The sequence below is a fragment of the Dendrobates tinctorius genome, unplaced genomic scaffold (genome assembly GCF_039654945.1).
Source record: "Dendrobates tinctorius isolate UK_male_01 unplaced genomic scaffold, ASM3965494v1 ptg000230l, whole genome shotgun sequence".
Classification (NCBI taxonomy): Eukaryota; Metazoa; Chordata; class Amphibia; order Anura; family Dendrobatidae; genus Dendrobates; species Dendrobates tinctorius.
In genome coordinates, this window is record NW_027361897.1 from 14,167,414 (window position 1) to 14,311,592 (window position 144,179).

Consider the following 144,179-nt stretch of genomic DNA (forward strand, 5'->3'; position numbering starts at 1 on the left):
AAATAACGTGCTAAAAAATAATTTTTGAGGAAAAAAAATGATTTTTTATTTTCACTGCTCTACGTTATACACTTTTGCGAAGCACTTGGGGGTTCAAAGTGCTCACTACACATCTAGATAAGTTCCTTAAGGGGTCTAGTTTCCAAAATGGTGTCACTTGTGGGGGAGCTCCAATGTTTAGGTACACAGGGGCTCTCCAAACGAGACATGGTGTCCAATAACGATTGGAGCTAATTTTCAATTCAAAAAGTCAAATGGTGCTCCTTCCCTTCCGGACCCTGCCGTGCGCCCAAACAGTGGTTTATGACCACATATGAGGTATCGGTGTACTCAGGAGAAATTGCCCAACAAATTTTAGGATCCATTTTATCCTGTTGCCCATGTGAAAATGAAAAAAATGATGCTAAAAGAAAATTTGTGTTGGAAAAATTAAAATGTCCATTTTTTCCTTCCGCGTTGCTTTAGTTCCTGTGAAGCACCTGAAGGGTTAATAATCTTCTAGAATGCAGTTTTGAGTAGCTTGAGAGGTGCAGTTTTCAGAATGGTGTCACGTTTGGGTATTTTCTGCCGTATAGACCCCTCAAAGTGACTTCAAATGTGAGGTGGTCCCTAAAAAAAAATGGTTTTGTAAATTTTGTTGTAAAAATGAGAAATCGCTGGTCAACTTTTAACCCTTATTACTTCCTAACAAAAAAAAAAATTGTTTCCAAAATTGTGCTGATGTAAAGTAGACATGTGGGAAATGTTATTTAGTAACTATTTTGTGTCACATTAATCTCTAGTTTAACAGAATAAAAATTCAAAATTTGAAAATTGCGAAATTTTCAAAATTTTCGCCAAATTTCTGATTTTTTCACAAATAAATGCAAAAATTATCTACCTAAATTTACCACTAACATGAAGCCCAATGTGTCACGAAAAAACAATTTCAGAATCGCTAGGATGCGTTGAAGCGTTCCAGAGTTATTACCTCATAAAGGGACACTGGTCAGAATAGCAAAAAATGGCCAGGTCATTAAGGTCAAATTAGGCTGGGTCATGAAGGGGTTAAACACACCCCCTTGGTGGGTTTGTAGGTAGCCAGGCCACCCATCTCCCTAGTTACCTGGAGACTTCTCCCTGACATATTAAAGCAGCACCTCAGCAGTATCACTGCTGATCAACATACATACCTAAGTCTCCATCTCAAGGCCACCCACCTTGAGATACACAACCGTCCTTCAGGATTATGCCACTCATCCTCTCTCTTGGGACATCCACACAGCACCCCCTAGTGGACACAGTGGTTACTACACCACATACCTCCCCCTTTGTTCAAACTTGTGGGGTTGAACACACAACATTACATCAGGCTCTCGAGACCGGGCACTCATTACACCTTGCCCCACAGGTCGAGAGAAATGTCTCCATCTGTCATACGGACTCATCTCTACGTTAGACCTCCCACGCCCCCAGCGGTCAGAGTACCGGCCCTGATCTTTGGCCCTCCAGGTCCAGTCTGTCTGCGTCATCAGACACTGTTTGGTCACCACGTTCTTCTCCCTGTTTGTTCCGTTCACCGACCATCTCCCCCGGTGGTTACGGTCATCAGTCTTAATCAGGCCTACTGTCTGGCCTGAGTCTGACTCATTCAGGGTCTCACAGGAACTACGGTCTCTCATCGTCATCCTGCCAGTCGAACTACCACTTGCTGACATTCTTCGACCATCTGCCCTGTCACTTCTTGGTGGAACCCTTCGGGTCCTTACATCTTGGGTTGAAGGCGGCCGCCACCTGGTATTCCGTACTTCTTTATTAATTCACCGGCGGTCCAGCCTCAACTGCTCAATTTCTTGCAGGTACCCCACTCGATACTCCATGAGCATCCGAAAGTCTCTCAGGCTTTCCACGGAGCCAACCACTAGGAATCCTACCCTCTTCACTGGATACCTGGTCTTCATCATGAGGAGGGATCCTCACCCTCACCACACCGGAGCTATTTACAAGGTCTTGCATTACCTTCCCGAATCTTCCAATGATTCTCCCAATCAGACCTTTGGGAACCGGAACTAACCTAACCGATCCATAGCCTCTCTTGCTAACTCTAGGCATCGAGCAGCTTTCATGTTACTCCGCCTAGCCAACTGTTTGACATGGAGACACTGCAGATGCATGTTTTTCAGGACAGCCATCCACTTTGCTGTGTCTTCCCTGGCTGACATTATCACTATCTGCCGAGTCTCAGGCGCCCAGTGCACCTTACACGCTTTGACCGCCTTTTTGAAAGCCTCATGCACACCTTCTTCAGCACAGGCCTCTTGCATGTGTTTTGGTACATCAATCACAAACTTGAAGGTCGTGGCCTTGCTCTCTTCCTGGCCAGAAGGCTCTGGCTTTTCCACGGACTCTTCCCTCACTACAGTTGACCCGACCGGGTGACTGTCTTCTTCATTTCTTAGCTTCCCAACTTCACGAGATCTCATCTCTTCATGACCGTCTGCCAAGACGGGCACCAGCAGCTCCATTCCACCACCAGTCGGACCCGGCCGCTGTTCATCACTGTCAAAGTTCTTCTCCCGCAGAAGACCACTTACAGTTTCTTTGAGATCCAAGACTTCTTTCTCGTGCTCCTCAACCCTGTGCTCGGCCATTTGTCTCAGGACTCTTTCTTGTTCGAGATGTCCTTCCACTGTCTCCTTTATCAGCTGTATCTCATGATCCTGTTCTCTTTTGGCCAGCACGTGTCTCACCACTACCTCTTTAATTATATTGTCAAAGGGTACCACTGGGTCAGTCCCACCAGTCGAGTGAACCATCCAGTTACCGTCCACCACCAATGTGTCTAGCCCAGTCGTCTCATCTCCCAGCCCACCATCCGTCATGTCACGAGACGTCAGGTCCGTCAGTTGGGCAGATGTACCCCTTCTTCCAGTCACTTCTACATCAGACCTGCCCACTTTAGGAGGCGTCACCGTCTCAACGTCTGTTAATCCAACAGTAGAAACGTCTCCTTCATTCGACCATACGTCATCAAACAAAACAAAGTCCCGGCCCCTCTCCAAGGCATAGACTAAGTCCCGTGGTATCCCGCCCCCTTGGCACTCACCACCTTTGGTCCCCTCGAACATTACTCTGTCTACTGCACAGTTCACCGTGACCCTATGTTTACAGCGAACCCTGGCGTTTTTCTCGGTCAGAGATAAAACGAGAGGAGTTCCTGTCAGAGTCACCTGACTCTCTGAGTCCAGTCTACCAGAGACTCCTTCCTGGTGCAACATCACGGTACACACCTGTGGCCCATCATTATCCGGAAAATACATGCCGCACTCCTCAAAACTCATACAGACACACTGCGGTTCCCCAGATATACCCAGTGAGGCTACCAGTGCTGCCATTTCCTGAACCACCCCAATTTGGGTCACCACCCCCTTCTGGGACTCCACCCCCTTTTGGGCTACCACCCCGATTTGGGTCACCGCCTCCCTCTGGGACTCCACTTCTTTTTGGGTTACCACCCCAATTTGGGTCACCGCCCCATTCTGGGACTCCACCCCCTTTTGGGCTACCACCCGGATTTGGGCCACCGCCCCCTTTCGGGATTTCCCCATGTCCGTTATACCGGTCTTCTCAGACCACAGTTCACACAACACAGTTTGTCTCTTTTGCGATACCACAAAAGTCCTTGTTGGCACCACCACAGCTCCTGCTGTCACCGATCACCGACACCACCGGCTGCTGTTCACACACAGCGGCTGGCGTCCTCTTTGTAACCCTTCTGAGTTACTGGAAGCCGCTTGTCCCCTTCGTAACCACGCCGAGTTACAGCAAGCCGCTTGTCACCTTCTTGACTCCCACTGAGCCACCGCAGGCTAAGTTGAGAAAAGAAAAAAAAAAAACACACCATACAAAACTCACGTGTCCTTTCTGTGTGCTATTCAGGACGTTCCGTCTCCGCCTGAGACCGTCCAACACACAAGACGCACCGGGTGCTATTCAGGGAGCAGCCCTCCTCCCAGGGTTTCCCAACACACTAGTCTCACCATGTCCAGGGGCTTAGCGGGCGCTCTTCAGGACATCCGACTCCGCCTGAGACTGCCCAACACTCACGCATCACCAGGTCCAAGGTCATACCACGTGCTCCAGGGATCCGATTCTTCTCCCAGAACCTCCCAACACTGACCCTCCAGGACCTTGCTCACTGAACCCTCCAGGTACACAGTGTTTCCCACTGACCCAGGTCAGTACAACACGAACACCTGTCCGTTACCTGTGTCGGCCCCACAGGTCCTCGGATACCTCTTTTCCACAGGGGCACCCTATAAGTCTCTTTCTCCTGGGGAAACAGCTGCACTGGGCTCACCGATCCGGACAGTGCCTTACTCACTAGGCCGCCCCACGGTTCCAGAACCACAGCCGGGCAGTGGCTTCCCCAACCGTCAGCCCTCCTGGCTCAGCGCTGCCCTTAGCAACCGACTTTGCAGTCCTCTTCCATTGCTCCCAGCAATAAGGCTACAACAATGCCCATAGCTTTCTCCACCAATTGTGAGGTAGCGCTGTCATGTAAGTAGGGGATCACTCACTCAGCAGCCACAAAACCAGATCCGGCACAGGGTTTTCCATAAAACATCATAGTCCATGCGGTTTATTTAGCAGCATAAACCCACAGGAGCAACATAAAGCTCATTTATGCAGCATAGCGTCCATTATACCGGCTTTTCAGCCTCAGTATTATCTCGCCCACATCAGGGTCACTCATGGTTCCTTCACCATCATGCGGCAGATGTCCATTCCCTCCAGGGAATTACCAGGCACGTGCAGCCATATACACAGCGTTCACTTGCTGTCAGAAGGCAGCCCCATCTCACTCAGATGGGACCTTCCACACTGGACCAACCAGGTCCCAGCATTCACCCCATGTGACTCACCCTGGCCACATTATATGGTTCATAGCCACGCCCACCGGGTCACATGACTCTGACCTCATCACAGGTCCTTCAAGCATTTACACACTCTTTACAACAGTGCTCTTTAAACACACCCACTGGGTGGGTTTGTAGGTAACCAGGATCGCCCATCTCCCTAGTTACCTGGAGACTTCTCCCTGACATATTAAAGCAGCACCTCAGCAGTATCACTGCTGATCAACACACATACCTAAGTCTCCATCTCAAGGCCACCCACCTTGAGATACACAACTGTCCTACAGGATTCTGCCACTCATCCTCTCTTGGGACATCCACACAGCTCCCCCTAGTGGACACAGTGGTTACTACACCACATAATATATATATATATATTTATTATGTATGTATTCTATGTGTATATGTCTATTCTTTTATAACCTGGCTGTCAGTGTGATTTTACTATACTCCGAACATGAATTGCCGGCTTTTCAATGCGTATTTCTCGCAAGTCACACGGAAGGTCCGTGTGGTGTGCGATTTTTTTCTCGCACCCATAGACTTACATTGGCGAGTCTCGATTTCACTTGCACGTATAATACGGCCGAGAAAGAAAACGGTGATGGGAGCTGCTTTATAGATTAACAGCTGTCCGAGTGCTATGCGATGTTTTATCGCATACCACTCGTTCGTATTCCTCGCTAGTGCGACTCCGGCCTTATAGTGAAAATTGTAATTACAAAAAACAATTATAAACATTTCAGAATTGTGCTTTTTTTTCACTTGTTCGCTGCACTTTGATTTTTTTTACCTGCTTTACAGTACATCACATCATAAAAAAGAATGATGTAATCCAAATTTCAACTCTTCCTGGAAAAAAACAAGCGCTCATATGGATAGAACAATAAAAAAAAAATAAAAATAAAAAAATGTATAGCTCTTGGAAGAAGGGGGAGGAAAAAACAAAAGCGCAAAAACGGAAAATCACCCCATCAGGAATGGGCTAAGCGGCACGATCCTGATGGGCCATTTGTTCCAGTGCCCATTACTTGGCCCCCTATCACACCAGCCTCTCACAACATGATCACCGGGATCTGATGTATTGCCATGATAGCTGGAGGCCTGCAATCTGGTTTCTCTAGTGACGCACCGGGCTTCATAGAGGATCATATTTTTTAGTCCCACCAGAGGGAACTGGAACCCACGTTTAGTATTGCAGCATACGGTCAAAATAAAGTGAAAAATAAATTATTAAATATATCTAAAAAAAAAAGTAAAAATACAAAAGTAAATTAAAAATAGAATATAAAATCATCAAAATGTTATGAGTAACCCTAAATAGTACCAGTAAAAACTACAGCTCGGCACACAAACAAGGCCACACAGATCTCCATCAGTGGGAGAAAAAAGGAGAATGGCGACATACACTACATTTTTTTGTTACAACATTTGGAATTTTTTAAGGCCTCTTTCACACATCAGGTTTTCGCCGTCAGGCGCGATCCGGCGCTTTTGACAAAAACCGGATCCGGCGAAATGCAATGCCGGATCCGGTTTCCCCCCATTGACTTGCATTTGCGCCGGATCGCGCCGGATGGCCATGCGTTTCATTCGGTTTTCGCCGGATCCGGCATTGTGTCTCAATCCGGCGTCTGGAAAAAACGGCTACTGTAACGTTTTTTGTCTCCGGCGAAAAAGCCGGACACGCCGGATCCGGCGCGTCCGGCTTTTTCACACAATGAAAGCCTATGAGCGCCGCAATGCGCCGGATCCGGCGAAAGCCGGATCCGGCGGCCGGATCCGGTATTTTTGGTCTGAGCATGCTCAGTAGCTCAGCCCACAAGACACATATATAAAAGCAAGACAGTGGGACCCTCAGCCACACCCAACATGCCACCCAAGACAGCAACCAGGCGCAGGAGAAGGCAGGAGACCACTGCAGCACCATCAGCACCACCACCACGCCAAATGGAGCAGCAAATGGAACATGCTGAGGAGGGGAGTCCAGCAGCAGATGAGAGACGGTAATTATCAAATCCCCCATTCCTCCAAACTAGGGCCATGGAATATCAAGATATTCATTGGCCCTTTGTTTCTCTTTATTCAACAGCCGCCCAAGAGATGCAGCAGCAGCAGCAGCAGAAATGGCATCACTGGCAGCAGCAACAGCAGCAGCAATACCCACAGCCATGGAGTCTGGCCATCAACAGGACAGCACATCTTCTTCTGGGAGCCCTCCCTCGCATCGTCAGCGTTTGACGGTAAGTTTTTATTTCCAAAATCCATCATATCTGTAATATATGTCTATTCATTGCCTTTTATTTCAAAACAGGAATCACAAGATGAAGAGGAGCTCCCAGAAGAAGAAGGAAGGGGTGGACAGACACCTGGAGTGGGCTCACAATTGGTAAGTTTTTGGCATCAAACGCAGAAACACAACATCACACTACACATAGAAAACAATGTTCTGCAGACCACACACAGCAAACAAATGCCTACATCCAAAGACATAACATTTTTTGTTTTCTTCTCTAGTCTTCCCAATCTGGTGCTCGGCCAAGAGGTCCTCGCAGTGCCTCCCAGGGTCGTCGGCGACAGCAACGCGGCGGTCACCAGCGTGTAAGTATAAATATTTTTGCTTTGTTTTTTTGCACTTTTTATTTCATTTCTTTTGTGGAGGCTAATTATGTTATTTTTGTCTTTTTCTTTAACAGCCTTCACAGCGTGCTCCCGACTCTGACGGTGAGGATGGAGGAATCGATGTGGACCACCTCATCGATCTCGTCAGAGAAAGGGAGCCGCTCTGGAATATGGCTGACCGCCGCCACGCTGACCTGATCGTTACCCGACGACTCTGGGAGGAAATCTGTTCGCTCCTTGTGGGCCGCTGGAAGGACCTCGATGCTCGGGCCCAGATTAAAGAGCGTAAGTATATACAGTACCGGTTGCTTGATGTAAACCAGTGTTTCCCGAACTCCAGTCCTCGTGGTCCCCATGGATCATGTGTTCAGGATTTCTATTTACTATGGAAATCCTGAAAACATGACCCCTGGGGACCATGAGGACTGGAGTTTGTGAAACACTGATGTTGTATACTAACCACTTTGTCCTTTCTCGTTTCAGGGAACAGAATTGTGAATCTGTGGCGGTCTGTGAGGGATCGTTTCAAGAAGGAGTTCAATAAAGAGATGCGGGCCCCGAGTGGATCTAGAGGACGCAGGAGCAAGTACAAGTACGCACAAGCCCTGTCATTCCTCCGGGAAACAATGGTCACTAGAAGGTAAATATTACACACCACATGTGAAAAAAAATGTTAGATGTAACTTTTTTTTTTCAGCCAGGGCCATACCATGTCACTATTTTAATTGTTTTTTTTCTCTTTATTCCACAGCACGGTGAGCAGCACTCGGGAGCCTGCACGATTGGACCCTTCTGAGGCGATCCCTGAGGAGACCGGCACCGAGGGACACTTCGACCGCCCCGGTACATCTGCACCTTCCCAGCCTTCCCACACATTCGACCCATCTGTCCCATCCACCAGCACAGGAGCATCGTGGCCGCCTACATTACATGAAGCTGCTGGTGAGGAGATCGCTTTCCCTTTACCCCACCCTTCTGCCCCTGCCACCTCTAGTACACCTGCGGGTACTGGGCGGCAGCGGCAGAGGGGTCAGGAAAAGACTTATGTGCCAGAGTTCTTGCATCTGAATGCATCTTTCCAGAACTGTCTAAAAGTCTTGTCAGAGCAAATCTCCGCAGGCTTTCAGCAGATCAACTCCAGCATTCTGGAGGTGAAGACACTTCTGCAAACCATGCATTCAGAAGCAAGATCTTCGCCAAACCACACCTTTTTCAGGTCTGTTGTGGAGCGTATGGAAACGCTATCTCCTACCCAGCAGATGCATGTAATGCATTCATGCCACGGTGCTCTCCAGCAAGTTACCTCCCAACCTCCTCCTCCCACCACAGTAGTTCCTCCACCTGCACCCCCTCCAGCCACTTTCCATCCTCCCCCTCCTATTACATCTGCACCCCCTCCAGCCACTTTCCATCCTCCCCCTCCTATTACATACCATCCACCTCCCCAGTACCAGCAACCTCCCCAGTACCAGCAACCTCCCCACATCCAGCAACCTCCCCACATCCAGCAACCTGCCCCGTACCAAACTCCTTCCCCATACAACTTGCCATCAACATCATCTGTTCCTACAGTCCCTGCCCAACCCTCCACTCCACCGCCCACCACCTCTTCTGCCTCCCACATGTCCACCCATTCTGTAGCTTTTTCCACACCATCACCTCTAACTGTTCCTTCCCCACCACGATCCCAGTCCTCTCTCCACACTCCCAGTGTCGAAGTGTCCCGCAGCCCCTCCAGCAGTATTTCCACCCCACACTACACAGATTTATGATGTGTTTTGTAATAAAAATGCCCAGTTGGTTTCAAACCTTTATTAAAAAAGTTTTTTTAACTTTAAAAACAGTTTACAAAAAAAAAATATTTTAAATAAAAGTTAAATTATTGTTTACACTGGTTGTCTGTCATTTCTTTCTGCGGCGAAATATGTTTAAAAAAAAGGTTAAATACAGGGTATTTAACAGGTAAAAAGGTATTCAAAACCAGGTATATAACTGTGGGTAAATTTTAGCTTTTTGCCACAGTTGTGTTCCTGGTTGTGTTTGAAGCAAAGTATTTCACCTAAAAAGTTGTGTTTATTGTTGGTGATTTCCTAACAATGTACACAACTTTTGTTAAAAGGTGAAATACTTTGCATAAAACACAACCAGGTACACACCTGTGGCCTAAAGCTAAAAATAGAGACCATGACAAGATAGCCAACTTTGGTTGGCAAAGGTATATACTGTTGGTACAGAAGGTACACAAGTTTGGTTGGGCACAAATCTTTCACACTCTGTCATCCTGCCAGTGTACTCTGCCTTGAGGTGACATAAAGTATAGTGCAAAATTGTCCCTCATTACTGAAACTGTCACAGAACTTCTAGTGGTAATGTCATGGTAATCTTGCAAGGTGGTTTCTTCAGAGGTGTCCTCAATGGAAATGGGTTCCTTGCAGATAACAAAATTGTGGAGTACCACGCACGCTTTGATCACCTCGTCCACAGTTTCTGTCTTGAGGTTGATCGCAGTCAATAGGACCCGCCATTTGGCTGTCAGAATACCAAAGGTACATTCAACCATTCTTCTTGCTCTTGTGAGGCGGTAATTAAAAATGCGTTTTGTTCTTGTCAATCCTCTGCTAGAGTACGGTTTCAAAAGGTGTTCTGACAGCTGGAAGGCTTCATCCCCTACACAGACAAATGGCATAGGTGGACCAGATGTTTGCGGCAGCGGTCTAGGGGATGGGAACTGGAAGGTGTTTCCATACAGTTTACGCCCCATGGCAGACAGTTTGAAAACTTGAGAGTCATTGGAGCGGCCATAGGCCCCAATATCAACAGCAATAAATTTGTATTCCGCGTCAGCGATGGCCATGAGGACAATTGAAAAATATTTCTTGTAATTGAAATTTTCCGATCCCGATCCGGCTGGCTTTACAATGCGGATATGTTTCCCGTCCACAGCGCCCAAGCAGTTGGGAAACTGACATATCTGTTGAAACTTTTCTGAAATTTCAATCCACCTCTCTGTTGTGGGCTCTGGTAAAAACTCTTCAGCTAAGGAGTCCCACAGTGCACGGCATGTGTACTTCACTATTCCAGATATGGTGGAAATCCCGAGTCTGTACTGGAAATGCAGTGACGAAAGGGATTCTCCAGTTGCAAGAAATCTGTGGGGAATTAAAAAACAATCAATTAGTTTTAAATAACAGCATTACATACCAAAACTGACCTATAACACTTGGAGATACAAACTACCACCAACAAGATTGCAGTGAAAGTGTGCTCTGATGCGAGCATATCCAATAAATGTGGCTTACCTTAAAGTCACCATCAGACGCTCTGCGGGTGAAACAGAGAAGCGGCAATAGGTGTCCGCTTTTCTTATGAGGTGTGCAATGCGCTCCACCAAGTAATCAAAATTCTCCATTTTCATCCGAACATATCCAAAAAATTTATCCGGGTTTCGTCGAAGGTCCATGCAGAGTGTAGAATAGACCCCACGCGTCATTCTCTTGGCTGTGATGGGGTGGATCCACAAACGTCGTCTACGATGCCTGATGCGCTGCTGTCTCGCTCTCTCCTTCTCCAGAACAATCACCCTCAAACGATTCGCCTCCGCTATAAAATCCGCCAAATTCTTCAAAATATTTCCAATGACAACATCCATCTTCGCCAGTCACTTGCTCTTCTCTCCAACCTGCACTTTCTCCTCTACAACCTGTCAAAGAAGGGCTGTAGGAACACCCTATATATAGTTTTCCAGTAGCCAATCCCGTTCGGAAGGCCACAAGGGGTGTTTTTAAAAACCGGATCCGGCGTAATCCGTCGAAAAACGGATAGAAAAACGGATGAACCGGATGAGACGGATCCGGTTTTGTCTGTCAAGAACAAGACGGATCTGGCAGAAAACCGGATCCGTCACATCCGGTTTTACAAAACACTTGCCGGATCCGGCGTTCCGGCACGACGCCGGAACGCGCCTGACGCCGAAAACCTGATGTGTGAAAGTAGCCTAAGCATCTAAAATAATAATATTAAAAAAAAAGATATAAATTTGGTATCGCTGTAATCCTGCGGACCTGGAGGACCAGGCTGCCAGGGCATTTTTTTTTACCATATGTTTATCACCATAAAAACAACACCCCCAATAAATTCAATGGCGGAATTGTGTTTTTTCTTTATATGATCTCACTTTTTTAATACAATATGTGGCCCCATTAAAATTTAAAACTTGTCCCACACAAAAAAAAAAAACAAGCTATCGTGTGGATAAAGAAAAAAAAAAGTTATGGCGTCTTGAGAAGAGAAAAAACGCCAATCTACTGCCCACGGCTTGTAAAGATGGCGGCCCGTAAATCAGTATAATGAATATTTCCCAAGCTGATGCCTGGACTACTCCATTGGTCTACGGGCACGACGGCGTTTACATTTTTTGTACGGCCTATAGGCACCGCAGACAAGTGAGGCCTAACAGTATATAATGGCCGTCTGTGGAGACAAGTGGTTGCTCCTAGCAACCAATAAAAATACAGCTTTTATTTTCCAAGCACAGTTTCAAAAAATGAAGCGAGTGATCTGATTGGTTGCAGGCTGCAGCAACTCTCATAGCTCGTGTTTAGAGATCTCATATGACGTCATGCATTGCTGACCTCACACTCAGCGCACACTGTGACGTGTACGGATTTTGGAATCCGTGTTAGTGGCGCAGTGTATCATCTGATATGATGTAGGGCAGGCTCACGGCTTTATTGACACTGCAGTTGTGGATTGGAAAGCTACAAACTCCCCCCTAAAAAAAAAGCCTAGCCTAGAAATCATGCGCCTACGCTTAGAAAAACTACATCTCCCGTGAGCCCGCGCGGCTCGCGCGTGCGCACTGACCTCCCAGTTGTCAAAGTGCTTTTGGCGATCAGGTCGCTCGCCAGCTGTAAGCAAAGCGAAAGGAGAACATCGGGAATCTGTTGTATCGATCTGATCACACACATAAGGTAATCGCAGGCGATCTCACCAACCTGTGACCGATAAGTGCGCACTAATGACTCTGGTGTTAATTACTGGGTGATGTGGTGGGGGAGCAGCTGCAGCAGGCTGGCTGTATACATAGATGGGGGCAGTCCTGGCTCTGCAGCAGGAGATGGGGGGAAACTTGTTAGTTGTGTAGAAACCTGTATAGGAGGAAATGTGGCTCAGTCTTGACCTTGAAGAGAAAGGCAGATCGATCCTGGGTGATCATTAAGCGGCTGATTACTAATTGATTAGTTATTCCGGCCACGGGGGAAACCGGAATCCTTGACAGCCCCGACCGTGAGGCTTCATAGTGTCCTCTGCGATTGTCGTAACACTGCCATCGTCTGAGAAAATACGTTATAAAGCGTTATTCACACTGTCGGATCGCGCATAGCCTCTGCGCTGGTGTAACCAGGAACTTTAGAAGGTTTTTCTATATTCTCATGGCGACATCCGTCCAATGTAGACAAACGCGTATCTTAGCGTTTTTGCCCCTTTAAAAACAGGGCGACGTGCTAGTAAAACGCATCACGATTATAATCCGCACATGCCGTATCAGGACTGCAGAAAAAAAAAATCCAATATTGATTTCTTTCCCTTTGCTATCAAACCCCTAAATAATGGATATAATGTTCAGTGTCCGGTAGCCTGCAATCTGCGATACGTCCCCGGAGCAGTGTCATTGCCGGGATCAGATGAAATATTGTCCGTTTTTAAATCCATTTTTATACAGTCATCAGTTAAAAAAGTCTTAGACCTCATTCATACATACATTTTTCACCGTTTTGTCCCCATATTTTTCATGGATAGACTACCCTTTATAATCTAGGAGACTGTTCACATGTCCAGCTTTTTTTTTCCAGATCATGCATGTAAAAAAAACACAACAAAAAAACTAAAAAAAAACAGAATTTGAGTTGCTAATGCAAGTAAACGGGTCCGTGACAAAAAAAGGATGACGCTCAGATATAGTCTGTGTCACCCGTGTGCTGTCCAGTTTTTATTTTTTAAAGGAGCACTCCACTCTTGGTATTTATTTTTATTCCCTAAACTTCTGTAAATCTTAGTATAGGGTTAGTGTGTTAATGTACTCACCGTTCCCCGTCTTGCCCGGTTTCCAGCGCCGCTCCTCTTTCGAGTCACAATGGCCCTTCTGACCAGCTGGATCACATTGGGGTTTATGTGTGAGCTGGAAGTGGTTTTTACAATGCGAGCCCATGGGGCGTCAGAATGAGGCTTCCGAGAGGACCTGTGCGGCGCTGGATGCTGGGGAGGGCGGTGGTCTGAAGCGACAAAAAAACTGATGCAACACTGATGGAAAATCCAGACAAACGGACCAAAAATGAATGTAAATCCAGCACAAGGCTCATTTAATCTCATAGGGGAAAAAAATGGATGTCGGACTAAGGTCTTAGGGTATGTTCACATGTAGCAGTTGTGCTATGGTTGTTCCAGCAGGTTTGGACAACCCTCTATATGAAGGCTCTGATCGTTGGAGGAGATGATGATTGGGCGAGTCTGATTTTCGACTGTTGAGTGCTTTGATCTCCCACAGATATGCGGCTAGCAAATATGTCAGCTGGCCGCCTTGTCGAAGAGAACACAGGAAGAGTGACGAGCGAACGTGCTCGGATAAGTTGTTATCTGAGCATGCTCAGGTGTTATCCAAGTGTCTTCCGCACTCTCGGATAATATGTTCGTGTCCCCGCGGCTGCATGTCTCTCAGCTGTTCGACAGCCAAAACTCATGCAGGGATGGTGTAACAAGCAGGCAATCCATGTATGTGTTGTGGCTGTCTTAACAGCTGTGAGACATGCAGCCGCGGAGACACGAACATGTTCTCCGATCATGCCGAAGACACTCGGATACGGATAACACCAGAGCATGATCAGATAACCCAAAATGCGTGCCACCATGTTGTACTTATGGTTCTCACTGGTACTGAAGCTCAGTCCTGTTCACTGCAGCCACGACGCCTTAAAGCCTCATTCAAATGTCTATGAAATAAGGTCCGATTGCACGGACTGACCATGGGGTCTCCAGATCCGAAAATGACCGCCTCATACACATATATTGAGGATGCTGAGTCCAGGTCGGGAGGCCCGTGGTCAGTCCACACAATTAGATGGTGTTATAGGGATGTCTGAATTCACCCTGATTGGCTGGGGTGGACATCCTATTCCACATACGTACATTTGTGTGTGTGTATATGTATATATATATATATATATGTGTGTATGTGTATATATATGTACGCCCACATGTATGCGGATATTAAATATATGAAGTTTTGGACTGCATCCCTGCTATAAAGACTATACGTAGATAATTGAACTACATAAAGATGGATCCTACCTACATTTTAAAGGAAATCTGTCAGCAAGATTTCACACTTCCAGCTACTTATTTGCGCATGTTGCTCTTTCAAAGACAAGTCGAGCAATACCTTTACACAGCCCAGTCCACTCCTCCGTAACTGAGTAATCAGTGATATGCAAATAAGCCTCTGTCACTCCAGCTCTATTCCCTTCTCAGTATCGCCTCCTCCTGCTTGACTGACAGCTCCTTTGCCTGAAGTCACGCAGCATAGAGGCCGTCAGTCAAGCAGGAGGAGGCGGTGGTGCTGAGTGGGGAATAGAGCTGGAGTGACAGAGGCTTCAGATCTACCGTAGCTCTTGAGCCTCATTTGCATATCAGTTTAAACCCTGATTTCTCAGTAACAGATGGGCAGACTGGCCATGTAAAGGTATTGGTGAGCTTGTCTTTGAAAGACCTACATGCGCATATAAATCGTTTAAGGTCGCAATAGATGGCCGTATTACTCGCTCGAGGATCGCATCACAATCCTTGGACTGTCCATCGGCTCTTGTCCTGAGCGTGTGTTTCTATGCAGCGGTCACGATCAAGTCAGGAGAGCCGACAACCAGTCCGAGGATTACAATGCAATCCTCGAACGAGTAATATGGCTGTCTGCCTGCGCTCTAAGGGTGAAATCCTGCTGACAGATTCCCTTTAAGTTTATAGTCCTTGACCCAAAAGAAGTAGACTTTGTCGTGGCTGATGGGCCCACACAAATTAGGCAATTTTAGGACTATAGTCTATATAGCAATGATGCCGTTCAAGCCTTCTGGTTTGCCTATATCTTGGCGTTCATATCGATCTTGTCTGTTTGTTTTCTGCTTCTTTCGGTTCCTACCAGTTTCTCTATTGCACCTTTGCTGGGATGACACAACCATCAACGCAAGTAAACAATTCAGACTCCAAAAACCCTCCTTTCCCTTTAAATACCTGGGAAGGTGCAGCGAATATACACGCCTGTGCATAAACATTGCGAGATGTCATGTGTCACTGTCGTGTATGTCAGATGAGGTTGATAAAGCATTCTTCAGCATATCTGCTAGGGAGATTTCAAAGGTTAAATGGATAGCAAAAGTAGAAAAAAAAATGTGTTAGAGTTCATTAGTCAGGACTTTGTCATGCTGCACTGGTGGGGCCTCAGGGTTTGCTGTGTGTTGTGCCAGCAGCTGATCCGGGAGTGCTGCATTGCTGTACTGCAGCACCGTGATCACACACGCTCATCCTCGCTGCAGACCCGCAGGACGGAGCCCCTGCTTCTAGCTGCCAGGAATAACACGCAGTCCTGCAGATTATCTGCCACGGGCGGCAGCACTTTGGGCAGATCGGGTTGCTTTCCATACACATCTTTGCCAAGGGAACGATTGAATTTGTCTCTTCATGTAAATATTCGGTGTAGATGGCATAAGGAAGAAAGGGTTTAATGTAAATGCGGCTAGAAATAAAGTAAAACGACCCGCTAATATATTTGCTATTTCAATTCCTCCCCGTTTTCAAGATCTCTGCTTCTTGTCAATGAATGGAGAACATTTGTGTCACTTCGGGTGCTTCTCACAACTTGATACAAAAAAGCAGGTTATTATTATTATTATTTATTTATATAGCACCATTGATTCCATGGTGCTGCACATGAGAAGGGGTTACTTACAGATTACAGATATCACTTACAGTAAACAAATTAACAATCACAGACTGATACAGAGGGGAGAGAGGACCCTGCCCTTTCGGGCTTACATGCTACAGGATGGTGGGGAAGGAGACAGTAGGTTGGGGGGTTGCGGCAGCTCCAGTGATGGTGAGGAGGTAGCTTCAGTAGTGGTGAGGGGGCAGTGGGGATCATTGCAGGCTGTAGGCTTTCCTGAAGAGATGGGTTTTCAGGTTCCGTCTGAAGGATCCGAGTGTGGTTGATAGCCGAACGTGTTGGGGCAAAGAATTCCAGAGGATGGAGGCTATTCGGGAGAAGTCTTGGAGGCGGTTGGGTGACGAACGAATAAGTGTGGAGGAGAGAAGGAGGTCTTGGGAGGACCAGAGATTACGTGGGGGAAGATATCAGGAGATTAGTTCAGAGATGTATGGAGGAGACAGGTTGAAGATGGCCTTGTAGGTCAGTATTAGTAATTGGAATTGGATACGCTAAGGGAATGGGAGCCAGTGAAGAGATTTGCAGATGGGAGAAGCAGAGGAGTAGCAAGGAGAGAGATGAATTAGTCAGGCAGCAGAGTTAAGAATGGACTGGAGAGATGCGAGGGTGTTAGCAGGGAGGCCACAGAAAAGGATGTTATAGTAGTCGAGGTGGGAGATGATGAGGGCATGCACAAGCATTTTAGTAGTTTGAGGGTTGAGGAAGGGACAGATTCTGGAAATATTTTTGAGCTGGAAGCGACAGGAGGTGGAGAGAGCTTGGATGTGCGGTTTGAAGGACAGGGCAGAGTCAAGGGTTACTCCGAGGCAGCGGACCTCCGGTACGGGGGAAAGCATGATGTTGTCAATTGTTATACCTGTAGATAGGTCGGGTAAGGAAGATCTGTGAGATGGAGGAGATATGATGAGTTCAGATTTGTCCACATTGAGTTTGAGGAATCTGGAGGAGAAGAAGGAGGATATGGCTGATAGACACTCTGGGATTCTGGAGAGCAGAGAGTTGACGTCTGGGCCAGAGAGGTAGATATGAGTATCATCGGCATAAAGGTGGTACTCGAATCCGTGGGACTTGGAGTTGCCCGAGGCCAAGTGTATAGATTGAGAAGAGTAGGGGTCCTAGAACAGAGCCTTGGGGGACTCCCAACAGAGAGAGGGTGGGATGAGGAGGTAGTGTGGGAGTTGGAGATGCTGAATGTGCGGTTGGAGAGGTATGAGGAGATCCAGGATAGGGCGAGGTCTTTGATGCCAAAGGAGGAGAGGATCTGTAGTAAGAGGCAGTGGTCAACTGTGTCGAAAGCCGAGGAAAGGTCTAGATGGAGGAGTATAGAGTATTGTCCGTTAGCTTTGGCTGTAAGTAGGTCGTTAGTAATTTTGGTCAGGGCTGTCTAAGTGGAATGATGGGGACGGAAACCAGAATGTAGATTGTCAAAGAACAAGTTAGATGAGACGTGTGTGGAAAGTTCAGCGTGGACGTGCAGCTCCAGGAGTTTGGAAGCGAATGGGAGCAGCGATATTGGGCGATAGCTGGACATAGCGGTTGGGTCGAGAGTTGGCTTTTTAAGGATAGGCGTGATTGTGGCATGTTTGAAAGCAGAAGGGAAGGTACCAGAAGTTAGTGATAGGTTGAAGAGGTGGGTTAGGGATGGGATAAGAGTGGTGGTGATATTGGGGAGGAGGTGGGATGGGATAGGGTCAAGAGCACAAGTGGTGAGGTGTGATTTGGAAAGAAGATGAGCAAGCTCCCCTTCTGTGATGTTGGATAAGGAGGTTATGGGGTTTGGGCATTGGTTTGGTATACAAAGGGGTTGTGGTGGTTGAACAATAAAGACTTGCTGTGTTTGGTCTATCTTGTTTTTGAAGTGTATGGCAAAGTCCTCGGCAGAGATAGTGGTAAATAAGAATATTAGAGCTGATCTGTCTTCAGATTTCACAGTACAAACTGCACACCTTATTAAATAGATCTTTTAGAGTTTATGATGCCGGTGTACTTACTTTGAAAATTCATGGTGGGCTGAATAATCCTTTTTTTTTTAAAGTTTTCCTGCCTACATATTAAAGAGAGCATTTTTATTTCATGATTTTCACAGTTAGTTGACCCGCTTCATCAGGTCTAAGAGATCTCTTTGATATAGTATGCAGTTTGTATTGGAAAATCTGGTGACAGGATCCACGTTAAACTAGCACATTATGAAGACTGCATGCATTATTCAATAGATCTCTTAGATCTGATGAGGCTGGAGTTTTTGCTTTGTTTGTGTAATGCCATTTAAAAATGTCGCCGTATGATATTGAAACACTCGTTTTAATATCATGATTATACAGGAATTCTGGCCTGGGTTTTCAAAGTAAGTACAACCGCCTCATCAAGTTTAAGGGATCTCTTTAATAATACATCCTTTTTTTATTGTGAAATAATACAGTGACAGATCTGTTATAAAGGAGTAAGGAAAGGAAATTTGTATCTGAAAGGGGTGTTAGCTTTTCCTTCAAGCTCTGGAACAGGAAAGGAAATTTGTATCTGAAAGGGGTGTTAGCTTTTGCTTCAAGCTCTGGAACAGGTTGTCTTCAGGTTCCTGTGTTGGTATGTGACCATAGCTGTGTAAGTGAAGGGGACAGACTGAATTCACATTTCAGTAGCAAAGCAAGCCCCCTTTTCTGCTGCAGGCGATCTAAGGACAGAGAAGGGGACTGAGTAAGCAATTGAAAGGTACAGTCCTCCAACCTTCTCGTTTGCCCTGGTCACCTTCAGACCAGAAGAGGACCTGCAGGGACCTGAGAACATAGCTTGTAAGTTGGAAATCAGGGCAACTTTTGGACCTGAGGATATCAGTAAGTTACATCATTTTCAAAACTTTACTAAAAATACATTTTCAGCTTGACCACCCCTAAGGCTAGTTTCACACTAGCGTATGGCAGAGCTACGGAGGGATGCAGACTTCCTCCGTGAATCTCCTCCCACTGCCGCACCTCCTCTGTTCAGCTTCGCCTATGTCGGCATGCGGCCTGCGTACCCTATCTTTAGCATTGGGTATGCATCGTTTTGACTGTGCGGCGACCTGCGCTAAACGCAACGTGTTCCATTTTGTTGCTGTTGCCGCACTGTGGTCTTCTATGTGAGCAGAATAGCCTGGACTACAATCTGAAATATTTTACTTGGGGTGGGTTTACACTATCCGATGATGGTTGTTAATCAACCGCCGGCCTGCTACACGATTTTGCCCTCCCAAAAAAACAAAAGCATTTACCTCTGTAATGGGAGAGGGTCACGATATGATAGAGCCTATGCCCACAGTAGAATTTTTGGTGGCTGCCAGCCGAACAATGTTGTCGGCTAATATCTGTCTTGGCCGTTGACCCATACACAGGAATAATTGCTCGACCAAGAAAGCCACTGTTCTAGAGAACTTGTCTCCGGGAGAACAAAGCAATTGACTGTCTGAAATCAAAGATGCCCAATCGATATTTCCCCCGACGTTCAGTTGGCTGGCGCCTCCACACACATTAGGCTGTTGGACGAATTTGTTGATATTGTCAGGTTCGGCCGACATTAGTCCAATGTGTATGGGAGGTTTAAGTAATTGTGCTTCTAATTACAAGCCATGTGTCATGTATAAGAGAGATCAAAGAGGTTGTCTTATAACAGACAGCTAGGATACGCCAAAGATGGCTAATTGATGCAGGACCCAACTGTGAGGGACCATGCCCGTCTCTAGTGGTCCTCCGATCTCCCATTTCACTAAGTGCCCGATCGCAGTGAAAGGAGAGGTGGCAATGAGTTCCGAACGTAGACAAGCTGGCATGTTCTTTCGGCCAACAGATCACCCCTCATGACTCCCCCTTATACATGAACGAACGGCTTGGCCAAGCAATCTCGTGTTCTCTCTAGGAAGAGTGGAGAAAGACGATGCCCGGTGAGGTGACTTATTTACATGAAGAACAATGGGATCAGGGGTTTCAGTTCAAGCCACCTGATCCTTTTTCCCCCGATATCCTCTTCGGTGGAGAGTCGGGAGGCCCCCATTCACAGTAGATGTTCAGACGATCCCTTCACAAATTGGTGGATTTACTGGTGTAGAGGGCCTTTGGGTCTGGGGGCCGCTTCTTGCTGACAGCTTCCAAACAGACATAGTAGATTTCCCTTCTACACTGCAGAGAGGGAAGATGATGAATGGATGTGATGAAAATGTGATGTCACAACTTTTGAACCTAGTACTAATTATAGGTGGAGGAAAAATGATTGCAGTAGATGAGAACCCATGAAGCGTGGTGACTTCACAGCCTACATCAGCCTGTGTTCACATCTGCATCAGAGCCATGGTCAGGTTTCATTGCTGATTTGGATGGAAATAACAATATGCAATGATAGTTTTCTGGCAAAACAAAGGGCAACAACCATGATTAAGGCTCTGTTGAGCTGAAACGCGTCAGTTGTTCACACCATGACCAAAGCCGCATGTCAACATGTTTTTTAAGAATTGATTTTTCAATAAATACTGGACTTTTCTTACCTGTGAACATGTTGGATTTCTGCTTCTTATGTATAAATAGTGGGGTGCAGCCTGCTCGTCAGTGTGAATAATGGGGTGCAAGTTATGGATTAGGATATATAGTGGTGTATAGATGGATGATCAGCATTAACAGTAGGGTGCAGCCTGTCAATCAGTATGAATAATGGGGTGCAGCCTGACAATCACCATGTGCAGTGGGGGGTGCAGCCTAACGATCACCATATACAGTGGGGGTGCAGCCTGACAATCACCATGTACAGTGGGGGTGCAGCCTGACAATCACCATGTACAGTGGGGGTGCAGCCTGACGATCACCATTTACAGTGGGAGTGCAGCCTGACAATCACCATGTACAGTTGGGGGTGCAGACTGGCGATCACCATGTGCAGTGGGGGTGCAGCCTGATGATCACCATGTGCAGTGGGGGTGCAACCTGACGATCACCATGTACAGTGGGGGTGCAGCCTGACAATCACCATGTACAGTGGGGGGGTGCAGTCTGACTATCAGTATAAATAGCGGGGTGCTGCCTAACGATCACCATATACAGTGGGGGTGCAGCCTGACCATCACCATGTACAGTGGGGTGCAGCCTGACGACCATCCATGTACAGTGGGGGGTGCAGCCTGACGACCATCCATGTACAGTGGGGGGTGCAGCCTGACGATCACCATGTACAGTGGGGGGTGCAGCCTGACGATCACCATGTACAGTGGGGGTGCAGACTGGCGATCACCATGTACAGTGGGGTGCCTCCTGACGATTAGTGGGGTTCAGCTTGACAATTAGTGGGGTGCAGCCTGACGATCGCCATACACAGTGGGGGTGCAGCCTGACCATCACCATGTACAATGGGGTGCAGCCTGACGATCACCATGTGCAGTGGGGGTGCAGCCTGATGATCACCATGTGCAGTGGGGGTGCAGCCTGACGATCACCATGTGCAGTGGGGGTGCAGCCTGACGATCACCCATGTACAGTGGGGTGCAGCCTGACGATCACCATGTGCAGTGGGGGTGCAGCCTGATGATCACCATGTACAGTGCCCCGTGCAGCCTGACGATCACCATTTACAGTGGGAGTGCAGCCTGACGATCACCCATGTACAGTGGGGTGCAGCCTGACGATCACCCATGTACAGTGGGGGTGCAGCCTGACGATCACCATGTGCAGTGGGGGTGCAGCCTGACGATCACCCATGTACAGTGGGGTGCAGCCTGACGATCACCATGTGCAGTGGGGTGCAGCCTGACGATCACCATGGACAGTGTGGTGCAGCCTGACGATCACCATGTACAGTGGGGTGCCTCCTGACGATTAGTGGGGTTCAGCTTGACAACCAGTGGGGTGCAGCCAGATGATCACCATGTACAGTCGGGTGCCACCTGATGATTAGTGGGGTGCAGCCTGACAATTAAAGGGGTGCAGCTTGACAACCTGTGGGGTGCAGCCTGACGATCGCCATACACAGTGGGGGTGCAGCTTGATGATCACCATGTACAGGGGGGTGCAGCCTGACTATCAATATGTACAGTGGGGTTCAGCCTGACAATTAGTGGGGTTCAGCTTGATGACCAGTGGGGTGCAGCCTGACAAAATCAGTATGTACATTGGGGTGCCTCCTGACGATCACCATGTACAGTGGGGTGCCGCTTGACGATTAGTGGGGTTCAGCTTGATGACCAGTGGGGTGCAGCCTGACAAAATCAGTATGTACACTGGGGTGCCTCCTGACGATCACCATGTACAGTGGGGTGCCGCTTGACGATTAGTGGGGTGCAGCTTGATGATCAGTGTGGTGTAGCCTGACAAAATCAGTATGTACAGTGGGGTGCCTTCTGACTATCACCATGTACAGTGGGGTGCCGCTTGACGATTAGTGGGGTTCAGCCTGACGATTAGTGGGGTGCAGCTTGACAACCAGTGGGATGCAGCCTGACGATCACCATGTACAGTGGGGTGCAGCCTGACGGTTAGTGGGGTGCAGCCTGACGATCACCATGTACAGTGGGGTGCAGCCTCTCGGTTAGTGGGGTGCAGCCCGACGATCACCATGTACAGTGGGGTTCAACTTATTAGTGGGGTGCAGCCTGACTGTCAGTGTGGTGCAGCCGGTTAGTGGGGTGCAGCCTGACGGTTAGTGGGCTGCATCCTGTTAGTGGGGTGTAGCCTGATGACCTTTTGGTGCAGCCTGTCAGTGGGGTTCAGCCTGACTGTCAGTGGGGTGCAGCCTGTCAGTGGGGTGCATCCTGACGGTTAATGGTGAGCCCCGATGGTTAGTGAGGTGCCTCCTGACGATCAGTAGGGTCCAGCTTGACGACCAGTAGGGTGCAGCCTGACAATTAGTGGGGTGCAGCCAGATGATCACCATGTACAGTGGGGTGCCGCCTGATGATTAGTGGGGTGCAGCTTGACAACCTGTGGGGTGCAGTCTGATGACCTGTGGGGTGCAGACTGAATTAGTGGGGTGCAGCCTGACGATCACCATGCACAGTGGGGTGCAGCCTGACGGTTAGTGGGGTGTAGCCTGATGACCTTTGGGGTGCAGCCTGTCAGTGGGGTGCATCCTGACGGTTAGTGGGGTGCATCCTGACGGATAGTGGGGTGCATCCTGACGGATAGTGGGGTGCAGCCTGACTGTTAGTGGGGTGCAGCCTGTTAGTGGGGTGCCTCCTGACGGTTAGTGGGGTGCAGCCTGACGGTTAGTGGGGTGCAGTGTGACGGTTAGTGGGGTGCAGTGTGACGGTTAGTGGGGTGCCTCCTGACTGTTAGTGGGGTGCAGTGTGACTGTTAGTGGGGTGCAGTCTGGTGGTTAGTGGGGTGCCTCCTGACTGTTAGTGGGGTGCAGTTCTGGTGGTTAGTGGGGTGCAGTCTGGTGGTTAGTGGGGTGCAGTGTGACGGTTAGTGGGGTTCAGTGTGACGGTTAGTGGGGTGCCTCCTGACTGTTAGTGGGGTGCAGTCTGGTGGTTAGTGGGTTGCACCTGACGGTTAGTGGGGTGCAGTGTGACTGTTAGTGGGGTGCAGTCTGGTGGTTAGTGGGGTGCCTCCTGACGGTTAGTGGGGTGCCTCCTGACGGTTAGTGGGGTGACTCCTGACGGTTAGTTAGGTGCAGTCTGGTGGTTAGTGGGGTGCAGTGTGACAGTTAGTGGGGTGCAGTGTGACGGTTAGTGGGGTGCCTCCTGACACTTTAGTGGGGTGCAGTGTGACGGTTAGTGGAGTGCCTCCTGACTGTTAGTGGGGTGCAGTCTGGTGGTTAGTGGGGTGCCTCCTGACAGTTAGTGGGGTGCAGTGTGACAGTTAGTGGGGTGCCTCCTGACTGTTAGTGGGGTGCAGTCTGGTGGTTAGTGGGGTGCCTCCTGACGGTTAGTGGGGTGCAGTGTGACTGTTAGTGGGGTGCCTCCTGACTGTTAGTGGGGTGCAGTCTGGTGGTTAGTGGGGTGCCTCCTGACGGTTAGTGGGGTGCAGTGTGACTGTTAGTGGGGTGCCTCCTGACACTTTAGTGGGGTGCAGTGTGACGGTTAGTGGGGTGCAGCCTGACGGTTAGTGGGGTGCAGCCTGACGGTTAGTGGGGTGCAGTGTGACTGTTAGTGGGGTGACTCCTGACGGTTAGTGGGGTGCAGTCTGGTGGTTAGTGGGGTGCAGTGTGACGGTTAGTGGGGTGCAGTCTGGTGGTTAGTGGGGTGCAGTGTGACGGTTAGTGGGGTGCCTCCTGTTAGTGGGGTGCAGTCTGGTGGTTAGTGGGTTGCACCTGACGGTTAGGGGGGTGCAGTGTGACTGTTAGTGGGGTGCAGTGTGATGGTTAGTGGGGTGCAGTGTGACGGTTAGTGGGGTGCAGTGTGACGGTTAGTGGGTTGCACCTGACGGTTAGTGGGGTGCCTCCTGACTGCCAGTGGGGTGCAGTGTGACGGTTAGTGTGGTGCAGTGTGACTGTTAGTGGGGTGCAGTGTGACGGTTAGTGGGGTGCAGTGTGACGGTTAGTGGGGTGCCTCCTGACTGCCAGTGGGGTGCAGTGTGACGGTTAGTGGGGTGCAGTGTGACGGTTAGTGGGGTGCCTCCTGACGGTTAGTGGGGTGCAGTGTGACGGTTAGTGGGGTGCCTCCTGTTAGTGGGGTGCAGTGTGACGGTTAGTGGGGTGCCTCCTGACTGTTAGTGGGGTGCAGTGTGACTGTTAGTGGGGTGCAGTGTGACGGTTAGTGGGGTGCAGTGTGACGGTTAGTGGGGTGCAGTGTGACGGTTAGTGGGGTGCCTCCTGTTAGTGGGGTGCAGTGTGACGGTTAGTGGGGTGCCTCCTGACTGTTAGTGGGGTGCAGTGTGACGGTTAGTGGGGTGCAGTGTGACGGTTAGTGGGGTGCAGTGTGACGGTTAGTGGGGTGCCTCCTGACTGTTAGTGGGGTGCAGTGTGACTGTTAGTGGGGTGCAGTGTGACGGTTAGTGGGGTGCAGTGTGACGGTTAGTGGGGTGCAGTGTGACGGTTAGTGGGGTGCCTCCTGTTAGTGGGGTGCAGTGTGACGGTTAGTGGGGTGCCTCCTGACTGTTAGTGGGGTGCAGTGTGACTGTTAGTGGGGTGCAGTGTGACTGTTAGTGGGGTGCAGTGTGACGGTTAGTGGGGTGCCTCCTGTTAGTGGGGTGCAGTGTGACGGTTAGTGGGGTGCCTCCTGTTAGTGGGGTGCAGTGTGACGGTTAGTGGGGTGCAGTGTGACGGTTAGTGGGGTGCCTCCTGACTGTTAGTGGGGTGCAGTGTGACGGTTAGTGGGGTGCAGTGTGACGGTTAGTGGGGTGCAGTGTGACTGTTAGTGGGGTGCAGTGTGACGGTTAGTGGGGTGCAGTGTGACGGTTAGTGGGGTGCCTCCTGTTAGTGGGGTGCAGTGTGACGGTTAGTGGGGTGCAGTGTGACGGTTAGTGGGGTGCCTCCTGACGGTTAGTGGGGTGCAGTGTGACGGTTAGTGGGGTGCAGTGTGACGGTTAGTGGGGTGCAGTGTGACGGTTAGTGGGGTGCCTCCTGACTGCCAGTGGGGTGCACGCTGCGGATGTGCCCGGTGAGCCGCTCTCCGCCGCCGGTAACCTTGCTGAAGGACGCGGCAGTGTATTGACGTATGCTAATAGCACGGGGCTGGATGGAGGAGGAGGCGCCTGCCGATAACAGGAACCAGAATCGGCGGAGTGCAGCCTCGGAGCGCAGAGTTCCGGTACTGGAGCGCAGAGACGTGGCGGAGCGGCGGTGTAATGTGGCTCCTCTGCCCCCGGGGAGGGCGCACGGCTGCGGGGCTCTGCACAGGGCTAGTGCCGCTGACCCCGTCCTAACCCTCCTCTGCTTTCTCTCTTCCCTCAGCTGTGCACGCCATGCAGGATGATTTACTGATGGACAAAAGCCAACCTCAGCAGAGGCAGCAGTCAGCCCCAGCATCCCAACAGCAAGACCCCAGCAGCTCGGAAGCCCCCTGTGCTGCAGAGCCCCCCAGCCCGGAGAACAGCGCCACCTCAGCTCTGAAGGAGAAGATGGAGTCCCCCATTCTGCCTGGTCTGAGCTTCCCCCAGCCCGGTCAGCAGGAGCCCCCCACTGTCCCTTCCCTGTCCCCATCCTTTGGAAGCACCTGGTCCACCGGAGGTTCCGGCAGTGCTGTGGATGACAGCTTTTTCCAAGGAATTCCCCCTGTCAATGGGACCATGCTATTCCAGAACTTCCCACACCACCACGTCAACCCTGTATTCGGGGGCACCTTCTCCCCTCAGCTGGGGCTATCTCATCAGCAACAACAGAGAAGATCCCCTGCGAGCCCCAATAACCACCCCCCCTATAACCAGAGAACCGCTTACAGCCACCAGGCCATCCTGACCAATAAGCCCTCCACGTCCTCCTCCTCGTCCCCTTCCAGCTGGAACAACCAGCAAAATGCTGCATGGAATAACCCCTCCAATCCCTGGGGTGGTCTACAGCCTGGCAGAGACCCCCGCAGGGCGGTGGGGGTGGGAGTAGGTGTCGGGGTTGGGGTGCCCTCACCGCTCAATCCAATTTCTCCATTGAAAAAGCCCTTCTCCAGTAATGTGATTGCACCCCCAAAATTCCCTCGTGCTTCACCTCTCGCTCCCAAATCCTGGGTGGAGGACAACGCTTTCAGGACGGACAACGGCAATAACCTCTTACCCCTGCAGGTACCTAATATCTGATTTGTCATTTTGTATGTGCACCGTCGTGTTGTGGGGAGCACCCCGAAACCTGCCGGTAGTGACGGGGTTAAACGCCCTGCTGGGCTACACCTTGGGCAATTCGGATTTGGCATGTGCCTATTGTCACTGGGTCGCCCAAGCCCAGCACCTATCAGATCTGAATCTTAGCTCCGGTAATTGGGCTGATAGTCAGGATCTGATTTCTAATGGTGGCTGCACCTTGCACCATTTTTGCAAATTTGCTTTATCTCCGCCATCCACATTCCGGGGTTTTTATGTGAATATTTTTGCCTTTGTGGTCAGAAAATGATTTTTTTTTACCTGTTTCTTGTACCATTGTAGCCCCAGTTAGCAGACCCATTTATAGGAGTGCAGTATAATAAGTTTTATTAATTTTTTTTTTCCAGGTATCCATACAGGATGTAAATTGTGCGGAAAAATCGCTTTTATTTTTTTACTTTACCATTGATCATTTTGCTATATAATCTCTCCTATGCAGTGAAATATGGAGCAAAAATCCACAGCGTAAATTGGCAGGTAGCAGATTTAATTTCTGCACGTTTCCTCTGCAGAACGTGGATGAGATTTTATCTTCTTGGCTTTTCCGCCAATGTAAAATACGGCAGATTTTCCACCATGGAAATCTGGCCCCGTAATCTGGTCTGGCTCCTGTGTCCACGCAAGGTCAGATGTGCTGCGGATTAAAATCCAACGCAGAAAAATCTGCACCAAACACTGCGGATTTCACTGCGGAAGCGTCGTGGCTTATCGGCAGATTTTTATAAACCCACTGTGAAAAGCCACATGAAAAATTGCTTTGACTGAGGGTATGTGCACACAGAGTTGCTTCACGGGGACCTTGCTGGCTGAAAAATCTATGCACCCCCGCCCCCCTCTCCGCCAAATAAGAAAAAATCACAAATCCAATTATTTTATTTTTTTTACATCAGTTGATTCAAAACTCAAAGTAAGCCTCCTGTTGATTTCAATGGGAAAATGCACCTGCTGTGCACATGATACTCTTCTTTTCTATGTGAAAAAAGAAGCAACTAGTAAATGATAGCAGCGCTTCTACTTGGGGGAGAAAGATCAATTGAAGCAGAAAAAAAAAAAACAAGAATAAAAATACAGACGCCATAATCTTGCTTTATATGTGGTTTTTGGACAGATGTTATAGTGGATCCTCATCAGAATCCATATGGCACAGGAATGGCAGCAGTTTTTCACGTAGATTTTGAAGTTTAAAAGTAGGAATGACGCTGCGAATATAAAACACTTGGGCTATGTTCACACGATGCATTTTTTACTGCTTTTATATGCAAATTTTAGGCTTGTTTCACACTAGGGTTTCACTGACCTGCATCGGTCTGCGCACAGCCGCCGCTAAGCTCCGCCCTGGCCACGCCTCCTGGACGCTCCGCCTATGGGCGCATGACGCTGCATGTGACCTGCGTACCCTATCTTTAGCATTGTGTATGCATGCCATGCGCAGGTATGCGTTTGCCGGCGCATGCGTCCTTTTGATGGTGCACCGACCTGCTGTGCCAAACGCACCGTGTTGCATTTTGGTGTGCTCGGCGCACCGTCAAAAGGACGCATGAGCCAGCAAACGCATGCCTGCGTACCCAACGCTAAAGATAGGGTGCACAGGTCACAAGCAGCGTCATGCGTCCATAGGCGGAGTGGCCGGGAGGAGGCGGGGGCGGAGCTTGGAGGCGGCTGTGCGCAGACCGATGCAGGTCAGTGAAACGCTAGTGTGAAACAAGCCTAAGCTGTGTTTTACAGCACCAGCAAAATCTATCACATTTCAGAAATCTCATGCACACATTGTGTTTTTTTTTTTTTTTCTCACTGATGTGTGGAAAACAGGTGCGTTTTTGCAGCTTTTTTTTTTCCCCCGCCCATATAAAGCAGTGAGTTAGTGCTAAAAACGCAGTTATCAGGTTTTTTTTTTTTTCTGCCTTTTTGGTGTAAAAATCTTAATTTACATCATGATTTTTTTTTTCTTGGGGGGGGGGGGGGGCACTAATATCAGTGTGCACAAGAGACAATAAAAACGCAGCAAAATCTGTTTGTTTGTTTTTTTGTTTGTTTTTTTTTTGTTTTTTTTTTTTTGTTCGTCTGCGGCTTCGTTTCCGCCAAGAGAGCAGAAAGAACCTGCAACGTGTGAACATAGCCTCCTGCTATAATATGCAGAGCATTTTCCATCCGGGGTGTATGTAACCTGTGTGAACGTCCCCTAGGGTATATAGATGGAATGTATTTGTTGGATATTTTCCGCGCGGAATTAATTGCATGCGGAAAATCGGCCACAGAGTCCATTTCCACCAAACCTCGACCTGCTACGTTGTGACCTCAGCCGGATATATCTCGGGTAGCTCAGAACCTGTTGTGCCGGCGTCATTCTTGCAGTCCCATGTCATTAGCGCTGCTTGCAGCACATTAACCGGTTTAATGACAGTCATAACATTGCGTACGGCGGTGACTCACTGTCACATAAGGATGTCCTGTTTTTTTTTTTTTTTTTTCCATTTAACAAACATCTCGGAGAAGTATGGAGAAATCTGACTGCTGCGGCTTCCATCCATACAGATCTAATCCGCAGTGTTACTTTCTTACAGAGCTGTAGGTGGACATTGTTTCCCTTCTGACACCAGACCTTGATACATTATGTAGAGGGATTGTGTGTGCAGCCTTGTAACAGCTGTTGGATGGAGGCAGTGCTGAAATGCCATTCATTACGGCACGGTCGTCTTGACATTTCCGCTAATCTGCTCAGTTGACATACGTGGCCTTGTTTTTCCTCCAGAATAGTTTACCTGCCTGCCGATAGGTAAGGCCGCTTTCACACTTCAAGCTTTCGGCATGGTGCGGCCAAAAACCGGACTACCGGATCCGGCGCCTGTTACGACCAGATCCGGCTTTTTCCCCGTGCTGTTTCATTGCTGCCGCATTGCGCCGGATGGCAATGCGGCGCGTCCGTTTTTTTCCGGATCCGGAGAAAATAGCCGGTCCGGCGTCTGGAAAAAACGTTGCATGCGACGTTTTTTCCCAATGACGGACCGGTTTTTTGCACTGCGCATGCCCGGAAACCTTCTCTGCGCATGCCCGGAAACCTTCTCTGCCAGGAATATATCCGGCAGAAAGAAGGATCCAGTGTCTGCGTTTGCGGCCGGATCCGGCAGTCCGGTTTTTTTGCCGCCCCATGCCGGATACCGAAATCCTGAAGTGTGAAAGCGGCCTAAGACCAGGCTCCGTCTTTTATCCTGTGCCTTCTAGAATCCATCTCTAGAGCTTTCGTTGCACAAAACGGCGTCTGCAGGTGTTTTTTTTTTTTTTTTTTTATTCACCGTGTTTATTACGTCTACGTTTGCACTATGAGTATTTGCTGCTTTTTATCTATTGTTTGTTCTTATTTTTTCTCTTCTGTGTATTTTCATGGCCCAAAAAACCCCCTCATTTCCATCAAAGTGGATGACCCCTATGTAAATCTGGTGCCTTTTTGTTAGAAATTGACCTGCGGTACTTTTTTTTTTTTTTTTTTTTTTCAGCAACGTGTCAATCTCTCTTGCTATAAATGTTTTTCTTTGCAGATTTTCCCCGTGGATTTGACTGAGATGATGAAAATCCGCAAGGGGAAAAAACATTTTTTTTTGTTTTTTTTCTTGTGCTTTGCCGCTGCGGAAATGCACTAAAAACGCATGTAATCTGCATTGTCTGGGTCAATGACGGAAGTATCATATACAAAGCCTCTTCTTATTTAACACATAATGTAAAAATTGGCAGATAAAAACACACAATCCTTCCCCCTGCTGCCAATAAAATCCCTAAAACACCCAACATGATTTAGCTAATTGGTACGGAAATGTTGTAGAAAATCTGCAGCGTCAGAATGCACCAAATACTCATTGTGGGAACTGAACCTTAGGGCCGGTCCACATGAGCTTAAAAAAAATCGTTCCGTGTTTGATCCAGAAAACTCAGGCGTTCTGTTGAATAATATTGGTCCGAGTGCCATCCATTTTTAAGTAAGTCGACAGCACACGTGACCGCTGCAGCCAATCGCTGAGATCCAGCCGCTCTGCCAGCGTAGACATCACGAGATACTGAGCCCAGTGATTGACTGCAGCGGTCATGTGTGTGTTTGACTCGGCTTGCTCAACCTGTAAACGGTTACAGGAGCTGCGGCAGAGATGAAGTGTAGGACCCGAGGAGGGTGAGTAACCACTGGTTTTATTATTTTTAACTCTGGAGCATCAATGGCGAAATCTGAGGTCAACACGGTCGCTAAATGAGGAGCCCGTGACCAGTCTCCAGCTGTCTTCCAATAGGAGGAGGTTGATGGACAGGTGTGGTCACATTCTTCTCCATCAGTGACCACATTGTGGACAGCACAGCATTTGTCAAAATACCAAAGTGGAGAACCCCTTTAAGCATCCGCACTTCATTCATCAACAGGGCCCGTACTGCAGCGAGGGAGGACTGGGGCACCGCTATTAATAAATCGGACTGCAAAAATCTACCAATTTGGATACCGTTGTTTCCTTCTCGCGAGCTCATGATGATTGGATTGCAAACTTGTCTTGTGTTCTGTACAGTTTTTTTTTTTTTTTTTTTTTTCCCCCACCATAAAGAAAAAAAAAATATATTTTTTGTTCCATTTGCAGAAAAAAAATGTTCATTTGATGACCAAAGATCTATATGAGTGACCGCTGCTTGACGCGGATCTCCTCTCCTGGCTCTATGGCAACAATATGTGACTTTAAATCCACATAAGAATACAATCCCAGCAAAGTGGTTTCGAATTCCCCCCCCCCCATCTCATCCATACTTTGCTCTTCTTTTTTTTTTTTTTTTTTGACGCTGTGAATGTATCTGTTTTGTGGATTTTTCAGTCCGCAGCATCTCGGTGTTGCCTTTTGAAAATAATATGGATTTTCTCCATAGACAAAAATAAATGGCTATGCTCTGCAATAAATCCGCAACACAGTTGGATTTTCTGCGTGTCCGCTGTGGATCCGGAGCAGAGTTTGCAAGTGAATGTGAAATGCTGGCATAGGAGGCCGGGATGTACCGAGACCAGAGAAATCTGCAGTGAGATCCGTACGATTTTGCCGCTGCTGACTTACTTTTGGAAAGTGTCCGCAAAAAATCCGCAATGTACTTTCCATTTGTTTCCATATGGCAGATATCTTGTGGCCTTTCCATCTGACCGCAGCCAGGAAAAAAGTAAAGGGGGCCGCCGGTCGGGTGTGCTCCCCTGCTGTCCCATCCCTAGCAGAGTACAGTTCTTGATGATCGTGGGATCCCACCGCTGGGACATCGCCTATCCAGTGAGGTCTAACGATGATGAACTGCTGTTAGGTCGGGCTCACACAGCACTATATCAATATTTAGGATCCAGTTTTGATTTTTGGCTAAAGACTTTCATGTGGTTACTGCTCCTCGACAGAGCTTTGTAAATCCTCCAAGTGGTGAATATCTTAGGCGCCAGCAGGTGCTTGGCCTTTAAAATGAAAAAAATAAAATAAAATTGTTCTTTGGTGTCAGATTGCAAACTAAGATAGAAAACCACAATCCTTCCAGAAGCGGTGAATCATTTCACTAATCCACGTGCAGCATTTTATTATATGGAGGCTTTTTAGGATATCCATTTTTTAATATTTTTTTTTTTTTTTTTTATTAGTTGTGTACAGTGCTGTGCAACCATAGCTTCAGCTAAGTCAGGCGTTTATCAAATCCTGCAGAAGCAAGTCTCACTGCTCTAACAGTAAAGAATCCTTGTCTATAATGATGCCTCAATCTTCTTTTTTTTTTTTTTTTTTTTTTTTATCAAGCTCGGTCAAGTTTCGTGCATCAATCACTGGCATATAATGGAGACCGTCTATTGTAATTTTATGCAGTCATGTGTTTTGTAATGTGGGAATTGTATGATTGCAGGTTAATTGGTGTGGAGAGGGATTTCTAGATAATCGGGGCACTGTGTGTCCTATTATTTCTCAATGAATATTTCCCCTTACAGCAATGTATTTACTTCTTGTAAGTTAGGAAGGGTTCTCTTCTTTCTTTATGGAGATTTTACATCAGCGGCCATCATACAGCATGGTAGCCTGGTCTGTGATACATTGATGATGGCTTTAGTTTCCTACACATTGAAGGGAGAGGGATTATCCACCTTTCTCCTCCATCAGATTTGATGCTTTCTGGATGGTTGTAGAGGCAGCCATCTGGCACTCAGCTTGTTTTGCCTTATAGGACATCTCATTAGTTAGACATGACCAGCTAGGTCTTGGATGTTGTCCTCTGTAGATGTCCCACCTATGTACGGCAGTGACAGATCGGGCAGACCAGCTAGGTATTGGATGGGTCCTCTGTAGATGTTTCAGCCATGTACGGCAGTGTCAGATTGGGCATACCAGCTATGTCTTGGATGGTGGCCTCTGTAGATGTCCCACCTATGTACGGCAGTGACAGATGGGGCAGACCAGCTAGGTCTTGGATGTTGTCCTCTGTAGATGTCCCACCTATGTACGGCAGTGACAGATCGGGCAGACCAGCTAGGTCTTGGATGGGTCCTCTGTAGATGTCTCAGCCATGTACGGCAGTGTCAGATTGGGCATACCAGCTATGTCTTGGATGGTGGCCTCTGTATATGTCCCACCTATGTACAGCAGTGACAGATGGGGCAGACCAGCTAGGTCTTGGATGTTGTCCTCTGTAGATGTCCCACCTATGTACAGCAGTGACAGATCGGGCAGACCAGCTGGGTCTTGGATGGGTCCTCTGTAGATGTCTCAGCCATGTACGGCAGTGACAGATCGGGCAGACCAGCTAGGTCTTGGGTGGTGGCCTCTGTAGATGTCTCACCTATGTATGGCAGTGACAGATCGGGCAGACCAGCTAGGTCTTGGATGGGTCCTCTGTAGATGTCTCAGCCATGTACGGCAGTGTCAGATTGGGCATACCAGCTATGTCTTGGATGGTGGCCTCTGTATATGTCCCACCTATGTACGGCAGTGACAGATGGGGCAGACCAGCTAGGTCTTGGATGTTGTCCTCTGTAGATGTCCCACCTATGTACGGCAGTGACAGATCGGGCAGACCAGCTAGGTCTTGGATGGGTCCTCTGTAGATGTCTCAGCCATGTACGGCAGTGACAGATCGGGCAGACCAGCTAGGTCTTGGGTGGTGGTGGCCCCTGTAGATGTCCCACTTATGTACGGCAGTGACAGATTGGGCAGACCAGCTAGCTCTTGGGTGGTGGCCTCTGTAGATGTCTCACCTATGTACGGCATGGTCAGATGGGGCAGAAGAAAAACACTTCAGATAACTTTCTTACCAATGCATCTGTCTGTTGTGTGAACTATGTCATAAGTGAAGCTCTTTAGCATTACGTAACTAAGTGATCCCAGCCATCTATGTAACTCCGTCGTCTGCGCACTTACTTGTAGGGCTCGGTTACACCGTCATACTCTGTCCCCGTGACCCCGAGTGTCTCTATTTTCCATTTACGACCAGAGAACACGTGATGGAGTCTGAACTGTGACTAAACCTTCTGCCATCATAGAGCGCAGAATTGGCACAACTTGCTGAGTCTTTATTTTTCTGAGCTTCATTCTCCATGGCCCAAGAGGTGGGACCTGTGTCCAGACATTAGCAAAAACTGTTCACTCTTGACCCAGTGAGAGGTTCTCTTTGTATAATAAAATTGTCTGACAACAGTTGCCAGTAGGGGACGCTTACTGTGTACAGAGTTATTCTTGCGTTCGGTGTATATCACTATGCAGTAAGCCGGCGCTGGCACACGGTGTTGCTTATTTTTCACTAAAGAAATGTTTAGTACTTTAGACCTAGTCGGTGCCTATGGGTGTCATGGCTGTCATCACACAACACCTACGACGGGCACACATCACAGCTATCAATTATTACGACAGGAGGGAAGAGGTGCAGAATTCTGGGTCACGCTAGTGTAGTCCTACCCTACCAGATATGTGCACCACCCCGCCCATGAGTAACCTATTCATAAAGAGGAATGCCCGGGATGCCAGAAACATTATTTCCTTGGGAGGAGTGCACTTTAAGTCATAACAGATTAGTGTATAATTAATTTGTATATAATTTCTTTCTAATTTTTTTGACCTAATCGGGGCAGGGAAGTGATTCTTCACACACGCAAAATTTAACAGTCCGCATTTCATCCGTGTTGGGGCCATGTGCCATTCCTTACCATCCGCGCTTCATTGGTGGTGTTGATGTATGGAGGGAAAAAAAAAAATGTAAAGTTTCTTAGATCAATCACAGACTGCACACAGATTGTACAACGATGCTGTCCGCGTGCCGTACGTTATTTTCTCCGACCCATTGACTTTTATGGGTAATTTTGATCCGTGATTCTAATTAAAAAGACATGTCTCCCTGTTTTTTCTGTTTTGCGTCGGGTACCTGTTCTGTGTGAAAATCACAGAGCTTATGAGTTTTATGGACGTCTGAAATAGGCCCCTTTCCGCTCCACTGGCTCGCCTATGAAAGGAGGAGTCCCTTTTATTCTCCATTAAATGACAGGAAATCTACACCATGTTCTCTTAAAATTATGTGATTGTTTTGGTTTTTGCATAAAGAAACTGTGACTGCTACTAATTGAACTTTTTATTGCTCCTCGGAGGCAACAGACTTCTTGGTTAGCCATTGAGGCATTGGTCTTGGTGGTGACAGTAAAGGCACAGGTGATTTCAATATACAAATCTAAGGGTAGGACAACATGACTACATCTGTCGGCGGCGTTTTGCTTGGGGCACAAGGGGATGATTAGTCCAACCTGCAACATGGCGGCAATTTCAACCAATAACTATTTGCTTCTCTTGTTTGCACCCTGATCAGCACGCTCTTGCGCCTTCTCCCCGCTCAGCTGCTTGGCAGGTTCTGCTCTGCTTTCAACTTCATCTGTTCTCCCACTTCACTCTTCTCCGTTAGGACCTGCCACTCTTGCCTCCTCTTTCCCTATATTTATAATGGATGGTTCTTTACCGCCTATGGAGTTCTACGGCACCATATGCAAGTCAATGGCGTATTAAAAAAAAAAAAAAAAAAAAAGACGTTCTGGCTAGTCATTACAGTGCTCATACCCACTTTAACGTTTGCCCCTGGCGCTCCTTACAAAGCCATCAAGCAATGACCGCCAACGTGTTGCTTGCCAGCTGTTGTAAAAGTTACAACACCCTGTAGGAGTTTGACATGGAGAAAGATTCGCGTTGGCGTTCAGTCCGATCCTCCATGGCAGCCGTACCAGGGAAGTCTTCTACTTCTGTACCTGGATTTTCTCTTGCGCTTACTAGGCCACACGACATCTTGACGCACATCATGATGTCACCGCGCCAGGATGACAGGCAAACAATCAACGGCTGCCACGGAGGACCGGACTAGGCGATGGACCTGGGCAACTCTCGATCGACTGTAGCTAGTAGTTGTAGTGTTCCAACAGCTGGAGATCCAGAGAATGGAAACCACTGACCCCTATCAGATTATAATGCTTTGCGTTACTGTGAAAATGCAGATGTTGAAAATATTAATCGTGCCCATAAAAAAAAAAAAAAAAAAAGCATCATGTTTGAGGGATCAGGTGCACGTTTGCCCCGCAGCCTGAGTATCAGATTTATGCTGCACATGTCGTTTTTTTTCATTCCTGCAGCTTGTCATTTTTGTACTTTAACACTACAATCCAAGATGTTTAGTCTAGCTGACTATCTCGGCAAGCTAGCAAGTAGGTCAGAAACGCACTACTTTGAATATTTAATGCACCGCCATGTTCCTGCAAATCTTGGCACTAGACGTATAAATAAATGAGGTTAGAAGATATTTTTTCTGGCAAGCAAAGCCTAAATTTGTAGAAGGCGTCAGGAGCTAAGAATGGAAAATAAATCGCATTTGATGTAGATGATGCTGATTTTTTTTTTTTTTTTTTAAATTTTTTTATGACTGCATTTTTAGTGATTTATTCCGATTGGGAATATAATAAAAACGTATCCAGTGGCTAATTCTGTAGTCAGGGTTTAGAATTTTCTTTTTTTAATTTTATCATACAAATGTGGTAGAATGCAATGAGATAATCAAGGACTGAATGCTGCAATAGTGGAATCCCATCATCCAGCTAGACTTCTACATATGTCCAGTGTCACACCCCCCAGTACCATAATTTGTTTTTCGGGTGCTTTCACCAAGCCTTTTTCTTACATGTGCCCAGCATATTTGTGCATTAGAAAGGCAGGCCTTTGATGCATCGTTTCACCTGGTGTGTCACTACAGGGGAATTGAACACTTGGCGCTAAACTAAAGGATGGCTGCTGTTGTTTGACCAACTCGGCTGACTGTCGCATTCACTGGAGCACTCAATTCGGCAGAGCGCTCCTGTGTTCTATGTGACCATGACCGGTGACTTATCTTAGGGAGAGAAATATGATCGGCGATTCAAAATCGGACATACCCGATCAACATCTGCCCTAACCATCAGTCGACCGGCAGCCCCATACACAAACCCGTCATTATCGCCAGGTTCAGCCAACATTAGCCTGATGTGTATATAGGGCCTTAACCCATAGATTACAGCTGACTGGTAGGATCCCAACAGCCAAACTCTTGAGTCCAGCTTATTATTAAGAGATATTTCTACCTGAAGGGGACTATAGACAACCCCTTTAACTTCCTTATATTGCATATGGTTCTTTTACAGAGTGAGTGGCAATACATTTCAAACAGCTAAACCTTTATCTGGCCTACATTGATTCCTGCTCATTCTCCCCATACACATGCACCATCAGCTTTGCTCATGTTCCGGGCTAGAACCGTCGAGTCACCTCTGTCACCTGCTCATCTCCCCTGAGAGCAAAGAGATCTGCCATGCTATAATTCACCGTGAATGGCCCTGCCAACATCTGCTGCAAGTGGAGAGTTGGAGAACCCTCTTTAAATGGTTGATGTGTTTGGCCAACATTCTCCTGATGTGTTTGGGCAACTTTAATGGGTTTTTCCCATAGCCAACATCTACTTGTCTACATTTTTCAGTCTGTAACCTAATCATTTTATTTTACTGCAATTTCCTCTCCTGTCAGGTTACTAATCTATAATTTACGCCTCTACCAGTCGGCTTAGTTACTTGCAGCACTTTCTCTATACTAAACCTGGGCTACACTGTGGCTTCTGGAAAACATTGAATGCAACTTAAATGGTGTCCACTGATCAGTAATAATGTTGAGGTTCACAATGCAGATCCAGTTGTTGCTTACATTTTGTGTATGGAAATCAATTTTCCATGTTTTCAGTTACCGGATGTGACCGCTCTGCTCTATCGTTGTCATTACTTCCATGATACAAATGGTAATCCACCAACGTACGTCTCCATCTTAAGCTCTGGCGAGATGTACACAGTGGAGCATTACATGATTGAGGTGTGCTCCTAGATTACACCTATGGGTGTTGACATGCTTTTTAAAACACATGCACCTAGATTTCAACCTCTTAATGATGGCGGCTGGGTGCTATCTCTGTGTGGAGCGGGCTCAGAGACCACCACCCGACAGTAAGTTAAGCCACCAGAGCTAGCTCTTACGGCACACAATGAGGATGACAAATCCATCTATTGAATCTATAGGTGTTTTCCACTTGTGCCTAGTAAGCTGCACACCTCTAAGTTGTTTTGTTTTTTTTGTTTTTTTGTCTTTTTCGGTAATCTGTGGAGGTCTTGGGACACAGTACCCCCCCCCCCCCCCCCAAATGATCTTCACCGAATTAAAGAGCAACATGCTAAAAGTATCTAAAAGTTTACTTTACTCTTAAAAGTCATCCAAACCAACTGATCTTAACACTGGCCGGCCATCTGATGTGTTTGGGGGCCTCCTGACTCTCACCCAAAAGATGTCAAGGGAGAGAAGGATTGGACAAATGGAATTTTAACACCCCATCCTCTTTGTTTTCGGGGAAATAAGCCACTGCCAGAGGTGTCTGGCTTTCTCCTCTCTGCCTGTAGAAAACTCATAGATGTTGTGTTGAGTGTTTATGCGTATGGCGAGTAGATACAGATGTCTCACGTGTTTGGCCCGCTTTATGGGAAGGGGCTGAATGTTGATCGTTTTTGCTGTGGAGTATATTTGCGCTGTATCAGCAATAAAGAACTTGGGTGTGGTTCACACTAGCTGTTACATTTTTGTGTTCCTTTTATAGGAACTGAAATCTGAAATAACTCCTGTACGAAATGGGTCCATCCTATGACCGACGCAGTTGGTGCCAGAAGGACCCCATTGACTGTACTTGAAGCGTTTAGTTTTCGTTTGGGGGAAAAAAATTACTGGACACAACACCCTGCATTTTGGATTCTTTTTCTTTCGGTGGAACTTGTAATGGAGCCTCCTTTTCGTGACTCACAAATCTTTATTAACGTATTACGGGACGAGCCTGTCATTATGGTGTAGGCCCATGTTGCGCCTGGCCAGGCTTAAAGCTCTCTTCCGTGTGTTATATATTGACCAGGATAATTATAGCCCTTGTTTCGGGAGGAGCGCTATTTATCTTTTCCCATTGTGTCTGGGTGAGTAAACCCTTTCAGCTGAAATCTTTTGTTTGTGTCAGCAGAGGAGGCTTTTAGCTTTTATGTGTGTTGAGCATATCCTTTCATTTCTATTAGATAATCTTAAAGCTTCTGCCACAAAATATAGCAGTGTTTTTCTTTTTCTTTTTATTTTTTTTTTTTAATCTTTTTTTTCTTTCATGCAAAGCGACATTGTGATACGGTTATCCGCCTTGATACCCCCTAAATTAGTTTATCCTTTGAACGATCGTTTTCGCCCATGTTTAGAAGAACGTGAATTTTTTTTTTTCTTCATTTCACAGATATAAAAATTATGCCCTATTATACTGAAAACTGGGTGGCCCAACAGAGTGTTGCATGAGAATTTACTCAATGTTCAATACACATTACGTAAAATTCAGTGGAAACTTTCCAAACAGATGAATTTCGGAAGAGATGAGAGTTGGGCAGTTGTAATCTAAATGGCCATCCATTTGTTCTCCAATGGACAAGCCAACGATCGGTGTCTAGCAGTAACTTTGACCGATCTCCCCATTGAAAACGCATTAATGCTTTGGGAAGTCGGGAGAGAGAGCTATCAGCTGAATGACATATCGCATGTGTATAGTCAACTTTACACCACCAAATTGTCCCCCAGCATTTCTCGGTTTACTTTCCTTGCCTAGCTGTCTTCATGTCTCCAAATCTAGCTTTATTTCCATACGAACACGTGAGTTTGAAAAAGTCTCCACCACCACTAGGAAGCAGAAATTAATATGGCACTAATGGAGCCGACCCTATGTTATGGAGAACCCTATACATATTATGTTTGTGGTCCTTATAACGAATTATAGTGCAGTTTCCATTTTCAACTTTTACAGCTTATCCCCTAACTTTGCAACTATCCTGGAACAGGAAAAAAAATGGAGCTATTCCAAAAGTGTCAGCAATTTCTTGGACTAATTCCTGAAATAGTCCTTCAAAATGGTTTCTTATTCGTGGTGTCGGGATGCTGTCTGCCATCCAGATATACATTCATGGGACATCTAAGGGATGCAACCTTTTTAAGAAGATCAAAAATATGAAAAAATCTCCCGTACTATGTCATCTAAAAGTTGGCAGATGCAGCGTACCCATGGGATATGCCATAAATTTCAGCAAGGGCTTGCCTGGAGAACGTTGACTTCTACTTCTTGGCCACCTTAGCCTTTGTTGAACCACTTGCTTGGATCTTTCTATAATGTCACTGGCCTCTGTTGTCCCCAATTTGGATATGCCATGAATGATGTTGATGGTAATCAAATTTCATCTTTTTGGCTGGAGAGGTTCTCTGCAAATAAGTGTAGACATTGTCTCTTGGCCATACTATTTTCTACTGACCACCGTCTATCCAATGTGTATGATCGGCAATAATCGTAGATTTTACCTTTTGCACACTCATCCGCATCCAGTGTTGTTTTTTTTTTTTGTTTTTTTTTTTTCCCCCCCCAAGCACTTGGCTAATGCCAGTAATACTTTTTAGATTTCTCTTCTACGAGACAACTTAAAAGCTTTTCAAAAGCTTTATCTTAGCAGTAGTGCTTGCTTTTCAAGTAGAAGACTCGGGCTCCTTCAAGTACAATTTCATAACCGTCTGGCAGAAAACAGCTTGACACATCAGATTGCTTTTAATGGGCACTTAAGTCTTACTACACCCCAGACAGATGGATGTAGGACACGGCAGCATTGCCTAGTCAGTAGATTTTGTACAGAATTGACCAGTTTTGGATGGGTTCACATTTTGTAATTACACCTCATTATGACTTGCATCTGGAATGTACATCTTCATCCTCCAAAAAAAGGTATTCAGACGGCTCCCCCAATGTACCTATTCACGTCAGTGAGGCTAAGGAGTCCAAAAGATTATACTTGGACCAACTTTGTAGCTTTTCTGTTCAGGTCAGTTGACCACCGGTTGGTTCTTGTACAGACCATGGAAGACAGAAGTCTGAATTCAGCCCCAAGGGTTTGTGCAAATGGCGTCTTATTCAGGCACGTCCGCTTCGAAACCCCCCCCTTAAAAAAAAAAAAAAAAAAAAGTTGCCAGAAAAAGGTCATATGAATGACTATATGCATTTTTATGTAACTGTGTTTTTACTTAAAAATTGCAAGCAGTTTATTTTTTGTTGAGTCGAAAAAGGGAAAAATGGCAATAAAATAGATGCCACCAAAACACTGGAGAAACTATAAAAAACATCAAAAAAGTTGCTTGGGAAACTATGCTAAAAAAAAGCTGTGGTTTTTTTTTTATTTTTTTTTTTATGTGCGGACAGGTTGTCGGGATTAAAAAAACAAAAGAAACAAACCTTAGACATGTCCATCTTTTACCCATACTGCGGATCCAAGATTCCAATGTAGGTCAATGAAAAGAGAAAACAGCAGATTACAACAGTGTGCTCTCCGTATTTTACCTTTTACTAGGAAGGAGAACCTAAGACATTTTGATACAAGAAAAACTGATATGCAAACCAAAAAATGGGTCCAACACACTGAGAATGGAAAAAAAACAAAACACTTTACTGATTCCCCATGTATAGAAGCTCTTGCCCTGCCGATTGCTCCTGGGTTGTCTGAGAGCTCATGTCCGACGTTTATCGGAGTTCTCTTTTGGAGAACTAAGAGATTGGCAGTCAAAAATTGGACATGCCAGGAATTTGATGTCCCACAACCCCCCCCCCCCCCATCTATCGGGACAGTCAGGAGGCCTCCATACATATTAGACTGTTGGATGGGCCTGTCATATTGATGGATTTGGCTGGTATTCATCTAATATGTACGAGAGCCGTAAAACTAAGATCTTTTTATTGGGAGTGAGTTGTCCCTGACCGTAAAGGAATCTGAAACGGCCTCATTTCCAAAGATAGAAGCCCGTCTTGACTAACAGAACAGCTCGCTTTCTCACTTCCCGTATTTAAAATAAAGGTCGTCATGTTGAGCTTCACACTACATACCGGACTGTGATGCCGAAAAATATAACCCTATGTTTAATATGGGAGGGTGCACATTGCTGGGGCATGACTGATTGGCACTACATCACGATGAGATGATTGCCATAAGTAGTGCTTCCACATAGATGGTGGATAATTGTTCATGCATTTCTGGGTAATGACCAAATCTGCGGCTAATGCAGCGATTGCCCGTCCAGTCTAGAAATCCCATTGTCATATACCCTATTGGGAATTCTGAACTGCGACAGCCATACATGGGACTACTCTCGAACGAACGTGCTGACTGCTAGCTCTCCCGATCATTCATGTGTTTTCAACAAAGGGAAGAGCAGAAGGCTTCTTCCAGACTTCTTAAAATTCCAAGTGCCCTATTCTTTTTTTTTTTTTCATCCGACATCATCTGTATAAGGGAGGTCCCCATGTACATCAGATGGTTGACCGCTGTCGCTAAATTTGATGGGTTCGACTGCCTTTAGTAGAGGAGGGTCCTCTGGATCGGGATTCCTATTTCTTGGACAGTCTTATGGAGATCGGTTGCGAAGACCATCTCACCCGCCGGAGGTCTGCACTATCCGACGTTAGATGGATAATTTTCACAGCAAAGGAGTTAACACTTGCCATCTGCTTTTTCTAAACACCTGTACCCTGTGGACCTCATGAAAAGGACACTTTGTGATCATCTACTGCCAAGTGACCCTCTGATCAATTTGGGGGTGTTTAAAGTGGACAACCACTTTGAGGTCAAAAGTGGCAAGTTTTTGCTATTCCTCTCTGCTCTGAGTTTTTTTCTTTTTTGTCTTTGACATATTGTAGAGATATTTGTCTTCTTATTTAGTGTTATGTTTTACGGTCTTTACTAAGCGGGCGGTGCTCACAGGGTTATAATGCAGACAACACCTCCCATGCCCCCCCAGAGAGTCAGTGAGTTATGCCACCTTGGAAAGACCATAAGAATCAGCACTAAATATAAAGGACCATATCTCTAAAACTGGATGGTGGCATTACCCAAAAAAAAACCGAATGCTTAGGACAGCGGCAGGAATAAAATAGGAGCAAAAACTAGCCACTTACAGTATCTGTTGAGATGGTTCATTATAGTATGTTCCTATTACTTAATCGTGCTGGCGGCATATTTACTTTTTTCTTTAACTTTTAGGCATACACACAGTTTTTTTGATGCAGCTTTGGAGCAGCAACTCCTATTTTTCTTTAGGAGGATTTAGAGAATTTCCTCTGTTTCTGCTCCCAAACGATAAGACTTTTAAGTTCCGATTAATCACTTGATTCTCCGGTTTTCTCCTCTTTAGCATTTTGTTTTTTTCCAAGCATATCGCTGTAGTTCCTGCTTGCAGTAAAATGTCTGGCATTTAATATATATGCTCGGCTCAGTTGAAGACTAATGGGTGACTTTAGAAAGGATAATATAGCTTTTTTTTTTTTTTTTTTTTTTTGCACCAAAAAGTCACAATTTATGAACCCCGTACCCCTTTATGATGAATGTAGCTGAAAAAAAGGCAGCAAGTACCAAAAGAGAGAAAAGCAGTTTGAATGCAGATTTTTATCACTGAATATGACGGCACATGTTCTGTAATAATCACCATGTCGCTTATCACCCGGGTTTTCCAGGACCCATCAAAGCTAAGAAACAACACACAAACTAAAGATTTTATTCTTGTTTTTCGCATAATCTAGCGTGTAAGGACTCTCAAATGTCAGATAAATAATGAAAGCACATAAAAGGCTGCTAATAATAGAGTTCACGGTGTACACGGCTCTTTCCACGTACGGTTGTGACTGTGCATCTGCTTATTCTGCATTTCAGATCTGCCTTTTTAGCCACATTTTCAGCATCTACCTTCTTGGTAGATTTTAGAAATCTTCTGTATGCGCTGGCTTTAGAAAAACAAGAAAATGGAATACTAAATCGACTTTTTTTTTTTAATGTAAAATTAAAAAAAAAAAAGGGTGAAGACTGGGTTTAAACGTCACGTGTTTTTTTTAAGGGAATTTTGGTTGCAAAATCCGCACTGAAATTCTGTTACAGCATAAAGTACAATGTTAGTGAATAGGGTTTTAACAAGCCTCACTCACTGACCGCATAAAAAAAAAAAAAAAGTCGGCAGCTTACCCTGTCTACTGAAAAAATGCGGCAGAAATTCCCAGCGACGTCAGCAGCAAAGACCAACACAAAATCAACATCGCGCACGTGCGCATTTCATTGCTGATTTGTAGGCCAGCTCCACAGTTTTCTTTTTTTTTTTGTTACTTCTGTGAACCCAGCCTAATACTCATGGGACATCGTACAATTTGTTATGAATCCGGCCAAATGTGGAAATGCTTTATCTCAGATTCCAACGGTGAAAATCTTCAGGAAGTATTCAAATGCTGCTATTACCCGGACGGAAAATCTGTGTAACCTAAATGTTAAAGAAGATCATAATTGCGTAGTGGGAACAAATCCATACGTGTCACTTGCAGATTTTTTTCAACTCTCACAAAGTTACAGCAAAGTTGTCGACCAACTCCCCATTCCATGGTTGCGACATTGTTTCGAGCCAACGTTATTTGTAGCAATATTCTATGACTGTGGAACTCCACTCAGCCGATTTCTGACCACAGAAAACATCAAATTGAACTTTAATGTGGTCATAAATCGGCTCAGGAACTAAGAAATAAACAGAAAAATATAAAATATTTTCCCTTTATGGCCAGCTCCGGTTATGGGCACACAACTGTTATGAATGGGTCACCGAGGAGGATGGCAGGAACCGGCCAAGCCACCAGAAAACCAGAGAGGTTGGTAACTAAGCGGATTGCAGACCCCTGATCCTATCCAGACAACTAGCAGTAGCCATGGAGCGTACATACGATTCCCTAGACGCCTCGGCACAGCCGGAGAGCTAACTAAGCCTAAAGCAAGAAAGGTGAAATCTAAACTGCCCCGGAGCAGACCCCAAAAGGAATAGATAGCCCCCAAACATATATTGTCGGTAAGACAAGATGAAACACAAACACAGGCAGAGAATAGACTGAGCAAATGATGGGGCCCAAACTAACTAGATAGGAAAGACACTGTCTGCAATCACGCAAAAACCCTGAAAAATCCAACACGTCTAATGTACAAAAAAAACACTGAAGTCACAAGACTTCGCCCTTACTATATCAGCACTCTGGTATGAACTAGAAGCAAAGCAAAAGAGACCAATATAACAGGGGACTGAGCAAACTGACACAGGCTGTAACATATGGAGCGGAGGTCCAGCACAGCCCCCAGAGGAGCAAGCTGAACACACACAACAAGCAGAGAGATAAAATCAGATCAGATGCAAAGGATTAGCAAATGAATCACTTAGCTGAACAATTCAGGATCAGGGTAGGAGACATCAGACCTCAGAATGCAATCACCAGCAGGGATTGAAGGAAGTCTGCAAACTTAAATACTCCAATCAGTAACCCCAGACCTTCAATCTTCATCATCAGGTGGCAGACCTCTGTCAATCTGGCCAGCTCCACTACCTCCAGTAACCACCAGATGGAGCGGGGGAGCTTCGGCCGGTGAATTCACAACACACACCCTTTTTATTTTTGGTGGAATCCACCTGAGAAAGCATTGAAAACCTGCCATCAAAAACAACATGGTGCACAGCAATGTAAAAAACGACATTGCTGTGCGCATGTCCGGTATTTCGTTACCTCTTTTAACTGCATCAGAGTTCAGAAACCGTGACGCATTTAAAAGAAGTCACATGTTCGTTCTTCGGGCGGCTTTCAAATTCGAGAAAAGAGACGCTGGCAACGGAGCCACCACCCAAAACAATAAAAAAAAAAAAAAGCCAGCAAAGCCACTTTAAGAGAAGGACCGCTATCTTTTCTTAAAGCCGTGTGACCTAGGAAAGCCTCAACTGGGGCAATAGTGTGTCTAAAGTGGTGTGCAAGTACCCTTGTGGGGAGTATGTTGTGAGCTTGATGGACAGAAAATGAACGTCTGTGCCAGGTAGGGTAGTAAAATACGGGTTAAATTGTAGACCATCGAAACCTTCAAAAAGAGCCTGAAGACCCACCTCTTCCGACAAGCCTATAACCTGCAGTAACCACCGATCGACCAAACCGCTGCACGACCAGCTCTACCCTCGCCTACTGTATTATCACCCATCCCTTGAAGATTGTGAGCCCTCGCGGGCAGGGTCCTCTCTCCTCCTGTACCAGTTATGACTTGTATTGTTTAAGATTATTGTACTTGTTTTTATGTATACCCCCCTCACATGTAAAGCGCCATGGAATAAATGGCGCTATAACAATAAATAATAATAATAATAATAATAATAGAGAACATTAAACTTGACGTTTTTCACAAATTAACTGGTAAGTGCTGCACATGTGTGGGGAGGATGGGAGTGTTCCAGTCATGTGGAGGTTCCTGCTCCTCCCCATAAAAACCCACCTTGGCCTTCATTGCGTATGCATATGTCCCTGCGTATGCATGTATGTACCCTGCGCAGTTCTCTCCTGTGTTGGCAACAGCATGCATGAGACTTCTTTGCCAAAGCCAGCCATGTATTGGTGCAGTAGAGATTTCAGTCAGGGTCAAATCAGTCATCTGGAAGGCTTTGCGAGGGGTGTCGAAGCCCTTTTGGATTTGAGATATCCACCGGAGCACTTGCCATGTAATTTGTATGATGCTTTAAGGGTAACTTAGGTCCAGAAAGGTTTCGACTTGTATTTTGCTACCCTATCTGGCTTTTTAGTTTAGTTTTATGACTATAATGTTCATGACAGTTCTTCAAGGTGACTTCGATGACTGGTTGCTGCTATACAATTTTTTTTTTTTCTTCTTCCAAGATAACGGTACGTTTCAATAGATTAATTTTGTAATCTTGGAAGATGAGCTAGCAATATTTACTCATAGGGGAAGATGATAGAACATCGAAACACCGAGGTGTTTACCCGAATTCTGTCAGCCGGCTTTATTGTACGGCCGCGAAGCGGCTTTAGTTTAATTTCATGTTTGTTTAGCGGTAGCTGATGGCTGTATCCAAGCATTACCATCTCGGGCCCAGGGATTGTTCCTTCAAATGGCTTTTCCTTCGATTCACTGAGAAGATAATAGTTATTGACCTGCGCTGGATTTCAAAGGTTGAAGATGGCGTATGTGACTGAACTGTGTGATTGTTGATTTAGTCCTAAACCCTGATTCAGTGATGCTGAACGGATTTTGATGGACGGCCGGTGGGACACAATGTTCCCAGAAGTTGATTGCTATTCTGAAGGAGGACCTTGTTTGTCTGACCTCCACATCTTTGATTAGCCTTCAAATATATAGATTGTGTGATAGATACTGAGATCTCACATTTTGTTTTCTCTTACATGGTTGCTCTACATTGTGGAAATCGCTTCTGAATTTGTGCACCTCTATACGGCCTTAAGGACCCCTCCGCCCCATACACGTTCAAAAGATTGTTCCTCAATGGCCCTAAACACGTCAGTCTTCATTGGATAAGATTGGATTATAAGCCGGCGCCAACGTCCTATTCCTCCTCCCTTAGAATATATGTACGCTTAGCCAAGTTTTATATGGGGTCGAGTGGCTCAGGACCAATAGTTGTCGGAAGAATGAGTGTTTGGGAAAAGTTATCTAAAGTGTGACCAGCTTAAATGTAGATGGTCTGTTTTAGCCTTCGTTACTGTATGTTTTGGGTTTTCCTTGCTCTTGAGCTTATTAGGAGTGAAGTCTGATGATTAAAGCAAACTGGTTTCTTTGAGGTGAAGGTGTGCATTAGAGGACCTGTCCATTCCGATACAATCATTTTTACCTGGTGTAAATGCCTCTATTTTCCCTATTCTGACACTGGTTTTTATTTGTTCCTGCACCTTTCTGTTCTCAAGCTATATCCCCCTCTTCATTGTATATAAACCTAGTGTTGTGATCCTCGGGGGTGTGACCCTCCACTCTTCATGGGCGTCATCATGAGAGCCATGCCTCCTTGGCTAAGTAGACTAGATTTACTTGCATGGAAGATGAGGCCATATCTCAGGAACGCAAAGGAACAGGAACAAAAGAAAAATAACACTGGGTTCAGGAGAACAGCGGTATTTTGAGTACATAGAACAATGAAATATTATTGGTAAGTGACCGGTCCGCTTTAAAAATGGTACCACACGAAAGCGTGTACACGGTGCAAATAAGACAAAATAATGTTTGGAAATCTTGTTATATTTTATCCATTGAAAATAGAATTGAAATACGGTACCCAATCAATGGTGAAATGTATCAAGTGCTTTCTGAATTTACATTCATGATGATGGCACTCCAGTTTATGCATAACCTTGATTAGAAATCAAATTTCTAATGTCCCAAATGAGGGGAAAAAAAATAGAAAATTGTGTGAAGATGAAACTGGTATGCCATCTAATCGTCCGGAGAAAATATTTCTTGTTTTTTTTGCGTTTCCTAAAAAAACATTTCTATTACCAGCTGCAAATATTCTATTCTGTTCACTCTCTTGTATCGTTCTCTCCTTATCGGATCTACGTAAACTTGTTTTTCTTGATATCAGAAATGTTATAGCGTTTCTATTTTCGTGTGTGTGTGTAATATATACTAGCTGAAGAGCCCGGCGCTGCCCAGGCTTAGTAACTAACTAACTACGGTTAGTTATAACAAATCCATAATGAATATATATATTATATCTGTGTAGAGCCCCGCCCACTCCGCATAGCCACATTTACTAGACTATCCCACATCATCCCATCAGCCTGTGGTCAGAACCAGAGCGCTGAGTGGAACGGTCCTAACTTCCATACCGGGGATCCCTTTAAGAGAGGCCTGGCGTCAGAACCAGAGCGCTGAGTGGATTTGCCCTGACTTGCATACAAATGATCCCTTTAATCGAACCCTGGGGTCAGAATCAGAGCGCCGAGGGATTTGCCCTAACTTCCATACAGAAGATCCCTTTAAGAGCGGCCTGGGGTCAGTACCAGAGCATTTGAAGGCAATTGCCCTAACTTCCATACCGGAGATCCCTTTAAGAAAGGCCTGGGGTCAGTACCAAAACGCTGAGTGGATTTGCACTAACTTGCATACCAGTGATCCCTTTAAGAGACCCTGGGGTCAGAACCACAAAGCTGAGTGGAACGGTCCTAACCTCCATACCGGGGATCGCTTTAAGAAAGGCCTGGGGTCAAAACCAAAGTGCTGAATGGATTTGCCCTGACTTCCATACCGGAGATCCCTTTTTAAGAGGGAAGATGTGTATATGGGCACAGGAGGGGGGGGGGATTCATTTCTGTCATGTGCTCTCTGCTCCTTTCTGGGGGGCAGACAATGGCTGGGAGCTTATGTTCCTGGGGATGCTCGATTTTTCCCACCATATCAGTGTCTGCTGAGATGTTGTCAAATGGGAAAACTTGCTCATAGCAATCAATCACAGCTCAGCTTCTTTTTTTTCTTGACTGCAATTGAGAAAGCTGGAACTACGGCCTCATTCAGACATCAGTGTATTTTTTTTTTTTGTTTGTTTGTTTTTTTTCTCTCCTACAAGAAAAACTGCGAGTTTCATCAGTGATTTTCCAAAGTTTTTGGTTGGAATTTCATCCTCAGTTTTTTTTTTCACTGATGAGAAAATTTTCTGTCCACCTTCTCAGTAAGTGAAAAGCGGACCACAATTGTTTGATTTTATTGTATTTTTTTTTTTCCTTTCTTTCGTTCTCCATAGTGTTGCATTTCTTATTTTGAGCCAACACTTAAATCAGTACTAACCTTTGGTCCGAGGAAAAAATCTGACAATGTGGACAGCCTCAAAGACTGTCATATGGTATGAGTGCTCTCCGTGAAGATAACGGATAATCCTTGTAAGTGGGAAAACTGATGTGTGAATGATCCTTTATCCAGGTTATCATTGAAGATTCCAGTTTCCCAGCCACCAACGGTCTACTGTCAATATTCCCTGCGCATGACATTTCTTAAATCGCCTACTGCTATGGTAAAATGGAGCAGATTTTTGGAGATGTGCCCTGTAGATAAAGCCATTAACTGGTTGTACACACATGATGATTAAAAGTTACGTAGGACAAAATAATTAAAATTCTTCTTGAAAGCTGCTGATTTCTGTAGAACTCTATGGAAGCTCATAGTAGCGTCGTGTTACCAGATACATATCGGCTTAGTGGAGATGATGCCGTTCTGCTTCATTGAAGCATCCATTCGTTTTTTTTTCCCTTATTTTTGATGTTAGTACAGTAATGTTGTATAAACTCCTCAGAATTGGAAACCCCCCAAAAAAAAAAAAAAAAAAATTTGAAAATGTCTCCTCCCCCTTGCCGTGTTGGAGACTGCACGCGGAGTGGCAGATGAATGGCCCCAGTGTGCTGTCCATGGTTTTCATGGACCCATAGACTTGTATGTCTGATCTCGATTTGTAACTCAGATCACAATCTCATGTGTCTCTGTGATTTATCTGCCGACACACGGTTCACAAAAAAACACAGACATGTGAACAGCTCCATAGACTACAATTGGGTCTGTGTTGCATTCGTGGAGCACAGAAGTCGGGGTGAGCCGGGGTAGCACCAAGGAAATTCCACTAATCATTATTTAGTATGCACCGTTGTATACTCTTTGTTCTCACCCCAATTATCTTCAAATTATATGTTTTAAAGTCTCTCTTAAATTGCTATCTCCCACCAGACGTTTCTTCCACCTGTTTGCAGTTTTCTGCGCATTGGGCTGTTCTTGTAGACAATGGGCGCAGATCGCGCCTTAAACAGGTGTTGAACTTTACGGAGTGATGTAGATAAAACGGACGCACTTTCTTAAAGGTCATCAAACACCGGAATATTCAATGATTTATTCTACCTCCAGTCAGTGGTCAAGGCGTCAACATATCCTAAAGGAAAAATAATAATTTTTTTTTTTTTTTTTTTTAAGAACACTGGAATCTTTTCCTATCTTGTGTTGATGCTAATCATAGTCTGGCCTTCACTTTTGCAGCTTGCACATTTGTCTTCTTAATGGGAATGTGTAATCAGAAAATGATATTGTTTAAATGAAGCTTGTGAGTTGAATGTATGTATTTTTTAGCTATTTTTTTTTTTTTTTTTAATTTTGTATTAATCTTGCCATTTTCACACTGACCACTTAGGCTATTCTGTACTCACACTTCCTATAGTTTCAGGAAATCGGTGTATATTCACAGCAATGGACTCAGACCCTATCTGTTGAAATGAAGCATTGTTCAGTGGTCATTGAGAAGGGAGTAAATCATAGAATCATAGAATCGTAGAGTTGGAAGGGACCTCCTGGGCCATCTGGTCCAACCCCCTGCTCAAAGCAGGATTCGCTAAATCATCCCAGTCAGATATCTGTCCAGCCTCTGTTTGAAGACTTCCATTGAAGGAGAACTCACCACTTCTCGTGGCAGCCTGTTCCACTCATTGATCACTCTAACTGTCAAAAAGTTTTTTCTAATATCTAATCTGTGTCTCCTCCCATTCAGTTTCATCCCATTGCTTCTAGTCTTTCCTTGTGCAAAAGTGGTGGTGTATGGATAGCTGTGACATCGGCTATTGTGATTGGTGGATCCTGTGTTATCAGCCTTGTTACCGGTCATTATAATCCTGCCTCTGCTGATAATGAGACTGCTGAAAACTCTCCTAAAAGGACAGGAAGTAGGAGTCTAAAATGACATTAGCAGCCAGTGTGAAAATTACAAAATTTGTAATTTTCATTTTTAAGGAGGAAAGTGATATGAAAAAAATACCAAAGCGTTCTTAAAAAAAAAAAAAAAAAAATAAAAATAAAAAAAAATAAATATATATATAAAAAAAACTGGATATAAAAATGGTGGGTTTTTTTACATTTGGCTTTTAATGGGTATTCCAACCAAAACCTCTTATCACATAAATGCTAGATTAATGAGGTTTTGACAGCTGCACTCTTTAGTAATTTTCACTATTCAGTAAAGAGTGTACAGAATGTCCCCATAGGGCGCCATTGAGCCGATGTGTGGCAGAAGAGTGCAAGACTGTATATACCGTGGGCAATGCGGGAAAACCATTTTTAATTGTGTAATTTCAGGGTGGATATTAACCAAAAGTAGGGGGGAAAAGTGGTAATAATATTCTTGCAAGCCAGACTCGGATAAGAGAGAAAAAGTTCAGTTCAGAGCCCTGGTTCTTCATCTAAAATTCTGGCCGAAGAAAGGAGAATGCGCCCTCGACGCGCGTCCTATAAGCTCACCTCTCTTCATAGTGATCTGTATACTAAGAGGGACAAGTTGTCTGCTGAACCTGAATTACTGCTCCAATTCTCTTGTACAGCAATTATTTTTTTAAGTGTTCACATTGATTTAGCTCATGTACTTTTATTTATTTTTATATATAGTTTGTTCCATTTCTGTTTTTTATCTTTTAGGACCGGAACAGGCCCTATGAATCTTTTAACTTGCACTCTTTGGAGAATTCATTGATGGATATGATAAGGACTGATCACGAACCTCTAAAAGGTAAGAGCTCTCTAATAATAAATATATATATATATATGGTATACATCTTTTATTCATTTATTTTTTTTTCCCATGTGACATTGTATATTATTACAACTGTGTCCTTCCATAATTTTGTCCTTTGCTAAAGAGATCCTAAGACGAGTGGCACAAGATGCTCAACTTTGGGGGGGGAAAAAAAAAATCCAAATACTTTTTCTATTACTCACAACACTCTACAGAGCATGGTAATTTTTTATTTTTTTATTTTTTTTAAAAGCCAGTCATCTTATGGCACTGGTCTTGGGTTATCTGGAGCCAAGAGGAAGAGTCATGAAGGACACAGCTGGATAGTGGATCATGGCTATCCTAAAGTGCTAAGTTTTTTTTTTTTTTTGTTTTTTTTTTAACCATTAAAGAGTTTGTCCACCACTATCTGTTTAAAAGTGGTCAAGCGTGGTCTTTTAAAATAAAAAAAATCTTTCACTCCTTCTTAAAAGTACGCCCCCAGTCTCCTGACTTCTGCAGGTATGACGTTTGTTGGTAGAAAGTGCATTGAGCGAGCTCAGGAGCTGAATCCGCTCCATTCACAGCAAATACTAGTAATACCATCAAAACGCCAGAATTTTTTTTTGTTTTTGGCCATTACACATCCTCCCTTTCCACCCGCTGCCCAGCCCCAGAAAAAAAAAAAAAATTTTTTAATTGAATTGGAGAATACTATTATCAGATTGCTTTTACTACAAAAATTAAGCCCAAAAAACAATGACAGAACTGCATTTTTCTTTTTCCATTTTACCACACCTGGATACCCCTGTCCCTCCCCAACCCCTTGTTGTTTTTTTGTTTTTGTATGGAAAAATGAATGATGTCACTCAGAACTACAAAATATCCAGCAAAAAGCCATTATTGCAAGGAATAAAATGTTTTGTTGGGGTGGATAGAGGTAATATGACCCAAAAGGATTTGCCACTACCTGCCTTTTGGTTTGAAATGCTAAAAACTTGGCTGCCTTAATTGAGAAACAAGGTTCTCCCATGTCCACGGGTCGTGTCTGCAGCTCCTCTCCAGTCACTTTAATATAGATGAGCCATAATACGAGCAGTGGACAGGTCTGGCGGTTTTGGTAAAAATTACTCTGAATAGCAGAGGCCAGCTGAGATCTTGGAAAAGTAAAATAACTGAAACACTGCATGTTAGAAAATTGTGCATCGACTGTCACAGCGCAGAGGCTGATGGTGTGTACGGCCCGACTTACAAAGAAGACCGAAGTTGGTGATATTTCTGTCCTGCTCCAGCTGCTTGGCTGGTCTTCTGCATCTTCAGCTTGGACTAGAGAGGAACCAAGAGTGGGTGATGTAGAACTACTACCTGGCTGCTTTCTCAATCAGTATTCACTTGAAGGGATTTTTATTTGGGAGGGTGATGTGTATGGAGCTACAAACGTGGAGTATGGCACTCTGGGATAACCTAGTAAAAAAAAGAATAAGTGTAAGAACTCAAACCTGGACTTATGAGGACCTGTCGCAAGGTAACAAATTAACAGGTTTTGGTCTCATTTTATTCCAGCTTTTCCCCTTAGTATTTGTTTTCTTTTCTTCTTTAGAATCCGCCATACGGCTCCGGAGATAAGAGCTTTTTTTTTAATTTAGTGCCAATTTTTATAGTCTTTACCAGATGGGCGGTGCTCACAGGGTAATTATGCAGAACACCCTAAAGACACGCCCCAGAGGATCCTGTGAGCTACGCCTTCTTGTAAAGACAATAAAAAACTAAAAATAAGACCATACTACATGGAGACTGGGGAGCAGGAATCCATAATCTGTGAGAGAGCATAATGGCCAATTTCCACCCACTAGCTAAGCGACAACTAAATGTCAAAAGCACAAGCTCCAGGGGGAAAAAACTGGGGTTCAAGTTCTAAAATGGCCAGAAATGGTGTTATTCCTCATGTACCCATACAGCAACGTATTTATTTAATTCACTTGATGACACAGGTATGCTTTAAATCTAAAATTGGAAGTTTTTTTGCATTTTAAAGGGGCTCTGTCAGCAGAGGATGACTCTTTGAGCAAAGTCTCACCGCTTGGTGCTTCACGGTGGAGCTATTCATTTACCACCTGCTTGTTTTCCCTCAATCTTCACCCCCCCTTCTTTGACAGCTCTGGCTTCATAGAACCAGAGAAGGGTGGAGATAGATGGCAAAACAAGCAGATAGGAAGGTTTGATTAAATGTTTGGCCCTGCCATGAAGCACTGAGCGCCAGTACATTCTGTGCTGACTGTCCCATTAAGAGATACCAGTCTTTTAGGGTCTGATGTTATCACTGTCACTAAATTTCTGTGAATCCTTGTGGAGAGGGACTTGCCTAACATGACAGTGTAAAGAGACTTCTTGGCCATGCAAGGTTTCTATGGGAAATTAAAATGGATGAAAATGCCGGGAGGTGATTATCAGACAGGGGGGTAGGGGACTTACATTTAGAGCACCACGCCATCTGTGGAATAAATCACTGGATGGTGCAATAAAACCTTGGAGCATAGGCTTTCTTGGTAATATGCGCAGTTTCCATGTACCTACCGTCTATAGAAAACGTTGGCCCCACCATGAAGCATACCGTATGCAGCCGCAATCAGCCAGGTTCCTAGAGGAACTGCGCTCTTCAGTAACGTTTCCCATGTAGGCAATACCTACTTGAGTTCATACTGAAACCTGATTTTTATTTTTTTCTCTTGTGCCGGCTGCCAGTCCTAGAGTAAAAAAAAAAAAATGTATAAAAATAGCAGATCGGGAACAGGTGACAAATGTCACACAGGCAGCGTCTGGCACAAGGACCCACACAGAAACCAAAATCTCCAGATGTCACACCGCCATTCTATTTTTGTAAAAGTGCAGCAATAAAAAGACACGACAGGTTAAGGCTGTACGTTTGCATATTGATATGTGCTGTATGGACAAAAGTATTGGCACCCCTACAGGAGCCTAAATGAGCCCCCATTATAAATCCATGGCGTTATTATGGAGTTAGTCCCACTGCAGCTATAAAAAGCTTTCACACTTGTAGGAGGGTTTACTATAAGGCTATGTTCCCACGTAGTTTTTAGTCTCTGCGGATTTTGTAGAGAAAACCGCAGGAAATCCGCAGGACAAAGTGCTGCGGTTTTTCTGCGGATTATCTGCGTTTTTTCTGCGGTTTTGCCCTGCGGTTTTACACCTCATAATGGATGAGGTGTAAAACCGCAGCGTTTCTGCACCAAACAATTGACATGCTGCGGATTGTAAACCGCAGCAAAACCGCGCGGAAAAAAACGCAGCATGTGCACAGCTTTTTTTTATTTCCATAGGAAATAAAGGTACTGTACAACGCAGCAGAATCTGCTGCGTTTCTGCAGAGCCAAAAACGCAGCAGAATCCGCAGCGTGTGCACATACCCTTAGCATTCGGAGATGTCCTGCATCTAAGGGAGCATTTGTAAGGTCTGGCACTGATGTTGGTCGAGACGGTCGCGCTCACCATCTTGGTACTAGTTCATTCCAAAGGTATTAAGGTCCGGGCTCTGTGCTGCTGGTCAAGTTCTTCCACACCAATTTGTCCCAACTTTATTGTTACAGTTGGAAGCATAGAATTCTCCACATTGTCTTGGAATGCTGAGACTTAATAAATACTCTTCACTGGAACCTTGAAAAATCAAGACCATAGCCTTATCCCTCCTCCACCAATCTATACAATTGGCATAGTCAACTAGGTAACGTTCTCCTGGCATTCTCCAAACCCAAACTGGTCCATCAGACAACCGAGAAACATGATCCGTCACTGCACTGAACATGTTTCCACTTCTGCAGAGTGCAGTGGTGGTGGCTTTACACCACTCCATCCATCATCTGACATTGTGCTTGGTGATATAAGGCTACATCCAGCTGCTTGGCCATGAAGCTCCCAGTGGAAGCACAGTTTTGTTCTGACTTTGACACAAAAGGAAGTTTATGCCCGCAGTTGGTGACCTTTGTTTTCTGCTTCACAGAACTCGGTAAACCCGCTGTGTAACTTTTATGTGGTCTCTAGTGGCTGAGTTGCTGCGGTTTCTTCCACTTTTCAATGATCCCTCGCAAAATGTAGTAGGTTAGAAATGTCATGAATGGACTTGTTACATTGGTGGCTCCTATTACAGGATCACGCTGTATCAGTAAGATCTTTAAAATGATCCATTCTTTCACAAATTTTTGTAAGGATGCACTGACCTATTTTGGCTTTGCTGCACCCTTAATTTTTGCACAATTTTTCAAAAGCACGGTGAAAGTGTTGGAGTTCTACCACGATTGTGGGGAAAAAACATGGGTACAATGTGTGAATGCAGTCTAAAAGCAGACTGCATGGTGAGGGGCTGGATGTTGGACACCTGGGACACGGAATGAAAATCTCAAATTTGATGATTATGAAGTGAGCGCTGATAAACTAATATAGGAAAAAAAGTATGTCACCATGAACAGGGATTCCTCTACCATACGAGTGGTTCCTCTAAAGGGGTTTTCCAATTTAGAATATTACAGATGGTAACAGTTTGAGGTCTCTTATTCAGGATCCTCAGCAATGGGCTGGAGTGGTGGTCTACCCCTTTGGTGGCACTGCTGGTGAATGAAACCCTTATTTATGGGTTTTCTGCCCATTGCCAATGTTTTCCCTGTTAGCCATATTGACTCTTGTGTGGCTGCTCCTTCTGTCACTCGGTCACCAATGAGTTTCTTCACCATCCACTCTTCTTTCCTTCCTCCTCACATTCTTCTGTCTGTGCAGAGACATATTTGATTGATTTCTTACCTTTTAAAGTGTGAAGAATCATCATGGTATGCGTGTCCATTTGTCACTTAGATATATGGGACAGGCTGTACATTCCTGCTCAGTAAAATCCTGTTGGGTTGCATGTTTGCCGTGATGTTCCCCCTCCGTCCGTGGCAGAGCATATGCCGAAGGGGACAGCATGGTGGCTGTGATTTTTCTCTGATTCCTTCCTAGTGAGGCTCTGCATTATATTTGTATATTCTCCTCCAGTCTTAGAATAAATTACAGTACTTCAAGAAGGTTTTTTTGGTTGCCCATCTGGTGGATCCCACGCTTTCCGCCCCAAAAGATTAGCCAAAAAATGGGCACAAGTCGCTCCAGGAAATCTTCATTGTTTCCCAGGCATAGATCCTCATGTCTTGCCCAATACTTTTGTCGTTTTCAGCTTTGTCCCATTGAAGTGAACAGGACTAAGCTGTCATACCGGACACAGCCGCGGCCAAGAGCAGCAATGTTCTAGCGAAGGCGTGAGCACCTCATCTTTATCAATCACGGGTGCTGGGAGTCAGATGTCTATTAATCTAATCTTATTGGCCTTTCTTAAAGGAGCTCAAGCATATAAGAGAAGCTGATAGCACTCACTAAATTGGGCCGCCTGTTCCAGATCCAAGGAACCCTCTTGGAAATTCAAACAGTCAAAAGTAGAAGAACATCGCTCCATCCAGGTGTAGTAGTAGAAAAGGACTTTATTCCGCCATCATAAATTACAACGTTTCGACCGGAACGTTTCGTCTTGACAAAAACCTACTGCTGGTCAAAACGTTGTAATTTATGATGGCGGCATAAAGTCCTTTTCTACTACTACACCTGGATGGAGCGATGTTCTTCTACTTTTGACTATCTTAAAGGAGTTGTCCACAGGATAGGTGATGACTTGTTGATCGGTGTGGGTCCGACCGCCAATCGGCAACTTTTGAATGGAGTAGTAGGGCACATCTTCCATTAATTTCTCTATAGGGCTGCTGATCTCTGCGCTTGACTTTTCCGGGCAGCGTCATAAAGAACAAATGGAGCAGTGGATGGGCATCTAACCACCTGCTCCATTTTGTCACTGGGATCTGCCGATTGGTACAGGTCCCTGCTCGCGGACTCCAACTCATCAGTAAGTTATCACTTATCCTGTATGATAAGAATTTCAGAATGGACCTGTCACCAGATTTCACTATAAAAACTACATACTATATAGATTTTAGACCTGATGATACTGGTGAGCTTATGTGAGCTGAAAAACTACATCCGCATAATAGCTTAATAGCTGTCTACAAATATCTAAAGGGCTGTCACATTGTGGAAGGATCATCTTTATTCTCATTTGCACAAGGAAAGACTAGAAGCAATGGGATGAAACTAAATGGGAGGAGACACAGATTAGATATAAGAAACTTTTTGACAGAGTGATCAATGAGTGGAACAGGCTGCCACGAGAGATGGTGAGTTCTCCTTCAATGGAAGTCTTCAAACAGAGGCTGGACAGACATCTGTCTGGGATGATTTAGCGAATCCTGCTTTGAGCAGGGGGTTGGACCAGATGGCCCAGGAGGTCCCTTCCAACTCTACGATTCTATGATAATATGAATGGCTATCTAATACTTTTTAAATGTTTACTCCTGTGATAATTGCTAGAGCTTTGGCGCGTACCCTCTACAAAGCTAATTGTCATTTTTTTTTTTTTTTTCACAGCTCGAATGGGGATTAATTTCCATCACCCAGGAACAGATAACATAATGGCACTTAACAACAGTAAGTTGTCTCTCTGCTCCCTGTGTAGCGTCACTATACAGGAGGCTTGTATGTCCTGCTTGATGAGGTTGTTTTGTACAACACATTCATCAACTGAACCCAGAGGAGTCAGGATCTTGGTCGCAAAATCTTGCAATCTATAAGGAAGTGGGGGGTGAAAAATAAAAGGTAAAAAGTGCTTGTGGTGTATGGGACAGCCATCTTTAGATCCACCTTTTTAGAAGGGTATTCGTTGAAGTTGCATGAACCGGTCACCATCCTGTACCTGTGTGTGATCTGATACAAAGTGCTTTCGAGTAAATGGACAGTTTGGGAACATGTATTGGAAAGGCGAGGAATCTGACGGACATTCACCACTGTGTTACTTCCAAAAAAATACAAACTGTATGCATTATTGAATAACTTGGATCTAATGAGGCTGGTGTATTTTCTTTGAAAATCAACATTAGAATGGCTGTATAATGCAAGCATTTTGTGAGTCCAGTTTTATAATGAAATGTGTAGTGGGTCTCCACTCAACCGGCCTGACTGACAGCTGCAGCTTGCACTTAGAAGTGTGAGATCCCAGCAGGCAGGAGGGACACTGAGGAGCTTTCACCCTGGCTCGGCGGGTGGAGAATCAGGTAAACTTTCATAAAGTATTATACAGCCATTATGACATGGGTTAAGTTAGTACACCAGCCTCATCAGGTCTAAGGGATCTGTTTAATAATATATTGTGAAATCTATTGACCTTTCCATGCTAATTAAACATACAACATTCAAAATGAAAAAAATAGAAATTAAAAAAAAAAATAAAAAAAGGTCTCAAACACTGAGAACATCGTTAGCAAGTATACAAAAATACAAAGGATAGATGATAACCATCTGATCTTTGAGGTCCCACTACTGGCACTGCTGCTCCCCATCCGCAAGCCCCTTCTTACAACTGATGAGTAGGGGTGGCAAGTGTCAGACCACCAATGATTGACCACCTTTGTTCTGCTCCTGGAGAATCCTTAGACATGTACTACTCTCTGGCTCCAGGGATTTCTGAGCGCACAGTCTGCCATGTATTCATGGGCTTCAGATTTTATGTGAAGATTTACCTTATCTGATATGGAAAAGAGTGTTTATTTATTTTTTTACCGTTTGAAAAAGGCGCCGAAACACCTTGAATAAGAACTCTAATTATATACCACTGAGGCTTCTTCATTCCCAGGAACCATGATCGTTCCACTGTAGTGAATAGAAAGCCGTCGGCACACCGCACCTATGTGTCCGTTATACGGACCTGTAAGAACTCCTCCTGCACTTATATCCTCACACTGATGTTAAGTCGGGTTTCCCCACTGTGTCTTTAAAAATAAATACTAATGGGGAATTTAAGGGGTTTGTCTCTAATTTTACATTTCATAACCTTTTCATAATGTCATCACTTCCACTAAGGCCCTGTTCACACTAGGCGTTTTTTCAGTGGTTTTTTTAATTTTCTGCAGTAAACCCTGATCTCTTGGCAGGAACGAAGCTGCAGGAAAAAAAAAAGTTTTGCTTGTTTTTTTTTTTTTTTTCTTGTTTTTTTGTGTGTGTGCTTTTTTTGCTGTGTTTTTTGGCAAGCTAGATTTGTCCCTTGTGGATGCTGATAAAGTTTGGTGCAAAAAAACAAAACAAAAACTATTCGACATAACCAGGTTTTAGCACAAAAAAAACCTCAGCACAACCTGATACCTGCATTTTTGCTGCAGATTTTCAACGTTTTTTTCACCACCCATTCATGTCAATGGATGGAAAACGCTGAAAAAAAAAACATGACAGTGACATGAAACCATGCAAATCACAAAATGCTGATGACAAAAAACCCAAGCTGTCTGCGTGAGACTTCTGAAATCTCATAGACTTTGCTGGTACTGTAAAACGCAGCTGAAAATTTGCACAAAAATAAAACGCCCAGTGTGAACTTGGCCAAAGACTTCCACCAATCATTAGAAAGGGGGTTTCTAGTCCTCTATTTCTCCTTGCTGTACAGAGGCTGGGCTTGCATGGTGCCGCTCCTCGTAGGAGTACATCACTTGGCTGTTTCCATTAGTCCAAAAAAGCTGGCCTTAAGAGGCACTTGTCGTGCTCGACTAGCGCTCTGATCGGGTCATACAAAGAGGAGGTTTGGAGTGCTCGGGACCCTGGTTGAGGAAGCCTATGAATAGATGATAAATTGTGAGAAAACACCCTTAAACAATTTTTTTTTTTTTTTCTTTTCTTTTGTAGTATAGCTGTTGAATAACGACTGTCCGCGTTATTGGTGTTTCTTCTTTTGACACACTTGTCGTAGAGCATACAATGTGTGGGCAGGGAAGAGGTTTTTTTTCTTTTCTGGTTGTAAGCGTATTCGACAGGCCTTTGAAGTGTTATCATAGTGATTCAGGATTCTGCATTTCCTAATTTTCTCTGTCGGCTGCTGTATTGTGATAAGCCCTAGTTATGACTTTATTTATTTTTTCTAAAACCCATAGGACGGCTATATTTTGTTCTTTCTATCTCTATATTCCGCGCCTTTGACAAGTTGTCTTTTTTTTTATAAAACCTGCTGTAAAGAAATTCTGTGCAGGTTTTTTTTTTCTCCGGACTTGTTCTAGTTGTGGAGATGTAGTACGGAGGGCTAAAAGTTGCCTCCCCTGTGCAGCATACAAGGCAAATTTTACTTTGCATGCTGCCGTAAAATATTTACCCATGACCAATGACCATTCCCTTTTTGTAGACCACTACCACCTTCACGCCTCAACTCTTGCCCCCATCTGGAGGAGCACCTCCCTTTCATGACCGAACATCTTGGAAATCAAGGAACTTTCCAGAAGTGCAAATTTCAGGGAACTTTCCAGATTTGCCAAATTGCGCCTGAGTCAAGGTAGTTCCGCAAATGTGATCGACAGTATCCCGACGCGTTTATTTTAAAATGGCAGCTATGAACAATTGAGTCTCTGGAGGGCCCCGATTTTCCATAAAATGATTAATGGGGGCCCAATGTCTTTGCGTTGTTTTTTGACAACTCCTGTGCAGGTAACTAATTCACGGCGACGGTCTAGTGAGCGGAGCTCTGTTTCCGTTCTCTGCACAGTGGGTGGACCAGGAAACACTAGCATTGAATGGCCATGCTGACTGCTCTAGCATGACAGACCACTGCAATTGGGATATCTTGGCACAGCCGAGAAATAAGCAATCGCTTCTGTTGGTGGGAAGTAACCCCGCCTACGAGGATCTTCTGACAGCCTTTGCTCGTTCAGGCGTGATCACCATATACAGATGTAATTGGCATGGAGGGGTTAACTTATCTCTCCTATACTGCTTATAGCAGTTACAGAAACTCCATTGGGGCAGCAGACCTAGTCTTTTGGGCACCAGTGTATATTGGCTGATGTGCTGACTGGTGATAAGCGAACATGCTCGGATAAGGTGTTATCCATGCATGGGTGCTAACCGAGTGTTTTCAGCAGGCCTGTGGAGTCTGTAAGCCAAACCTCCGACTCCTCAATTTCCATAACTCCGACTCCACCAAAATGGACTCCGACTTCACAGCCCGGGTTTTTGGCATGCTCGAAAAATATGTTCGAGTCCCTGTGGCTGCATGTCTTGAGGCTGTTGGTTTGGGCAAAAGATAATTCTGTGTAATCAGTATCAGTGCTGCCGAGAACAGAGGCTGCCTACGAAGGGCAGTCTACTAAAAGACCGCCGGCCCTCAAACCTGTAGCTGATCTGCCGTCATTTAGGTCTACACTTCGATTAATGAACTTGGGAAAATGTTAGCAGGACTTCAATGGCTTATGTGTGGGTGACTCAAAAGGTAAAAGCGTGATTTTTTAAAAAACAAAAAATCAAAATTGTAATCCAGATTTTTTTTTTTTCTATTTTTTTTTTTTATTTGGCGTGGAATAGTGCATATAAAGCTGCATGATCCAAACACCTGACCGTATCTGTATGCAAAGAAATAAAGTGCAATAGGGTGCAAGGAGTATTGGGGATTCTATTGGAAGGAGGGATATTTTTCTCAGTATTGTAGAAGAGTTTGATTTAAGGCTTTCCAAAAAATCTTTTTCGAGCTCGCTTCAAATTTGGATTTTGTGAATTAGCCTGACTGTCTGGGATAGTGCATTCCAGAGAATTACTGCAGCACGAGAGAAGTCGTGGAAACTGCAGTTCTAGGCTCAGAATATGGAAGCTTTTGATCTTCGCAATTCAATGCACACATCTATGACTGATCAGCGTATAAGCACATAATATCACAGCACTATTTCGTTCACAAAAAGGATATCCAATGTGTGTATTTTGTGTTTAACCTTCCCAACTTTTCCTCTGTTTCCATGCAGCCAGGAGCTATGGTCGAAGACGAGGTAAATACTCTGACACTTGTTTGAGGTGTTTTACTTACCAAATCTAAAGGCAAAAAAAAAATCGACGCTATCTAATATGGTTTTGCACTTTTTGTGATTTTATATATATATATAATATATCTAATTTTTTTTTTTTTTTTTTTTTCATTTTACGCTTTTGAATGATTAGGCAATTTATCTCTTAATTCAATGACCTTTTTTAGTTTTCTGTTTGATTCTTGATGGAATAATTTAGGTCTTGGGTATTTCTGTAATGATTTTAACCTTTTTTTTTTTTTTTTCTTTTTGTTTGTGGATTCATTGATTTGATAAAGGGTTAGGGGTATTACAGTTTAATAAAGAAAAAATGATTGCATGATATAAAGTTACACAACTCTCTATGTTGGTGCTTCTAGATACTCGCTCTGTTATCTGTCATTAAATGGGATTGTTCATTTTTTTACTTTCAAGAAATAAAAAATTTACCCTGGTAATGGGATGGGCACATGGGTGATTGGTTCGTTACAAGATGTGGCTCTGACCACTATTCTTAAATCGAACCTGTCAGCAGGATTTTGCTGAGTAAACTACAGGCATTGTCAGGATGTCACTGTTATACTAATTATGCACAAACCTGTTATTCATCATAGAGACAGACTGTCTGTGCTTTGGGGTGGCTTTTGGGCAGGTCTTTCCTTGGTTTCTCTGGCTTAGAGAAGGAAATTAAGACTGCCTACAGTCCCGTCCAAGAGCACGGGCATATCATTACCTAAAAACTTCTAACACTGATTACACAAGAACCACAAGACGGATTTCTTCACCCCAGGTATCTTTTTAATCGGTATCACACTGCCAATCTGACAATGCCTATAGTTTACTTGGCAAAATCCTGCCGACAGGTTCACTGTAAGCGTTAAAGGGCTTGTACCAAGATTTGAAGATCTCCCCTATCACCTGGGGGCCAACCACAGGAAAGTTTGCATGTTCCACCTCTGTTCCATTCAAACTTGTGTTCTCCGTTCCCAGTGGCTCGACACCCAGCGATAAGTTATCACTTATCCTATAGGGAAATCCACACTTTTCTTGTACATAAATGAGCTGTTAAGATCTATGGGCCTGACATAGATCTCCCTGAGAATTTCCTCCAGAGATTATTTATATGAAAGGAAGAGTTACCAGTGTGAGACATGTAGATCAGGAGAGCTGACTGTTGGTCATTACATGTCTCTCACTGGTAATGTCCCCTTTCATTTAATATGAGCTCTAGAGGCAGACTCTCCTGGAGATCTATGTCTGGCCCATAGATCTTAACAGTGTATATATTTAAGAAAACTGTGGATTTCTCTGGAATAAGACATCAATGATAGGCTGGTGATAATTCAACTCTCACCAGTCAGCTGCTGATTTTTCTATACTGCACCATACGTTTCATTCAAGAGAATGGAACAATGTGGCAATATCTGGCATAGCCACAATTAAATGTGTGCCATGCTGAGAGTAGGTAACATTGTAAACAGCTGAGAGGTCTCGGCGCTCGCCAAAATTTCTTGGGTTCTCCATAAAGTTGATTGGTAGGAGGGCTAGACTTTGGACACTCAACGATGGGATGGGTCACGGACATCCCCTTTTAACCATTGATTTAAAAGGATTACATAGAAACAGTGTATGTTTCTGTTAAATATAGTTTTTGTTTATTTTACTTTTATATTCTTTTTTTTTTTTGTTCTTTGTATATTTTCAAGTTTTGTTGGATTTTTAACCTCTAGTAAAAGCACGTGGAGAAAGTGGTTTATAAGTTGGGCCTTTCGTAATGATGGCGCTTGTTTCATATTTGGATAAGTTATTATGACTTTTGTTTTATAGTTGTTAAGGTTACATAATAATAATTAATAATATGGCTTTTCATTATTTTTATTGCACGTCCCGCTTGTTTTTTGGTTTTTCATTCTGGAGAGTTATATGAAGATTCCTGGGACAATTTATTAATGACTGATACTTTCTGAAAATGGTAATTTAAAATCCTCCTAAAAATAATCTAAAAGCCTCACATAGTAGGTCCGAGAGTATTTTGTGTAATTATCGGATAGTCGTAGGTTTTGTAGTGAATAGTCTAACAATTCTTACCCTCCCCTGGTCCTGCACCAAGTCCCAACTGCTGCTTCTGGTATCTTTTATTGCCTTTAGCGCCGACTTCAGGTCGAAACGGTGCCGCCGAGCTCACTGATTGGCTGCGGTGCTGTCAACCTGACGTCAGCGCTGCAGGCAATAACAGACACCGAGAGTGACAGCAGAGACTCTGTACCTGGAGAGGATGAGTAAAGCTCAATATTTTTTTTTTTTTTTTTAATATCATGCTGCAGCCGGGGTGGGGACAGGACTTAAAAAATTGCTTGTGATTGTACTCTTATAGGGGTTGTCTCATAAACTCTTTTGCCATTAAGGCCAGGATGGCGACAGAGGAGGGTGCTGGCATAGCTTTTATAATGAACTGTCATCCGGCCCCTACACGCAGGGACCTCCTGGGGCCACTTGGGTCACCTTTGCTGACAAAAACTTATTTTTACCTAAGCTTTTTTTTCTTTTTCTTTTTTATCAAGTGAAAAATGCTTTTAAGAATTTTACTAGTGTTTGATAACTAAGGCTCCTGTTCACACTTGCTATAGGAATTTTCATTTTCTGTTTTTATAGAAAAGAAAAACTAAATTGATGCTGGGGACGGAGGACTGATGCTCAGCAGACTTTATTGAGCGCTTTTTTTTTTTTTTTTTTTCTTTTTGTTGCAGTAAAAATGTCTTCTGTATCACCCGGCAATCGCATGACGTAAGCAATGTTATGTGACCACTGCAGGCGATCAGCAGCTGCCAGTCGTCTGCAGCCTTCACCATGGAACGTTCTTCTCGATTAGCTACATTTTCTGTTCTTGCTTCTTTGCATTACAGCAGCCGTAACTTTTTTCATTGATGTGGCTGTATGAGGTTTTCTTTCAAGACAGACGTTCTCGATTTTTATTTTGTTTTGCCTAGTTTGTTGGCATATTGACATTACTCTGTGAGCGCTAAGCTCCTGCAGTGTCGGTGCTTGCACAGCTGGGGGTTCAAATCGGACAACAGTCAAAAGTGACCGCTGACAATCCACATAAGAGGAGGTGCAGAGGATGGCGATTGAGGGGGGAATGGTGCACTGAGCCCTTGACCACAACAAGGGTACACCAAGGTCTCATCATGTACAAAAGCGAGCTCCCAGCTTTCAGTCATAGAGGCGGGCCCGGAGTCGCTACAGACCTCTCGGTATAATAATGAGAGTGGCAGCTGTAAGCACTCCCCGCCGCTTGCTCTGTGCACAAGCACAGCCACACCACCGCTGTCAAAGTGCTGGGTCGTGCTTACTGCTGCCACTCACGGTATAGTGAGCAGTGACAGTACCTGCAGACCTATCGACTCTGTCATAGAGACGGATAAATGGGGTTTTCCGAGGTGATAGTCTCCCTTTTAATATGTTTCCATTTGTTTTCCTCCTGGATTGATCGTTCGCTCAGTTCTCTAGTATGAGCTGACATTTGCTGCCGATGAAAGTGTTTGCATGGAGGAGCAAGAGGCAGACACGCACGTGTTGCTGCAAGCAGTGGCGTAACTATAGTCTGATGGTCCCTGGGGCAAAAACTTGGACTTGAGCCCCACCTGCTTGTTGGTCAGCTGTATAGGCGCTTGTAGCATTCTAGATCCTATAAAGATGTACTTGTTCGCCCCATGTAATAATGTCCCCCGTTATGGCTGCTTCTTGTAATAAACTCCCCCATCCTTGGCCCGTTTCTGGTATAATGTCCCCCATCCTGGACCCCTTCCGTTCTTTTCCACTGCATTTTTAGAAGAAACCAACGTTTCTCCTTTCTACGCTGCGCGGCGTCCTGTTCTGGGGCTGGCAGCTGAGTTTGGCGTGCCGGTATGGGCAGCGCATGACGTTACTGGCATGTGGACGTCTGCTGCCGGCTTCTGGCTGGCGTTGTGCATCGCAGCACACGAAGCCAGCTGGTCTCTACATCACAGTACACATTTCTGCGTCCCCTTTACTCTTGTGGTCAGTGGCACCCCAGCAGTCAGATGTGCACCCATTCCACATCGGGAGCCAAGCAGCCAGGCGTGCGCCCGTTGTGACCCCAGCAGCCAGGCGTGCGCCCGTTGTGACCCCAGCATCCAGGCGTGCGCCCGTTGCTCGTTGGGACCTCAGCAGCCAGGCGTGTGCCCATCACCCGTCGATGACATATTTTAGGATTGCCAGAAGGGCAACTCTATGATCGCCCTATGTGCATTTTGGAAGAGTTTTGGTTAAATATTTTTCTTTTATAGATTGTTTAAAATATAGTAATAAAGTGAAATTACTTTTCATTTTATGTTGGACCTTTTAGGTGCAGGATTATTAAAGGGGCTGTCTAGGATTTTTATAATCTGGGCTCTGTGCAGCGCTCCCGTCCAGAATATCGTCCAGTATCGTGGAAATTGATTTGCACAGGATAATTGCACTCGCTATAAGCTTTTATGTTGCTGATTACTCAGTGGAGTCTGCTCCCAGAAAAACTGCTGCATAAACTCTCCTTGTAACATACTCTTAAAAGGGAATGGGTCAGCACAAAATAACCTATTATATAGATCTGTTTTGGTTATATGTATTTTTTTTATGTTTTCAAACTTTCCAGATCATGATCTACAAAACAAAAAGACAAAACATAAATATTGCAATTATCACACTGGCCACTAGGTACAATATTCAACTTTCTGTTCTGTACAGAAGACTTTTCAGCAGTCTCATTATCACAGGCTGGATTACAGTGGAAGGTAGCACATCTATATACTGTAGAGAACGGGAGCCACCAGTTGCAATCGGTGACATTACAGCTCCCCTCCTCCACCTACTTGTCCATATGAAGAACAGAAAGTAGGAATCTAATATTAGACCTTGTTTTAAGCAGTAGATTTTTTTTTTCTGACGAGACTTTCCTTTAACCCAGTTAGTTGCGCCAAAATACTTACAGTATTAATCACAAGCACCTCGCCGTGGCACGTGTAGTCAACGTCGTGTCTCACGATGCAGTAAGGATGGAGGGAAACCTGAGCTAGGAAGCTGCAGAAACTGACGGTTACCTTCCTTCCATACTTGTGAAAACGTGATGAAAACAAACTTGCTTGGGGTCCAATGGATCCCGCATGACTAAGGGTTAAGGCCATGTTCACACGTGGCAGAAATGTAGTGGGGTTTTTTTTTCTTCTGCTTTTTATCTACATGTTTTCTGCAGATGTCTGCACCGTAATACGGTATGAAAATCTTCTTGATTGGATTTTTGCTGCTTTTTTATGCATTTTCCTTTTTTTTTTTTTTTTTTTTTTCTTCTTTATTTGATACGTTATTGGGGTAGATTAAAAATCTGCATTAAATCCTTACAAAATAAATGAATTGGAGAGAAAGATGGTAGTGCACCAAAATAGTCAGAAAAGACGATTATTGCATTTTATGGTGCAAACGCTTGTTGAAAACCTGCAGCATTTACACTAAATGTGAACAAAGCCTGTATTTCCATCTAGGTATTGATGCTAAGGTTCTATCCTTACTGGGCTGTACCGGTAAATTCTTCTGTATACAGAGTGGTTATTTCGGTTTTACTAATTTAATCATACCTTAATCGGTCTTGTTTCTGATTGTAACTCTCATCTTGTGCTGTTTTACGAATATTAATGAACAATTTCCGTGTACTATATATTATCCTATATGTTATCAGTTTTTCCATACTGTTGTTTCTAAGAATATTGGACCTCTTCAATAAGTTCTGTGACCATATAAAACCACAAGGCTGCAAGTGACTAATAGTAGGGATATGTGCCTTCTCATGATACACAAATCAGCAGCTCTCAAACCTCTTTTCTAAGATTAACCTGTGGCCACATGGCGTCGCAGGTCGTGCAGCCAAAGGTGGCTGTGTGCTGCTGCTGCACCCCTGCATAATTCAATGGAATGAGGTTGGATTACGACACACAAGATACCATGGCAATCAAGTCCCAAAATATCCAATTGATTCGGACTTTTTATGACTTGCTTGTCGAGGTACCTTGCGGGTCCCAGTGTGACCCCATTCACTTGTCATAAACTGCAATATTCTAAAATTCCAACATTTTAAGAATTTGCTTGTACTGTTATATTTTTTTTTTCTCTAAACATCTATACTTTTCCACACCAGTAAATGCAATTTATTTCACTTTTTAGGTCGATCTTCTCTTTTCCCCTTTGAAGATGGATTCCTTAGCGAAAGTCACACTGACCAGTCCTTGTCCTCCGGCTTGAGTTCTCCCACACACTGTCAGAACGGTGAACGGGTTGAGCGCTACTCTCGTAAGGTGTTTGTTGGCGGATTGCCTCCAGACATTGATGAAGGTACTTTCCATTGTCAGATGATGTGATTCACTCCTTTCATGTCTAGTTAATACAACAGTACCCAAAATGTCATGGTGAATTTTAAAGTAATGGAAGAAATAACTATTTTAAGGGAAGGTCAGTGAATGGTGGTCTTTTTGTGCTGTGGTTATAGTCATGAAATCAGCAACGTGTTCTGATGCAATCAGCTACTTTTTATTACAGTGAAAAGAGGGTATTAAAATACCCACCGACATGCAATGTGTTGTAAATTACTAAGGATCTTCGTCTTGTATCATTTCTGGATGAACGTTAATAAAGGCAGGCTTTCAGTGGCATATTTTCTCATGCACATTTATGTGCCCTTATTTAAAGTGGTTTGGCAAAGCGGAGATTATCACGGAAAGGATGAGATTCCGACAGTGTAAGCAAGGTTTCTTATTCACGCCAACGCGTTTCAGGAGAAAGTGATAGGCGGCGGAACGCGTTGGTGTGAATAATAAACCTTGACTTATACTCTTTGGATCTCATTCTTTCCATCGGCGCAGCCCGCACATCGTGATAATCTCCGTTTTTCCAAACTGCTATCTGGACGGCTGCAGCACATCAGTTTACTACAGGTATTGTGTCCGTACACAATCGTAGCAGGTGAGTGCTGCCATCACCCTCACCTCCAATGTTGTTCCTTATGGTACTGCCTCATCTGTGCGCATTTGTCCCATCCGGATCTTCCCTATATAAAGGGGGTTTTCTCCACTTCATAAATGGGTAAAATTGCAAATGGCTGTAAGAACAAATCCTCTCTACTTTCAAGAAAGGAAGGATTTTTAATCTTGCAGTTTACTTCTCATTGCCCATTACCTGCCACTTCTGCAGTTTATCAGCAGTGGCCTGTTTCCAAGGAAAGAAGTGCATGTTTGCAATCTGTTTGCTATGGAGCTGGCAAGCAAGTGCAGATTTTAGGATAACCAGATTGCGAAATCTGGCCAAGTTCAGTGCCTCTGCGCTCCTCGAATGCTGTGGGGGCAGATCTGTCCCTGCTAGCGGCATTAGAGTGCGCACAGTTCAGATAGGCGGTGAGATTGTGTCGATGGTACGAACTGTGCCTCTTCTGGAGCTCACCATTGATTGGCAGGTAGGAAGCTGGGAGGCAGAGGAGCAGTATGCTCCTGAAGAAAGCTTTAGGTGATCCCTTTAATTTAACATTGATTAAAACGTAGATGATAGCTTAAGTGCTATCAACAGCAGAATTCTGAGGCTGAGGGGCTTTCCTGTGGATTTACAGTTTGGACAGATCATGTCTGCGCACAGATTGGCCCCATTCAGTGGCGCTAATGTGGTTCCTGATCGGGGGATCTGCGCAGAAATCGAAATTTTCATATGTTTCACGTCACTTATTGAAGCAGAAAAATGCTTGGCTGTATAAACATCTGCAGATATTTCCCGTTGGGAGACGTTTAGTGGCTGCTTTTCCACATTTTCGGTTCTGCTTAGGCACCATATCTATTTAAAAACAAAAACAAACTAAACTTCATGACTTCTCATCTCTCATATCCTCCCTGTCTCACAACTCTAAACAGTTGTTCAACACCTTCAATTCTCTCCCTCGTCCCCTAGCACCTCCTCCCTCTCCACTCATCTCAGCTGAAGACTTTGCTTCATTTTTCGAACAGAAGATTGACCATATCAGAGTTGTTTTGGTCGACAACCCCCAGAGCCTTTCCTCCTAACTGCCCAGCCCTCCTCCACAACCAACTTCTCCACCATTACAGAAGATCAACTCTCCACTCTACTCTCAAGATCACATCTCACCACCTATGCACTTGACCCGATCCCATCCCACTTCATCCCAAACCTCACCAGTCTTCATCCCAACTCTAACCCATCTCTTCAACCTATCACTAATAACTGGTGTTTTTCCCTCAAGCTTTAATCATGCCTCCATCACACCTATCCTCAAAAAGCCCTCTCTTGATCCATCCTCTGTATCTAGCTATCGCCCTATATCACTTCTTCCCTATGCCTCAAAACTACTAGAACAACATGTCCATCTTAAACTGTCCACCCACCTCTCTTCTTGCTCCCTCTTCGACCGCACCACTCCACTGAAACTGCCCTAAGGTCACCAATGACCTATTAACCACCAAGGCCTAGCGACACTACTGTCGTCCTCCTCCTGGACCTGTCCTCAGCCTTTGACACCGCGGACCATTCCCTATTACTACAGACCCTCTCATCTGTTGGCATCACAGACTGGACATTCAGTGTCTCCCACTCGCACACCACCTCCTCACCTCGTCCCCGATCTGTCAGAGTATCGCAAAGGTTCAGTCCTTGGGCTCCTGCTCTTCTCCATTTACACCTTCGGCCTCGGACAGCTCATAGAATCTCACGGCTTTCAGTATCGCCTCTATGCTGATGACACACAGATCTACATTTCTAGACCAGATATCACCTCCCTACTAACCAGAATTCGACAAGGTCTGTCTACTATTTCATCTTTCTAATCAGCTGGATTTCTAAAACTTAATATGGACAAAACAGAATTCATCATCTTTCCCCTTATCTCACTCGACCCCCCCCCCCCAATGGACTTATCCATTAAGGTAAATAGCTGCTTACTCTCCCTGCTCCCACAAGCTTGCTACCTCGGAGTAATCCTTGACACTGATCTCTTTCAAACCACATATCCAAGTCCTTTCAACTTCTTCCGACTTCGCCTCAAAAACGCTTCACGGATCCGTACATTACCCAACCAAAAATCTGCAAAAACCCTAGTCCGTGCCCGCATCATCTCCCGCCTTGACTACTGCAACCACCTCCTCTGTGGCTTCCCCTCTAACACTTTCACCCCTCCAATCTTTTCTTAACTCTGCTGCTCGACTAATCCACCTGTCCCCCCGCTATTCCCCGACCTCTACCCTCTGTCAATCCCTGCACTGGCTTCTCATTACCCAATGACTCCAGTTCAAAACCCTAACCATGACATACAAAGCCATCCACATCCTGTGTCCTCCATACATCTGTGACCTCGTCTCCTGGAACTTGCCTACGCGCAACCTCCGATCCTCACAAGATCTCCTTCTGTACTCCCCTCTTATCTCCTCTTCCCACAATCGCATACAAGATTTCTCCCGCGCATCACCCCTACTCTGGAACTCTAAACCACAATATATCAGACTCTCTCCTACCATGAAAAACTTCAAAAAGAATCTGAAGACCTACCTCTTCCGACAAGCCTACAACCTGCAGTAACCACTGATCGACCAAGCCACTGCACGTCCAGCACTACCCTCACCTATTGCATACTCCCCCATCCCTTGTACTTTGAGCCCTTGTGGGCAAGGTCCTCTGTCCTCCTGTACCTGTTGGGACTTGTATTAAGATTGCTTTACTAGTTTTTATGTATACTCCTTTTCACATGTAAAGCGCCATGGAATAAATGGCGCTATAATAATAAGCTTACTCTTGGGAACGGAAACAGATTATTAGTTGAGTCCACTGCGTTGAGTTTCTAGTGTTTAAAGAAACGAGGGGAAAAATATGTAAAAATGATTTAAAAGGTGATGAGATGTCAGGGTCGCTATGTTTCAGTCCCCTGTCCTGACACCTCTACTTTAGGCTGAGTTCACACGTGGCTTTTTTTTGCGTTTCCGGTTTTAACCGCGTGATTTTGCCTCGAAAACGCGAAAAATAAGCATCCTATGCATTCCTATGGGATTCCGCAATGCTGTGCTAATGCAGCGGTTTGTACCGCGGCGAAATCGCTTTGCGGTAAAAAACGCAGCATGCTCATTAATTTTGCGGAATCTCGGCGATCCCGCACCCATAGGAATGCACTGTTCTGCTTACTTTCCGCATGTGGCTGTGCACACCATGCGAAAAGTAAGCAGAACAATTGCGGATGGTACCCACGGTCCGGAGGAGAGGAGACTGTCCTCCGGGCTTTGGGTACTATATCCCATATAGAATTTAAAATACAAGATATTGTTATTCTCACCTTCCGACGTCCCGCGCAGCCTTCCCGCCTCTCTCCACGCTCCCGGTCCCAGTAAGCCTTTGCGAAAATGCCTGCGATGACGTCCGTTCTCGCGGGATCGCGAAGTCTCGCGGTCATTCGCGCGATGTCATCACGAATTACCGCGAAATGTCGCGATCCCACGAGAGCATACGTCATCGCGGGCATTTTCGCAAAGGATTACTAGGAACGGCAGCGTGGAGAGAGGTGGGAAGGCTGCGCGGGACGTCGGAAGGTAAGAATAACACCATTTTTAATTTTTTTTTATTTTTTTACATTTTATCTTTTACTACTGGTGCTGCATAGGCGGCCTCAGTAGTAAAAAGTTGGTCACACTTGTCAAACACTGTTTGACGAGTGTGACCAACCTGTCAGTCAATCAGTTCTCCAAGCGATGCTACAGATCGCTTGGAAAACGCTAGCATTTTGCAAGCTAATTACGCTTGCAAAATGCTAGTTTTTCCGCGGGAAAATCGCGGGAATTTAAAATGCGATTTTCCCGTGGAATGGAATTACGGAACTCTCGCAGTAATGTCTGCGAGAGTTCCGCTACGTGTGAACTTAGCCTTACAGAACGTTCCTATTCTCCATGAAAGCCCTATTCTGGAGCGTCATTTCCTTTTCGCTCTATATTGTGCTGTTCCTCAGTTATTCTTCCTATAAGTTGATGAATAAATGGTCAACTGGGTGTTACCATTCCATACACATAGGTGTGTCTCTACACCGGAACCGCTGATTGGCTAGTGTAGGTCAATTTCCAGTCACTTTATTCCTAAATACTCAGGGGGAATAAGAGAGGAACAACAGCTAAAGAAAACCGGAAGCAAAGAAGATCCAAAGTTGTTCTATTGTGGATGAAGCAAAAAAAAAAAATGCTGCTGCAACATGTTGCCCCCAGCATAAATATAAATCACCTGATTTTTAATAATTGATTCCAATATATTTGCTTATTATGTTGCTTTTTTTTCCCCCAGATGAGATCACTGCAAGCTTTCGGAGGTTTGGTCCATTGGTGGTAGATTGGCCTCATAAAGCTGAAAGTAAATCTTACTTTCCACCCAAAGGTATTGACCTTTCTTTCTCTTGTTGGGTATTGTCAGAGCCACTTGAAAAAAAAAAAAAAAGTCAGTGATGATATCCTGAGTGTGCCATACCGTACAAAAGTCCTAGAACATGACCTGTTATGGGACTTGCATGTGGTCCTATTGGGACAGTTGTCTTCTTGTGTTGGTAGTTGTGTTACCTAGTGTTTGGTTGCTAAATCCTACATTTTATTTGGCCACTTGAAAAACTTGAGCCTTCTTGATTTTATACGGGGTGGACCAATATCATATAGGCCATAGTTAGATCTCTCTTCCAACCATGGTGCCAGGCATGTATTGTCTCACTCCATCTTACAGCCTACGCCAGCCTGCCTCACTCTTTGCATACCTTACATTCTCCAATGAAGCTTATTTAGGAGAACTATAAGATTTTCAGGACCTTGGTCCATGTTGGTGGACTGGGGACACCAGAAGGACACTTCTAACCTCCTGGAATCCCTGGTACCCCTTCTGATTAATAGACCCGGTGTAGCATCATGCGTGTTTCACGCCGCAATGATGATGATGCGTCTGGGACTACATATCAGAACAGGTGCAGTATAAATCACCGCTACACCTGATCTAATTCCCAGCACGGTCGCCGATCACTCCCGTCTTTGCCGCGCAGCCTGCTCTTGAATGCGTTACTTTTTGGCACACACGACTGAGGCTTTTATAATCTAGAGAGGAAAGCGCTTCACCAGAAGACTCCTGCTAATGAAATGCTGGAATGTCCTGCACATTCCTGCCGAATTACTGCCCCGAATTGTTCAACTTTCTCTCTTTTAGACTTGGAAATAGTTTTCACTGGGCCAGAAAACCTGCAGAACATTGCAGCTAAGTGCTTTACCATGTACACTAAATATTAAATGGTTTCTTACCGAGAGACTAGGGATTTGATTATTTCTCTTTATTTTGGGCAAAATAAAATCCTAAAAAGTATATATTAAAAAGAGAAGAAAAAGGCAGCAAGAGGTCATTCACCTGAAAAGACCCAACGTAGCACGTTATTGCCTGATCTAGTGAATCTGATATTTATCGCCTATTCTATACATTTTCTTAATCCTATAGACTTTTTTTTATTTTTCACACTGATTAACCTAATAATATTTGTTCAGGTTATGACGGTTGTGTAGATAGCCATTATGTGTAGGTTTTTTATTTATGCGCAATAAAATGTATTTTAAACTATTATTTTTTGCATCCTTTTTTTTTGTGTATCGTATTAAACAACATTATGCATTTATTTTGAACTTACGGGGTTCGATTCGTCGCCTTTTTTTGTCTTGTTTGGTTTTTTTTGCTCCAAATTCTTTAAAAGTGGCGCATTGGGTTTGCAAATGTTGATCAAAATCAAAACTATCTTTTTTTTTTTTTTTTTTTACTTTTTTTGCTCTTTTTTTCTTTTAGCGCGAACAGTGGCATGTTTTGCTAAAATGTTTCAAAAATTGCACAAAAATTTCAGACGTATTCCAAAGGGGAAGAGGGGCTGTAAGTATATTGCCACAAATTGCCGCTTACCATCAGGGTTACGTTATTTTTGGACCTTACATGCCCTCCCTTTATAGGAAGCTTGCTACAGTGCCAGGCTAGGCAGTCGCTGCTCTCTTTGGTCTACCACCGGGGCAGGGCACTTGCCATCTTTTTCCAGACTTATGAGAATCATTGACGCATACCGGAGTACATGGAAGTAAGGACTTGATAATTACATGCATTGGTGGCTTTTAGGACATTACCGTTCCTTGTCATTCATTCTCCGTTCCGGTTTATCTCTGCCGCTCTAACACGGGCAATTATCCCTTCATAAAGCCACTTATGGTGCATATAATGAGCGGGAGCGTTGAGTGTGAAAGGATAAGCTCGTCACGTCTTACTGGATCAATTAAGACCTCTGCGTGGGGATCCATTTGTGTTACTTCTGGAGCGCGTGCCTACGACGTGCGCTTGCCATAGATTCCTCTCAGCGGGCGACTTTTCTGTTCAATCTCACGAACTCGTTGTTGGTTAAGCAAAGAGGCGAAAGTCAGCAGGCACCGTCCGCCATTACTAGAACACACGCCGACCAGCCGCCTGGTGAACGGAAGGTGAAACATCAACTTTCTTTTTTTTTCTTAACATTAAAAAAAGAAAAACAGTTTAGAAGAATCTACCCCTGGTGAAGGTGTCCGTTCATGCACTTAGATCTATGTGCGGATACCAGGTTCTGTTTTGACAGCTGCACTTAGTAAAATGAGAGAAGCTGCTAGATTTCCTTCCATCTCCTCCAATTCTGTTTCCTGTTTATCGTGCTGAATGCTGAACATTAGAGTTGAGCGACTTTGGTCGGATCGGGTTTCGTGAAACCCGAATGAAAATAAGTTTCAGATGAAACTCGTCCGACTAGAGCAAAACAAAGTCGGAGTTTCGTCCGAAACCCGACCCCAATGCAAGTCAATGGGAAATAAAAGTCGGACGAAACTCCGACTTTTTTTTGCTCTAGTCGGACGAGTTTCATCTGAAACTTATTTTGTTTCATTCGGGTTTCACGAAACCCGATCCGACCAAAGTCGCTCAACTCTACTGAACATTACGGAGTCTAGAAACTGAGGGCCTATGTAACCCGGATCATCAACTCCACCTGAGACCAGTAGTGTGTGAGAATGACTGTATTCCTGGGCCAAGTATTAATTTAACAATTTCTTAAAACCTCATGCACATGACAGTACGTAACAAGGGTCTTCAAAATGGCTCATGAGATTCAGTCCATTTTTGTACCCTTTTTAGTAATTGGAAAAAAAAAAAAAAGTCATTCTTCCATGTATTATGTCTATATTCTAATTCGATGCCCCATATTAGCACTGTTGGCACAATTATTAGAAAATGGAAGAAACACGAGATGACTGTCAATCTTCCTCGGTCTGGGGCTCCATGCAAGATCTCGCCTCGTGGGGTAAGGGAGATTCTGAGAAAGGTCAGGGATCAGCCCAGAGCTACACGGGAGGACCTGGTCTATGACCTGAAGAAATCTGGGAGCACAGTCTCAAACATTACTGTTATAACACACTACACTGTCATGGATTAAAATCCTGCAGGGCATACAAGGCCTGCTCAATCTAGCTTATGTCCAGGCCCGTTTGAAGTTTGGCAGTGACCATCTGGATGATCCATAGGAGGCATGGGAGAAGGTCATGTAGTCAGATGAGACCAATATAAAACTCTTTGGTATCCACTCCACTCTCCATGTTTGGAGGAAGAAGGATGAGTACAACCCCAAGAACACCATCCCAACTGTGAACCATGATGGAGGAAACGTCATACTTTGGAGGGACAGGATGACTGCACGGTATTGAAAGGAGGATGGGTGGGGTCATGTATTGGGAGATTTTCAGCCAACATCTTCCTTCCCTCTGTAAGAGCATTGAAGTGGCTGGGTATTCCAGCAAGACAATGACCCGAAACACAGCCAGACTACCAAGGAGTGTCTCCGTAAGGGCTCGTACTCGCATGCGAGAAACTTGGACGAGTCTAGCACGTCAATACCTGGCACTGCCGCCGGCACTCTAATTCGAGCGTTCAGCTGCATATATTTCTATGCAGCTGAACGCTCCCATCTGAGTGCTGACGGCAGTGCCGGGTATTGACGTGTGAGACTTATCAGAGATTCTCGCATGTGAGTGTGAGCCCTTAGAAGCCTTTCATGGTCTGGGAGTGGCCTACCCAGTCTCCAGGCCTGAACCCAATAGAAAATTTTGGAGGGAGAAGAAGCTCAATGTTGCCCAGTGACAGCCCCAAAACCTAAAAGATCTGGAGAAGATCTATATGGTTGAGTGGGCCAAAATCCCTGCTGCAGTGAGTGCAAACCTGGTCAAGAACTACAGGAAACGTCTGACCTCTGTAATTGCAAACAAAGGTTTCGGTACCAAATATTAAGTTCTGCTTTTCTATTGTATAAAATAATTAACTTGCATTTTATTGCATGAAATATGTCAAAATCATACAATGTGATTCTCTGGATGTCATTTTTAGATTCTGTCTCTCATTGTTGAAGTGCACCTACGATAAAAATTACAGATCTCTCCATTCTTTGGAAAGCTTGCAAAATCGGCAGTGTATCAAATACTTATTTTCCCCGTTGTATATGGTATATTTTAAAAGAGCTACTCTCTTCTTGAAAGTGCACCACACTGTATTAAAAATTTATATTTTCTTGTTCATCTGAGACATTCCTAGAGCACCACTGATATTTAACAAGCATATATTTTTTTTTTTTTTTTTTTACCGTGTTTTGCGATTAAGCGACTAAGTACAATATTGTGTGATAACAGAATATTAAGCCATCCACCTGATTTTTCCAGGGAAAGTTGCTATCTCCTAATCCTCCTCCCTCTCCAGATGGGGGTACATGGATGGTGAGGGTCCACCAGCATGAGCGCTGCTCTTGAAGAGGCTTTGGTAACGTGGCAGGGGACTCCATTTATAGTGTCCATATGCTGTAATAGGGCACATGGACAGAAACTGTATTGGTAGGACCACCTACCACACAAAGGGCTACTTGTGCTTGGGGTTCGTTCACTCGACAGTATTTTTGGTTCGAGTATGGTCTAGAGTAAAAAAAGAAAAAAAAAAACCTGATGGCAATAACATGGCTGTATATGATGACATTTTGTGGTCTCTTCCCTAATTACAACTTGCATGTTTTTTTTTTTTTTGTTTTTTTTTTTGCCCCGCTCATTTTTATTTTTAGGCTAGTGTTCAACCACATATGTTTAGTCTCTGTGAGCCTGTAACCGGACCAGATTATTCTCTCATGCAGGATTTGGATATAGGAGGCTTGTTAGATGTGATATTTGATTTGCATTTGTCTTTGCTTTTATACAACTTTTATGCTTGAGTTCAGCAATATTTTATAATTTTTTTTTTTTTAGATTTTTTTTTTTAGATTTTTTTTTTTTTGCCATAATTTAATTCTTTGTCCCAGTATTTCCTATTAGAAGGTTAAAGGTGAATTGGGGCTTTGGATTTAAAGGACCATTTTATATTGTCATTTTTACATAAAAGAAGAATCCCGCTCTGATTGGGACCACCCTTTGTGAGCCAGAACAGAGAAACGCTGTGTAGGACTCTGCGTCCTTGTATTACATGGGTCATCGCTCACCTGAATGGCTGTAACAGAACAGTGTTCCTGCGGCGGCCGGGGAAATCTGGATGGACTTTAATCTAAATCTTTAGCTCCAGCTGCCTCTGTTCTATAACCTCGTAATCTCTGACTATTCTATCATTTTTAGGAGTATCTGTCAGTAAAATGGAATTGCACCGTTTTTGTAAGAATTATATAATAAATCTATTCAGATCTACGAGAAGCTTTTTGGCTTTGCCTAACGTCTTGGGATTTTACTGAATCCATTTCTCGTCAAGAATAAGAACTAAGAAAATTGCTTCTCATTTTCTTTTGGGACTTTTGGGGGGGGGGGGGGGGGTTTAGCGTTTGCATTCTCTGTGCCAGACATCAGAATGGGTTACCAGAGATTTTATTAGCTTAGAAGATGGTTCAGGAAAAGAGAGAGAAGAGTTACCGACTCAACAGTCCTTCAACAATATCAATAGTAAAAGAATCAAAAGTGAAAGTGTAGGCCCACTAAAAAATTGTGAGGAAAGTATGGTTGTAGATGATGAGGAAAAAGCTAATATATTAAACACCTTCTTCTCCACGCTATTCACGGTGGAAAATGAAATGCTAGGTGAAATGCCGAGAGACAAAGAAAACCCTATATTAAGGGTCACCAATCTTACCCAAGAAGAGGTGCAAAACCGGCTAAATAAGATTAAAATAAATCTCTGGGTCCGGATGGCATACACCCACGAGTACTAAGAGAACTAAGTAATGTAATAGACAAACCATTATTTCTTATATTTAGAGACACTATAGCGACGGGGTCTGTTCCACAGGACTGGCGCATAGCAAATGTGGTACCAATATTCAAAAAGGGCTCTAAAAGTGAACCTGGAAGTTATAGGCCATTAAGTCTAACCTCTATTGTTGGTAAAATATTTGAAGGGTTTCTGGGGGATGTTGTTCTGGATTATCTCAATGAGAATAACTGTTTAACGCCATATCAGCATGGGTTTGAGGAATCGCTCTTGTCAAGCCAATCTAATCAGTTTTTATGAAGAGGTAAGCTATAGACTAGACTAAAGTGAGTCATTGGATGTGGTAGATCTTGATTTTTCCAAAGCGTTTGATACCGTGCCACACAAGAGGTTGGTACACAAAATGAGAATGCTGGGTCTGGGGGAAAATGTGTGTAAATGGGTAAGTAACTGGCTTAGTGATAGAAAGCAGAGGGTGGTTATAAATGGTATATTCTCTAACTAGGTCGCTGTGACCAGTGGGGTGCCGCAGGGGTCGGTGTTGGGACCTATTCTCTTCAGCATATTAACGATCTGGTAGAAGGTTTGCACAGTAAAATATCGATATTTGCAGATGATACAAAACTATGTAAAGCAGTCAATACAAGAGAAGATAGTATTCTGCTACAGATGGATCTGGATAAGTTGGGAACTTGGGCCAAAAGGTGGCAGATGCAGTTTAACATTGATAAATGTAAGGTTATACACATGGGAAGAAGGAATCAATATCACCATTACACACTGAACGGTAAACCACTGGGTAAATCTGACATGGAGAAGGACTTGGGGATCCTAGTTAATGATAAACTTACCTGGAGCAGCCAGTGCCAGGCAGCGTCTGCCAAGGCAAACAGGATCATGGGGTGCATTAAAAGAGGTCTGGATGCACATGATGAGAGCATTATACTGCCTCTGTACAAATCTCTGGTTAGACTGCACATGGAGTACTGTGTACAGTTTTGGGCACCGGTGCTCAGGAAGGATATAATGGAACTAGAGCGGGTACAAAGGAGGGCAACAAAATTAAGGGGATGGGGGAACTACAATACCCAGAGAGATTAGCAAAATTAGGATTATTTGGTCTAGAAAATAGACGACTGAGGGGCGATCTAATAACCATGTATAAGTATATAAGGGGACAATACAAATATCTCTCCGAGGATCTGTTTATACCAAGGAAGGTGACGGTCACAAGGGGGCATTCTCTGCGTCTGGAGGAGAAAAGGTTTTTCCACCAACATAGAAGAGGATTCTTTACTGTTAGGGCAGTGAGAATCTGGAATTCCTTGCCTGAGGAGGTGGTGATGGTGAACTCAGTCGAGGGGTTCAAGAGAGGCCTGGATGTCTTCCTGGAGCATAACAATATTGTATCTTACAGTTATTATTAGGTTCTTTAGAAGGACGTAGATCTGGGTCATTTATTCTGACAGAATTTTATAGGCTGAACTGGATGGACTAATGTCTTTTTTTCGGCCTTACTACTAACTATGTTACTATGTAACAGAATGAACTTGCTGATTTTTAAGACCAAGTTATTTGGTCTTGTGTTGTTTTAAACCGATTCACTGAAAACAAATGTTCCTCCATGAGCTCAAGAAGCCTCGCCCCTGCTTGGTCCTATCCTAAAAGTTGTATTTTCTTACGGCGACCTACTACTCCATGACCTACTACTTCTCCATGACCTACTGAATGTATATTGGCATAAAGATGGGAACAGATGGAAGAAAGTATGACTGCTGGATGAGATTATGTAGGATTTCTTGTTTACTATGGACCACAGAAAGGAGAGACAGGGCGCTGTCAGTAAATAAGAGTGGAAAAAACTTTTCAAAATCCAATGCATTTGGGACAACGCGTTTCGAATTCGGTTTGATTTTTCTTCATCAGTTGTATAGATTTTGAAACTAGTTGTCCTGAATAAATTAAATTTATTTTTTCTCCTTTCTGTGGTGCATTTTAGAGTCATGGTTCCCGGCTCAGCGGATGGAGCAGCAGCCAGGCAGTCCTTGATTTTCCGTGCCTTTCTCAGAGTTGTGCTTTGTTCTAGCACAACTTGGAAAGGTGACCACCTTTTCATCTGTTCCTTATTTTTTCGGTTTCCCACTATGTGCACTATGCACCCCATTTTTACTTGCTTATCATGGAGACGCATTGGCAGACATATCATTGGTGCAACCTGTGTTTGTAAGGGGGCCATTTCCCACTCCAAAATAGGTGAAATTGTTTATTATGAGGAGCTAATGGACTGTATGGCTGTAAGTCTTGCACATGGGCCCTTTTATGTCTGTATCCGCCAGTGCGGAGACGCAGACTGAGACCCAAAACAATAAGAAAATGTTACTTAAGGCCTACCGTAAAGTTGCTTCGTTTTTAGATGCATTGGGATAGTAAAAAAAGTGTTGTGAAGTTGGATATAACCATAGTATATGGTGTTTTTTGGATATAAAATAAAGAAAAATGGCTTCTTTCATCTTGTACAATGACACTTGTCATTCAGACGAAAGAAGCTGACCAGCAATACCCCATAGTCTGCCCGTGGCATGCCACAGGTTTTAGAAAGAAAGCGGCTATATTTTTTTTTTTTTTCTCTTATTTCACACACTCCCTTTTGAGTCCTTGCTCACACTCTGGCGTATAATGTGGATGAGTGCTATGGTATGTTATATCGCATTACTCTTGGTCTATTATATTATGGAGCAGTGCAGATCTGCAGGGGGAAAAGAATTAATGGATTAATACGCACCCATACCAAACATCAAACTGCACTAGGATGTCATCCGAGTGCTGTCTGATATATGTACACAGAGACCATGGAGAAGATGGAGAAATTAAATTCTCCTTCACACTTGTGCTGTGAGACACTCTGCTCTCACTCTGACAGTTTGAGCCGAGTCTCATTAGTATAAGCAGCCCGAATGTCTTGCCTGAGAGAATATATAGCAGTGAGAGTGAGCCTTTAGGCTGTGTGCCCACGATGCGATTTTTAAGCGTTTTTGACGCGATTTTCGGCGCGAAAACGCTGCAAAAACGTTTAAAAAAACTCGTACAGAACGCCCCCCATGCATTCCTATGGCATTCCGCACATGCTGCGCTTTTTTCTGCTGCGGAATCGCATCGCAGAAAAAAAGGCAGCATGCTCATTCTTTTTGCGGAATCGCAAAGAATTGCCGTGATTCCGCACCCATAGGAATGCATGAGAATCGCTTACTTCCCGCATGTGGCTATGCCCACCATGCGGGAAGTTAAGCGTCTCGTGTGCGGTTGGTACCCACGGTGTGGAGGAGAGGAGACTGTCCTCCAGGCCCTGGGTACCATACCCCTGTAAAAAAAAGAATAAAAAAAAAAATCTGGGTATATTTACCTTCCGACGTCCCGCGCTGCCATCCCGGGCCTCAGCGTTCCCAGTAATGCCTTGCGGCAAGGTCCTGTGATAACGTAGTCTCGCGTTACTCTAGCGGTCTCGTGATATCGCTATAGCAACGCAAGACCAACGTCATCACTGGTCTCGCAAGGCATCGCTGGTAACGGGAGCGTTGCTGAGACTGCGCGGGACGTCTGAAGGTAAATATACCCCAATTTTTTTTTAATTTTTTTTTTTTTTAATTTTTAACAATCTATCTTTTACTATTGATGCCTCAATAGTAAAAAGCTGGTCACACTTGTCAAACACTATGTTTGACGAGTGTGTCCAACCTGTCAATCACTTTCCAAGCGATGCTTCAAATCGCTTGGAAAGTACTTGAATTTCGCACTCGAAAATCGTGGCAAAATGGCGAACATAATCGTGGTAAAATCGAGCGGAAAGAAACGCGCGTTTTCTGGGAAGGAGTCCGGTTTTGAGTGTCCGGTTTAAAACGCTACGTGGGCACATAGCCTTACTGTTGATCCAGCTCATAAATGGCCGCCTCTGATGGTGATATTAACAAGGTGAACCCTATACCTGCACATTCTGTCCATAAACCTGTCCAACCGCGTCATTAAATATAACCCTTGATGGTGTCCGCCTCTGGTTAACGTTTTCTCGGATTCGCCTTCTGTCTGGCGTTCTTAATAAATTGTCTTTTTTTTTTTTTACTCGTAAACATTTCAATTAGAAAGTATATGGTGATGACAATTCTTTTAGAGCATGAGGCCACCGACTTGTTTTTTTTCCTCGCTGAAGCAGCTCTTTAGCTGCACATTTCTCAAATGTCAAGTTACCCTTCTCTGCTTTCACCTGAAGTGCAAGATAGAAAGTCTGTGTTTCCAGTGTCTGTGCCATATTCCTTCCACAATAATATGCTTTTTTTTTTTTTTTTTTTTGGTCCTGTGTTTTGTCATAGGACTTTGTTCTTATTCCATTTGTATATACATACGGTATGTCAATACAAACGCATATGTACTGTATATGTAAAGAGAGTTCTATATACATCCCATCCCTATAGACTGTGAGCCCTCGCGGGCAGGGTCCTCTCTCCTTCTGTACTTGTGTCCCTTGTCTTGCACATGTTTATTGTACTTGTCTATATTTCCCCTTTTCACATGTAAAGCGCCATGGCATAAATGGTGCTATATAAATGTATAATATACAACTCACTATACAGTTAGGTCCATATATATTTGGATAGTGACAACATTTTTCTAATTTTGATTCTAGACATTACCACAATGAATTTTAAACAAAACAATTCAGATACAGTTGAAGTTCAGACTTTCAGCTTTCATTTGAGGGTATCCACATTAAAATTGGATGAAGGGTTTAGGAGTTTCAGCTCCTTAACATGTGCCAACCTGTTTTTAAAGGAACAAGAAGTAATTGGACAGATTAAATAATTGTAAATAAAATGTTCATTTCTAGAACTTGGTTGAAAACCCTTTGTTGGCAATGACTGCCTGAAGTCTTGATCTCATGGACATCACCAGACGCTGTGCTTCCTCCTTTTTGATGCTCTGCCAGGCCTTCACTGCGGTGGTTTTCAGTTGCTGTTTGTTTGTGGGCCTTTCTGTCTGATGTTGATCAATTGGGTTGAGATCAGGTGACTGACTTGGCCATTCAAGAATATTCCACTTCTTTGCTTTAATAAACTCCTGAGTTGCTTTGGCTTTATGTTTTGAGTCATTGTCCATCTGTAGTATGAAAAGACGACCAATCAGTTTGGCTGGATCTGAGCACACAGTATGGCTCTGAATACCTCAGAATTCATTCGGCTGCTTCTGTCCTGTGTCACATCATCAATAATCACTAGTGACCCAGTGCCACTGGCAGCCATGCATGCCCAAGCCATCACACTGCCTCCGCCGTGTTTTACAGATGATGTGGTATGCTTTGGATCATGAGCTGTACCACGCCTTCGCCATACTTTTCTCTTTCCATCATTCTGGTTGAGGTTGATCTTGGTTTCATCTGTCCAAAGAATGTTCTTCCAGAACTGTGCTGGCTTTTTTAGATGATTTTTAGCAAAGTCCAGTCTAGCCTTTTGATTCTTGATGCTTATGAGTGACTTGCACCGTGCTATGAACCCTCTGTATTTACTTTCATGCAGTCTTCTCTTTATGGTAGATTTGGATATTGATACGCCTACCTCCTGGAGAGTGGTGTTTACTTGGTTGGCTGTTGTGAAGGGGTTTCTCTTCACCATGGAGATTATTCTGTGATCATCCACCACTGTTGTCTTCCGTGGGCGCCCAGGTCTTTTTGCATTGAGTTCACCAGTGCTTTCTTTCTCAGGATGTAACAAACTGTAGATTTTACCATTCCTAATATTGTAGCAATTTCTCGGATGGGTTTTTTTCTGTTTTTGCAGCTTAAGGACGGCTTGTTTCACCTGCATGGATAGCTCCTTTGGCCACATGTTTCCTTCACAGCAAAACCTTCCAAATGCAAGCACCACACCTCAAATCAACTCCAGGCCATTTATCTGCTTAATTGAGAATAACATTACGAAGGGATTGCCCACACCTGTCCATGAAATTAGCCTTGGAGTCAATTGTCCAATTACTTTTGGTCCCTTTAAAATTGGATGGAGGGTTTAGGAGTTTCAGCTCCTTAACATGTGCCACCCTGTTTTTAATGTGGATACTGTTATGAATGAGTCACCGAGGAGGAAAAACAAAAACAAGCTAAGCCCCAGAAAACCAGAGAGGTTGGTAACTACGCGGATTGCAGACCCCTGATCCTATCCACACAACTAGCAGTAGCCGTGGAGCGTACCTACGATCCTAGACGCCTCGTCACAGCCGGAGAACTAAATAAGCCTAAAGCAAGAAAAGGGGGAGATCTAAACTGCCCCAGAGCAGACCCCAAAGCAATAGACAGCCCCCAAACATGTAATGTCTGAGAGACAAGATGAAAACACAAACACAGATAGAAAAATAGGCTGAGCAAACGATGGGGCTCACACTAACTAGAAAGGACAGGTAAGGAAAGATGCTGTCTGCAATCACGCACAAAACCCTGCCAAAAAATGTCCAACACTTTCTGATAACAAAAACCCTGAAGTCGCTAGACTTCAATTCCCTATATCAGCACTCTGGTATATTCTGAAGACAGAGCAGAAAGAGACCAATCTGATCAGGGACAAAAAGCAAACTGGCATAAACAGAGACATAAGAATGGAAATTCAGCACAGCCCCAGCAGGTGTTGGCTGACCACAAAAACTGAGTAAACCAGACCAAATCTCATGTGAAAAAATATCAGAGCACACTTAGCTTGAGAAGGCAGGAACAGAACTGGAAACCAGAACCTCAGGGCAGGAACAAATCACCAGCACAAAATTAGGGAGTCGGCTGTCTTAAATCCAGTCAGAGACTCCTGATGTCCAATCACAGTCCTCCTCAGGTGGCAGGTCTCTGCCATTTAGATCAGCTTCATTACCTGCTGTCACCACCAGAGGGAGCCCGGATGAAGAACTAACGACTCCTCTGTCAACACAGCCAGCTCCACCACCCTCACCAGAAGCCAGAGGTAAACCAGAAAATGAGTTCACAACAGGATACCCTCAAATGAAAGCTGAAAGTCTGAACTTCAACTGTATCTGAATTGTTTTGTTTAAAATTAATTGTGGTTGAAGATTGGGAGGAGATTCTTGAATTTCCAACTAATGTATCTCCATCTATTAATAATAGAATGACTCAATTATATATCTTACATCAGTCATATCTAACTCCATCGACTTTTCAGGAAGGGACGTCTCCAATCCTCGGAATGTTTGAGGTGTCATACAATGGAAGCAAACTTTATACGTATGGTGTGGGGATGCCCCATTGTCCTTTCATACTGGTCTGAAGTAACATCATTGCTAACATGCTTAGTGCAAATTCCTGTTCCTCTGAGTCCATCAGTTTGTTTGTTCGGGGTGCTAGATGAGGAGAATGGGGACACTATGTTAGGATTTTTCTATGTGAAACACTTTTCTTGGCTAGGAAGGTGCTGGCGTTACGTTGGATGGGAGGGTCAGACCCCTCTCTCAGAGCCTGGATTGACCTTGTGAACTGTCATCCCATATGAGCGAACACTTTATCAAAACAGGGGCTGTATGGGCAAATTTGATAAAATCTGGGATAGATGGGATTCCTCTCATCTCACTATATCGGGAAGTGGAGGCTCGGTACCACCGTGTCTGTTATAGTTGGAATCTATCGAGATATATTTATGGCATCACATAATTTTTTTTTTTTTTATTATTTTTTTTTTAATGTACTAGGCAGCGTGTTAGGTTGTAGTTTAATTAGATTGGTAGTGCTTTTGTGATATGTACTTTCAAGATATAGAGCTTGACAATGCTTCTGTTCATCTGTTTAATAATTCATTATCTGGGCAATAACTCATAGACCTGTGAAACTAAAATGTATAAACAATTTAATGTGTGACTTGCTATTCACTTACAATTATTTTGGTAAAATGCATGTGTAGTATTATGGTGTATGCATAAATGTACATGTGGTTTCTCTTTCTTGGTTAATAAACAAATAAAAAAAAAAATTCATTGTGGTAATGTCTAGAACCAAAATGAGAAAAATGTTGTCTCTGTCCAAATATATATGGACCTAACTGGACATACAGTGCCTTGCAAAAGTATTCGGCCCCTTGGAACTTTTCAACCTTTTCCCACATATCATGCTTCAAACATAAAGATACCAAATGTAACTTTTTGGTGAAGAATAAACAACAAGTTGAACACAAATTTATTGGTTATTTTAAATTTTTGTGGGAATTAAAATACTAAAAAGTGGAGCGTGCAATATTATTCGGCCCCTTTACTTTCATTGCAGCAAACTCACTCCAGAAGTTCATTGTGGATCTCTGAATGATCCAGTGTTGTCCTAAATGACTAATGATGATAAATATAATCCACCTGTGTGTAATCAAGTCTCCGTATAAATGCACCTGCTCTGTGATAGTCTCAGGGTTCTGCTTGAAGCACAGAGAGCATCATGAAGACCAAGGAACACAACAGGCAGGTCCGTGATACTGTTGAGGAGTTTAAAGCCGGATTTGGATACAAAATTGAAACATCCCGAGGAGCACTGTGCAAGCGATCATATTGAAATGGAAGGAGTATCATACCACTGCAAATCTACCAAGATCTGGCCGTCCCTCTAAACTTTCATCTCAAGCAAGGAGAAGACTGATCAGAGATGCAGCCAAGAGGCCCATGATCACTCTGGATGAACTGCAGAGATCTACAGCTGAGGTGGGACAGTCTGTCCATAGGACAACAATCAGTCGTACACTGAGATTTCAGAGCTGAAATATCATCTCCCGAGATTTCAGTGCCAAGATCTCCATCTGCACTTGTGCGGTGGCCATTTTCCCAGAAGAAATCCACCGCACAAGGCATTGCAAGCATGGGTGGAACGGCAGAGCCCCCCACGTAGCACGGGAGAGAGCGCAGCGGCACGCATCGGGGGACAGAGCGGGCGGCAGCACCAGGTAAAGAGCGCGGTGGCAGCAGCGGGGGACAGAGCGGGTGGCAGCACTAGGTACAGAGCGTGGTGACTGCAACACTGGGGACATAGCACAGCGGCAGCATCGGGCACCCACATCAAAACGCCCCCTCATCCTAGCAGCAACGTTCCACTCCTGCCTCTTCCAGCAGCAACCCTGGGACCCCACTTCCCACCACCCCCGGTAAGCAATAAGATACCTGGATTATAAGAAGCACCACCATTTTATTAAAGTTTTTTTTTCCTATTTTTCTCCTCAAAATTTGGGGTGCATCTTTTATAATCCGCGTCTTATAAAGCGAAAAATACTCCCTTTGCAAATAACTGCAATCGATCACGTCCTATAACCATCAACAAGCTTGTTACACCTCTGAACTGGAATTTTTGGACCACTCTTTTGAAAAAATGCTCCCAGTCTCTCATTTGAAGGCGTCTTCTCCCAACAGAAACTTTAATCTCTCCACAGGTGTTCAATGGGATTTAGATCCGGACTCATTGCTGTCCGTTTCAGAACTCTCCTGCACTTTGTTTACATCCATTTCTGGGTGCTTCTTGAAGTATGTTTGGGGTCATTGTTCTGCTGAAAGACCCATGATCTAGGACACAAACCCAACTTTCTGACACTGGGCATTAACATTGCAATCCAAAATTTGTTGGCAATCTTTAGATTTCATCATGCTTTGTACATAGTCAAGGCACCCAGTGCCACAGGCAGCTAAACAATCCAAAACATCTTTGTACCTCCACCATATTTGACTGTAGGCACTGTGTTCTTTTCTTTGTAGTCGTCATTCCATTTTCCTTTAAAATTTTTCTGTAAAAGTAGAATGATGTGCTTTACCAAAAAGCTCTATCTTGGTCTCATCTGTCCACAAGACTCTGAGCCGGAAATGATCTCCTAGTATCAGGACACTGAAGAGGCTGACTGTGCAAGTGCCAAAAGCAGAATAAGAAGCAGGAGGCAGGGGAGGGACTGGCAGGGATGTGGTGTCTTGTTGTGACTTTGAATCCAGTCTCTGCCAGACAGGGAAACTCTAGACTGGATGTGAGCAGCTCCCCCAGAATCAGGAGAGAGCTAGTCACATGCCAAAGTGTGGTATCTAAGCAACAATGATCATTGCGGACAGGGAGAAATTGCCAGCCTAGATACACACAGAGAATAAGAAAAATGCCTGGACAACCCTTTTAACAATTTTTTTTTTTTTTTTGTAATCTACTCTTGTATACAATCGACCAATTCATCATTGCTGTTTCTCCTCTTTTCCTCCTTTTTCAGTGGCCTATGTTTTGCCCCACTTTTTAAGTTTGGTGCACTTAACTTTCAATGCTGGAAAAACTGTCTAAAGAAGAAAAAAAAAAAGGTTTTTTTTTAAAAAAATTTTGTGCCAAATTTATCAATGGTGTGCACTGTTTTGAAGAATTTGACACAAAGTCAGGGAGCACCAGAAGACAAAGTGTCTGTAATGAATTGAACCAAATGACCCTTTCTCTGTGTTCTTGAGATGTGATTGTCATTTTCACGTCCCTTCTGCGTAATTCTTGCACAACGAGAACAATTCCGTCCTAAATGCGTCTATAAATGGCATTTTAATGTCATTCATTTGACTCATTAAGCCCGCAAGCCTTTAGACGGTAAATGAGAGCGCGCCTCATCATCTGTGACACTTGGCATTCTGATATCTTTGTGTTCAAGGTGACTCCGGATAACGCCAGATCCACATGTGTTAAATTCTTCCTGTGTAGAGAAATGGATGTGTCCAAAACCAAGCACAAGACTTTTTGTTCTATGGTTAGATTTTCTTTTTTTATTTTAGTTTTAGTGTCTTTTTTTTTTTTTTTTTTTTGGTTTGTTATATGCCCTCTCCAGCAAAGAAGAAAATCAAACTAATTCGAAGAGGATAATCAAACTAATTCTATAGCAACTACAGGTTTTGCACTTAAAGGGGTTTTCCCATTTTGGAAACGCCTGTTCCATGGCTACCTTTTGCATAAAGCACTGTTTTATGTTTTCAAAATACCCTCCTTGTGTCTGGAGCGAAGTGTCTGACTGTTAGGCTATGTGCACACATTGCCGATTCCGCTGCGGGTTTTTCCGCGCGGAATCTACTATGTTAAAGGTGTGAAACCGCACAAACAATTGACATGCTGCGGTTGGTAAACCGCCGCAAAACCGCGTGGAAAAAACCGCAGCATGAGCACAGCGGTTTTGAAACCCCATAGGGTTTCATTGTACTGTACCATGTCAGCGGAACTGCTGCGTTTCCGCAGGGCCAAAACCGCTGCGGAAACGCAGCAGAATCCGCAGCGTGTGCACATAGCCTTATTGTCTGCAGCGCTGACATCAGGTCGACAGCACTGCAGCCAATCGGTGAGATGAGCAGCTCTGAGTGGCTTGTGCAGCCACTGAGCTTAGTAATTGGCTGCAGCACTGTCGACATGGAGTCAGCAGTGCAGACAGTACCGGACACAAGGAACAGTGGCAGAGACATGGTGCTGGACCCTGGGAGGATGAGTTCAATTACTTAAAAAAAAAAAAAAAAATTGTCGGAGAAGGATTTTCCAAAACTGGAAAACCCCTTCAATACTGCTACAGAATTCAATAGTGCTGGTCTGTTTCGCTGAGCATGTATGAGATTTCCCAAAGATCTCGTCTGCATACTATATAACGCAGAAGGTTTCTGCTCTTTTCCTCCATTGAAATATACCCAAAGGCCACCTACCTAATATTTGTGGCTCCTACTTCAGTTTTCAGGTCCTGCTTCAAAAATATACCGTATCTGATCCTTCAAGAAATAATCCTTTATGGACTCATTCAGACAGCAGTTTTTCTCATACACGTGCCAGCTGTATTTTTCTCAGATAATGCTCATACAGGTGTATGGGGTAAATCACATCTCCATATTATTTTTTTATTTTTTTTTTTTTTTCCTTTTTCTTTCATCGGACAGAAGCATGTCAAATCAAACTCGCCAATGCAAGTTTATAGATCAATCAAAAAATCAGACAGTACTCGGATGTCATCCTTGTGCGGTTTTGTTCACAGACCGTTTAATAGGAGATGTACAGCACTCCGTGATTAATGAATACGTGAACTCCAGTATTGCTGTAGAAGTTAAAAACGTAAAATACTTTTAATGTTTTTTTGATCAAGGAGCACAAAAACCTTCCTACCACGCCAAGGTGACCTTTTAATATGGATGGTCCCTAGCCATTATATGTCCTACCGCTCGATGTGCCAGACCAGACTCATGTGAATGGGGAGTGAAAAGGAAACAAGGCATGGTAAAGGTGGAGGGAGCCACATTCCCTCCCCTCCTATGTGGCATACGCAAAAAAGAAAAGTCGTGTTTATGTTGGTATTTTGGCCACATAGTGTATTTGTGCAGCGGTGCATTAAAGGTGTTCGGGTCCTAGTTTTCTTTTTTGTATTTAATAAGAGAAGCCTGAAAAACGTTATTTATTTATTTATATATATATATATATATATATATATACACACTCACTGGCCACTTTATTAGGTACACCTGTCCAACTGTGTGTTAAGACTTAATTTCTAATCAGCCAATCACATGGCGGCAACTCAGTGCATTTAGGCATGTAGACATGGTCAAGACAATCTCCTGCAGTTCAAACCGAGCATCAGTATGGGGAAGAAAGGTGATTTGAGTGCCTTTGAACGTGGCATGATTGTTGGTGCCAGAAGGGCTGGTCTGAGTATTTCAGAAACTGCTGATCTACTGGGATTTTCACGCACAACCATCTCTAGGGTTTACAGAGAATGGTCCGAAAAAGAAAAAAAATCCAGTGAGCGGCAGTTCTGTGGCCGGAAATGCCTTGTTGATGCCAGAGGTCAGAGGAGAATGGGCATACTGGTTCGAGCTGATAGAAAGGCAACAGTGACTCAAATTGCCACCCGTTACAACCAAGGTAGGCAGAAGAGCATCTCTGAACGCACAGTGCGTCGAACTTTGAGGCAGATGGGCTACAGCAGCAGAAGACCACACTGGGTACCACTCCTCTCAGCTAAGAACAGGCATCTGATGGCTACTTTCAGCAGGATAATGCGCCATGTCATAAAGCTCGAATCATCTCAGATTGGTTTCTTGAACATGACAATGAGTTCACTGTACTCAAATGGCCTCCTCAGTCACCAGATCTCAATCCAATAGAGCATCTTTGGGATGTGGTGGAACGGGAGATTCGCATCAGGGATGTGCAGCCGACAAATCTGCGCCAACTGTGTGATGCCATCATGTCAATATGGTCCAAAATCTCTGAGGAATGCTTCCAGCACCTTGTTGAATCTCTGCCACGAAGAATTGAGGCAGTTCTGAAGGCAAAAGGGGGTCCAACCCGTTACTAGCATGGTGTACCTAATAAAGTGGCCAGTGAGTGTGTGTGTGTGTGTGTGTGTGTGTGTGTGTGTGTGTGTGTATATATATATATATATATATATATATATATATATATATATATATATATATATATATTTTTTTTTTTTTTATTTTAAAAACTGCTAACGAATCTCTGATCAAAAACTCTAATTAGACTCAATCTTTTTTTTTTTTTTTTAGCGTAGAAGAAAAATTACGAACGTGTGAATGAACCCTTAGTCCTGGAAGGTGTGGCCTCCATGGATTGGATGTGTTCTTCCAGCTCATCTTACAGATGATAGATTTAGATTGAGATCTGAGGAATTTTGAGTCTAAGTCCTCAAACCATTCCTGATCTATTTTTTTTTTTTGCAGTGTGGTAGGGATGTAATCCTGTTGAAAGAGTCAGTTCTGCTGACCTAAAAGGTACTTGTGCTGTATAATGTTTAGGTAGGTGGTACGTGTCAAAGTAGTAACATCTACTTGAAATTCAAGTCCCAAAGTCATACATTGCCCAGAGCACCCGACTACCTCTGCCGCGTTGCCCTCTTCTTTTAGTCCATCCTGATGCCATCTCTTCAGTTAAGTGACACACATACGCCCTGCCGACTTCATGATGTAAGAGAAAACACAAGTCCATAGGCTCCATGGCCGTTAGATCTTTTGGGTGATGGACAATGGTCACCATGATCGCTCCGACCGGTCTACAGCTGCACAGCCCCATTCACAATGTAATCTGTGATGCGCTGGGTGTTCTGACACCTTTCTTTGGTAGCCAAAGTCATGTGGCCATTGGCCACCACAGGAGTGGGTTGCAGCTGCCAAAAGTCTTGTGTACTAGCATTGGTGCAGAAACAGCCTGGCATTGCAATTTTTAGTTTAAGAGCAAAAGTTTTTTAGAACTGCTTTTATGGGAAAAACTTCACAATTTTTCCCGTTCTCTTCTGGCACAGTCCTGCACATGAGAATTCACCTGGACGTGTAATAAGGGCTACCTTAGAGACCACCTGTGTCTGTCCCTATATCCCTTAGGATCAGACCATATGGTACTGCTGGGCGTATGGTGACCCTTGTCCCGGATGTATATTAATCGTGCATCCACGGGCCACCACATTTGGCCAGCCGCACCCTCTAGTTCCTCATAGGATATGTGCCCACGATCAGGAACAGTAGCGTTTTGGACTCGGTGCACCTGTGCCGCTTCCAAACCGCTGCGTTCTGCGATAGAAGCAGAGTGGATGGGATTTATAGAAATCCCACACCCACTGTGCTTCTATTTCACGCTTCGTAAATTCTCCCGCGCAGGTTTACCCAGCCGCAGCATGTCCGTTTCTGTTAAGGAGATGCCAAGTCTCATTTCGGATCCCATGAAATGTTACCGTGTTTTTCTTCAATATTGAAAACAAGCGAGAGAAATTTTCAGAAGGAATGAATATAACCGTTGGGAAATGTTTCCTTTTCCACAGTCTTGTGGCTCATTAAGATGGCCAGCAGAACATTGATCGCACTCGGACCAATGTTATGGGGTCACGCACATGTCCAATTTTTTCCTTCACACAGAGCTGGTCCGGGGGAAAAAAAATCTCTGCATGTCTAAGTTTGATCCTTTGGCTCACACTCGACCATACAAGACTGGGATGACTTCTGAGTGCAGTCCGATTTCCATGGACTGACACAATGGAGAAGATGGGGACCTTTTTCTCTCCATCTTCTCATTTGAGAAAATCTTGAGCACATTATGATAAAAGCGTCATTTACATAATCGGGCCGATTCTCTCGTGAGACTGTACGGTCGTGTGACCCTCGCCTTAACCTGTAGAGCCTGTGATCCACCTAAAAAGGGCACAACCATCATTAGTTTTATTAACGTAACATTTACAGACCCTGTCACACTTGGTGCCTAACCTGGCAGAGCTGAATGAGTTCAGGAGATTGATAAATGTATATTTGTAGGAAAATATTTACAATACTTTGTAAGTTATTTACTTAGTCAAATCTCTGCTCCTTTTAGACTTCAGGAGTCCAGTAGGCGGTCCAAACTCTCCCTCTGACTGACAATCCGTGAGTAGGACCGCCCACTGGACTCCTAATCCCGAAATGTGCAGAAATTTACATTGATAAAATTCATGTTGTTCTGACTCCTCTCCCATAAAACTACATATAAATTAGCGCAGTTATTTGGATAATTGCAGCCTTGGGATTGTACAGCATTTTCAAGGTGACCGATTCCCTTTAAAAATTCCTAAGCTCTTTACGTTGTCACGCTTTCTTTTACAAAGTCTATTTCTTTTGCAAAATACTGCCGCAGTTCTGTATTCCCTGGAGGAAAAACGAAGAGATCAAAGGAGTCTTTGTATTAAATGTTTAATGCTTTAATGCAATATATAGTGTGAAAAAAGTAGGTATTTCCTGCGCAAGGTTTAAAGGACTTGATCCTCAGAGAGCAGCAGCGGCGATGCTTATGTGCTGGAAAATTGGATTGTTCTATTAATAGTGCCGTGTGGTTATGACGACCGGCCCTGACGTTGGCTGTTTTTGCTCTTTTTAAAGGTTATGCCTTCCTGCTCTTTCAAGAGGAAAGTTCTGTGCAAGCTCTGATAGATGCCTGCTTGGAGGAAGACTGCAAGTTGTACCTGTGTGTGTCCAGCCCCACCATCAAGGACAAACCCGTAAGCACCATCACCCACATTCATAGAGCGGACACGTCTATTCTGACCCCCATTGGGCTCGTGAAAAGTTCAGAAACTTTTTGGCAAAAAAAAAAAAATCTTTAACCATAAATTTTAGAAGGGGCTTTGAACCGTTGCGAACAGGTCCTCCTACAACCTGATAACACTTGATTACACGATGGCAAAGAGCAGAGTCCTTGTTTGGAGGGTAGGGGCGGTGATCACATCTGATAGATTACTCTTTATTCCAATTGTGTTATTAGTAGAATCCCTGGCATATCCGTCAGACATGGCCATAGGGCTCTGTTCACGTGGCAGAGGTCAGTGTGTTTTCTTGTTCTCCATTGGGTTGGTCGTTGGTTGGGTATTCAGTAGAGTTGAGCAAAAAGGTCCATTTGACTTTGAGGTCCAGCCGGCACATCGGTAGTGTTTACACCTAGACAAGAGTCCTGTGACCCTCCTATTACCAGGGGCAACTCTTGCGCCTCTTTTGATTACTAGACCTCTGTGACCTCATTAGGTTTGCGGCTCAACGCATGCATGGCTTGAAGGTTATCAGGGATCTAGTCTGGTGGCCATGGACTGCTGAAATGGCCCGAGTTCTGTGAAACTTTGTGTGGATCTAGTATACAATGGCTGCACGCATTGTAAAATATGTCAGGACACATGAGAAGGCTGTTCTTTAGTTGGAGCCGGACATGTCTGGTTCCATGCTAGTCCTTTAGAGGCCATTTTGCAGACAGTAGAACTGTGCTAACAAGTTCTGGAGGAGATGCTGTAATTAGTGAGTGTCACTAAACCACGTACCCAACACATTTGACAGAATGAAAATAAAGTGGCCAATCCCCTTTAAGTCAGTTTGTAAATTCAGCTCATTTATGGGGTTTTAGGCAGGGCTGTGGAGGTGGAGTCGGAGTCGGTGCTCATTTTGGTGGAGTTGGAGTCGGTATAAAATGGACCGACTCCGACTCCTAAAATATATAATAAATTGGGTACAGTAATTCAATGCAGGATGTGCTGAATATTTTTTTATAGGAGTTTGGGAAAGTTATGAAATGTCCTATAAATGACTGTTCTATTCCTGATCTAAGGCTACATTCACGCACAGCGTTTTTCCTGTGTTTTTTGAGGATACGTTTTTCAGCTGCAAAAGCTGATCATCTTTTTAAAAAACTGCATCACCTGAAAGGTTTTTGAGCTCATAGATAATGTTTTCAATAGCAAAAGCAGATTAGAAATCTGCTCTATCTATATATCCATTTATCCATATCTGTCTATCCATATCGTATCTGTACCAAAAAGAATGAAAACCGGGTAGTACACCAATATATATTCTGTTTTATCTAAATATCTTGATTATTGGATCATAAAAATGATTAAATGTCTGAGGTTCACATTGTACTACAATAAATTTTTCACTTAAATATAAGCAATATGTGTGGGAGTCGGAGTCGGTGTAAGGGAAATTGAGGAGTCTGAGTCGCAGGTTTGGCTTACCGACTCCACAGCCCTGGTTTTAGGGCTTTACTGAAAACAAGTTAAGACCCAATGAGACATGGTCCAGTCAGTCAGCCATGCTGAACATGAACACTGAAGATGGATCGGTCAAGGATACGTCATTCTATGAATGACAAGACATTGCAAGAATTCTGTTAGCGTTGATCTACCCCGTATATCAAGACATGTATGGCTGCTTGCTTTTCTCAATCATTACAGAAGGTCAAGGATGGTGATCTGTGCAAGGCATAAAGGAAAGCCGTAATCCAAGAATTATTTAAACTAGGATTTTTTGTACAAAAAAAAAAAATTGTTCTCACCCCCCCAATGGGGGTGGTCTTTTTTTGTCCTTCCTCATTCTCTGGTTCTCTACCAGAGGCCTGGGAGCTTGAGGGTTCTGCGCGGGATCTTAGTTGGTCCCAGCATTGCCCTTTTCTGGACAGTGAGCTCAGATGTTGCTCCTGGGATCTGTTTTAGCCATTCCTCCAACTTAGGGGTCAGTGTTCCAAGAGCTCCTATCATCACTGGAATCACTGTTGCCTTCACCTTCCACATCTTCTCCAGTTCTCCTTTGAGACCCTGGTATTTCTCCAGCTTCTCATATTCCTTCTTCCTGATGTTGCTGTCACTTGGCGCTGCCACATCTATTATCATTGCTGTCCTCTGCTCCTTGTCTACTATCACAATGTCTGGTTGGTTAGCCAACACCTGCTTATCCGTCTGGATCTTGAAGTCCCACAGGATTTTATCCCTTTCATTCTCCACTACTTTCTCTGGGGTCTCCCACCAGGACTTGGGGGGGGGGGGGGCTTAGCCCATAGGCTGTGCAGATGTTCCTGTTTACAATTCCCGCTACTTGGTTGTGGCGTTCCATATACGCTGTTCCTGCTTGCATTTTGCATCCTGTCACTATGTGTTGGACTGTTTCTGAGGTTTCTTTGCATAGTCTGCACCTTGGGTCTTGTCTTTTGTGGTAGATTCCTGCTTCTATGGATCTGGTACTTAGTGCTTGGTCTTGTGCTGCTATGATTAGTGCCTCTGTACTGTCTCGGAGTCCAGCTTTCTCCAGCCATTAGTACGATTTCTCCACGTCAGTCACCTCCATTATCTGTCGATGGTACATCCCATGCAGCGGCTTGTCTTGCCATGGCTCTTCATGTTCCGGTTCTTCCTTCCAGATCTGTTGTTGCTGCCTTAGGCTTTCTCTCAGCATCTCATCTATTGGTGACATTTTTCTGATGTATTTCTGGGTACTCCTTGTTTCATCCGTGATGGTGGCTTGGATACTTATCAAGCCTCGACCACCCTCGTTTCTGTTGGTATACAATCTTTGGGTGCTAGACTTAGGGTGGAGACCTCCATGCATTGTGAGGAGCTTTCGTGTCTTCACATCTGCAGCTTCCATCTCTTCTGTTGGCCAGCACACAATGCCAGCAGGGTATCTGATAACTGGCAGGGCATATGTATTAATGGTGTGGATTTTATTCTTCTCACTGAGCTGGCTCTTCAGGACCTGTCTTACCCTTTGATGGTATTTGGATGTTGCTGCTTTCCTTGCCTTCTCATCATGGTTACCGTATCCCTGTGGGATGCCGAGGTACTTGTACCATGTGCCCTGCTGGTAATTTCACTCCATCTGTCTTGACTACCTTGCCCCTCTTTAATACCAACCGGCCGAACTTCTCCAGTCTGAAGGACATCCCAGTGTCATCACTGTAGATCCTTGTCAGGTGGATCAGTAAATTGATGTCTTGTTCATTTTTTGCATACAGCTTGATGTCATCCATGTAGAGGAGGTGGCTGATGGTGCTTCCACTCTTGATCTTGTATCCATAGCCAGACTCTGTAATTATCTGACTGAGGGGGTTCAAGCCTATGCAGAACAGCAATGGGGACAGTGCATCACCTTGGTATATGCTGCATTTGATGGTCAATTGTGCTAATTTCTTGAGTTGACTTCCAATGTTGTTCTCCATAGCCCCATTGAGATTCTGCGGAAGGTTCTCCATTTCCTGTTGACATTGTAGAGAGCCAAGCATTCACAGATCCATGTGTGTGGCATTGAGTCATAGGCTTTCCTGTAGTCAATCCAGGCTGTGCTGAGATTGGTCTGTCTGGATCTTGAGTGACTTGCTCTATCTACTAGGAGCTGTTGCTTGGAGCCTCTGGTGTCGGACCCAATGCCTTTCTGGGCTTGATTCATATACTGGTTCATATTGTTCTGTAGCTTGGTGGCTATGATGCCTGACAGGAGTTTCCATGTTGTTGTAAGGCAGGTTATTGGGTGGTAGTTGGATGGATCTGTTCCTTTGTGAGGATCCTTCATGATCAGCACTGTTCTTCCTTGTGTTAGCCAGGCTGGTTGGTGGCCTTCTTGTAGCAGTTAGTTCAGCTGCTTTGCCATGCGTTTATACACCGCTGTTAATTTCTTTAGCCAGTAGGTGTGGATCATGTCTGGGCCAGGTGCTGTCCAACTCGTCATGTTCTTGACCCAATGTTGATGTCTGCTTCTGTAAAGGTGACTGGTTCTTGCTCTAGATGGTTATGTTTCATTCTCAGGTCTTGTAGCCGCATTGCACTGGTGTGTGTGTTTTTTCCTTCTCCCAGTATTTTTCAGCCTCTGCTATTGGTGGAGTTGCTGCCTTTTGTGCTGTTCTGTAGTTGGGAGTACACTTTGGATGGTTCTTTGGAGAACAGGGCATTTATCTTCTTGGCCTCAGCTTCTCTAGTGTATCTCCCTAGTCTTGCAGCGAGTGCTGTGAGCCTTTGTCTAACAGTCTCTAAGGCTTCAGCTGGCGTCATGTCTTTGTACTTGTCCAGCTTGGTCTTATTCTTGATCTTTACACCCTTCAGTACTTCTGTTAGTTGGCTGACTTCCCTTCATGTCACCTTGAGCTTTGTCTCCAGTCGTGTTTTCCAAGGAGGGCACGTACTTTTGTTACTTTTTTTTTTCGCACTACATATTAAAAAATGCAACTCTTGCAATTTTCATACTGGCCACCAAGTCTACATCCTGTTCTTTCAGGAAATCCACATGTACAATAGCAGCAATACACTCACACCCTATCTTTTCTATTGAACCATCCTAATGAGCATGTGCAGAGGTCATTGCGAAGGGAAGGGGGCAGGGTCAGCTGTGACATGGCCTATTGTGATTGGCAGATCCTGTGCTATCAGCGGGGTATAGAAGGGTTAGCTGTCATAGTCCTGCCACTGCTGATAAGGAGCCTGCTGAAAAACTCTTCCTGGGGGAAAAAAAAAAAAAGTATGAGTCTAAAACAAGCTCCTGTAGCCAGGGTGAAAACTGCAAGATTAATTTTTTTAGTTGTGTTGTTTTTTTTTTTCTTTAATAAAGATTGTGAAAAACAAATATATTTTTTATAAAACATTTTAAAACACAAATACCCGATTTAAACACTGATGACTGCTTCTAATGAGTCTTTAATTACAACTTGTGACATTCTTGTTCCATGCAGGTCCAGATTAGACCCTGGAATCTGAGTGACAGCGACTTTGTCATGGACGGCTCTCAACCTTTAGATCCAAGAAAAACCATATTTGTTGGAGGAGTTCCACGACCTTTGCGAGCTGGTAAGAAGAGCCTTGCATCTCAAAACATTCACTGATGTGTCCTGTCGTTATTTCTGTGTTGCCCTTTTACTGACCAGGTAAACGTCCTTGAGGTGGTGACTGCTGAACTTCCAAGAACCGATCATACCTGGTCATGCTCTGATCATTGGTTGCTGTAGTGGCAGGACCATTGCTAGTTTGATCTCCAGATCCCCCACAGCTTTACATTGGGAATCCTTAAATGTTTTCTGACTGTTCATTGTTTCCGTTAAAGGGAATCTGTCACCCCATTTTTCGAATATCAGCTGCCGGCCCCGCCATCAGGGACTTATCTACAGCATGCTGTAGATAAGCCCCCGATGTAACCTGAAAGAGGAAAAAAGAGTTAGATTAGGCCGGTTTCACATTTCCGACTTTCAAGGTCTGTCAAAATCCGCCAGGCGGTTAAAAAACTGATCCGTCTCCGTCATGGGCCAAACTGATGCCACTGGATCCGATATGTATACGGATCCGCTGCAGCCGGCAAGAGGGTGAATTTTAAAGGAGAGAGAGCGAGAATATCTGAATCTGCCGGGCATGCTCAATACAAAATAGTGGACCGTCGCTCTGAAAAAACATTTGAGTCCGTCTCCTCCGCCCGAAGCCGCTAAAATTCTGATGGATCCGTCAAACGGGTGAGAAGGACGACCGTCAGTCAAAATCCGTCGCTAATGTAAGTCTATGGGGGGAAAAAACGGATCTGCCAAAAAAGGGGCGGATCCGTTTTTTTCTAAAAGTGGTGGATTTTGACGGACGTCAAAAAAACGGAAATGTGTCCGGTCTTGGTCCGATGGGTGTTGCGATCCGGCGCCTCCCATCTTCTAACGGTGACGTCCTCTTTGCAGTGCGCAGGCGCCGGACCTCTCCCGATGCTTGCGCACTGCAGGACTCTACTCTGCCCTCAACAGGGCAGAGCAGTGCGCCTGCGCAGGAGCCACGACAGGCAATAAAGAGGAGGATATCACCGTTAGAAGATGGGAGGTTGCCGGACCGGACCGCAACACCCGTCGGACCAAAATCGGACCCGGACCGACCCTGGGTGAGTATAATAGAACTCATTTTTCTTATCTTTCAGTTTACATCGGGGGCTTATTACAGAATGCTGTAGATAAGCCCCTGATGGCGGTGCCGGCAGCTGATACTCGAAAAATGGGGTAACAGATTCCCTTTAATATCCCGGGGAAAGTCCTAGACGGATCCATCAGCAGCACCAACCGAGAGGTCAGCGTTGAAGGCATTTTCTTGGACACATGCATAACAGATATGGATGTGTTTGGGACAAATATGGGACATTTTGGGGGGAAATGAGAATTGGTTCCTATCCTGTCCCACCTTCTGTCACTATTAGGGTACATCGAAACGCAGCGGTCATGTTTTCTTTTTCGCACAGAATCGTAGCAAAGCACTGTATTTTTCTGTAAAATCGCAGAACTTTTTTTTTAATAGTCATGATTTTGTCGTAATTGAACCTAGAAATTGCAACGTGAATATTTCCTTAACTCTGCTTCTGTATGACAGCGTCCACATGTTGCAGTTTTGATAAAAATCATTTTGTCTGCTGCAAATCTAGCAGTTCTCTGAATTTTGAGACCTGTATAACCCCGCCCCCACCACTGATTGGTTGCTTTTTGCATACACCATGAAAGCTGCCAATCATTGGTGTGGGCGGGGTTATACAGAGCTCATGAATATTATGGAGGACTACATGGCAGCTGATTTAGTAGTCCTCTAGTGATAATCCACTGATAAAACAGTGATTTTAGCAAAAGTACAGCAAGCAGCCCAGTATATGACATATCACTGGAATCAGGGCCTCTGTCTCTACATTACACTGCTCTCAGAGGCAAAAACCTGGTGACAGATTCCCTTTAAAAATCATTGCCATCAGCAAGACCTCGTCTGCTGTGAACAATAGTATTCTGTGGGCACAGAGCCATTATTATATTGTGTTCACAGTTGTTCTGTCTTCCATTGACGATGGGCCAGTAAACGACGTGTGTGTGTGTGTGTGTGTGTGTGTGTGTGTATAGATAGACGATCCGGGGTCCTTTAACGGTCGGACCGTGCCATGTATACCTAGCATTGGTCACTGATTAAGGCGAGCACTTGGCGGTGCATATTTACTGTGGATACACCATCTTTTGTTCTAAAAAAAAAATAAAAAATGGTTGTGCTGTTCCTCTCTGATTACTACAGAAAATGGATGAATACATTGACAACAGGGTGTTACCATTCTCCTTGTTAAAGGGGTGGTCCCTTCAGGGGTGGACACTGACGCTGTCCAATCAGTGCTACCAGACGGTAAAGGGACGTCCTCCACCAACTGATGGCACACACCTGCCAGTGTAGTTATACATTTCTCGGAGGAACAACTGAGGAGCGGCGCACTGCATTTTTATAAGAAAAGATACTCCGGAGTTGTAATCCTACGGGAAAGAGGAGTGTTTTTTAGGAGCGGTAACATCCATCCTGCTGTTACAAGGGGCGCTCCACTTCTTACTTCTTGATATTCTTTTATTTTACTACTTTGGCCGCTCCTCCACCTATCTGGCCAAACGCAACCTCCTCCTGCTCAGAATTTACAATATTCGGCATTATAGGCCTCTGGGGAGTCATAACGGCTAAATGTAAAAATCAACAGAACTGCATTGTCGCTCTGAACGCTCCTTCATATCCTGCCTCATTTAACCTTGGCAGCGGCGAGGATTGTTTTCTGTCATTATTGCTGTAGCAATAAAAATCCTGAATGTGGTAATGGCAGGCGGCGGCGGCAGCAAACGTCCTTGATTACATAAGCGCTCGGCTGCTTGGATGGAGGCACCGTTGATTTCCACCGGATGACGTGCATTACCCGATGGTCTGCAGCCGTCATGGCATGCTGGGTATTGTAGTTTCAGCTGGAAATGCGTCAGGTGCAGTAAAAAAAAATTAAAAACATGCACATTTTTACACTTTCCTTCATCCGTCTGATTTTACCCCAGAGAGCGCTCCACCCTGCAGTTATTTGGTGGAAACATTACACCTGTTTTAATGGCGGCGCAGTACTTGCCCATATCCACTAGAGGTCACTAAAGCTTGTCCTCAACAGCGCGCCCTGTTTCGTACCCGATCTTTGGGATCGGCTGTGCGAATGATGTCTAAATGATGGTCCGTCTTGGTATATTTAGGATAGATCAGCCGTAGTAGGTGTCCTGTCATTTTTCTTTTCTTTCTTTTTAGTCGAGTTGGCTATGATCATGGATCGCCTGTACGGTGGCGTCTGCTATGCTGGCATTGATACTGATCCTGAACTGAAATACCCAAAAGGTGCCGGGCGGGTGGCATTTTCAAATCAACAAAGCTACATCGCCGCGATCAGCGCTCGCTTCGTTCAGCTGCAACACAATGATATCGACAAACGGGTAAGCCGGATTTGTTACTACGGGTTGGCGATATAACTACGGTATTATACTCGGATCAGGGGAGTCAATAGGCCATAAAATACAAGTACAAATAATATATATATTTATTTACTGGAGGTGTGAGTATAATGGCTTTCTAGATGACTATAATACCATAGATATGGGTATAGTGTCTAAAAAAAATAAATAAAAAAAAAAAGCTATAAATGGATATTTATTTAGACATTATACCCATATGGATCTATGGTATTATAGTGATCTCTAAAGCCATTATACTCCCATCTCCAGTATAATATTCATAACTATGGTAATATTTTCATATACCGTATTTTTCGCTTTATAAGACGCTCCGGATTATAAGACGCACCCCTAATTTTGAGGAGAAAAATAGGAAAAAACCTTTTTTGTAATAAAATGGTGGTGCATCTTATAATCCAGGCGTCTTATTGCTTACCAGGGGTGGTGATGGAGGAGGCCGGAGTGGAACATTGCTGCTGGGATGAGGGGGTGTTTTGATGTGCAGCGTGCCGCTGCCTGTGTCTGATACTGCCGCCGCCCTCTGTCCCCCTGATGCTTGCCACCACCGACACGCTCTGTCCCCCGGTGCCTGCTTGCCACCACCGCCGCACTCTGTCTCCCAGTGCTTGTCATCACTGCCGCGCTCTGTCCCCCGGTTCTTACCGCCACGCTCTCCCCCGGTTCTTACCGCTATCGCCGCGCTCTGTCCCCCGGTTCTTACCGCCACCGCTGCGCTTCTGTCCCCCGGTGTTTGCCGCCATCGCCGCGCTCTGTCCCATTCTGAGGGTACTTGCCGCGGCACTCTGTGCCCTGATGCTGCCGCTGCGCTGTCCGCCGGTTCTTACCGCCACCGCCACGCTCCTGTCCCCCGGTGGTTTCTGCCGCCGCCGCGCTCTGTCCCGTTCAGCGTGGGGGGTCTCTGCCGCTCCATACCTGCTTTCCTGCGGCTTTCTTCCTGGAAAATGGCCGCCGCGCATGCGCAGATGGACATCTCGGCATCGCGGCAGCGCAAAGGTGTATCCTCTTTGTAAGACGCACCCACTTTTTCCCCTCAATTTTGGGGGAAAAAAAGTGCGTCTTACAAAGCGGAGAATACGGTGTATATGGTAAGTTATACATGGTGATTATATGCAGACCTGCTGTTATACTCCAATATAAGATCATTATACTTGTATCTATGGTATTATATTCGTATATACAGTCATATAATACTGCAGATGAATGAAAATAAATGTGTGTGTATGTATAATATATAAAGTGTATACATACACTGCTCAAAAAATAAAGGAAACACATACCACATGCTAGATATTACTGAATTAAATATTCTAGTTACTAATTATTTTTATTATTATTATGCCATTTATTCCATGGTGCTTTACATGTGAGGAGGGGTATACATGGTAAAAACAAGTACAGTATTCTTAAGCAGTACGAGTCACTACTGGTACAGGAGGAGAGAGGACCCTGCCCGCGAGGGCTCACAGTCTACAAGCGATGGGTGAGGATACAGTAGGAGAGGGTCGAGCCTACTTTATTCATTACATAGTGGAATGCGTTGAGAACAATAAAACAAAAATGATCAATGTAAATCAAAATGAATATCCCTTGGAGGTCTGGATTCGGAATGATGCTCAAAGTCAAAGTGGAAAATCAAATTACAAGCTGATCCAACTTCAGTGGAATTGCCTCAAGAAAAGGAAAAGATGCTCAGTATTGTATGTGGCCTCCACGTGACTGTTTGAGCTCAGTAAAACACCTGGGCCTGCTCCTGATGAGGCGGCGGGTGGTCTCCTGAGGGATCTCGTCCAAGACGTGGATCAAAGCATCAATCGAATCCTGGACAGTCTGTGGTGCAATGTGGCTGTGGATGGAATTAGACATGATGTCCCAGATATGCTTCCTTGGATTCAGGTCTGGAGAACAGACAGGCCAGTCCATACCATCAATGCCTTCATCACGCAGGAACTGCTGAAACACTTAAGCCACAGGAGGTCTAACATTGTCCTGCATTAGGAGGAACCCAGGGTCCACTACACCTGCATATGGTCTCATAGTGGGTGAGGAGCTCATCCCGGTACCTAATGGAAGTCGGGGTACCTCTGGCTAACACATGGAGGGTTGGTGTGGCCTTCCAAAGAGATGCACCCCCACACAGTTACTGACCCACTGCCAAATTGGTCATGCTGGAGGTTGTTGCAGGCAGCAGGACATTCTCCACGGCATCTCCAGACTCTGTCACGTGCTCACTGTGAACCTGCTTTCATCCGCGAAGAGCACAGGGCACCAATGTTGAATCTGCTAAACTTGGTGTTATCTGGCAAATGGCAATCGCCCTGCACAGTGTTGGGCTGTAAGCATAACACCCACATGTGGACGTTGGGCCCTTATGCCACTCTCATGGAGTCTGTTTCTGACAGTTTGAGCAGACACATGGATGTTAGTGGCCTGCTGGAGGTCATTTTGTAAGGTTCTGGCACTGCTCCTCCTGTTCCTTCTTGCACAAAGGAGGAGGTAGCAGTCTTGTTGCTGAATTGTTGCCCTCCTACAGCCCCCTCCTCATCTCCTGGTGTACTGGCTTATCTAATGGTATCTGCTCCATGCTCTGGACACTGTTGACAGACACCTTTCTTGCCATAGCTTGCATTGATGTGCCATCCTGGATGAACTGCACTACTTGAGCAACTCCTGGGGGTTGTGGATGCTGCCTCATGCTACTGTACAGGACCTCTAGGGGTGAGAGCAATGATTAAATGCAAAAGTGACCAAAACAGCCAAAAAGGATGAGAGCAGAGAAATGGTCTGTGGTCACCCCCTGCAGAACCATTCCTTTATAGAGGTTGTTTTGCTCATTGCCTATCATCTCTACCTGTTGTCTGTTTCATTTCCACAACAGCAAGAGACCTTGATTCACAATCAGTGTTGCTTCATAACTGGACAGGTTGATTTAACGAAGTGTCATTGACTTGGAGTTAAACTTGTTGTTTAAGTGTTTTCTTTATTTTTTTGAGCTGTGTGTGTATACAACATATACATACATGTATGTATGAGTTGAGTGTAAAATACAGAAAGTATACTCATATCTGTGGTATTATGGGTATGACTGTAATGAGTAATATTGCAGGTATGATACCACGTGACTATGGCTGTGTATATATGAATAGAATATCAAAGCTATGAATATTGTGAACCTGTACAGCAGTATGGTACCATAGATACAAATCTGACTTCATTAGTAGAATACTGTAGATGTGTGTATGACTGTATGTATGAATATAATACCATATATATAAGAATGTAAGCATACATACAATCACATTGGCAAGATGTGGAAATCTTGTACAAGTATATGGAGCGAGTCCGCGCCCACTAGATGGCTTCTGCCTGGGTGCATGTACAACGCATACATCACCTCTGGTCCCAGCTCAGAAACTGGCGAATCCTCGCAGCGCACTTTGCATGAACTGGGGGGATTCATAAGTCTGCAGACTTGTCATTTTAGACTGGACAACCCCTTTAATATAATATCAAAGATATGAATATAATACTGTATGTGTGTGTGTATCTATGCTTGAGAAAGGTTCTCGCTAAAGAACAGAAACGTTGCCATGATGGGCTATTAAACAGAAGCTTTTTTCACTTTGAATGGTGTGCTGCCCCCAATCTCTGGATATATATTGAAGGTTTGGTACTTACCTGGGGAGCTGGGCACCCAAATGGCATATACTAGTGCTGCTCTTTTTTTCTTTTTCATACATATAGTATGAGTTTAATTGCCGTATATATGCGGAAAAACACTGTAGATAGGAGTAGAATACCATATAGCACATATAATTACCATATTTTGGAATAAAATACCGTAGATACAAGTATAATACCGTACATATGATTATAATGACTATACTATTGTAGATATGAGTGTAATGACCATATATGACTATAATGCCGTAGATACGAATATACTGACTGTATGAGTATAATGCCGTAGATACGAATATACTGACTGTATGAGTATAATGCCGTAGATACGAATATACTGACTGTATGAGTATAATGCCGTAGATACGAATATACTGACTGTATGAGTATAATGCCGTAGATACGAATATAACGACTGTATGAGTATAATGCCGTAGATACGAATATAACGACTGTATGAGTATAGTGCCGTAGATACGAATATAACGACTGTATGAGTATAGTGCCGTAGATACGAATATACTGACTGTATGAGTATAATGCTGTAGATACGAATATAACGACTGTATGAGTATAATGCTGTAGATACGAATATAACGACTGTATGAGTATAATGCCGTAGATACGAATATAATGACTGTATGAGTATAATGCCGTAGATACGAATATAATGACTGTATGAGTATAATGACCGTATATATGAATATAATACAGGAGATATGAGTTTATTAACTCTTACGGTTTCATGATGTGGCTTCAATACATGTCTGATCTCTGGGTCCCGGACAATCTGAAGACTAGTTTCACTCCATGAACTGAGTGGTCTTTCTTTTTTTTTTTTTGTATGGGAGTTTAGAAAATGGCTGACATACGATATCAGACGCGTATTTGTACCATAACTGTCTAAAATTTAAGGACAACCTTCTGTCCCCAATGGTATAATCTACTATATAAGTGAGCACAAGGTGTAAGGCCAGATGACCTCTCGCGGCCTCGCTTTTACGAGCGTGTGGCAGAGTAATTCTAGGCAGCAGGATAACATCTTTTCCCGTCTGCCAGGTACTTGGAAATCACTTGTGCAGAAGTGAATGTAATTTTTCCTACAGCTCCTCGATTCCAGGTCTTAAGCCCACACATTTTATTGTGGTTGCTAATCTGCCTAAAATATCAACCCCGGCAGCACACGCCTTAGAATTAAGCGCCTGTATTGAGGGATTGTGCCGCTCACTTGCTGTTTCCTTTCCCAAAAGAACTGGCGCGTTGCACAGCCAGATCATTAGTCCAGATCCTGCCAATATCACTCGCTTCACGTCCGGCCAGGCGCACCGGGCCTTTTTAGCCCTCGTCGTTTATGGATGGCTCTCTCTGCTCTATAGGACTTAGTAGGACAGGACATTGACCTGATGCGGTTAAATATGCCCACCCCCCCCCCCACACTTTGCTGATGTTCCTCAGGATCTGATTTCTGTGGAGTTGGCAGTGAAAAATCTCATCCTCGCAAAGATTATAATAATGCCCTAATGTGGTGACATCATAGTTGTACCGGTGATATTTTTCTCAACAATGGCTCTGAATGGGTTAACTGATTCCTGGCCACTCCTGTTCCAGTGCTGCCTGGTTCCCCTGTGATTTCTACTTTCATGTCCTGGTCACGCACCAAAATGCTGGGAAATGTCAGCTCTGCCATTCATTGACCGCAACGTGGACATCCATCAGCCAGGGCATTTTCTGTGCACTAGCACAGGAACAGGAATCATTCTGACAAGGGGAACTGGGCAGCATAAAAACGGGAGAGGATGGTAATCTGTAAGGTTATGCTTTTTTCTTTTCTATGTTGTTTTTTTGTTTCCCCTTTTTTTGTTTCCCCTGTTTGTTTCCCCTTTTTGTTTCCCCTTTTTTTGTTTCCCCTGTTTGTTTCCCCTTTGTTTGTTTCCCCTTTGTTTTGTTTCCCCTTGTTTGTTTCCCCTTTTTTGTTTGTTTCCCCTCTTTTTTGTTTGTTTCCTCTTTTTTGTTTGTTTCCTCTTTTTTGTTTGTTTCCTCTTTTTTGTTTGTTTCCCCTTTTTTGTTTGTTTCCCCTTTTTTGTTTGTTTCCCCTTTTTTGTTTGTTTCCCCTTTTTTGTTTGTTTCCCCTTTTTTGTTTGTTTCCCCTTTTTTGTTTGTTTCCCCTTTTTTGTTTGTTTCCCCTTTTTTGTTTGTTTCCCCTTTTTTGTTTGTTTCCCCTTTTTTGTTTGTTTCCCCTTTTTTGTTTGTTTCCCCTTTTTTGTTTGTTTCCCCTTTTTTGTTTGTTTCCCCTTTTTTGTTTGTTTCCCCTTTTTTGTTTGTTTCCCCTTTTTTGTTTGTTTCCCCTTTTTTGTTTGTTTCCCCTTTTTTGTTTGTTTCCCCTTTTTTGTTTGTTTCCCCTTTTTTGTTTGTTTCCCCTTTTTTGTTTGTTTCCCCTTTTTTGTTTGTTTCCCCTTTTTTGTTTGTTTCCCCTTTTTTGTTTGTTTCCCCTTTTTTGTTTGTTTCCCCTTTTTTGTTTGTTTCCCCTTTTTTGTTTGTTTCCCCTTTTTTGTTTGTTTCCCCTTTTTTGTTTGTTTCCCCTTTTTTGTTTGTTTCCCCTTTTTTGTTTGTTTCCCCTTTTTTGTTTGTTTCCCCTTTTTTGTTTGTTTCCCCTTTTTTGTTTGTTTCCCCTTTTTTGTTTGTTTCCCCTTTTTTGTTTGTTTCCCCTTTTTTGTTTGTTTCCCCTTTTTTGTTTGTTTCCCCTTTTTTGTTTGTTTCCCCTTTTTTGTTTGTTTCCCCTTTTTTGTTTGTTTCCCCTTTTTTGTTTGTTTCCCCTTTTTTGTTTGTTTCCCCTTTTTTGTTTGTTTCCCCTTTTTTGTTTGTTTCCCCTTTTTTGTTTGTTTCCCCTTTTTTGTTTGTTTCCCCTTTTTTGTTTGTTTCCCCTTTTTTGTTTGTTTCCCCTTTTTTGTTTGCTCCTTCTTTTTGTTCATTGCCTGGCGGCAATGAATAAACAGTATATATGAATAAACTCCATGCACAGATGGAAACAGTCAAGATAACCTTTAGATTCCCTGTTTTTTTTTTTTTTTAATCAACTTGCTTTCCAAATTAAAAAAAAAAAATTATGTGGGGTGTAAAAGACAATATTAGCAGAAAATTACCATATTACATTCTGTATTAAAAAAATAAATCCTGCAATTTCCACACTGGTGACTAGGAATTTTCTAGTGTCCTATTTCAGGAATGCACATGTACATTAGACACAATAGACTTAAGACCCCATCTTTTGTATTGAAGCATCTAATGAGCATGTGCAAAGGTCAATGAGTAGAAAGGGGGGGGAACAGGGTTGTCCTTGACTTCGCCTACTGTGATTGGTGGATCCTCTGTTATCAGTTGTCTATATATTTACCTGTCAATGCAGTCCTGCCTCTGCTAAGAAAGAGAGCCTGCTGAAAACTCTTAGCATAGTATGAGTGTAAAGAAGCCTCAATGACCATTGGGACAATTGCAATATTACTAATTTTGTTTTTCAATATAGATTTTGATTTAGAAAAAATATATATAATAGATGAAAATGACCTGTTCTTCATAAGGATGGAGCCTAATTCCTGTAATAGAAATTCCCGACTCTATAAGGAAATGCCGCATCTCTAAAGTGAGAGCGTCGGTGGCTGCACAGTGCTCCTTTTCTCATTTGGCCTTTATTATAAGGTGTTCCTCGCTTTATTACCTCTCACCACGCTCTGTCATTCATTTCTGTGGATATTTTTTTTTTTTTCTAGGTGGAAGTGAAGCCATATGTGTTGGATGACCAGATGTGCGATGAATGCCAGGGCACACGCTGCGGCGGGAAGTTCGCGCCCTTCTTCTGCGCTAACGTCACCTGCCTGCAGTATTACTGCGAGTACTGCTGGGCCAGCATCCATTCCCGCGCCGGCCGGGAGTTCCACAAACCACTGGTGAAAGAGGGAGGCGATCGGCCTCGTCACGTTCCCTTTCGCTGGAGCTGAGCATTGCACATGTCCAACACAGGAGATCGAGGGCCGTGGAAACCATTGATGCCCCTTTTGGATCTATGGAAGAAATTGCTCTCTTTTTTGGGGTTTTCTGATAAATGTTATTATTTACAGCCTCCTTACTGAACGTAGTGTCCAGTATATAATGCAAAACCTGCAGAGTGTAACTGTTCTCAATTTTTTGCACTTTGATTTATATATCTATATATATGGGAAAAGAAAAAAAAACACCACAAAACCCATCTGTTTGGTACCTTCAGAGACATGTTGTCAGTAGAGGCATCTCATTAGTCCGGTACAAGTTCCTCTCCCTTCCAGGCTGTTGTGGGTGCGGTGAAGAATTTCTCATATAAACTGGAGCATGCACTTACGTATCTGATTCACGGAACCATATTCTCACCCATAGAAGATGACTTTTACCAAAGGTCTCATATGTGGAAAATGTAGCAAAAGACAAAAAAAAAAAAAAACTATAAAAAAAAAAATCCTACACCACATCCCGTTCAATTCAGTATAACAAATCATCCGAACTTGCGTCCTTTAGCTTGGTATTTAAGAACCATGTCTTTTGTAATAAGCTTCTGTTAGAGAAATGATATCTTCTATACAAGTGAATCGGATTTTCTTTTTTTTTTTTTTTTTTTTAAATTTTTTTAGTATTTTTTTATTGAACAGGATGGGTGTGAGGGTGGTAGACCTTTTTAGTGTTATGTAAATGTATGCTGCAATAGCTTTTGCTGCTATTTAAAAAAAAAAAAAAAAAAAAGGTATTGACAATACCAGAATACTCTATTCAGGCTAGGGTATCTGTGATTTAAAACATTTAAAAAAAGACGAAAAACCTATATAAATAATGTATAATTGAAGGTAAAAGAAAGAGCTGCTGGAAAAATGATAGAAAAAACTTCCGAGGAAGGTCGTAGTTTTTTTTTTTTTTTTTCTTTTTTTTGCAATGCATGTTTGATAATTCAGATTATTGCATGCAATACTATAGCACATCATATACAACCTGACCACAACATGGTTAAAAAAAAAAAAAGTAATGCGAAACAAATCAGAAGTATCAAAACGATGACTGGAGGAAGGCATGTCTATCTAGTAATGCATCCAAATAGGGTCAAATAATTACAGATTTGATTTTTTTTTTTTTTTCCCATTAACTACCAATAATGAAAATTAAAAATTTAGATGTAGAAGAATAATAATAAAAAAATATCTATATGGTAGTCATAAAAAAAAAAAAATGCGGTGCTCTGTTCTATCGTGCAATTTATTTTATGTAGTAAAGTGATTTATGTCATGTACTGTGATCAGATGTAACTTTAAAGCCTCTGTATAGCGGACAGCTCGTTAGTTCCAAATCCCTTTTTTTTTTTTTTTTTTTACTTTTTATATTTTATTTTTCTATCTGTTTTTACACACTAATTATAATTAGTCCCAATTTTTCAAACACTACCCGTAAATTAAAAAAACAAACAAAATAAAAACATTATCTGTGGGGCTTACACGCTAGGCACAAGTGATGCTAAAAGAAATGTCCGCCTTGAAAATATAGAATAAATAAGGGTAATGATTTAGTTTTTATTTATTTTTATTTTTTTTAATTTTCTCAAAGCAAAACCATTATCCTAGACATATCCTGTGAAGCTTGAAGATTTGAGTCCTGCTAAGGGCATTTTACTTAGCACAAGGCTGGTATGTTCTGCAGATAGTGTAAAAAAAAAAAAAAAATATATATATATATATTCACGCCCCCCCCCCCCATAAGGGTTCACACTCATCTGCAAAAGATGGCATGTCTGTGCACAGAGCGCATCATCTTCTATCGTGACCCGGATAGGATTTTCTGCATCTTTATAAATCCTTTACAGGTTTAAAATAATTTATTTTTTTTTCCTCATATTTGTTTATATGTTCAGTTGCGAATGTTAGATAAGGAAAAGAAGAATATTTTTTTATATATATATATTTTTTTTCTTTTTTTTGCTTTTGATTATTATATTCTAAGAAATATGCTGGGCTTGCATAGTAAATGCGCCCCCCTATAATTCATATTTACGTATCCTTTTAAAGCTAATTGAAGCTATGGTAACTTTGCTGAAATAAAAAAGGCTATTTTGTCTCCTTACCTTTTTTTGTCATCTGTAAAATGTGTTTTTGTTATGCACTACTCTTTGTATCTGGGCAATTTTTCACAGTCCGCTTCTATTATTTTTTTATTTTTAGGAGAATCTTTTGACATGATGTTTTGCAATACCTCAAATTTTGAATATAGGAAAGAAATAAATATTTTCTAAGTAAGTTTATTCAGAAAAAATATATATTAATTTAATTTTTTTTTTTTTTTTTTAGAAAAAATGATTTAATATTGCTATTCATTTGTTTTCATGCTTATTTGCTTTTTTAAATTTTTTTACGTGTGTCTGAGTTGGAGATTTAGAGCTTTGTAACTTTATATGCCAACATTAGGAAACAAAAATCTACCTATTAATAATTTTTGTGAAAGATTCAGGCCCCTTTGAAATCATATATTGGAAAGGATATGTCCACCTTGTTTTAATCTAATGCATCTACAATAAAATATGAAGCAACTTTGCAAATAGTCTGTGAAAAATCGGAATCTAATGTTTTGTGTCTCTTTTAAAGACATACGTTACATCGACGAATAACAAAACACTACCTTTCATCTGTCCCATAATTCTTGCTAAATTACTAAGACGTGGGGGACAAACTAGACCCCAAGACTACAGGATCAGACTATACAACGTTTGTTGTCTGTACCCATGAAGACTCCAATCTGTGCAAGAACTGTACACACAATATATTTTTAATAAAAGCTATTTTCAAATTTGCTTAATTTTCTATGTTAAATGCATATGATTGCAAGGGTGAACATTCCTTTTAAAGAGGACTTGCTTGAAAAAAAATTGAGTTAAATAAATTGTAAAAATCCCTGAGAGCCACTGATTCTGATGCTTTTTTCCGTTTTGCAATGCGTCGCTCCATTGCAAAGTTATTCTTCAGGAGAGCACTATGTGAAATCTCTGATTTTCAGTCCCAATTAGGCTTTTTATTCAGTCTTGTCTGGGGTCCTGAGTAGAGATCTGCGAATTTGTTCGTCAAGCTATAGCACTTACTGAATAACCTGCAGAGGGAATCCGGCTACCTGGATTACTCCTGCTGATCAGCTGTCCGGCGACGCAGCTGCATGTGTCGCAGCTGTTTAACGGTCACAACACATACATGGAGAGACCATCAAACAGGCTCTCCACGCATGTGTTGTGACACTGAAACAGCCGCGACACATGCAGATGCAGCGCCGGACAGCTGATTGGCAGGAGCGATCCAGGTAGCCGGGTTCCTTTTGCAGATTATTCAGTAAGCGCTATAGCTTGACGAATAAGAAGGGAGCCCAGGAAATTTTCTTCTCTCTAATCGTGAGCTTTCACCTCTCCTTTTCAGGCGTTGCTGAGATGTGATTTGCAGCTTTTGAAAGGGAGGGGTGAAAGCGTATATCCCCCAGAGAAAACTCTGGAGTTGGATTACATGCAGAGATTTCACATACTGTGCTCCAGAAGAAACAAATGTGAATATCTCTGCAATGGAGCGACGCAGAGCAAAATGGAAAAGAGCAGCAGAATCTGGGGAGCTCAGGGATTTTTATAAGGTATTTTAATAGAAAAAAAAAATTACACAAGTGACATGTCCTCTAAGTGCTAAATTCCTGATGCGCACAGCTTTGTCTATAACCATATTATATTAATAAATGCTCAAAGCTAGGTTGGAAAATTGAAGATAAATCTAGTTTTTCTTAATTTGTATGTTTTATAATCAAGTGTTGATTATGCATGACTGACCAGAATTGTGAAAGAAGACTTTTTTTTTTTTTTTTAAGTTTGGTAAATTGTTTTATTTCTTTTTTTACTTTCACCTTTCTTCCTCAATTTGTAAATCTATTTGCCCCAGTAGATTTCGATATTTCACATCAATGTATTTGCTGTAAGAGGAATCCGCCTTTAGTTTTTTGCATGACCCTCTTACAACTGAGTGGTTTAGCAGGGTCGTTTAGGCAAATAAAGAAAAAATTAATATTTTTTTAAATGTGTTTTGAATTGCAACTTGACTAAATTGTTGGATGTATCAGTTCGGTTGGTTGCCTTTTTCTCGGTGTTAGACTTGAATTAGTCACTATTTTGAAGGCAGATTGAATCTTATTTGTTGTTATGTGCAATACTGTTTGTACTGTTTATATAAAAATAAGTGTAAAAAAAATGGAAAAAAAAGCATAAATCTTTATTGCAGATTTATTTTCATTGCAAACATTGTGGATTCCGTAAGATCATTTTCTACTGTCAAATATGTACCTTTTTCTTCATGCTAGTATTTTTTCAATAGTAATGTAGCCTTTGTACTGAGACAAATTTTCATTGTTATTTTTAGAAAGATTTTTTGCTAAGAAAACAAAAATTAAAACCTATTTTACATATTTTCATTTTATTTTGTATTTCCTTAGAGTGCTTTCTTCAGCCATTAATAACTGTTGTTCCTTGGAGGTACTTTCAGATCTGGTCAATGTCATAATTATTTTTTTGTATTTTTACTTGGAATAAATTAATTTTATTACGTTAATTCTTTAAAAAAAAAATTATTTTTTTCATTTCAGTTATTTTTGACGCTAAAAAAAACCTTTGTAATATTGTTACTAAAGTGACTATTTTTTCTTTTTTTTTTTTTGAAAAGCAAAGCTTTATGTATTACCTTGCTGATGTGGTTTACAATAGTGTGGCAGTGATGAAAATGGTTGGTTATGTAAAGTGATTGACACAATGTAACGAACAATTGGGCAATAAAAAAAAAAAAGTGAAGCAGAAAAATATTTTATTGTTGAGCAGAATTTCCTTTTCATTGTTTTGAAATAAAGAAATTGTGGGCACGAGCCTAATTTTTTTTTTTTTTTCTGTTAATTCCTTACTGGGATTCCAAATGCCCCTTAATAGCAGTTTATCATAGAGAAAGGCCGGGGTCAGACTTGCGAAAAACGCTCACGAGTTTCGCATCTTAATATCGGGCACTGCCGCCAGCGCTCGGGACCAGAGTGTGTGGCTGCATAGAAAGACATGCAGCCACACACTCTGGTGCCAGGTATTGAGGTGCGAGTTTGCAGTCGCAGAATGATTCTACCTCCTTTATGACATGCGTCTTCTGTACTTTGTAGAACCCCTCTGGCTGTTACGACCTGCTGCAAATGTAATCCATGGTCAGACACCCAATTCTGGCAGTGTCTTGAGGAATCTTACTCCACTTCTCATGGGCAATGGCCTCTGGCTCACCAATATTCATGTGTTTACATGCTGCTAAAGCCTTCAACATCCAACCAAAGATTTTCTATAAGGTTCAAGTCCTGCAACTGAGCCAGCCTTTAGAAAATCATCCAGGACTACTTCTGAATTCAACCCCTAGAGTACCTTTTGATGTACGCATGGGATCCATGTCTTTTGGAAGGTCCAATGATGCTCACACTTTCGCTTCTTAACAGTAAGCAAGAAGTTTTCTCCATTTTGCTTCTTGCTGTATGTTTCAAATGTTAGAGGACTTAAAGCAGACCCATAGGGTCACTGAGCTACTGCCTTGCTTGACTGTAGGTATTGCCAAACCACCAACATGCTTCACTGTAGGCAGGGTGTTCTTAGCATATGCTTTACTTTTCCTCCTACAGATATACCGCTGACCCTTGGTGCCTGAAAAGTTCCAGTTTTATCATTTTATAGAACAGAATCAAACTTCTGCGGCTTATTTATAGTTCGGAGTCTATCTGAGCCCACTTTTCTTGTGCGTTTGAGTCAGTTGAGGTGTACGTCTTAAAGTCCAGCCAAGGAAACCTTCAGTGTTTAGCTGAAATCTGGTCGATTATGAAAATCATACTTTGATCGGAGTGTGATCATAGGTTCATCCGATTCTCCATTTTGTCAGTCCGTGGAAATCGGACTATACTCGGATATTGTCAAAGTGCAATCTGGTGTTTTCCATGGACTCGTTGACTTGCATGGCCGAGTGTGATCTGAATATCAGATCAAAACTCGGGCATGCAGAAAATTTATTTTTTTTCCTTCCTTGTACCGGCACAGTCCAAGGAAAAAAAAAATCTGACAAGTGGTGGCTCCACAGCGTAACATTGGTCTGGGTGCGATCCAATGTTTGGTGGGTCGCACTGGGACCGTTAATATGGTTGCCTGCACCTGCCCTTAGTGTGTAAACTGAAACCTCAATGTCTGCTGTTACCAAATCTTCCTTGAGGTCTTTTGCACTCACTCGATTGATGTGTGTTTTTTTTTTTTTTTTTTTTTTATTCAATAGTTTTTTTATTAAGGTTTTCTGAGTATAACAGGTATAAAAAGGGGGGGGATAAATTAACAGGTTCATCATAAGTACAATATAGCGTACAGTGTTGATAAATTGAAGAATAATATAACAAAAAATACACAAGTAATGAACCAGGGAATGAGAGAGGATTAACTGAAAATGTTGAAACTTTCCTCTCGGCTGGGGTAGGGGGAAGAACAGGAAAATCAAAACAGTAAGTTAAAGGGGAGAAAAAAAAAATAAAATATATATATATATATATGTGTGTGTGTGTATATATATATATATGTGTATGTATACTCTCCAAGTGTAAAACTCTATAGGAATCAACCAAGTAAGTTGACTAATTCAAAATTCCACAGACTATCAGATCGTTTCCCTCAATGGTGGAAGGTGTATTGCTAGACATAGATTTGTTAAGTACAGAATAATTTTTTTACGTCAGGCCACGCGCTCCATCTTTGTTGAGTTTTATCCTTTTTAGTAATGTCCCATGATAGAATTGGTTCATGTGAATAGAATGAATCCATTCTCTGCCAAATGTCATCCAGTGATGGGATTGATTGTAATTTCCAATTGGAGGCGAGGGCTTGTCTTGCGGCAGTAAGTACAAAAGAACTGAGCCATCTATTAGGCATCACTGATCGTCCTTATGCTATGTTTAATAAAGCTAATGCAGGGCTCATTGGAACTGCACATCCAGTACAAGCTGATAGTATCTGAAATATATCATCCCAAAAGGGTTTTAATTTACAACAAGACCACCAAGAGTGTAAAAGCGTGCCTATTTCCAGGACGTCCACCTGACAGCACCATGGAGGACGTCCTCCTCCTTACAGGGACAGGAAAGCACACGAGAGGTTAAAAGGCCATGTCCCACCCCCTTTCCCTCAGTGTTTTTCCTGTCCCTGCACGGAGGGACACACGAGATCTTACCGGAGGGGCTCAGGGGATCGTGCGGCCAGTCCAATCCTTCCCCTGTCAAGAGGTCCCGGGGCTGAAACGCCCCGATAGGGAGTCCCTCGGCTCCAAAGGCCAGGAGCAGGACGACGCTCCTGGAGGGAGCCGTTCCTCCCAGTGGGTGGCTCTCGGCTCCAGGACGGGTCGACTCCCCGCAGGCGGCTGACCGAGCGGGCACCGACAGAAGAGGGCGCAATCGGGGCTGCCAGGCGGGCCGGGCCCCACGGCGGGCCGAGTACCCGCAGGACGGCGCCGATGGCTGGCGAGGTCAGCACTGGGAGGCCTCCAGCGGAACGCCATAGCAAGCGGGGAGGCGGCGGCACCGGGGAACCGAGCGCGGTCGCGCGCAGAAGCCCGGCAGGAAATGGAGGCGCGGCTTACCAGCGTCACATCCGGTGACGTCAGACGCCGGTTTCAAATCCAGGGCGAACGCGCTCCTGGACCACAGCGCTCTTGAGTCGCCACAGGTCGTTCTAGGCTGTGTGACTGCATTGGTCGCCTGGAGCAGGATGGAAGGCAACGCTGCAGCTGGTGGAGGGGTAAGTGCGCATAGCGCAGACCACCCTCCCCATCCATCCCCACAGTCCAGATCTGAATAGGTGCCCCTTATGTTATTAGGAAAAGGGAATCCCGGCAGAGTCCCCCTCGGGGAAGGACCCGGCAAAAGCCACCTCCAAATCGGTCAGATGTCCGGTGTGCAGAGCAAAGCTGCCAGACACCTATAGCAAGACCCTATGCGGTCCCTGTACCTCCAGGGTCATAGGCGAGGAACAGCCATCTCTCCTTTCCGAAATGAGGTCGCTGATAAGGGAAGAGATTCAGGCCTCTACAGCCCGGCGTCAGTCCCCCAGCCCTGGGCCAAGTCGCAAGCGTCCAAGGTGGGAACCAGACCCAGTATCAGAAGCGAGCCCTAGCGAGGAATCTGATTTCCGGGAGTCAGACCAGGAGGAAGAAGGCGAGATCCTGGGGGATAGACAGAATCAGAGCAGGAAGTACCTATTCAGACTGGAGGATACGGACGAGCTGGTACACACGGTCAGAAATACCATGCAGATGGAAGAAGTCCCTAAGCCACAGTCCAGACAGGACTTAATGTTTGGAGGACTGGTGTCCCGCAAACAGGTGGTGTTCCCTGTAAGCGAACACATCAAAGCAATGATCCAGGAGGAGTGGAAGGAAGCAGAGCGTCGGTTGACACTCTCCCGAGACTTTAAAAATAGACTGCCCTTCGATCCCGAGGAAACTCGGGCGTGGGAAGAAGTCCCTAAAATCGACGTCCCAGTCGCCAAAGTTACTAAAAAGACTGCTATCCCATCCGAGGACTCATCAGGTCTTCGAGACCCGATGGATAGAAAGGCGGACGTCTTGTTAAAAAGAGCATGGGAGACGTCGGCGGCCCTGATTAGAGCCAACATAGCAGCCACCTCGGTGGCCAGGTCTATGTTCCTGTGGTTGGGGCAGTTGGAGGAACACCTAACCAACAAGACCCCGAGGTCAGAGATACTAGCATCTCTTCCTCTCTTGAAATCAGCCACGGCGTTCCTGTCGGATACGTCGGCGGAATCAGTAAGGTTTGCGGCCAGAAACAGCTCCCTCTCTAATGCGGCCTGTAGAGCAGTCTGGCTTAGATCCTGGTCGGGGGATAACCCTTCTAAAGCAAAGCTATGTGCCATCCCTTTCTCGGGCCTGAGGGTGTTTGGTCCAGCCCTTGATAATATCCTTGAGCTGGTGTCCGATAAGAATAAGGGATTCCCAGAAGGAAAACCCAGGCGGCCCCAGTCCTTTCGGAGAGGCTCCTTCTTCAGAGGACAGACGGAGTTTAGGGGTCGGGCGAGGTCTAATAGAAGCTCCTACAAAGGCTCCTTCAGCCAAAGTGGGAGGAACAGAGGTCCCCCATTTGCATCAACATCTAGATCGAGGAGACAATGACGCCATAGGCATTGGGGGGAGACTTCGCCACTTTGCAGCAAACTGGTCCCGAGTCACCAACAATCAGTGGGTCCTCAGAACCATCAGGGAAGGCTACAGGATAGAGCTCTATTCTCCTCCCCCCGACAGATATATTGCCCCCACCGTCGTCCGGGAGGACTCCGCAATGTGGTCGGATCTTCAGGACATGTTAGACTCAGGGGTCATAATACCAGTTTCACCGTCAGAAAGAGGGAGAGGGCACTACTCTTCCCTGTTTGCAATCACAAAGAAATCCGACGAGGCACGCACCATCATAAACCTGAAGCCACTAAATACTTGGGTCAGATACAGGAGGTTCCGGATGGAATCAATCCGATCTGCAATTCCCCTAATAGACAGGGACGCAGTTATGTGCACCCTAGACCTAAAAAAGGCATACTATCAGGTTCCTATCCATCCCTCATCCCAAAGCCTACAAAGGTTCGCGATCAGCTCACCAGCCCGGACCTGCCTTTTCCAGTTCCAGGGTCTTCCATTCGGGTTGGCCTCAGCTCCCAGGATCTTTACGAAACTGGTGGTAGAGGTGGTGGCCTACCTGAGAGATCAGGGTATTGTGATTGTTCTGTACCTGGACGACTTCTTACTGGTGGCAAGATCCAAAGAAGCGCTCATCCGAGACAGGATCCGAACAACTACCGTAATGGAGTTCCTGGGCTGGGTGATCAACTGGGAGAAGTCGGACCTCACACCAGACACCAGGAAGGTATTCCTGGGAGTCCTCCTAGACTCAGCCGACAGAATATCCTGGCTACCCGAGCAGAAGCAGAAGTCCATTCAGGCCAGAACCAGAGGCCTGTTGAAGCGTCAATGCTCCATAAGGGAAGCAATGGAGGTCCTGGGCCTCATGACGGCCTGCATCCAGTGCGTCCGATGGGCCCAATTCCACTCGCGATTGTTACAAAGAGAAATCCTCGCGAGGTGGGACAGGAGTCAGGCGTCGCTAGACAAACCCCTAAGGCTCTCAGGACGAGTAAAGGAGTCCCTTCGCTGGTGGTCACAGTTCAGGAACCTTCAGGTGGGCGTGCATTGGACAACCTCTCCATACGTGGTAGTCACCACAGACGCAAGTGCGTGGGGATGGGGAGCCCACATAGAAGGGAAGATCTTCCAGGGGAAGTGGCCAGCAAGCATCAAGGCCAGATCCTCCAATTTCAAGGAACTCTTCGCGGTCTGGGAAGCGTTGCGGAGAAACCGGTCGGTACTAAAGAGTCGTCATGTCCGCATATTATCCGACAATACAACGACAGTGGCATTCCTGAAACACCAGGGAGGAACCAGACATGAACCACTACAGGCTCTGGCGGAAAAGATATTCACGTGGGCAGAGCGAACAGTCCAATCTGTGACCGCGGTACATCTAGAGGGTTCCCAAAACGAAGTAGCAGACTACCTGAACAGACAACAGATCCACCCGACAGAGTGGGAATTGAACGTAGAAATCTTCAACCAGCTTTGTCAGCGCTGGGGGACCCCCAGTATAGATCTCTTCGCAAGCCGGAAGAACTCGAAGGTTCCCAGATTCTACTCCCTAAATCCGATGGACCACCCAGAAGGCATAGACGCCCTGAGTCAGACTTGGGGAGAATCCCTCTCTTATGCGTTCCCACCACTGGCCCTCATACCGGCAGTGCTCAGGAAGATACGCGAGGACCACGCAAGAGTGATATTGATAGTGCCATACTGGCCGAGGAGAAGCTGGTTTCCCCTTCTAGGAGCCATGGCAGTAGAAGATCCAGTCGAACTGCCCCTGTGGGAGAACATCATCCACCAGGGCCCGATCCACCACCCGGACCCAGCAAGACTCCATCTATCGGCTTGGATCCTGAGAGGGACATCCTGAAGGCAAAAGGATTGTCGGAGCAGGTCATATCCACCCTACAGGCCAGCAGGAAGCCGGTGACGTCGGCAATTTATCGGAAGATATGGAAAAGATTCTGTCTGGAGGGTGGCAGGTCCGAGCTCGTGGCAGGCACCCCTGATCTCCCTAACATACTAGGGTTCCTGCAGGCAGGTTTTAATAAAGGCCTCAAGCCCAGCACTCTAAAAGTCCAGGTTTCAGCCTTGAGCGCCTTCTTCGATTACCAGTTCGCTGCACATCCCTGGGTGATAAGGTTTATAAAAGCCACACAGCGCCTGCGCCCCACGATTAGGCAGCTCACCCCGCCATGGGACCTGGGCCTGGTACTTCGGTTCCTCTGCTCGGACACTTTCGCCCTTAGTGAGAAGATAGCCATCCCTGCTCTCACTCGTAAAACGGCCTTCCTAGTAGCCATTACCACGGCCAAAAGAATAGGGGAGATCCAGGCCCTATCCACTAAGGACCCATACCTCCAGATAAGAGAGGACCGTATAATCCTAAGGTTAGACCCGGCATTTACCCCGAAGGTAGCCTCTACAAGAAATCTGAACCAGGAGGTAGTGTTACCCTCTTTCTGCGATAATCCCCGAAATGAGGAGCGGCGGCTCCACTCGCTAGACGTGAGGCGCGCAGTTATAGAATACCTAGAGGCCACCAATAGTTGGCGTGTCGACCCGAACCTGTTCGTCCTCTTTGGAGGTAGGAATAAAGGGAAGAAGGCCTCTAAGGCGTCCATCGCGCGTTGGATTACCTCAGTAATCTCGGATGCCTACCAGGCTGAAGGCGCCAGCCCGCCAGATTCCTTAAAAGCCCACTCTACGAGGGCGGTATCGGCCTCATGGGCCGAGCGGGCAGGGGCGTCAGTTGATCAGATCTGTCGAGCGGCAACCTGGGCTAGTCTTAATACATTCTGCAAACACTACAAACTAGATGTGTTAGCTGGTCAACAAACCGCATTTGGGAGAAAAGTTCTCCAGGCGGTAATCCCACCCTGAGGAGGTGCTTTGGTACTCTCCATGGTGCTGTCAGGTGGACGTCCTGGAAAATAGGTATTAGACCTACCGGTAATGATGTTTCCAGGAGTCCATCCTGACAGCACGGGTAGTTCCCTCCCGGTTGTGTTATACTGCAATGTATTATGTCATGTCATATGCTGTAATATGATCGTTTCATTAAACCGTTTCTAGTATCATCCACCTTGTGGTACTTGTCAAATCACTGAGGGAAAGGGGGTGGGACATGGCCTTTTAACCTCTCGTGTGCTTTCCTGTCCCTGTAAGGAGGAGGAGGACGTCCTCCATGGTGCTTTCAGGATGGACTCCTGGAAACATCATTACTGGTAGGTCTAATACCTATTTTCGCCACAGTTTTTCCAACAAAGAGGGGAAGATCCGTGAAAGAAATGGGCTATACGATTTGGGGGAAGGTACCAGCGAAGTTGAATTTCTTTTGCAACTTCCATATGGTTAATACACGAGCTTTTAAGGGGCCAGGATATGGCTAATTGCCATTGTTCTTGGGTAAAGGAAGTGCCTAGGTCATTTTCCCATTTGACCACGTATTGAAGCTTATCATTTGTGGGAGAGTTAAGATAATTGTAGGCGACTGAGACCCCTCTAGAAAATCCTTTTTTCCCCAGGATAAAATGTTGGATTGAAGACGGAGCTACTTGGGAATAAATTGCTGGATGAGAGGATAGGAAACTTTTCAATTGGACATAGGAGAAATAAAAATTACCTGGGAGTTGGTATGATGATCTTAGGTCCTCAAAAGTTTTGAGGAAGACTCCTGAAAGTATGGCTTGAAAATTAGGCACACCATAATCATCCCAGCGATGGAATTGGGAAAATGGGACCACCAAATCAAAGCTCTTAAATGAGACATTTCAACGGGATGTGTATCAGCTTTCTAGAGATCAACTCTTTCCACATTTTGAGGGTGTGTTCCATCACAGGAAGCGAGCAAGACTGTGATCCCGGGTGTAAGAACTCCGCCTCCATCATTAGTCTAGTAGAGTGGAGTTTGGTGTTGGATTTTTCCATTTGCACCCAATAGTGTTTGGATGTAGTATCCCACCACTCTTTACGGGCATCAATCATGCATGACTTAAAATAAAGATGGATATTCGGCAGTCCCAAACCTCCCTCTCCCATCTTATAAAATAGAGCTCTGAAATCTAGACTTTTTACCACCCCAAATGAAGCAGAGTAGTAGGGACTGAATCTCATCCAGCAATTTTCTAGGTATGGGTAGTGGGATACATCTTAAAATATATAACATTTTTGGCAAAAATATCATCTCACAAGTCTGTATGCGTGCCATCCATGAGATTTCTAGGGCGCTTATTCTATTTAATTCAGGCTTAATGGAATGTATTCATTCTGCAATGTTTTTGGATACTAATTCATTGGAAGGGGAAACCAGGTAAATTCCCAGGTAGGTAATAGAGTTTTTAGCCCAAGTAAACTGCAAGGAGTTTTTTAATCAAGTAATCAATCCGGGAGGACAACCAATCAGAAGGGCCATCGACTTTGGGGAGTTCAATTTGTAAAATGATACTTTAGAAAATTGAGAGAGAATAGATAAAAGAGCCTGAAGAGTTTTCGGGATTTGTCGCAGAAACAATTACATCATCTGCATACAGCCCGACCGGGTAGGCCACTTTCCCTATCCTTACTCCTGTGATAGCTTCGCAGGTACGTATTTTCTCCGCCAGGGGCTCCATCAATGCTCAGATTGCAGGAGATAAGGGGCACCCCTGACGGGTACCATATGAAAGCGTCCCGAACTAAAACCTGCTGCCAGTACTTTTGCACTCGGGGAAGAATATAGCGCCACTATGGCTCTCTGGATATGTCCAGTGAGCCCAAATTTAGTCAGCACCGCCTCAAGGTATCCCCAGTGCACCCGATCAAACGCCTTTTCTGCGTCTAGTGAGACGAGCACACTGGGTATCCCAGATCTCTCCGCTCCATGAATCAAGTTCAGGATGCGGCGGGTTGCATACCTAGTTTGTCTCCCCGGCACAAAGCCCATTTGATCCGGCATAACCAGTTCAGGAAGGACTGTGTTGATTCTTTGGGCCAAGATTTTAGAATAAAGTTTCAGGTCGCAATTCAAAAGGGAAATGGGCCTAAAATTCTCTGTCTTGTTAGGAGGTTTGCCTGGTTTTGGAAGAGTCACTATTGTTGCTTCTAAGAACAGTGAATTAATTTTGCTTTTAGTTCTCCAGTCCAGAAATAGCCGTTGCAGATATGGAGATAATTGTTCTGAAAATACTTTTTATTCGGACTCCCATGACAGCACCACGAGAGAGGGGATCCGCCCTTTAGGAACAGGAAACCTACAGATACAAAAGGGCGGCACCTCTCCCACGCATCAGTTGGTTTCCTGTTCCTGAAGGGACGGGATCCTACAGAAGACCAGGATCCCAGGCCGGCCGATACAGGTAGCGGGGGGGTCTCCTACCTCGGCCTGGTGCGGATCCCTGGAAGACGCCACGGTGGCCCAGGATGGGTAGCACGGCGGTGGCGTAGTCAGCAGGGAGCGGCGTCCGGAGGATGTCTGACTCCAGGATAAAGGCCGGTGAGTATGTTCCCCCCCGGGGGCCCCCGGATCCGGCGGCGCTAGTGCGGTGGCCGGCGCGCTGCGGGGGGGGCTGCGACCGGGGAGAGCGGTATCCCGAAGCTCCCGGGCGACTTCCGGTCAGGCGGGGTCGCGGTGACGTCAGGGGGCGGCCGGAGGAGGTGCTGCCGGGTCGGCGGCGCCACTGCGCAGGCGCGAGGAAAACAAGATGGCGGCGCCCATCGCAAACGCCGATGAGCGTCGGCTCTCCAGCCGGGTGTGGCGCCAGCTGGGGAAGGGAGCCCAATTGGGGGGAGAGGGGCGCGGCACGCATACTGCTGTCCGGAGGAGGGGTATATAGGCAGGACCCTGGCAGGGTGCCTTGCCTTGGCCACATTATTGCGAGCAGTAATGGAGAGCGAGCAGGAGCAGCAGCAGCGGCGGCAGCAGCAGCAACGATGGCAGCAGCGACAAACATCTCTGCCGCCCCTGGATGACCTTCGGCAGGTCAAGCAGAAAAAGAAAGAGTCACGTGACAGCGAACGTGTGGGACGAAGTGACCAGTCCAGCCATAAAAGCTCCTCTAAGCAGACAGGAGCATCGTCTGAGAAGAATCCCCCTCATCCTCCGGTACTTGATTGTGGCACTGGTAAGTGATCTTTGTGAATGTTCACTCAGTGACTGGGCCCCCCCCTTCTGTGCTTTATTCTAGGGGAAGAAGGCTTCAAGTAAAACTAAACACAGGGAATGTGCACTCTGTGCATGCCCATTACCGGACTCATGCCCCAAAAAATTGTGCCCCCCCTGTATTCAGCAGACAGTGGCGGAAGAGTCGCCCGCGGTAGCAGCGAGTTTGAGAGACATTGTTAGGGCAGAAATGAAGGAAACCCTAAAGTCACTGTCCCAGCCGGAAACTATAAAGGGCGGGGTCCCGGTGGAGTCCGATTCCTCGGCAGAATGGAGGAGAAGTAGAGACTCCCAGGCTTCATCTCCCTCGTCCTCCTCAGGAGAAGAGGACTCTGGGCGGTTTTGTCTGCCTCTTGACCGGGTAGACAAGCTGGTCAAAGCAGTCAGAGGGACAATGGAAGTAGAGGAGCCTAAGCCCCAATTATCCATGCAGGATGTCATGTTCAGGGGGCTGGAGCAGAGGAAGCGTAGAGTCTTCCCGTTAAATCAGAAGATCCAGGATCTAATTCACAGAGAGTGGAAAAAAACGGATAAAAGAGGGTCGCTACCGCCAGTCCTCAAACGCAGATATCCCTTCGACGATCCGGCAGTAAATACTTGGGACAAGGCCCCCAAATTAGGTGCGGCCATTGCAAAGGCATCGAAAAGATCCTCGCTGCCCTTTGAGGACATGGGATCCCTTAAAGATCCCCTAGACAGGAAGGCAGACACCTTCCTTAAGAATACTTGGGAGATGGCAGCCGGTTCCTTAAGACCAGCAGTGGCGTCAACATGCACAGCCAGGTCCATGATGGTCTGGTTGGACCAGTTGGAGTCACAATTAAAACAGGGTACGTCAAGACAAACAATTCTTGGGGCCCTACCAACAATCCAAGAGGGAGCAGCCTTCCTAGCAGATGCCTCGGCGGATGCAGTAAGAATGGCAGCCAGAGCAGCAGGTCTCTCTAATGCGGCTCGTAGAGCCCTGTGGCTAAAGTGCTGGCAGGGAGACATTCAGACCAGGGCGAAGCTTTGTACTATTCCGTGTGAGGGGGAATATTTGTTCGGCGCAGTCCTGGACGAACTGCTTGAGAAGGCTGGGGACAACAAGAAAAAATTCCCAAATCTCTGGCCTACATCCTACCGACGCCCATTTGGTAGAAGGAGATTCGGTCAGGGGAGAAGGCGCAATTCTTCGCCTACTAGAGACCGTCCCAGATGGGAAGATAGAAGAAGAGGTACGGGCTACATGTTTAGACGCTCGTCTAGAGATCAAAAGAGACAGAATCAATGACTAGCAATTCCCGTGGGAGGTAGACTATCATCCTTCCTTCCGGCATGGTCACAGATTACAAATAGTGACTGGGTGCGCAATGTAATATCCACCGGGCTTAGATTGGAGTTTACCCAGGTCCCGTGGGATACCTTTAAGATCTTCACCCCTCGAACAAGCAGCTTTAGAAGCGGAGGTCTTGAGCCTATGCCAGAAAAACGTCCTGATAGAGGTTCCAGAAGCTGAGAGAGGAAGAGGGTTCTACTCTCCCTTATTCCTGATCCAAAAACCTGATAAGACATTTAGAACGATCATTAACTTACGTTTCCTTAATAAGTTTTTGGTGAACCGTACTTTTAAGATGGAGTCCATCAATACGACAATAAAAATATTGTTTAAAGGGTGTTTTATGGCAGTCATAGATTTCAAAGATGCGTACTATCATGTACCTATCCATGCAGACTTCCAGCAGTTCCTGAGGGTGGTGGTTTCAATAGATGGCACAGTCCGTCATTATCAATATAGAGCCCTTCCCTTTGGTCTCTCAGCAGCGCCCCGGTTATTTACAACGATAGTGGCCGAAGTGATGGCGCATTTACGGGAAGTGGACATCCTGATTGTTCCATATTTGGATGATTTTTTAATTGTGGGAAAATCGGTGGGCCATTGTACATCCCAGATAGAAAGAGCTAAGTCCAGGTTAGAAAACCTCAGATGGATATTAAACTACGAGAAATCCCGACTCCAGCCCTCAAAAATACAAAAGTTTCTAGGCTTACTATTAAATTCAGAAACTCGGCAGTGTCTGTTGCCATTGGATAAAATGCAAAAGATACAGCAGCAGGTTCTTCGGGCGGTTGATAATCCTTCTATGACCCTCAGACAGGCCATGTCCCTGTTGGGATCTCTAACCTCATGCATCCCAGCAGTTAGGTGGGCACAATTCCATACTAGAGCCCTTCAGAAGGATGTCCTATTTAATAGCAGGGCCTTAAGACACTCCTTACAAGGTCAACTGTTGCTAAGCCCCTCGACTGTCACATCGCTTAGATGGTGGCTCGATGATGAGAACCTAGCCTCAGGGGTGCCCTGGATAACGCAGATAACCCGTGTTATAACCACAGACGCTAGTCCCTTCAGTTGGGGGGCCCATATGGGGGACATAGTGGTACAGGGACAGTGGGATTCGGATACGGAGATCTCATCCAACCAAAGAGAGCTTTTGGCGATAGAGCAGGCAGTCAAAGAACTCATTATGTACCTACAGGGCCATCACGTGAGGATACTCTCGGACAACCAGGTAGCGGTAGCATATATCAACCACCAAGGTGGAACCCGCTCCGACGCCCTGATGCGGACAACAGAACGTCTCCTTCAAATAGCAGAGGGAAGTTTTCTATCTTTGACTGCGCTCCACATCAGAGGAAAGGACAACGTAAAGGCAGACTTTCTAAGCTGCAAGGCTCTAAAGCAAGGAGAATGGGCTTTGAACAGGGATATTTACCACCAGATTGTCCGCAGATGGGGTCGGCCAGAGGTAGACCTCTTTGCCACCAGAGAAAACAGAAAAGAAAAATCGTTCTGCTCTCTGAATCCCAGGGAAAATCCACTAGCAGTGGACACCCTCCTGATAAGATGGAACTTTTCTCTGGCATACGCCTTCCCGCCATTAAATCTTCTACCTCTGAAGATCGCACTATTTGCTGATGATGTCCTATTGACGCTCACTAATCCCCACGTGTCTCTTCCGAACCTCATGAGGGCTTTGAGGAGATATGGGGACTTATCTGGATATAAAATCAATTCCAGCAAAACGGAGGCTATGCCGCTTAACATCCCCCCTGAGGTATGGGACCACCTACGCATGAATTTTAAATTCAGGTGGAAACAGGATGCTGTGAAATATTTGGGGGTGAATATTACATCCTCATATGAGACCCTCTACAAACTAAACTTCCCCTCCCTCTTTAAAGAATCAAAAGCCCGCCTGAATAAATGGCAATCACTCCCTCTTTCGTGGATGGGTCGGATAGCGGCAGTAAAAATGAGCCTTTTACCCAGATTGATTTACGCCTTTGAGACCCTCCCAGTTGGAGTTCCGGTCTCGGAACTGAAGTCCCTTCAGGCGGCTATCCTTAGGTTCATATGGCAACAAAAGCGCCATAGAGTTGCTAAGGAGGTTCTCACAGCTCATAAGACCAGGGGAGGGCTTTCTGTGCCAAATATTCTTTACTACTGGGCTACCCACCTGAGGAGAATCCCCTGCTGGACATCCCTATGGGCCTACAGCAAGTGGAATGAAATAGAGAAATTATGGCTTGCCCCAATACACCCTAACTCTCTCTTATGGTCGCCAGCACGGTGTGAGTCCTTTCCACCCCTTTTGGGCCCCATGCAGTTCACCCGTAACATTTGGAATACCTGCACACGGAGATTTGCCCTCATGTCACCTTGCTCCCCCCTGGTGTCCTTCATCTATCACCCACAGCTCCCAAGCAGTTTAGAGTCTCCTATGGTTCACCCATGGCTTAAAGCGGGCCTATTTAGATTTGCGGATATTATAGACGGGGAGACCATGGGGATTCACTCCTTTGATTATCTTAAGCAACATTTCTCGATTTCCAATAGGGAATTCTTTCAATACCTACAAATCAGAGATTTTGCTAACTCCCTATATGGTAAAGCGAGAGCTTCGATCCCCATGGATTTCGAGAAAATTTGCAGGAGGGGCGTGAACACCAGGGGTCTGATCTCAGAAATTTATAACCTTTTATCGAATCCACGGGGTGGGTCTGGTGAATCTTTTCTATACATGCGCAAGTGGGAGGCCGCCTTGGAGCGGCGTATCTCTTCCCGAGAGTGGTCTGTCATTTGGAGGAATGCCGCAAAATCGTCAGTGTGTACTCTCTATAGAGAAAATATCTATAAGATACTAATGCACTGGTATCACACTCCAGAGTTTCTGCATGGACTGAATCCCTCTGTCCCTCCCTCCTGTTGGAGATGTGGAAAAAGCACTGGGTCCCTCATGCATATATTTTGGTCATGCCCAAAAATTGTACCTTTTTGGGGTCAAGCTAAGTCCCTCATTGACAAGGTATTGCATACAGATATAGAACTAAACCCGCTGGTGCTTCTCCTGGGTCACGGGGCGCCGGGTATGGGCAAACTCTCCAATAGGTTATTGCAACATATCCTTACGGCGGCCAGATGCCTGATTGCGCGCTTTTGGAGGCAGCCGAGTCCCCCTTTGCTTCAGACTCTCATTAGACGGATCATGGATGTCAGAAGGATGGAACACCTTACAGCCTTACTAAATGATTCAGTGGTGCGCTTTCAGGCAATTTGGTCCCCGTGGGATTATTATGCAGCGGGATCCGACCTGTAGTGCGGCTGAGTTTGGATATGATTAGTCGATTTAATTGAGGTTTTTCCCCCCCCTTTTTTTTTTTTTTTTTTTTCTCTTCCCCTCCCCTCCTTCTACTCCTTACTGTCTTGTCTTGTCTTTGTCATGTATATCTTTGTAAAGTTAAGGTCATTTATAGCCTTATATCGTTTATATTGTTTATTATTCATGCACACTATACAGAAACTAAATACTTGTACGACTTTGTTTTGTTATGCCATGTTTAATAAAATAAATTTTATGGTTAAAAAAAAAAAAAAAATCTTCTACCTCTGGTAGTAAGGAAGATCAGGGAAGATCGGGCAAGAGTCATATTAATTGCCCCCTTTTGGCCCAGGAGGACCTGGTTTGCATGGTTGAGGACCATGTCTGTATGCGATCCCTGGGTGCTGCCGAACCTTCCGGATCTCCTCTACCAGGGGCCAGTCAGCCACCCACAAGTAGCGAGACTCCATTTGACGGCGTGGTCTTTGAAAGGTCACTGTTAGAGGATAGAGGGTTCTCCAAGAAGTTAATCGATACCCTCCTAAAAAGCAGGAAATTGACTACCACTAACATTTATGCTAGGACCTGGAAGCGATTCCTGTCCACCTTTCAGTTTGACGCCAGAGACGGAATTCCCACGAAACATATTCTGGAATTTCTCCAGAAGGGTCTCGAATTGGGTCTCTCCACAAGTACATTAAAAGTACAAGTTTCAGCCTTAGGGGCCTTGTTTGCATGTGATATTGCCAATAACTATTGGGTAGCAAGGTTCATCAAAGCAGCGGCTAGATCGAGACCCATACACAAAGACAGATGTGTACCTTGGGACTTAAATTTAGTCCTTACGGCCTTGACAGAAAGACCTTTTGAACCTCTGGATTCGGCCTCATTAAAGATTATATCTCTTAAGGCAGCTTTTCTGGTGGCGATAACATCCGCACGTAGAGTGAGCGACATACAGGCACTTTCCAGATTGCCCCCTTACACAGAGTTCTTACAGGATAGAGTAATCCTAAGGCCAGATCCAGCATACCTTCCCAAGGTAGCATCACAATTTCACAGGACACAAGAGATAGTTCTGCCTTCCTTCCTCCCTAATCCGACCAACCCTAAGGAGCAAAAACTTCAGGCATTAGATATTAGGAGATGCTTACTTAAATATTTAGCAGCCACGGATCCTTGGAAGAAGGAGAATGCATTATTCCTATCCTTCCAAGGTCCCAGGAAAGGTTGTAGGGTATCAAAACGCACATTAGCGAGGTGGATTAGGGAGGCTATCTCTCTTACTTACACAGCAGGTGGAGGTCCGGCTCCGCAGAACCTGAGGGCGCATTCTACTCGTGCCATGGCATCATCTTGGGCAGAAAGATCTGGAGTGTCAATTGATCAGATATGTAAGGCGGCCACCTGGTCATCTCTTTCTACCTTTTTTAACCACTATCGATTAGATATGGGTGCCTCTTCAGATCTCACCTTCGGGCTAAGGGTGCTGCAGGCTGGAGTCCCTCCCTAAATTAGTTTACATCTCTGTAATTCTCTCGTGGTGCTGTCATGGGAGTCCGAATAAAGTATTAAGTTACGTACCGGTAACGGTATTTTTCGGAAGCCCATGACAGCACCCTTAGTTCCCTCCCTTGTTCACATATAGGGGTGCACTCCTTTAGAAGATTGTCCACAATTTACGGTATGTGGGAGATGGTGTAAAAAAAAATAAAAAAATATTTCTGCTATATAGGGTAGATAGGTTGTATATATTATATGTTGTGTACTAACCATGGTAGCCTCTCAAGCTCTGTAAACCAACTGATGTGTGGGAGAGGTGCCGCCCTTTTGTATCTGTAGGTTTCCTGTTCCTAAAGGGCGGATCCCCTCTCTCGTGGTGCTGTCATGGGCTTCCGAAAAATACCGTTACAGGTACGTAACTTAATACTATAATACTCATTGGCAAAGCCATCTGGGCCTGGAGTAGATTCTAATTTAGATGATCTAATTGCTTCTATCACTTCTTTGACCTGGAGAGGAGAATTCAAAAATTCCAATTGGGTCTGTGTAATCTTAGGTAGATTAACAGAATGTAAGAATTGCTCTATTTGTAAACTGGAGGGATGATGGGTACTAAGATCTTGGTTTAAATTATATAAATGGGAGTAATAATCAGCGAATGCATTTGCTATATCTGTTGGGTCATATCTTTTCCCCTTTTGTATTGAGTAAATGGTCAATCCGCCCCTTAGCTGTCAATTTATTCACTCTACGGGTAAGCAGTGCGCCTGCTCTAGCTCCCATGGCGTAATATTTTGTTTTAACTCGCTTTCATATTTGAATAATAAGAGCTTCCGTAACTCATTTCTACTCTTCAGTAGATCATTGTTAATTGAAGGGGTCTTGATTTTGTTTTTCTTCTAGGATATTTATCCGGTTTAAGACTGACCGCACCTCACCCTCTCTGCCCTTTTTTTCCCTTGAGGCGATGTGCCCACGTTGCGTGTTAAAACGCACACAGAAAACCGGACTCCTTCCCAGAAATCGCGCGTTTTTTTCCGCACGATTTCACTGCGATTCTGTTCGCGATTTTGCCGCGATTTTATCAAGCACTTTCCAAGCGATTTGAAGCATCGCTTGGAAAGTGATTGACAGGTTAGTCACACACGTCAAACATAGTGTTTGACAAGTGTGACCAGGTTTTTACTATTGAGGCCGCCTATGCAGCATCAATAGTAAAAGAATGTGAAAAATGATTAAAAAAAAAAATAAAAAAAAATCGGGGTATATTTACCTTCCGACGTCCCGCGCTGCCATCCCGGGCCTCAGCGTTCCCAGTAATGCCTTGCGAGACCTGTGATGACGTTGGTCTCGCGTTACTATAGCGATCTCGCGAGACCGCGTCATCACAGGACCTTGCCGCAAGGCATTACTGGGAACGCTGTGGCCCGGGATGGCAGTGCGGGACGTCGGAAGGTAAATATACCCCGATTTTTTTTTTTTTTTTTTTACAGGGGTATGGTACCCAGGGCCTGGAGGACAGTCTCCTCTCCTCCACACCGTGGGTACCAACCGCACATGAGACGCTTAACTTCCCGCATGGTGGGCATAGCCACATGCAGGAAGTAAGCGATTCTCATGCATTCCTATGTGTGCGGAATCGCGGCAATTCTTTGCGATTCCGCACAAAAGAATGAGCATGCTGCAATTTTTTTCCGCGATGCATTTCCGCTGCGGAAAAAAGTGCAGCATTAGCACAGAATGTGCGGAATGCCATAGGAATGCATGGGGGGCGTTCTGTACACGATTTTTAAATGTTTTTGCGCCGAAAATCGCGGCAAAAACGCTTAAAAAAAAATCGCATTGTGGGCACACAGCCTGAGGCTAGTTTTATACATAAACCTCTCATGAAGGCTTTGTGCGATAACCACAGGGTCTCATCAGAGACTTCTCCGTTATCATTAATCTCGAGAAATTCTCTCAATTCATTAGATAAATATTCCCTGTTTTGAACAGATTTCAAAAGGAAAGTGTTCACGCGCCAGGAGAAGGCAGAGGGTGGTGTCCTGTCACCCCCAATTTCTAGTACAATTGGGGCATGATCTGACATATCCTATTTCTTAGGTATTCAGAGGTGTCTTTCATCTCATTATATGCATCGACCAGGGTATTGTGGGAGGCCGCAAATTCCACCATTTTGTCTTCTAATCGAAATGTACGTTCTTCTAAGTTACTTACATCCTTTTTTAAAGGATTCACCATCTGCTTCGTATCATCTTTTAGGGATTTGCGTAAGGTACCCAATAATTCTTGCATCATATTTTTAGTTAATGGGCGTCTGCTGTCATGGAGCTTTCGCGGGAGGAGCGTCCCGAGGGCGATGGTAAACCTGTTGGTGTTTCACCCTTAGTGGCTGGTGTATGGGCTGTGCCTTGCGAAAAAAATTCAGTCAGCTTAGCAGGTGAGGTCGTTTTGCGTAGCCTGCCCCTCGTCATTTTTGCTCTTTCAATGAAAAAAGAGTAGAGAAATCGTATATATTATATATAGTCCAGCTTGCGATAAATGTCTGTACTGCCCTTCTTTTCTTTGAGATTAGAACTGCTTAGTGCCGCTTCTAAGGAGGTCTGCGAGGTTGGAGCTACCACATTATGATATTAGCATAATAGAAAGACTCGTTTGACAAATTGATTTGCCACCTGTTATTTGGAATATAGGATTTATCCAGGACACATCCAGATTGATGGAGGAAGAAAAGTGGTAATGTTCTAAGATTCCTGAAGGCACCAGTATCAGATGGCAGTCACACACCAAGTTTCTCAGGTGTGTGCAGTCCAGGAGGAGAGCACCGAGTGTAATTCTCACCATGCAATTATAAATACCAGGAATATATTTACATGCAACCAAAGTATGTTTCTTTAGCTGAGAGATGACAGATTGATTAATCAGCAATGAGAGATTATGTAACTCCGGGGTTCAGGCACTCACACCAGAAGGGGGAGGGAGCCAGCAAGATGGCGGCAAATCACTCTCCCTTCCTGCCTGTTTCCAGCACTCACCTGCTGACAGCAGCAGTCTGCAGGCTTCACGTCTCACCCCTTCAGCCTCCTGTCAGTCCTCCCATACACCACAGTCACTGTTGATAAGCAGAAAATGATGGAGTGGTGGGGCAGGTCGCCCGTTCTGGTTAGGCCACAAGCTCACATGCTCCAGAAGTAAGATCTTAGAACAGGCGATGAAGGAGCTCCAGACCCCACCTGACCACACACCCAGGCTCCTGAATTATCTGGACTGCAGGCTGTAAAATCTGCACGGGTGGATGGAATAGAGAGCTCTCCTCTGCAGTCTGCTCCCCTCAGCCTCCAGGCCCCTCCCCATCACCCGATTGGTTTTTGACCACATGACTAAGGAATCTGATGGCAATCGGTGATGGCTTTCTATTTTTGCCACGATCCAGGTAGTGTAGCTGGTGTTTTTATAAATTTAAACTCTGCTTCCAGCTGTATCTCTAGGAACCTTCAATATCTTTGGTATAATTGTCCTTGTTTGTGCAAGGCAATAATCACTTAACCTTTTGGACCACTCACTTATAGGGAACCTGTCACCAGGTTTGGCTGACATGAGATACAACGACTGCCTTTCAGGGCTGATATACAGCATTCTAGAATGCTGTATATCTGCTGCCAACCCGAATTGTAAGAGATGAAAAATAACTTATTATACTCCCCTTATGGGGCTGTCCGGGCCAATGGGGTTGCGCTAATTGGTCTGGCGTCTCAAATCTTCTTACGATCGCCGTCCCTGCATTATTCACACAGGCTACCTGACATTGCGCTCCTGCGCAGGTGCACTTATCTGCCTTGTTAAGGGCAGAGCAAAGTACTACAGTGCGCAGGCATCGGGAAAGGTCAGAGAGGCCCAGTACCTGCGCACTGCAGTACTCTGGTCTGCACTCAACAGGGCAGATAAGTGCACCTGCGCAGGAGCACGATGTCTGAAAGACTGTGTGGATGATGCAGGGACACATCATCCACAAGAACCAAGAAGAGTGACATCCCTTGGACCGGACCGCCCCGCAGGTGAAAAAGTATATAAGCCCTGAAAGATGGTGGCTGTAGCTTGTAACTGTCAAACCTGGTGACAGGTTCCCTTTAACTTAGCCATGTTTTTAGCATACAATCAAACATCACAGTCAACAACCCGCCTTGCCAGTCCAGGTATTGGATGTGGTTATGTTTCTCATGATGATGCATTTGGAGAAATCACTTATTTCATTAGTTCTGTTGAGCTATTTACATTGCTGTAGTTTAGTTTATTTGTAAACAGCAGAACGTTCTGCTAATTCTACTAAGGCCTGTTTCACACTTCAGTTTTTTTCCATCAGTCAAGATCCGCCGTTTTCCTTAAAAAAAAAGGATCCGCCGTTTTGTTTGGCGGATCTGTTTTTTTTCCCATTGACTTGCATTACTGGCGGATCTTGACGGATGGACATCCGTCGGATTTGTTTTTTTGCGGTTCCGCCAATTTTTTTGCGGCCGCCGACATGCCCGGACGGAGCTTGTAACGTTTTTTTGGCTGAAGGATCCGCGTTTTTGTACTGCGCATGCCCGGAGGAGTGATCTCAGCCGGAAATTTAACCCTGAAATCGTTTCTGGTGAACGGTGAAAAAAATTCTCTCTCGTCCCCGGACTGCGGTTCCTTTAAAATTCTTCAGCCAACGGATCCGTCAAAAAACCGGTCCGCTATCTCATAGATGAGGAAAACTCCTCCCAGCCACCTTTCCTACATTCGTGGGAAGTGGAACTAAATATTTCTTTATCCCCATTGGACAAACAAAAGATCTGTGCTGCTTCTCATGGCTTCTCCCGTTGTGTTCTATTTCAAGAGTCGGCTTATAAGTTACTATCGCGATGGTACTACACACCAGAAAAACTGCATAATTTGGGACTGATTAGCTCCCCTCTGTGTTGGATGTGTGGGGAGGCGCGGGGTAACCTGTCTCACATTTTTTGGTTCTGTCCTACTCTTGCCCAATTCTGGTCAGATGTCATGGGGTTTATGAAGAACCTTAGCATACTTAAGGCAGACCTGACTGCGGCGGAGGTACTATTATCCTTACCTTCAGAGAATTTCCAACCTAAGAAGCATGAGCTAGCGCCATCGATGCTGGGAGCGGCAAAACAATTGATCGCCCTTAGGTGGAAACAGCAAACCCCCCCCGACTCTGACAAGAGTGGAAACGTAAAATAAGAGATTTGTTTAGACTCGAGGAGCTCACGAGTTGGGACTCGTCATCTCATGAGAAATTTAAGAAAACCTGGGCACCTTGGATACATTTCCAGGACACTGCGGGGAGGCTGGGGGGTGCCACGGCTGCCGTGTAAGTAGCGAGGAGTGATTGAGCCCTGGGGGCCACTGAGCCAATTTCTTGAAACTATCTAAGGTCATAATTACAACAGATGTGCATGAGAGAGCGTTGTATCGGCTGAGGCGACATTCTGGTGGGGGCGGTTCATCGGGCCTCTTCACTAATATTTTTATCGGAGAACCTCAAGAGCTTGTTTTTCTTTGTAAAGTATGCCCTAGAGCATCAAGGATACCTGCCTATGTAATGGGTTAGTTTTAGTTAGGTTATTTACCTCGTTAAGTGTTATATTGTTTGAAAAGAGTAAAACTGTATAATTAATGCTCTGTAATTCTACATACAGACTTGTACCTCAAAATTTGAACATGTTTTGCATCTGTATTGCTGTAATCTCTCTTTATTAATAAAATAAAGAATTACCAAAAAAAAAAAAAACGGTCCGCTGGCATCCGTTAACTTCAGTTACCAACGGATCCGCTTTCCGCCATTTTGGCGGATTTTAACTGACAAGAAAAAACTGAAGTGTGAAAGAGGCCTTATCTATTTTGCAATGAGGGTTGAACAATTTTGAGCTCAATGGTATATTAGGAATGTAAAAAATTGACAATGTATATAAAAGGAACAAGGTCTATTTAACTGAAACTTTCAGAATTTGATTTTAGGCCACATTCACACCATCAGTATTTGTTCCTCTCCTGATATTGGCTCACAATCAGTGCAAAAGTATAATAGAAACACGTCACCACTTCTGTATTTATCACCCACTCCTGATTTTGGCTTGCAAATACTGATGTCAAATACTGAATGGGTGAACATGGCCAGATGGTTATACGGAGTTAGCAGTGCTGGTGTCGGCGGATGAGTGTTGGTAATAACGTCACTCACATATGACCCAGCCGGCAACTATTAACATATCCTCGGCAGCTATTGTGCTTCATTAAAAATGGACCTGTGCGTGATACCTGCTGATCATGGAGACTTTCTGCCAGGTACTTGTAGAGTGTCCACATCAGGAGGTGCACTGTGCCAGAATGATCTTTTAAATCTTCACAAATTAATGTTGGTCAAACCTGATGACCAGCTAATGTGTATGGAGGCCCCAATGGCAGATGACTGGGAAGAAATGGATCAAGCAGATGAATTTCCACATACCTGTGGAGAAGAACTACTCTAATACCGGAGATCGCGGACGGGGGCCACGGATGGGGTGGAGAAAGAAGAAACACCGCCCATCGGACCGGACCCAGGCCATTTACATAGGCCTGCAACTTCCGGTGACAGATTCTCTTTAAAGGGAATCTTCCAGCAGGATTTAACACACGCATGCACATGTGATTTACAATAGACCCGTGTGTCAGTCATTTTAGTTCTTCTTTATCACTTGAACTGACTGGTACCGTGTATAACAATGCCTGGGTGAAGGAGACCATTGCAGCTGTACTGTATGAACCTGAGAAATTAAAGTTATGGCGTATTCCATTAACTTTTCTGTATTATGCAAAGAGGTGGAAAGTGACTTACTTTTTTTTTTAAAAAAGTGCATGCATTATTCAAAGAAACAAATGAGGGCAGATTGGGGAAAGCCCCCAAATGTATTTAATTATACTGACTTCCTTCTAGTGTATTCAGGGAAGTGAAGATTCTGCTGACTGTTGCATGCATATCCCAGCATAAAATGAGATTACTCATTCTAAATGCAATCAAACCCGTATTCATCTACTATGTAGAGATGACCGAACTAAAATGCTAAAGTTCGGGGTTCATATAGTGAGAGATTTTCCAGCTCCAAAGTTTGGTTCCTCATTGATTTTCATGAGGTCCGGGATCAAGTTCTGGTACCTAGCGATGAGCGAACGTGCTTGGACAAGGCGTTATCAGAGCATGCTCATGTGCCAATGACAATGTTCAAGTCCCCGCGGCTGCATGTCTCGCTGCTGTTAGGCAATGCCGGTATGTGTTGCGGCTGTCTAGTAGCAGCGAGACTTGTTGCCATGGGGGACTCTAACAAAGTTTGCTAGCACTCTGAAGACAGGACATGAGCATGCTCAGATACCACCTTGTCACTACTGGTTCTCAAAGAGAACTTTGGACTAGAGTTCGATTGAAGCCGAGCTTCCACAGGTCTCCTCATCCCTACTACAATGAACTTTTTTCCTTAATGTAGATGCCTCGGTCTTTATTATACCATTCTGCATTTTTGCATGTAATTACTGGACAGAGATGAGCAACTGGGATTCATATTTTACCCAAGAAATGACATGGACTACAGTGATGGAGAGGTTTGCCAGATAGGCATTCTGCTGCAAGTTCTCCTGAAATGACTGTTAGTGCTCAAATTTCTCACTGTCATTTCAAGAGAACTTGCAGCAGAATGTGTCTGTCTTATCTCCTGAGGAGGAGGAGACAGACATAGACCTTGGTTTAAAATTCTCCCAGTAATGGGAAAGTCCGTACTCACTGAAGACACCTTATAACCGTGAACAGAGAGTTTTCCAGAATGACTGCTTTTTTTTCCCTCCTGGATAGAACAGATTTCTATGATATATTATTAGTAAACATGAAAATAGAATCACGTAATGGTAGAGTTGGAAGGGGCCTCCAGGGTCATAGTGTCTGACCCCCTGCTCAATGCCGGATTCACTAAACCATCGTAATAGAATAATAAGCTATAAGTTTGATAAAAAAAAAAAAGACAGCAAAAGGTTACTCTTTATAGACTGCACCCACAATAAATTTGTGAACCAACGACTCCAGAACCAGCAAGTGTTAAGTCGTTAGTGTACTTTGCATGCCAAAGGCTTAAACTACAGCATTACAAATTATGCAAATTATATTTTTCTCTGATTTTCCTACATGGTCGATGCAAACGCGTCAGTACAAAATGATCAACCGTTAAGAATCAAATTTTTATTGGACAAACCTCCCAATAACATCTAGTTTTGGCAAAAAAATAAAAAAACAAAAATTAATAACCTCAAATGCACAGTTCCAAATGACATTTTAGAGGTTGCAAAGAGCTGAAAATGGTCATCTGTTGAATTGGCAGCATTACGATGTCACATGTACAGAAATCAAAAGCATCTTAAACAGGCCAAGTTACATGTTGGAAACTACATCATGATTGGGTTTATTGTGTCAACTTTTTTATGATCTGGAATAAGGGTTTTTGAAATATTTTAGTAAAGAATCTACTGGAAAAATTTTTAATGCAAGTTACAGATAGGACCCCCCCCCTTTTTTTTTTTTTTATATATCCCCGTCACAATTTTTGCACTCATTGAACTTGTGAGCTTTTTTGATAGTTTCTGCTTGAATTTCATTGCCGGATGTCAGAATCACCTCCCAGAGCGGCTGTTTTTATGTGAGCTGCCTCTGACACTTATAGATCTTTTGCTTGAGGCTGTGAAGGGTTAATACTAAAATCAGAGTTGAAGTTTCGTTTTATCCATTCTCTGAAGGTTTCGTTTCTTCATTTTTGTTGCTGTAAGATAAATTTTTGTAATTGGCATGGGCTGTCATGAAACCAGACTGTTCCCATCAGGTACAAGATAAGGGAGGCGGGGGTGTAAAACTCTGATGAATATGCCATTATACTACTTTCTATTTGGAT

The 144,179-nt window shown here is 44.3% G+C and overlaps 1 protein-coding gene across 4 annotated transcripts; it reads left to right on the forward strand.

Moving 5' to 3' along the window:
- The first annotated feature begins 12,356 nt into the window (after window positions 1-12,356).
- Window positions 12,357-118,168, forward strand: CPEB3 (cytoplasmic polyadenylation element binding protein 3). Of its 4 annotated transcripts, none has more exons than XM_073555869.1 (11): window positions 12,357-12,490; window positions 26,344-27,164; window positions 53,128-53,218; window positions 59,714-59,773; window positions 64,108-64,131; window positions 70,360-70,527; window positions 75,499-75,588; window positions 97,342-97,460; window positions 102,434-102,548; window positions 105,786-105,967; window positions 113,449-118,168. In XM_073555869.1, exons 2-11 carry the CDS (start codon window positions 26,355-26,357, stop codon window positions 113,674-113,676), a joined length of 1,887 nt encoding a protein of 628 aa, XP_073411970.1. In that variant the 5' UTR covers window positions 12,357-12,490; window positions 26,344-26,354; the 3' UTR covers window positions 113,677-118,168. The 4 variants fall into 4 exon arrangements, with proteins under 4 accessions (XP_073411970.1, XP_073411971.1, XP_073411969.1 ...); XM_073555870.1 differs by lacking the exon at window positions 12,357-12,490 and adding an exon at window positions 26,132-26,200; XM_073555868.1 differs by lacking the exon at window positions 12,357-12,490 and having other exon boundaries at window positions 26,134-27,164.
- Window positions 118,169-144,179: the final 26,011 nt, after the last annotated feature.

Excerpts from the sequence above, each read along its gene's own strand:
- CPEB3 (XM_073555869.1), top strand. The coding sequence starts at position 26,355 with ATGCAGGATGATTTACTGATGGACAAAAGCCAACCTCAGCAGAGGCAG. Across the intron at positions 53,219-59,713 it reads TGATCACGAACCTCTAAAAG|CTCGAATGGGGATTAATTTC; the intron begins GTAAGAGCTCTC and ends TTTTTTTCACAG. Across the intron at positions 75,589-97,341 it reads ATCTTACTTTCCACCCAAAG|GTTATGCCTTCCTGCTCTTT; the intron begins GTATTGACCTTT and ends CTCTTTTTAAAG.